Raw genomic sequence first — 144179 nt, forward strand, 5'->3', positions numbered from 1 at the left:
TAATTATTCCATTAAACTATTTATAATTCTATTACGTACAAAATTCATCTGATAATGACTATAGGTTCCATGGTTTTTTTAGCGTGCAACAAAATCAAGTAAAATATCATCAGAAACAAAATTAGAATTGCGATCAAATTCCACAAATGCTACGTCATTATGCGATGTTCTTTTAATTTATGTAGTGTTATTAAATAACATTAAACATTAATTTTTTGAATAAAACATAATTTAAAAAAATTAAATTTTTTTTACCGAATCGGACGCGATCCAATGAATTCTGCTCACGTGAATAGTGCAAAAAAACTGTTCACGTGAACAGTATTAGGTAAATGCTTCTCGCATTGCAGGTGAATTATTCACCTGGCATGGGCACTGTTATGAACATTGCCCAGGTAAATAAAGAGAATCAGCTGGAGAGAAGCAACTTCCAGCTGCTTTTGCAAAACCCTGGTTTAATGGAAAAAATTATAGGCCCCACCAAATAAAAAATTATTTTTTTTACACGATTTGCTTTAAAAACTAAAACTACCGTGTAAACAAACACCCTAATAATCTATTAAAGGATTTTACATGGAAAGGATAGATCCATCATTATACTGTTCCAATGAAAAAATGTTTATAAGTAAGCACGTGCATTGTTTTTCCATACCCTACTAGCTTTTGTTAATATATAAAGAATAAGAGTGTTTAATTCCCGTATCAAAATGAAAAAGATGAAGACAACTGAGGTATGTTTTTTTGAACAACGAGCCTAAATCTTGAACACAAGAGGTAAAAAAAATATATATATATTTGAGAATACAGTACAAATTATATTTTAAAAAAATTTAAAATTTATTTGTTTATTAAAATTTAATATGGTTTGTATGTTTTGGATCGTTATGATATTTTAATATCAAAAATAATTTTTAAAAAATAAAAAAATATTATTAACATTTATTTTAATATAAAAATATTATTTAAAAAATAACCACTACTTGAAAAAAAAAAAAATCCTCGACCATCCCTTCAACTAAAATTTGAAAACAAAAAGTCAAAGGAAAAAAGGAAAAAAACATCCTCTTCAGAAACAAAACTTGAATCATAGCAGCTGTCCTTGTTTCTTTTTTCTTTATACTTTTGAATTCCTCTCATTGGCCTGGTTAAAAACAAATTATATCCATCTTAGATCTTTTCTGATTAGGTAAATCCCACTTTCTCCAGCATCCCATCATCACCAAGGGGGAGGAGACGATGACGTGGCACTCAAGGTGGAATTTATTCGAAAGCAAAGTCCACCCAAAGTTAAATTATTATATTTTATGTAGTGGAGCTGGTCAGATTCCTCAATCCCCCCTCTAACCCAGCAACCCAGGTGGAGCCCCGCTTCATCATCATCACCGTCGACCAAATCTTTCCAAGAACCTTCTCTCCAGTAAAAGGCGTGAGCCCAGAAAGGAAGAAAGAAAGCTAGCAGGTAAAACCATAAATGAATATATTAAAAAATAAAATATATGAATTATCAATTTAAATTTTCTATCAGATTTCTCATGGTTCCAAGAATATTAATCATGAGGGTTTATTTGTAATTAGCGTCAGAAAAGAAAATGTCTTTTTTTATAAAATAAAATAAATAAAATATCATAGTTACAGTATACAATTCATATAATTTATTCTTCTTATTAAATTCATATAATTTATTTTTCTTAAAATAAATAATTAGCATTGATCTAGTTAATTTAAATTAAATTCAATCAATCATATCTTCAACAATTTAATTAAATTTTACTGAGTAGAGTTGCTGTAATAAAATATATAATTAATATATATATTTTTTATAGGTTTCTAGATGATTTTTGATTGAAGTAAAGTAAGAGGCAGATGCCCCATGTTTTACTCCGTTATTCCCAAAGCCGATCCTCCCTTCTCTCCCCTTCCAACTTTTACATCCTCTCCCTCGTTGACTCTGTAAACTACGCTCCCTCTCTTTGAAACACAAACCAAACCCTAAAACTTGATCCTTCTCTTTCTCCCCGAGAACCAGCGGACGAGCTGACATCAGCACCATCGTTCACTACCATGGCTGCACAGACATGGATATGGACTCGTCTAACTGTCTTGGTAACTGTAATTTTGACTGTGGTGAATGCTAACTCAGAAGGCGATGCTTTGTTTACGCTGAGAAAGAGCTTGTCGGATCCGGATAACGTGCTCCAGAGCTGGGATCCCACTCTTGTTAACCCTTGCACTTGGTTTCACATCACTTGCAACCAGGATAATCGCGTCACTCGCGTGTAATTATTTCTTCTTCACCTATCTTTATAAATTATTTATCTATGCTTTTATTTTTTTATTTATTTGGAACCTGGAAGATCCGTTGTTTTTCTGGAGTATTTGTGTTCTGCTTTTTAATTTTTAATTCTTGGATTTTTAGGTTTTTCTGCTTGTAATTCTAATTTTCTGCTTCAATTTTTGTGGGGGTGTTTTTGAAATTAAAATAGATAGATAAATAAATGATTTAGGTTCAAATTATTGAGTTTGTTTAGTCAGTAGCTTTATAATTTTATATTTATTTAGAAGGCGTCTTTGAAATTAAAAGAGTAAAAAATTAATAAATGGATCAAATTAGTGTAAATGTGTAGTAGCGTTGAAATTGTTAGAAGTGTTTTTGTTTTATAGGGTGCTGCCGTGCGAGTTTATGTTCATGATATATTATCACCATCACAGAGTAATTATTCAGTAGGTATGGAGTTATACTCCTTTCTCTCACATAGAGTGAGACCCATGAATTATTTTCATGGTGGGATCCATGTTTTTGTGAGGGGGAGTACGTTCCTGGTGTACCTAATAGTCTCTCATGTTTAATTTTGATTCATATAGTTATTTGGTCTAAAATTAAACATTTATGGATTATGTTTTTTTATTCCTATATGGTTTCTAGAGCCTTGTTAGTCTCTAAGAATAGATATTGCCACTACATTCCATGTTTTTCACACTTCTTGATGAATTATATTTGTTTAGAGTTTGTAAGATTTCGTTGTCCTCTGGGCTTGTACCTTGCCTCGACTTTTTGAGTTGTTTCTCCATGGTTTCTTTTCTTTGCCCTTTGAGAATTTGATCTTAGTTTATAGAATATGTTTGCATAATATGTAAGTAAGACGCCTTGGGTGAGGTCTTCAAAGGTTGACTTTGTGGATTTCATTTATGCTTCAGTGACTAGTTGCTATGATGATAAAAAAAAAATAAAAAAAAAATTGTTACAAAATTACTTGTAATGGCATGTGTAAAGTTTGAGGAGATTTGTTGGTTCCTTTACCCTATGTTTAAAAGCATATGTAGTGATTGTGTGGATTATGGGATTCACTGTATATATATATATATACCTTGAAATGTGTTTTTTTTGTTTTTTTGTTTTTTAATGCTGTTTGGTGAAGTGAGAAATGCAATATTTGGTGTCCTGTTGCCCAAATGTTATATTTTTTTCTGAACTTACTTAAGCAGTCAGAAATGATGACAGTTTCTGGCTTCTATGTTGCATATTGTTATGTCTCGAGCTTGTCATTTTAGACTATTAATTTTACCTTCTAATATTTTTAATTTCTTAGTCGATCAGCTTTCTTGTCCTTTTCTATTGTTTTAGAATGGCAATAATTTTACCATTCCTGCTGTTTAACATTAATTGACCTATTGATAGTTTCCTTTATAAAAAAACAGGAAACATTTAACACTTCAGTAGTTTGGTGAAAAAAGCAGCAACTATCTTTTAATGGTTACAGTTCCATTAAAAAATGATCTCAGTGCCTATATAATATCATCATTGTTTTGGAAAAACACATTGCTCTATCCTGTCATATGCTGTCATATAGCATTCTGATTGGTATGCTATGTATTTTGATTTATAGCCTTTGACATATTCTATTCTTTAGCTTTTCAGTATCTTTTGGAAAATGATTGTTTATGTTTGGGCCTTAATTAGCATCAACTATGGTCTTTTTTTCCTCGTGCTTATTAATTCTTTCAACATGTATTTAGAATTATTGTGTAATGTTTTTTGTTTTCTCATATCTCATGCTGCTACAGGGACTTGGGGAACTCAAATCTATCTGGACATCTAGTACCTGAACTTGGAAGACTAGAGCATTTGCAATATCTGTATGTTTTCCTGCCTTTATCTTCTCCATGATAGTATTGCAAAGTTATTGGAATAGTTTCTAATTCTGGCTAGTCTTTAATTTTGAATCAATGGCCTTTGTTGTGTCCATATGGGGGTATTATTCAGGGATGCAGAGTCACTTGTATCTAATGTTTGGGTTTTGCTTACTTACTTGTGACCTCTCTCATCTTTTCTGGTGTAGGGAGCTTTATAAAAACAATATTCAAGGAATTATCCCCACTGAGCTAGGTAACTTGAAGAGCCTCGTTAGCTTGGACTTGTACAACAACAACATTTCAGGGACCATTCCTCCTTCACTGGGGAAGTTGAAGTCCCTTGTCTTTTTGTGAGTACAAGAAGCTCTACTATGATGTATGATTAAATGCTTAAAAGGATTTTCCTTTTCTCTTTGTCCCATTTGGTTTGAAAGTTTGGTACATTTGCTTTCCAAATTTATTAGTTTGTCTTGAAAACTATTTTCTCTCCCTCTCTTCCTCTCTCCTTATGCATGTATGTATAGGTTCCGGCATATGTGCTTGCTCTGTTTATGTGGAATTGCAAGATAAATTGTCTCTCATTTCTCTTATTGTCTTTTTTGTCTGGCAGACGACTTAATGATAACCGATTAACTGGACCCATCCCCAGGGATCTCACCAATGTTTCAAGCCTCAAAGTTGTGTAAGGACCATCCTCCGTTTTTTTTTTTTTTGGATAAAAGAAGGATTTCTTAGTATGAAAAAAAGATGTACTCTGATCATCAGCTATGGAAATAACCTTGAAAGCACTCTGTACATTTATTCCCTTGAGGAAAAATGTTCCTTGTGCAATCACACCCATTTACTGAAAAAGAATTGCCATATTCAACTCTTTCTACTTACAAATCCTCAAAAGAAATCAATATCAGGACTGCCCATGATTCACAGTCAACTTGTAGGGGAAAAAACCCGAGGCACATGCTCTGAGGAGCACAGAGCAAAAAAAGAAGAATGTGAAAGGCCTCACTATAGTGGAACATAGTTAAAACAGAAGGTGACAGAGCCTTGCGGCTTCCTCATCTTTAACAAAATCCATCCTATAAAATATCTCTTTTAGATAAGTGCTGACTAATTCCTAGATTATTCCTGAAACTATTTCATGAATATGCATGTTTATTTGCTTTGATAGTTAGGTTAAATGTTCAGAAGCTTAAAGCAGTTCATCATCTTTCCTGTATCTCCAGGGATGTCTCGAGCAATGATTTATGTGGAACAATTCCTACTAATGGACCTTTTGAACACATCCCTTTGAACAAGTAGGCTCTCTTACTTTTATTTACGCTGTCTTGATTTCTTATTTGCCCATGATTGCCCTTTTCTATAGAAGTAAGTTCCCTCTCTCCCTCCCTCCCTGTTTCCTTCATGAATATTGACTTGCACTTTCTTTTGTTTCATGCTTAGGCACCTTTTTTTCCCACCAAAATAATCAAGAGTTTGATTTAGCAGAAAGCTGTGTTTCCCTTGTTTGGTATCTCATACTCTCTCGAGGGTCCCAACGTGGTACTTAGTGTGATGCTAGGTTCTTTCATTCCCCAACTTCTCCTCAAAGTTTTAGAGGGTCTTTGAGAATGTGATAGAAGTTACTTTTCAAAATGTTTTTTGCTTGAAAAGCATTAAAATGATGTTTTATTATTTTTTAAAATTTATTTTTAACATCAATACATCAAAACAATCCAAAAACACTAAAAAAACTTGTCTTGAAGGAAAAAAAAATTCAAATTTTGACAGAAAGCAAGTTAAACCTCAATGCCAAATGGTTACTTAGATCTTATGAAGACAGCGCATGATCTTCACAATACAGCACAATAAGAACTAAGCCTCAATCCCCAACTAATTTGGGTCAGCTATATGGAAACTTCTGCACCATTCCTTCAAAATTCTCCTAGATACCCTTTGTTTATGCAAATTCTCTTCCAAAGTTCAGATCTTCAAATCCAACTCATGAAAGTTTTTTCCCAGTGTCGGTGCTGGAGAATTTAAAACCACATCAACCAGCTCTTGTTTATTTAGATTACCATGACAACCAAATTGCGTTAATGATGCTTTTGAAGCTTATGTTACTGTGAAATTCATGTTTGAGCTTTTAAAGTTCATCTCTTCAAACCAGTGGCTTGAAGGTTTGTGTTTTGCAAATTGTATGCTACCTGTAAGCAAGATAAACATGATTCTCTCTCATGTCCTATATTCTGCCTAGATTTGTACGAGCACATATCACTCATAAGATGGAGGGCTCTGACCTAAATGTGTCATATCTATCAGAACTCCGCACTTGTAATATATGTGTAAAGTGTATGCATTTGAGCCTCGCATATAATATATATATGTGAACAAGTGGAAAGGCATGTATAAAAAAAATTGCAGTTCTCCTTTGGGAAACTAAACAAATCCTAAATTCTCTTGCAGCTTTGAGAACAATCCTCGACTGGAAGGTCCGGAGTTGCTGGGACTTGCGAGTTACGGCACAAATTGCTCATGAAGAGAGAGGATCCATGCTGCAAAATGTCTAACTGTCTTGAATGAAAACTGCACCTCACAAAACCGAAAGCGTATTACTCCACACTCTCAGTGTAAAGGGATCGGCAAAATGCAATCCCTGGTATAATTATCTGTAAATCTTCATGATACTAAATATCCTAGCATTTGTAACTGCGTTGTGTTTGTTTTAAGATCCCCCAAACAGGGATTTGTACTAATATAATGCTAGTAAAGAGTCTACCATTTGTGCCTTTGCTTTTTTGGTATAAATCTCATCATACTGCTTCATCTGCATTATTGCGATCCCTCTAGGATGCATGCAAATACCTAATTTGGCTATGCTCATAAAGTCTGGAAATGATTTTGAAAATAATAGAATATTCCAATGCTGTTTCTAGGGAATTCTGTTAATTTAATTTTAAAAGTCATATATTTGTAAATAATTCTTCTTTCCTCCATTAATATTCCAAGCTTCAATTGCTACATGAAGATTGATTTTTTTAATGATAAAGTATTACCTATTAATTAAACACAACAAGAACTAAATTAATGATGAATGTGCTTAAATTTGTGGTAAGATGGAAGGATAAAAAGAATTGCAACTATTTTACAAAAGAAATTTCGAAAATGAACTAACTAAATTATTATTTTAAAAAAAGTTTATTGATACTTGTTAAAAACTGTGTGAAATTGCAAAAGTTTCAAGGTTCAGATGGACGGACGGAGAACTTTTTTTACTTCAAGAACCCATTTGTACCACTTTGAAAACTACAAGAGTTAAAATGTTATTTACACAGGCCGTAAGAAAGTCATGTTATTTTTTTTACCCTCATCCATAATTTTATGTGGTAACCAATACTGGAACAATAACAGGATAGGCCACCCAACATAATTCTAACCAATACTAAAGCATCATCTGAAGCTTCCTTTACTAAGGAATATCATATTCACAACATCGCTTGCAGCATTCATTCATATTCAATGGTTTTCAACTACTATTATTTAGCAAGATGATGCTTCATATGTCTTGCTTACATGAAAAGCATAATCCGTATAATCCACAGAAATGTAAACTTACACTTGTTAGCGGCATGACGCTTACCATTTCACAGTATCCTAAACTTGTTTAGGAGAAAACATAAGATTGTCTAAAGCAGTTCTCACCTGTTAAATTACCATGACGACATTGACTTTCAACAGCTGGTGCTTAAGCTCTAGCATGAAGCATGGTGGAGCTAACATAGTACTTACTATGTATAGTCGCCACCATTTTGGCCTCGGGAGATCATTTTTCAGTAAGTTGACGTTTGTCTTCCTCCTAAAGCTTTTGCAGCCATTTTGACCCAGGAACACATCCTGTTATTAGATATACCAATTTAGTTTTGGGAGGATGGTTCCTTAGAATGACTCTCCGCAAGTAGACGATTCTCTTCCTCTTCAAGTCTTTGCAGCCACTTTAATCCAAGATCAGATCCTGCTTTTGCTGCAATCTGGAACTGTTCCTTTGCTCTCTCTACAGGATTCATCTCAGTATTTTCAGCTCTGTTCATTTTTTTCGCAGATGAACCCCTCTTCAAACTGAATTTTGTTAGATGTTCTGGAACCTGAGCGCCTGGACCAAGAGGAAACCCAATATCACAATTAATAGCTTGTGCTTTTCATTTTGCACAAGTAAAAGACAAGATAAATGATTTGTATAATCTTTAAGATGAAAAGAGCTTTAATCTAAATCATATCCCTAGACAAAGTTCATAGAACCTACGGAATTGCAAGAAGTAATCTCTATCAACTGTAATGATGGCAGGGTGTGCACCATGATATCAATACGAGGTCATTTAGTTAAAACTCAATTTTAACTAAATGCCCTTCATCAAAATATTGGATGCTAATCATGCAATGTACATGAAAAGGAAAACAAAGACATTACTAAAAAACTGAGTCATCCCAACGAATTTCAATGAACAGGAGGGAAAAGAAGGTAAAGAAAGGGAGTCAGAACAGCTTACCTCTAAGGAGGAGAGATCCATATGCTATAGCAGCACCAACATGTCCCTGCATAAAATAATAGCAGTAAAGAAAGGTCCTACAGAGGAGTTTAACTAATAATATTCTAGAGCAATTCAGAACTTATGCCTTCCCAATTTCATTATCAGCAATGAAAGAAACCATTTTGTCATTACAACATTACAGGTACTCTGCAATCACAAGTCTTACAGTTGCAAATACGGAGCTCAACTCTATGCACAAGGCCCTCAAATTATAGAGTTTCTATTTCCAGACGCATTAGATGGCAGAAGGGGCAACCTGATTTCTTTTTAATTTTTTTTCAGGACAGAACCTGATTGTCAAATTTATCTCATGTATCTTGATAACTACTGACGATGTACCACAAAAAGCCAACTGCCATCACTTTAACTTACATTAGCAAAAGTCTACCAGTTGGCTTAAAATATGGAGAATGTCAATCAAGTTTAGAAAGTAAATGCACCCCCATCACCCCCCCACTCCCCCAGGAAAGAATAGATAGGTAGAGAGAGAGAATTGATGGATGCAATCTAGTCAGTATAAAGAACTCTGTTTATTACCTTCTCCGATGCCCTATGGAAACACCACAAAGCTGAGGCGATATCTTTCTTCACACAATCCCCCGTCAAGTATACAGCACCAAGAAGGTAAAGAGCACCAGGATGCAACTACAATGAATCTGGCTCAAGTAAGGTCTCGAGACCCATTATAGAAACATTATAAACAATCATTCTAAGCAAAAAAAGAAACATACCTTTTCAACTGCCTTCTCTATATAATAGAAAGCTTGTTGATCTGATTGGACATAATCATTCTATCCAAAAAAGATATGACAAAATATTACAAAAGGAACGTTACAAAACAATCAGAACTAATAGATCCACCAGGAAACAACTGAAAAAGAAAATTCTCACAATCAAGGGCAGGGTGGATACTACTTTAGAACTTGTTGTCAAGCTATTGATGATTTCTAGTAAACGAAATTTCACACAGCTTGGTCAATACTATCTTAGTTGATAAGAGGTCTCAATTCCGAAAGCTTAAGCTATCAAGATATACATACCCCAAGCTCACAAGGACTAAAAATATTAATCTCAAGCATTTAAGCTATCAAGCCTCAGAGCTCATAAATATGAATTCAAGTTAGTTTACCATGCAAGAAGTTTTAAGAGCAGGAAATGAAACAAAGGTAGGATAGACATTTATCATGAATATCAAGATTGGATCCCACACAAGGCCCTATTAAAACTACATTATATTGGGTTCAGTTTGGCAGTCTACTGTTATGTACAGCATGATTTTCCAGAATCATTATATGAAATATTTCCACAGATACTTCGTTTTTAACATTGTCTTCTATTGTGTTAATAAATAGAAGCTTGATAATATTTTGCCAGCATTTTCACATATGAACCAGTCTATAAACACTAGTTTGAATATGGAACACAATAAGCCTAACCTCAACTCTTAGACGACAACCTAATTCATATTGTGCTTCTGGATCACCCATATTTGCAGCTTCCACTAATAAAGCAACTCCTCTATTTCATGATAAAAAAAGAAGAAAAAAACATCAGTAGTGCGCATATAAAAGGTTCACAAACATACCGTGAGTCAAAGTGACATGCAAATGTCAATGTGGAAATAGAAGGGCAATATTCATGACAATATTGGATGCTCAAATAAGTAAAGTCGTGATTACTATTGAGTAAATCAAAAGCCTAAAGAGCATCAAATTTTTTTACTGGTGCCTGTTTAGGGGTTTAATATGTTATCCAAATGATTGAACAAAACTGATTGGGTGGCATATCAAATCTAGAACTAAGCCAATCCCAGCTCTCAAGCTGCCTTGACACACTAGTGCAACAATTTACATTTAAAACCATGACAACAGGCATACACTGAAGCAAGAGAGAGAAAATAAAAAGAACTTACATAGCATGATTTTGCCCTGGAACATGGTACTTCAGATGCAATTTGGACAACCAATACCTAGCATGGGTATTGGAGTTGTCAACCTCCAAAGCCAGCTGAAAATTCTCCTTCGCTGTCTAATATCAAACCCAAAAAAAATAAAAAACAGCACGAAGACAAAAGCCAAATAGCATTTTTAATATTCTTCACCACTTTCGATATCCAGCATTTCTTAAGAAAAAGAAAAGGCCTACTCTGAGGAGAGGGATAAGACGTTTATCATTGCGTTCGCAGTAATCAATGACTCTATCCACTTCCTTCAAAGCACTCCATCCTTTCGCAATGAACTCCATCGCCTTCTTATTTCTACCATGGATCTCTCTCTGCCAATTATTAACCCCACCCCCAAACAAGAAAGGTAACAATCAAGAACTGAAGATGACTAAGACTACTGGAAGAGAAAGTAACTTACATAGAACTGGAGACGACTAAGAGCAGCGAGCTCTAGAGCTGGCTTCTTGACATAATTTCCAAGCATCTTTGATGTCTGAGTGAAAAGAACCCTGCCAGAAGCTCTCTGAGACAGAAAGACCGCGGATTTACCTCAGATTATTACGGAATTACAAGTGTTAGATCGAATTTAAACAAAACCACAATGACCTACTCATCAAAGTAAGAAACCAAGCAAGCCTTGAAGGGCCACTCATGAAACAGTGGCAAACCTCAAGGGAGGAATGATAATCCGATCAAATCTTAAAAACCCATCAAGAAAAAACCACGGCGATGCAAAATCTAGAATCATTAGTCTGTTCACATCCTTGTCCATGATTAAGATTAAATATAGGAAAAAAAACCCTCCGAGAGGCATTTTATCGAACACGTTGTGTTATTTTTAAGTATCATTACAAGCAACCAAAATGACCTGACTCAGGAATGTATAGTAGCCAAAAGAAGACATCCCGACAAAATATTAACTTAACGGAGAAGAAGAAGAAGAGGTATTTCAAAGAAGCAAAACTGAAGCACTGACCTTTTCTTTTCTCAAGCAGGACTGGGAGGAGACAGCAGACCCGTCGGAGAGAGGAGCAGGGACCGGGAGATGTAGCCTAGGTGTTTCAAATTGGACCTCTTAATGGGTCTATAAGTGGTTTGGGTTTTTATTGGTTACCCACCCAAGGTTAAGTCACACAGCCCACTTGAAGTGTAGCTGGACTTGTTCACATTCTCTTACGGCCCATTTTGACACACCCATTTACAACCCATGCTCATTGAGAGATCATTAAAATTCTATAGTAAAAAATCCCGGCCCGATCTGACGTGCCGATCCGGTGACTAGAAACCTGGATCGGGCCAAGTTTTACTTCGAACAGGTTTTTTCTTTTTGTTTTTGTATTTTTATCAAAATAAAATTATTTAATTTTAAAAAAAATAACTCAATTTATAAAATAATAATTGTGGCCCTTCCTATTGTTTTGTTTTCCTTAGCCATATGGGCCTAGCTTGTTATTGGTTTCATTATTTATATAATTGATAGCAAGGAAAAACTTTGGTGTAACTAATTAAAATGTTAAAATTAGTAGAAAGTAATTGCAAACATGATGTATCCGTCCACTCACAAATTCATAAGACTATACCTTAAAGTGGGTTTTTTTTTTAATGTATTTATATGTAGGAAATCTTGTAAGCTTTTCAAACTCCGTGGGTCCTTATAGTTTAGCAAAATGAATCAAATAGTCCCTTAGAGACCTCTATTGCCATTTTAATCAAGCCATTTTAATCAAGCCATGTGTGGATGCTTCTTGTCCGCGTAGCTTGGCATATGAATCATTTATGTTAATTTCTTGTAAGTTTCATTTGTCTTCTCTAATGATTCCTTGGACCAACATGGAAATCATAATAAAGGAATAAAAAGAGATGGAATATATATGTTAGTTTTCATTATTTGCCGAACTATATAATAATATAAAAAAAAGCAAAAGCATGTGGACCTGTTGATTGGGAAAACCGTGTGGTATCTGGGACCGTTGAAGCAACCACACCACACCACAAAATGAATATCGATGTGTGGATGCGAGAAATTTTTAAGACATGCTTCCAACTTGTTTGATATACATTATTGGGTTTGATGTTCTGTGTCTAATTCAAGCTTCATGCACCAACAAATGTTGTTGGATTTATGCATGCATGCTCTTCAGTGATGTTGGCAAGGGGCAGAATCTTGCGGTTTTTCAGTAGCTTTGTCATAATATATAAAAATATAGAATTCAAAATCGATCTGGGATACTTTTGAAGATGTGGATCATAAAATTAAGAGACTAAAAGTAAGTTCTTAATTAGGGTGGATTTTGACCTTAAAAATGACCTTCGACGTCAAAGAATTAAAGATTTCTACGAAATATTTATACTCATTAACTCTAAAAAGAAATTAAATATCTCAATTAATTAGACTCACTAGAAAAAATAAAGTTATAATACTTGATCAAACATGAAAATGTAGGTATTTCTCATGTGGAGTAGAAGTTAAGGGAGAAGGAGTATTGAAAATTATTATGGAGGCTGTATCAAAGAACCATCTCAACTCAATAGCTTAAGTTGTGTTAGGTAAGGTTTCAAGATATTATTTATATTATTATTTAACACCAACTTCAGTAAAAGCTTTTTGGGCTTGAAACTTGCACAAACCTATATTATTTTGTGCTTAATTTTTATCAAATAAATGAGAAATGTGAGATTCGAACTCGTGATCGCTTGATCATCAGGGCTTTGATATCATGTTAAAAAATCATCATAACCCAATAGTTTAAGCTGTTAGATGAGATTTTAGGATATGATTTATATTATTTTCTAACATGTGATAATATAACGAGAAATTTGTAATATTCACAAACAAACTGATAATGTAATTATTATTTATGGGATATTTTGCAACCTCTTTTAATCATCAAGTAACGGGTGGATACGTCTTGTCCTCGTAGCTTGGCGTATGAATCATTCATCTTAATTTCTTGTAAGTTTCATTTCTCTTCTCTAATGATTCCTTGGACCGACATGGAAATCATATATAATAAAGGAATAAAAGGAGAAGGAGATATGTGCTAGTTTTCATTCTTTGCTGAACTATATAATAAAAAAAGGAAAGCAGGACTGCAGGAGCATGTGGACTTGTTGAAAGGGAAAACGATGAGACATGGCATCTGGGACCATTGCAGGCACTGGCGTGAGAAGTTCTCAGGACAAGCACGTCTGAGACCACTTCCTAAATGACGTGCTTTCATCTTGCTCGATAGACATAACTGGGCTTGACGGCGTTCAGCTTCTTATTCAAGCTTTATGGTGATCTTCCATGCATTACTGTCGTTGGATATATGCTCTTCGATCAGTGAAGCAGCTAGTAATTAGGGATAGCATGCTGCTTTCGTCTTTTTTCTACTGTATCATCACGTGATTAATCGCGTCGGCCTCTAGTTGCAGAAGGCCGGTCAAGGTGTTTCCACCTCTTTCATCCTCATATTCCAGCATATAAAACACATGCGTGTCCAATTTATTAATTGTTTTTTTTTTTTTTATCATTTCGTTTTATTTTTGGACGAGTTGTGGCTTTTACAAGAAATAAACAGAATACATTCTAAATAACATCTAATTAATTTTTAAAAATCATACAAGAAATAAAAAAAAATTAACTCAACTATATAATTTGCTACATTGAAGAAAAGGATTATACTTCTAAATAAAAACTAGATTTTCTAAAATATCTAATGACCCTTCTTCTATCACTATTCTTTCTCTTATAAAAAATAAACACACACCACTATATATATATATATTAAAGTCTTATATATTGCATCACAAAACACTCTTCTCCTTCATCACTTCCCACGTAGTCTTCAATGTTGTGACTTGAATATTCTTAAGAAAATAGGGTCTTTAGATTGGTTTTTGGGTTTGATTTCATGGGTTATTTGAGGCGGTGGCGATGAAGGAGAATAAGAGTAAGCAAGGAGGTTGTGGTGGTTAAAACAAACAAACAAATAAATAAACTTATTATTGTTGTTTAAAAGATGAGAGAAATAATTTTTAAAGAGATTGAATGGAAGAGTTAGACCGATAGTACTAGCTGGCGAATTTATTATTATGTCAGGAAAGAAGAAGAAGCATCGCAACAGCAGATTAATTTCTAGCTACAAGAGGTCAAGGTGTTTCCACTCTTTCATCCTCATATACACGTATGCCGGTCCAATTTATTAACTCTTCATTCTTGGCTATGGTTTCAGAAGCTTTTTTATACAATGTCTGAAACTCTCTGGCTAGATCGAACTCAATTAGAGGTCTTAATAAATCCTAGCTAGCTCGTATCTAGAAGATCATGATGAATATTAATCAAGATTTGAATTCTAAATAACATTTAATTCTTAAAAATCATACAAAAATTGATAAAAAAAACCAACCCATCTGGTTTGCTGTGTGTATATATATATTAAAGACCAGATTAACCACCTTTAAAAACTATCTTTTTTCAAAGTATTCATCAACCCTTTTTCTATCTCTCCTTAATTTCTCCTATTAAAAGTGAACACCCTTCTCTTCTCAACCCAAGTTGTTAATGTCCTCGATGCTGTGACTTGAATATCCTTGAAACAATGCATGGGGGCGGCCTTCATATTGGTGGTAATTGAGTAACTTTGAGAAGTTGGTCCATTAATTAAAACATGCAATTTCAATTTCTTTATTAATTGAGTTGGATTCAAACATTATAATAATTCATATCTGACACTGAATATTATTTTCAAAGAAACTATTAATGGTCGTTTGGAAACTTACTCATTAATTATTGACCTTCAATCTTGGCCTCTAAAGAAAGAGTTGGTTTTCAAACATGGCCTTAATGTCAAGCTCACCATCTATTAATCAAGAACTCGTATTCATTATTATTCACTTTCTATGAACACTGACGAGGCAGCCATGCATTAATTATTACTGCGTGTACAAACAATTAGCCATCGAAGCCATCGAATTAGAACAACTCTAGCTCTGAAGGTAGCAAATGCAAAGGATCTATCCCTCCTGTCTTTGATTCAAGTTATCATATATGTGTTCATATATATGAGCCGATCGATCTTGTCTAGTGGAGACGTCTTAAGACACGTTATTCATGCTTCGAATTGGCGGTCCATCATGGGAACACAATTATTTGCACAACGGCAGCCATGTATGCCCTTGTTCAATCAACAGAACTTGAAGCGTTCATGTTAGCTATTATTGACACGGTAGGGTCAAACGATTGAATTCGTGTTTTTGTTTCGTTTTGAAACAATACACACGATGATGGTATGAACATTATTATTTTCTTTTCATCATGAACAATGAGAACAGGAAGACATGCATGTGCATTCAACATTCTACGCCAGCACTAAAGTGCAAGGAAACCTATCTTTAACCATCATGAGAACTCACAGAAAATGAACAAGGATCGATGGGTTAGAAAACAAACCAGCAGAAACAAGGAACAGAAGAAGAAAACAAGCCTGGCCCTCAACAATTTGGCTAATTTCTTAAAATCTATTTGGATATATATAATTATTGGATTTATTAAATATGCTTCAAGGTAGGAGCTCAGTTATACATTCTATTTCCCCGAAAGGTAAGAAATCGTCGGCTAGAAAGCTTAAAGTGCAGATCTGGAAGCTGTAAAGTGATGGGATTCATTAATTATATAGTCGACAGATATTCTTGCACGTTTCTTTTTTATGAGGTGCATAACATATGCTTTAATTATGACAGTAGATATTGCCTTTTATTTTTTTCCTGACCATATATTCTTTTGTCTTTTAATCTGCTCTTTTTGTCGAGGCTTTAGAGCATGTTTGGGAACGCGGTTCAACCCGTGTTCCCAAAAAAATTTTTAATTTTTTTTATTAAAATTTAATATAGTTTGTATGTTTTGAATCGTTTTAATGTACTAATATCAAAAATAATTTTTAAAAAATAAAAAAACATCATTAGCATATATTTTGGCACAAAAAGTTATTTGAAAAGTACGCATAACCACACTGCCAAATAAACTCTTAGTCTAAAAAGAATCTTTTTCTTAATTACTACGCGACTAATTTAACATATGAACTTTATAATATTCTTGTTAATTTCTTAATTACATGTGTATATATCTTACACACGCTTTATTATATCTAGTTAGTCGATAGGCTCTTAAGATCATATTGATAGACAAAAACCCTAATTAAGAATATATATTCTTAAAATACAACCACACGCTATTATTTGATGAATCATATTATAATAAAAATCTTATAATCTTGATAATCTAGGGTTCTTAGTACAACAAACCTCATATCCTTCACGATAAGTGTAAAAAAAAACCAAAAATAAATATAATTTCTTATAGATAATATTGTGACATAAATGTTCTTATTACACGTCTTATTCAATTTTACCATGTTTTATTTTTTTAGAACTTATTATGCATATCTTTCTTAATTAACATATTCATTTCATTCACTGTTTGCTTGTTCTTTTGGATCCTAATAGTAGGAGACATTTAATCGATGCTTTTCATGGTAACATTATGTAGTGTTTGGTATGTTGGGCAATGTTAAATTGGATATGATAATTTTTTTATAAAATTGTTTGATGTATTTTTGGACAATGCAAAAATCAAGTTTTTATCTTGTTCAAAGCTATTCTGGTAAAGAAATTTTTGTTCAATTAAAAAGGATAGAACAAACTTGTCCAATTCTCTGCACAAGGGTTAACTTAAGTTGATCCAGGTCATTGTAAATATAAAAATGACTATTATTATAGTTTTAAAACCCGATTATAAGGTCGAATTGAGACAAGGCCCATGCCACATATTGTGTTGACCATTGACCCATGCCAATGTTAAGATAAAATTAGTTATTATCATAGTTTTAAACCTAACTTGGGGGTCGACTCAGGGCAAGACTTGAGTTGACCATTGATCGAGTCAACATAAGAATAAAAGTGATTATTATCATGATTTTAAATCTGACTCGGGGGTTGACTCAAAGTAAGGCCCGGGTGGTGGGTTGAGTTGACCATTGACGTGTGTCAACATAAGAATAAAAGTGATCATTATCATAGTTTTAAAATTTGATACGGGGGTCGACCCGATGCCAAGATCGGGTCACGGGTCAGGTTGACCATTGACCCGAATCAACGTGAGAATAAAATTAGTTATTATCATTGTTTTAAAACTAACTAAGGAGTTGACCCGTGTCAAGGCCTAGGTCACAGGCCGGTATGGTCATCCTAGGTTGACTCGGGGCAAGAATTGAGTTATGGGTTGGGAGGGTCAACTCCGGACAAGGCCTGGGATGGTCAACCTGAGTTGACTCAAATTAAAAAAAAAACTAAACAGCCTTATTTTGATAAAAAATATTTCAAAAAAAATCAATAGATTTTTTACCCATATTTTATCTCTAGTCAACTAGTTCGCAAATTGAGCCTGATTTTTTACTGGAAGAAGTCAGATCAATCCTTTATTTTTTTTTAATCCCCAAGCCTCTAGGTCAAGTTCTGTACAATGTCTATCAAATAAAAAAATCATAAAAATAGACTAAATGCAAGACGAGATCATTATCAGTATAGTCTAACGCAGTGTAATCAATTCTATTCAATATATATATAAAAAATAGACCCCAACAAGAACTGCCAATGGAAGTTCTCATAAAAATCATCATACCTAACACACGCACTATGAGTGAGACTCCATGAACATAATTTCGCAGCCACAGAAAATAAAACTTATTTCTATCCATGCGTACACATTGTTTATTACATGCTAGATCCTATATCAATCAACTTTCTGACCCAGCTTCAAATAAAAATTATTTATTTTTCGTATTTAAATTACGAGGTTAACATTTAAAGGGATTTTTTCATCTCATGAATATATTAATTAATGTAGAAGGTGAGGTATGTATTTAAATTCGTTTGAAAAATAAGATCAAATCTGTATTGATGAGTTATAAGCTTATATAAAAATAATCATATAATTAGAATATGAGAAAAAAAATATAAATTAAAAGAAAGGAAGGTTCAGTCCAAATTAAAGGAAACCCCTTCCATCGCCTCTATAAATAGCAGCTCGATAGGGCATCCGCTCGACAGAGGTGATATAGCAAATATCATTACTTGGGCATCCACCGCTACACTACATCTTCTTGAGCATCCAACAGGAGAAAATGGGGACGCTGACTTACAACTTCTTGGTTGAACCATTTTCAAGAAGTTTCAAGGGTCTCATTATTTGGTGTATTTTACTTTATATGATCCAATGTTCATCGGCGACTTCTAATAGGACTGGAAACCATTTTTATAAATGGGAAGTGGAGTACATGTACTGGTCTCCAGATGGGATAGAAAATGTTGTGATGGGAATCAATGGCCAGTTCCCTGGTCCAACAATCCGTGCTAGAGCTGGAGATATAGTTCATGTGCAACTCACAAACAAACTCCACACTGAGGGGGTTGTCATTCACTGGCATGGAATCAGACAGGTTTCTTTCTATACTTTGATCCCATGCTCTGATGGAAGTATCTCTGCATGCAACGGGTTGTTTTTCTGAAAGAATTGTTTTACTGTATTTATCTGGTATTAATTCACTTCTTTTTTATTTTGCAGAAAGGAACACCATGGGCAGATGGGACTGCTTCCATTTCGCAGTGTGTCATTAACCCCGGAGAAACCTTCGATTATAGGTTCACTGTTGACAGAGTAAGAACACTCTACTTCTCTTTCTCTTGCTCTAGCTAACTAGATTAATTAACAAACCTTGACTCTTATGTAGCCCAAAAGCCATTCTTTTATACAGGAATGTTTTAGATGCAGTTTTTAGGGTTTAACTAATTTTTGCAGGCAGGAACGTATTTCTACCATGGACACTATGGAATGCAAAGATCAGCAGGGTTGTACGGTGCCATGATAGTGGATGTGGCAGAAGGAGAGAAGGAGCCTTTCCACTATGACGGTGAGTTTGACCTTTTGTTAAGTGACTGGTGGCACAAAAGCGTTCATCACCAAGAAGTTGGCCTTTCTTCCAGACCAATGCGTTGGATTAATGAACCCCAGGTAGATATTCACCATCCATGTTTCTATCATGAAGATTATATTATGGCCAAAATCCTGTATTTTGATGATTTTTTTCATAAAAACATTGATCCAAAGGGACATATCTAAGCACCATATAGTATATACTCATCACTACCTTAATTTTAGAGTCTAATCAATCTTATAGCAAGCGAGTTAGAAGTCATCTTCTTCTTTTTTTTTTTTTAAATTGTGGATATTCGGGTCAGTTTATACATATATCTTGACTAATTTTTTAATATTCTAAAATTAATGATTATATAAGCTTTTAATGATTCTGATATTTATAATATTTTAAATGATAATTTTTAAAAAACAAATCCAGATTAATTAAATTAATTAAATTAATTAAATTAGACCCTCAAAATTAAATGGAAGTCTTCTTCATTAGTTCGGTTATCACATCATCCTTTGCTAGAAGAGTCAATGTCAACCATTACCTATCATAGTGCCATGCATATTGTGAATGGTGGCATGACCAGCCCCAACTAGCTCTCGAAGGGACAATGAAATATACATCCTGCCGGGATTTCCATCTTTCTAATTTAGAACATAAGATTTTGGATTTCTAATTTAGAACCCTTTTCTTTTTTTTTTGCGGTGCATCGCACAAACAAACGGATATTTCAAAACAAATGGATTGGAAAATAAAGAAGGTGATTACTATATTGCTTTAATTTGTCCATGGTAGTTGGTAGACTCTGTTAACTTTTTGACCCCAAAATTCAAAAGGAGGGAATAAAAAGGAAAGCAGGTAAAGCAACATATTAATTAAATATATTTCTCTCACTCGTTTTCTTTTGAAAATGATCATATCTTCAGGCCCTACTTATCAATGGAAGAGGACAATATGGGTGTTCCCTGGCAGCTCATTACGGCAACTCCTCTTTTAGCCAGTGCAATATAACAGGACATGAACAATGGGCCCCTTATATCCTGCATGTGGATCCAAACAAGACCTACAGAATAAGAATCGCCAGCACTACTGCTCTTGCTTCTCTCAACTTGGCCATTGGGGTAAGTATTTATGGTAGTAAAAACTTAAAGAGTTCTTGATTCTCTTTCACACAGCACGTAGGATAGCCCCTTTGGGTTGCACTGCGATGCATGCCCTTATCATGATTTGGATCGAACCCCATTCTAGTGTAAATTCTTGAGTTGCACTGGTTGTTTATATAGCTGGAAAAATACAATCCACTCCCATTTTTTTTAAGAAATTTAACTCATCCATTGTACATTTAGAATCTGATATATGGTTCTTTTTCCACCAACATTTTAGATTATTCATGTTGGAAAACATATATTTAACCTACATATCAAATTAACATGAAGAACACTATAAAATTCTTCTAAATACACATGAATTATGATGAAATTAGGAGGATATCCTTCTGCCAAAACTCAAAGAAATATATGTGAGAGAAAACATCAGAGGGAGACTGAGAAATAGAGGGGAGGGTGAAGGTGAGGGAGAGAGATCAGAAGTCAAAAAGAAAAATATATTCACCAATTAATCTGCCAAAAAATAAAGAAAAGTGAGAAAAAAGAAACCAAATCAAAAGGTGGGTTTGAAATGGTGTCTTTCAAGTGTCGACAGTGGCAGCAAATCACGAGCACAATGTTTGCCTTCGTTTAAGCTAATTCACTGTCCTTGAAGAAAGGACGACTAGGACTAGCTAGTTAAGAATCTCTGCATCTATTTTCACTTTTTGCAGTTTAAGTGACATGTTTTCCTTCCCAACCTCCCTGGCCTTTTTGTCAGACAACTCAATTTGGCCTTATGCCCTTTATCATTGGATCCATAAGCGTGATTCGGTGCCTGTAAATTGAACAGTTCTGACTTCTGAGCCCATAGACATCACTACAATTTGGCCTTATGGCCTTTATCATTGGATCCATAAGCGTGACTCGGTGCCTGTAAATTGAACAGTTCTGACTTCTGAGCCCATAGGCATCACTATTCACTGTGCATGTCGACAAACCTTACAGGCACAGCTAGCTCCCTTGTACAACTCTGACCTGTGTTAAGCTACTGTCTGAGTTTTGACACAACCATACATTTGAAAGTGTACAGAAATAGGAAAGAAAAGGAGAAGGAGATGATTAAATTAATGAATGAAACAACTTTGGGGCCCTCCACCTTTTTGATTAACCTGAGCACTAATGCAAATTGTTATCATTGCAAATGGATGTGATGGCTAAAATTATTTATGTTTTGTTGTATTTGTCTACAGAATCACAAAATGATGGTGGTGGAAGCCGATGGAAATTATGTGCAACCATTTGAGACTAATGATTTGGACATTTATTCTGGTGAGAGTTACTCAGTCCTGTTAAACACAAGTCAAGACTCCTCCCAAAACTATTGGATTTCTTTTGGTGTAAGAGGAAGAGAACCTCACACCCCACAGGCCCTAACCATATTAAACTACAAGACCAACTCTGCATCGAAACTCCCTCTTTCACCACCTCCTGTAACTCCCAGATGGGATGATTATGCTCACAGCAAGGCATTCTCTAACAAGATTAAGGCCCTGGATCATAAAAGTATCCCTAAGCCTTCACCGACTTACCACCGTAGGATTGTCCTGCTAAACACCCAGAACAAGATGAATGGCTATACCAAGTGGTCTATCAATAATGTTTCCCTGTCATTACCTGCCACACCTTACTTGGGGTCCATCAGATTTGGCCTGCGGGATGCTTTTGACCAAACAAAGCCACCTGAGGATTTTCCAGGGCATTATGATGTTATGAAACCACCAGTTAATCCTAACACCACTACTGGAAGCGGGGTTTACATGCTAGGTTACTATAGCACAGTGGATGTGATATTGCAAAATGCAAATGCATTGACAGAAAATGTAAGTGAAATACACCCATGGCATTTGCATGGTCATGATTTTTGGGTGCTAGGGTATGGAGAAGGGAAGTTCACCAAATCTGACGAGAAGAAATTCAACTTGAGAAATCCACCTTACAGAAACACTGCAGTGATATTTCCTTACGGATGGACGGCACTGAGGTTTGTGGCAGATAATCCAGGAGTATGGGCCTTCCATTGCCATATTGAGCCACATTTGCATTTGGGGATGGGCGTGGTTTTTGCTGAAGGTGTCCAGCATGTTGCTAAGATTCCTAAGGAAGCCCTTTCTTGTGGTTTGACTGGGAAGAGGTTCATGACTGGAAGCCATTTGGGCTAAGTTGATGTCTTTTGTTTTGTTTATGCATGCAACGCGATGAGGAGTTATATGCCTTATTTGTATGGTGTTTGAAATTTAAGGTGTTAATGTTATCATTATAAATTATAAGGTAAACTATTTAGTCGATATTGTGATGCGGTACAATTGAAGATCCATTAAAAGCTTGATCCATAATAATAATAATAAAAAAAGTTACCAAACTAGTGAAATATGACCTAAGAAACATAGAGATATGACCTAAGAAGCATAGAGTTGATGCAACTCTATGGAAGACACAATTCTCCAAATACTTCGGCCTTCAATTCCTTCCTACCAACACAGCCGCGAGGATGGTCTAAATACTTGGTCTTGTGATCATCAATATTGAGACAAGTCATAGGCCATGTTTTGTCCAAACAATCTACAAGCACAGAGCTCTCAAACTCATCAACCCAAATTCCATGGTTATCAGGCCACAATGAAAAGTGGTGTCCACAAGACATACCTTAACTCCATATCGGGACACTTGTTCGGCGAGATATGGACCAACCGGGCCAGTGCCAATAACGATCACATCAAAGCTAGACCTATCAGCAGGATCAAACCATGAGAAATCAAAATCCAAGAACTCTGGTTTCGGTTCAGATTTCAAGTCAAGAAAGCTTCCAAAACTTGCTGCTTAGGATTCGGTGGTGGGATTTTCTCCAAGGTATGATGTTGGATTTGTGAGGAGAATAAAGGAGTAGGTTTATGGTTTGGTAGAGAAATTTTAGCAGCAGGAGCTGGAGAAAATAACCTCAGACAAATAGCCATATACAACACGAGAGAAAGAGAGACGGAAAGCAGTAGCCTTCCAAATATGCTGCCTCTCAGTCTCTGTTTATTGCATGAACCGTGATCTAGTGAATATAGACCGGAAAACTTGAAGGTTGATGTTTCATGCAGCGGCCTATTTGACAAATTGTAGGCTTCTTCCTTCTCGGAGTTGGGTAAGGCCATAAAAAGTTAAAAAGTACTGGAAATGACAAGTATCATTGATGGTTTTTTTATATAAAAAAAAAACTCATGGAATTGAAAAGTTTCCCTATGATACCTTTGGTGCAACGACATTCAAGATTATCTGAAAAAAAGCAATTTGAGATTTTGCTCTTAGCATATATAAAAAAAATATTGAATCCCTAAAAATATCATATGTCTTGAGATTCCTCACAAAAGCTGAGAATGTAATTCTATTTTAAAAGTGGAATTTGAGATGTCAGGACATTCAATATTTTTTTTTACTTAATTTCTTCCATATTTTATATTAAATTAACTAGCATACCCTTATTTTTACTACTAATAAAAACCCAAATACTTGAGGTGATTGATTTATACGTATTTGTTAGGAGTTGAATTTGGACACTCAATATATATGTTTCGATGAGTTTAATCTAATACCAAAATTATTAGTATAATATATATGTTATATAATTTATCTCTTAGATATATTAATTTACTTGATATATATAATAGTTTTGTAAAGTTAAATTTATTATTAAATTCATTTCAATCTTTTAATTTTAAAGTTTTAAACAGTTAAAACTACTAGTGTTAATATAAAATAGTAATATTTTATAATCAAAGTAAATTTACTCACATTTCTTATAAATTTTCGATGATAGACCTAACTCGTAAAGACTAGTAATTTTATTTTATTGCAAGAATTTGTCCTATCATAAAATCTTATTAATTTATGATTTAAAAATAAATTTTAATTATAATTTTTAAACCTAACTTAAAGAAGATTAATCTAATACAAATCTCGAGTTGCAATTAATTTTTTTTAAAAAAATTAAAATTGTGTTTCTTTATTATATTTTGACTAAGTTTTTTTTTCCTAAATTGATTAAATCACATGTTAAAGGTTTTATTGGGTCAAAACCATGTATGTTCTTCCTTTATTTTTTTATAAAACCCGGCCTAGTTAAAACCCCAATTCATCCTAATCTCGGGCCGGACCCGGACCATGTTTTAAAACAGTGGTTTTAATAACCATGCACCAGCACAATGTAGGTTAGAGATAATACATTGCTTACCAGCATACAATTCCAGAAACTTAACTGTTCTTTGAAAACACACACAGACAGACTTGTTAGACCAAATTAATTATGGATTCCACAATCTCCAATTGTGCACTTACAGGTGATATTGTTATTTATCATCATCCTTGTTATTTTTCTACTGGGCTATGATTTTATGATTATATTATCATATGAACTTAATTGTACTTACCAGTAATTTTGCAACTTCTGCTCGTTGGACCACAAGACACGGCAAAATTTAAGTGGTACGAAAAAATAACAACAACAACAAAAGCTTCAATGCCCTGCTCTAGTCTCCGGGACAGGTTAGACAAGAGGGTGGGTGCGGTGCTTGAATAGAACGAGTGTTCTAATTGCGTGCATGCATAACACCAACTCGAATTTCTCACATTAACCAGGAGCAGGTGACGAAAGGGGGTAGAAAATACTAAAAAAACAAGACAACTAATTTGCCCAATAGAAGAATTTAAACATAAGCAGCATCTGCTTGCGCATGGAAAATGGGAAGAGGAAGAAAAATAAGTCGCAAACACAGTTAACACAGACAGACTGATAGATGAAGACCACATATAGTGTATGACAGTTGATGTTCCATAAAATGAATCTGAAACTCAACACTATATTACACAATAGCAAGAATCAAGGAATTTGCAGTGTATTCACAGATGACCAGTAACAACAAAAAACAAGAAATGAGGCTTTTCTGTAATAAATATCACATACACCGCATGCAATAACAGCGTAGGAATCTATGGTGCTATTTCTGGCACTTGGGGAAGGTTTAGATTCCACATACATGTCAAAATTTCATAGTCCAGTGGAGCTCCCCTTGAATGAAATATGCATATATGGATGTCGCAGATCTTTGAGCATACCTCAGCAGAAATTCAGCACCGATAAAGCAGAGACTCAAGATCTGCATGAAGGTAGAGTGATGCCTCCACAACAAGCAGCAATTATTATGTACAGCAACAAAACAATCACGCATGTCAACAGGGCCCTGTCATGGAAACATAAATTTTGCGCTCACTTTATGTACCAGTCAGTTGCTTGCAATTTAAACCACTTCTACATTGCAATAAGAATAGATTGAAGATTTGGGTTTTTTTGTTGATTGCCCCGTTCCATGTAAAAAAATCAAGAAATAGGTAAGGCAATTGCTTATCATGCCAACTTTTCAATATGTACTACGAAGAGAATATGCAAATATACTAGATAACTAACCATCTATTGCAATTGATATGTAAATAGTTACTAAACCTATTTTGCATCCACCAGCCAAGTTCTAGCATAATAGTTCACAGAAAAAATATATCCAAAAGTAGGTTGTGTTTAATTTATTGTCTAGAAACAGAAAGGACAAGCATGTGGTTGGTTGAAGAGACAAACATGAAAATAAATCCGTTTTTGATATAGTTTTTTTTTTTGGAGTGAATTTGTCCTTTTAAAAAAACAGGAACGACATATTCCTCTCTCAACTATCTTTGTCGCTTTTGTCGCAAGACAGTAACAAAATACTATCTTAGTGTCTTGAGACAAGAGGGACAAATACACAAGGGGCATAATCGTACGTAGTTGAAAAATTAGAGACATAAAAATAGATCTGTCTGGGATAATTTTGAAGTGAATACTATTTTTTAAAAACAGAAAGGACACACATGTCTTCTATGTCCCAGCTATCTCTATCTCTTACGTCCCAAGACAGTAATCAAACGTCAACTTATAGTCAAGTGGCAATCATCATCTAGATTTAAAGTATTTAAATGACAGTATTAAACAAGCTAAGGGTGGGGACAGTATCTTTCTCATTAAACAAGCTAAGGGTGGGGACAGTATCTTTCTCATTAAACAAGCTAAGGGTGGGATAATGGGCAATGCAGAGGGAGAAAATGCTTAAATGAGCATATTGCATGGGTTTCTAAAATCTTGCATACCCCTTAACCAAAGGTCCCTTTTTTTTTTTTTTAATCTCTAAGAGCATATGGATTCTTTTTGCATCTAGAGATGGAAATAAGCCAATTTTTCCTTTTTCGACTTCTCACATTTTCTGGCCTCAAACTGCTGTTTTCTCTAGCAACTTCTAAATTTAGAAATTTAATGCAGTAAGAAAAATCTTTTAGCATCAATGAACAAAAACTAGAAAATTAGAATTCAAAGGGGAAATCATAGGGCTCTTACAAGAGCTTAGCATTCTTCATCCAGAGAGCTCTTCGAAGGCCCTTGGACTGTTTCTTGAAGTGAAATGCACCATCTTGCATTGTTGCCGTTTTGTCAACAAGAAGCTCAATTCGGTCACCTCTCTCAAGTATTTTCTCGATGTTTTCTACCATAATTGTACGGATCTGCACACACTTTTCCAGCACTTGTGAGCACAATATCAATGAGGGGAAAAAATAAAATCCCAAACCGCAACTACCTCCCACCCATCCCCAAGAAAAAAAATTAACAAAGAAAGATTCTAACATCAACAGGCCACAGAAGCATATGACAGTCATGAACTTCAGGAGCCCTAAATGACCTTCTTTACTGTTATTATTATTATTTTGAACCTCGCCTAGATGAACTAAAAAGCTGCAATAAACTGGAACAAAATATTGTGTGATGCATGAGCAAATAAGGAAACCTAGTTTATAGTGAGTTAGCAATTAAGGTTGTTCATTTTATTTTTTTGAGTTCTATACTACTACTTCTTAGCACATTATATGAAAAGAGAGTACAATTCATAATTTGAAAGGCACTACCAAATGAATCAGGGATATAGGACGTTAATATGAAGCAGACAGTTCAGGAATAAAAAAAAATGCAGCAGTTAAAGAGAATTTTTTATCTGAATCTCATGAGCAATCATGTGCATGTGATTGTTTACGTTCACTTATGTTATTTATCAGGATTGAGATAAGTTTAGCATCATCCCATGAAGTAGATCATCCTGTGATGATGGCAGAAAAAGATAAACTCTTGCTTTTCTATATTTGGTTTGGTTCTTACTCTACTTACGAATCTTAGAATTTCTTTTTAGAGAGCTGAAAACCTTTGAACTGCATCACGTGCTCAAAGGCACAAAAATTAGCATAGCTTAAACACATTGACTTGTGATAAACGATGCATATTAAGAAAAATCTATGTTTCCATGATATTTAAGTGTTTTATAGATATATGGACTATATTGCAAAAACAAACTGAATGTTGTGCTGCTATTAACTGACACCCAGTCTTTCAAACAAGCGCCCCTAAAAATACATTCTTTATTAGGACCTGTAACAATTATAGAACTAGGAACATTAGAAAATAACATGAGAAGGTGCTTGAGTTCAAACTGAAATAAGTGATCTTTTTTTGTGCACTTGAAGAGTCAGCGATGTGGTATAGAAAGGCCATCTCAATCATGCAGCCTTGCTGAATATGAGAAAAAGAGAAGATAAAGCTCAACAAATGAGCTAGGAATGGTTACATTCCCCCCTCTTTTGGGTTCAAGCCATTGTCTTGGAGGATTGTTGAGCTTGACGTTTTCTCCTTTGATGCGATCAATAGAACGTCATACTAGTTGTTGTAATATTTCATTAAAACAAATTCTTTGCTATGGTGCCTTGGTCATAGAGATGTAGAAGAAAAATAAAGTATATTGAATTTGCATGAGAGCAGAAGATACTTGCCTCGCCAACTTCACCTCTTACGCGACTGAGAGTATCAGCACTAGGATTGCTGGAGAAGAATTCCATTTGCTGATGCAGGACCCTTGAGAATTCATCATTCATTGCATATGCTGGCGCATAGTGGGCAACCCGTCCATAGTTTTTCATGAACCTCATGTGAATGTCCTCTAAGTACGTAAACGGAATCCTCCCTGAAGACATTATAATATACCATAAAGACAACAAGAAAAAAACTAGAAAATCTCTATCATAACCAAGAGAGAGTTATTCAATCGCAGTGACCCAGCAAGAGACAGAAAACTAAAGGTAAATAACAAAGTGACACATAACTATGTATCAGTCGCCATCTGAAAACCACAATTTCACCATTTCAAATCAGCTAAATGCCATAGATTGACCACTGAGAAACAGGGAGATAAACTCATGCCGGTCATTAAATGTCAAACATAACAAAAAACTCTTTTCTTCTTCTTCTTCTTTTTTTTTTTTAATCAAAGGTAAATTCGGTCAACAGTAGCAACAATTTCTAAGCAAATCATTTTCTGTGTGAAGATAAAATCAAGATTGCTCTCTTTCCAAAACTTTACATATCTCATTGTCAATTAAGTCCTAAAAGTCCTAAAATCGGGTAAAATAATTTCAAACCCAAGGAGTTGGCCTGGTAGTTTAAAAGGTATGATCTTGGAGCCATCGCCAAGTCGAATTTATCAAATTCCTCTTAATGAATCTGATAAGAAAAATTAAGTTCTGGTTGACTGGTCGGAGGATGCTCCTTACGTCGAATTAAAAAGGTAAAATAATTTCATTTTCCGGCGATTCAAACCAACACACGATTCAGTAACTGAAACCAATATAATCAGCAAGGAAAAAAATTTGAAATAAAATATAGCATAATATAAGAGTAAGTGGCGAAGAATGGAAAGCTATGGATACGTACTGCCGAAGGTGTCGTTTGCCATACAGAGAAAAGTGAGGCCATCGGATCTTAGTATGTGAAATATGTAACGATCTTGCGAGAAGCAAAGCCTTGAATCAGCTTCCGATGGAAGTTTCTCCAGGATCCGTCTCGCCACCGCCCCTGTGTTTCCCGTCACCGCGCTGAACTCAGACAGCACCACCGTTCCCCTCGCCACTACCGCATAAATGATCGCCATCTCTATCTCTCCCTCTCTGTATTTTCAATTTGACGGTGGTGGCTTAGAAATTAGTTTTTTTTTAGTATTTAGTGATATTTTTGGGGTTTTGAAAGGGAGTTGGGAAATCAAAGGGTGGAGCCGGCCAGCTATATGATTATGGCCACCGGTAAGTCTACGCGGGGACAATAAGTCCTTCGACCGGTGGGATTTTTATAGATAGTTAATAGCGCGTTTGATACCGTGAGGATTTTTAGTTTTTATTCTTATATTATATTAAAATAATTTAAAAATATTAAAATAAATTAATTTGAACTAAAAAAATAAAATAATTTTTTTAAAATCACTTTTAAAACTAAAAAATAAACGGATTCTAAATATATTATGATATTGTTTGTTTTTGTGATTCAACCATGTATTATTGAAAAACTTTTCTTTAAATTATTTTTTTATATTTCTGAATTGTTTTAATGTGTTGATGTCAAAAATAAAAAAATTATTTTAAAAAAAACTTTTAAAATGCAAAAATAAACGGGCTCCAAGTAGATTATGCTATTGTATGTTTTAGCGATTCAACCACGTACTGTTGAAAATTTATTTCTGATATCATTACATCAAAATGATTCAGAAACATAAAAAAATAATTCAAAGAAAAAAATTTCAACGGTACATGGTTGGGTTGTTTTAGTTATCCAACCACGTATTGTTGAAAATTTTTTCTTTGAATTATTTTTTTATGTTTCTGAATTGTTTTGATATAATGATGTCAAAAATAAATTTTAAAAAATAAAATAAAATATTATTTTGATATATTTTTAAATAAAAAATATTTTAAAAAACAACCGCTACAACAATATCATACACTACCTATTTACCCTTGTCACCTTCCACGTTTGATCAATATTTTTTAAAAGTTAAAAAACACATCCAAGCATTTGTTAATGTGTTTTTATAAAAAAATATATTTAAATTATATAAAGATTGATGATCTCATCAACTTGAAAAGTCTAAAAACAACCTAAATAACTAGAAAAAAAATAGTTTGACTAAAAACAGTTTCATGATGACATTATTTTTTTAATATTGAGACAATAATATATTAGATTAATATGGGTTAACTCAAGTTAGCACGTAAAATTCATAACTCGGGTCATAAGACCATGATAACCTCATGAAAAGTAAATAAAAAAAATACATTGAAGCTCGATTCTCAATTAACCCAATGTTGATGAATGAAATAAAAAAAAATAATTAAAAAAGGACAAAAAAAACTTGAATCAACATGTCAAACCTTGTTCATGAGACTAGAATAACCAAATAAAAAACAAATTAAAACAAATTATGAAACTCAATTACCAATCAATCCACATTAAATGATGAAATTGAAAAAAAAATCAATTAAAAAAGAACAAAAAAAAAACTAAAGTCAACCCCGTTTAACCCAACAAACCCTTGACCTGGGTCATTAGACTATAATAACCTCATAAAAAATAAATCAAAATAAATTATGAAGCTTAACTCTCAATCAACCCAGATGGTGAATGATAAATTTTAAGTGAAGATAAAATCATTAACAAAAAAAGATAAAAAAACCCAAGTCAATCGAATTAATCTGCAAAAGTTGTGACCCAGGTAATCAGACTGAGATAACCTCATAAAAAAACTGAAATAAATTATGAAGCTTGATCCCCAATAAATATAATATTAATGGATGGAATTGAAAAAAATAATAAAAAAAGATATTGTGTCAATAAATAATTCTTTGTGAGGAAAGGAACAATGATTTTCCCTTCTTAATTATTAAAAATTTGTTTCGATGTAACAAAAAAAATCTAAATAATAGAGAATTATTTGGTGTTATTATTAAACTTAACCTAACAGGTTAACCTTGAAACCTCTCGATCCAATTTTTTACCAAATCTAGATTTAAAATTAAACTATATAAAAGTTCTTCTAATAAAAGTAGCAAACTTGGTTGATCTAAAAAACAACTCGACTAATTAGTAAAACAAAGTCTGAGGATGAGATTGAGAAAAAAATAAAATTGACAGAAAAAACTTTTCAACTCAAATTCGTACCTAGCTCGGATTTAAAATTAAATCATGTAAAAATTATCCTAACATGACCTAATCGACTTAGTTGATTGGTAAAAAAAGTCTAAAGATGAAACTGATAAAAAAAAATCTCTTTCGCTCCAACCTTTTTTCTAGCTTTGATTTAAATTAAATCGCTTATAAGTTACCTAGTATGATCTAGTCAACTTAATTAGTTCAAAGATAACTTAAATAATTGTTAAAAAAATTATGGATAAAATTAAAAAAAAAGGAGTAGCAATGAAGCTCCACAAAAAATCCTTTTGTTTTAATAGAGTAGGTAATTACACTCGACTTGGCAAGGTGATTCAAGAAACTTATGATCCTAAGCCTGACTCGGTTTGGGTTTTAATTTAAACCATGAAAGATCAAGCTCAGCCAAACTTGATTTACTTGTGATCTTATTATCCTAACTAAACCCGATCCAATCAACTCTATATATTTAATGAAGAAAACAAATAAGTTAGCTTCCTAATTCATGAGTTGATGACTCATATTTTTTTAAAAAATTATATCTTAAACCAAGTTTGAAAACTATGATCTCATGTGTGCACGGATAATGCATAGAGGATCTATGCTATTACTAGGGGTGAACAAATTCGGTTCGGTTCGGTTTTTATCTAAAAAACTAACCAAAATCAAAATTTGAAAAACTAAAAAATTCAAACTGGAACCAAACTAGATCTGGTTCAAACTGACCGGTTTCAGTTCGATTCGGTTCGGTTTTTTAATAGAAAAACCAGAAAACTTGTATTATTGTTTTTTTAGGTTTTTCTAGGCTTTTTGGGCTTTCTAATGGGTTTTCTGATGGGCTTTCTAATTAATGTAAAAATTATCTAAGTTTGTTACAAAATTCTATAATATATTTAATATTTTGTCACTAAATATTCATTTATATTAAATTATTACTGCTAATATTGTGTTTAATATGTTGCAAGTCTTTCTAATATTTGTGTTTTGGACTTCTCTCCTGCATCAAAGTTTAAATAACACACATACCAAATTAAAATTAAAATTACAAAGCATTGCCTTCAAAATGGCTTAAAAAGAAACAACAAATAACAATGCCATAAAAAATAAAACACTTCATGCAAAAAATATAAATCTTCATTGTGCACATTATCCCAATAAAAAAGCACATCAAGATGACAAGAACATTGCACTTTGATTCCATAATACCATTGACATCAAAACCTGAAAATCAAGATATAAAATTATAACATGATAAAATAAATTAGAATATGTAAAAATAAAAGGTAGTATTTTACCATTAAAGTAACTTCTAAACTAATTATCATATGATGCTACATATAACTTTCCACCAAATTCTACAAAATAAGAAATTAGACATGTTAGATGATTGCAAACAATTTAATTAATAAATTATAAAATAAAAGGTGCAAGTTTCTAAAAACTTTTACCTGACTCAAGGTTTTTGTAGGTTTCAAGATCATTTATCGAGCTTCTTGAACATTGATAAATTCAAAGAAACTATCAAACTAATAAAAACTTAAATGTCAGGCAAAAACAAAAAACAAAATGGAAAGTAATATCAGCCAAAACATTACACAGAAACAATGAAATTAATGATAAATAAGTAAATATAGGACACACAATCTAATTTCTAAAACTTTTGTTCCATATCACATGCCTGGTATGTACATAAAAAGACACAGATCAGTCCACTAGATAAAAGACAGACTAGAGGACCACCATGAGTTATAATTGGAGGTTCCTGAGGTGCTTGTGAAGCAACATGACAGAAACTCATAAATTTCTCATAGCTAACAATAACAGCAATAGATGTCAGCAAAACTATCCATCTAGCATTGTACAAATAGTTGTATCAGTAACAAGTACAATATCTATTGATGTAAATTCAAACCTTGTTTCCATCTTGATTAGTAAGGTTTAAACTTCTTCCCACCCACCTTATAACACCTGAACTAAAGCACATGCACTATCAAGTTTTGTGACAGCATTTTTACTTCTCTCTAAATGCCAAGAGTAAACATCTAAATCCCAAGAACTTCACTATAATTCCAGGAGTAGGAGAAAGGGAAGTGATTCAAACAACAAGAGATTGCAATAACACAAATAAACAGTCATGAAAATCACAAAAACAATGAAACAACAAGACACAGTCAACATATATCCTCAAATTTGAAGAGTATATATTTTCAAATCAATAAGAAAAGAAAAACATAATTTCTAATTTCTAAACATCCATAGGCACCAAAACTAGCTTCTCCAGGATAGGTGACCCAGGCTGCACAAGTTTCTTGTTTAAAATGGAGTATCAATTAGACAATATTTAGTCATACATGAGACTAATCAAACTAGCAACTCTAATTGTTCATCAATACTAAAAAAAATAAACATTCCACCTCAGACTAACACCAAGCTTTCAAAGATTTAATTCTTGTTTTTGTGTTTTCCAAGTGTTAACAGTGAGGATTGCCCATGTAGCAGCTACTTACATCAGGCATTTGATATGGAACAAAAGTTTTAGAAATTAGACTGCCAACACCATTTTTTGTTATTAATTTTAGAAGTTTTAGAAACAATCACATCACACGTTATTAGTGACAGAATTAATGAAATTAATGACTAAATATAGGACACACAATCATATTACACAGAAATGAATGAATGGCAATGCAGGGCTTTACCCAGAATACACATTATACACTACATAGAACACACAGAAACAGAATCATACAGAATACACAAAATGCACAAATAAAAATCATCCATACACTAATCACAGAAGACACACTACATAGAACAACAGATTTATTAATGCAAAAAAAAAAAATCAAGCAAAATACATAGAATGCTCAAACTCTGGTGTTAAAAAAAATCAACCAACAAATACACAGAATCACAAAGTATATGTTAAAAAAAATAAAAATAGAGATTGACAGAAAAAAGAAATCATACCTGGTGTCAGTTGGGACACAATTCAAGGTCCGGTGTGAAAGAGGGAGGGACTGGTTTGCTTGATTTGGACTCTGGTGTTTAAAAAAAAATCAACCAACAAATACATAGAATCACAAAGCATATGTTAAAAAAAATAAAAACAAAAATTGACAAAAAAAAAATCATACCTGGTGTGAGTTGGGACACGATTCAAGGTCGAGTGTGAAAGAGGGAGGGACCGGTTTGCTAGATTTGCACTCTGGAGGTTTGGTGTGCCGGTGTGGTGTGTGTCATGTGACTCGTGGCTGACTGGCTAAGTTGTTAGTTTTGAAGATGAAGATGATGTGGGAGAGTCAGAGAGGGATATGGATGAAGAATTGAAGACGGATTAACTTGGTTTTGTTGCAGAGTGAGTGAAAGTGTGAATTGTATGAGGTGCGGCAGTGAGGATGAGGGAGTGGCTGCAAGGAGTCGCTGGAGTGAGAATGTCTAGGTCTAGGGTTAATTACATTTTAGAACACGTTTTTTTATTTGTATTTATAGTACCTCTTAAACCAAACCGGTTCGATTCGGTTGGGGTTTTGCCGATTTTAGGTTTCGGAAACCGAAACCAAACCGAACCGAACCAAAACTTTTTACAAAAAAGATAATTGGTTTAATCGGTTTTTTTTTGTTTGGTTTTTTTGGTTTTTGTTTTCTCGGTTTCTCAGTTTTTTTGTTCACCCCTAGCTACTACTTAGACTTAACTTGCTCCTGACTTTAAATTTTAACCAAGATTTTTAATGTGGAATCTAAGAGCTTATGAATATAAAATCCTAAGCCTTATTATTTGTTATTGAGCCACCTTTTGTTGTTAAAAGAAATAAAATGTTATGAATGGCTTTGGAAAGGGACGAGACAAAAATTTATTTTCAAAATATGGAAAGAGGTATTTTATTTTAGGATGAAGAAATAGGTAATTTAATATCTTGTCTTTATGAAGAGATTAATTAAGAAAAAAGCAGAAAGAAGTACTAATTAAAAGAACTTGCTTACTAAATAGATGATAAATTAGTATTTAATTAAACTAATACAGTTTGTTTTGTTTTATTTCATGACTATAACTAATAAAAAGCCAGGTGGAGTAAAAAATATAATATAAATCGTTTTTTATATATAAATAGATAGATTGAAAATCATAAATAAGAAAACGTGGGTTGATCACGAGTTATAATAGACAATTACTATATTATTACCCGCACTATGTTACGGATTTTTTGATGCAAAATATTATCTAGGTGCGTTAAAGTATTTTTATCAGAAAAAAAACTATATGAGAATTTAATGTAACTTGATAGATTTAAAAATAATTAGATGAGTGATAAAAATATAATTTGACTATAAAAAAATTAAGAAAATATTGAAACGACAATATATTAAATTTATTTGGATCCAACCAGGTTAACTTGTCAAATCCACTTCCCAGATTATGAGACCATAATAACCCTATAGAAAACAAATAAAAAAATATTATACCTAATTTTCAATCAACTCAGCATTGAATGATAAAATAAAAAATAAAATTCAACTAAAAAAATTAAGTCGAGTCAACCCGGGTTAACTTGTCAAACCTGGGTAATCCTATAAAAAGTAAATAAAAACAAATTATAAAACTCAATTCCTAATCAACTCAATGTTGAAGGCTAAAATAAAAAAAATAAATTAAAAAAGGACATAAAAAACTACCAAAGTTAACTAACTAATCCATCGACCAGGTCATAAGACCAGAATAACCTCATAAAACACAAACTGAAACAAGTTATGAATCTTAATTTTCAATTAACCCAATATTAAAGTATGAAATTGAAAAACATTCAACAAAAAAAGAGGAAACAAACCCAAGTCAAGTGATTCAAGTCATAGGACCATGATAACTCATAGATAGCAATATATATTTATATATGAAGTCCAGTTCTTAATCAACCTATTGTAGAAGGATTAAATTAAAAAATAAATAACCTGAGTCAACTCAGATTAACTTGTCAAACCTGAGTGATAAGACTGAGATAACTTTATAAAAAGCAAATAAAAAAATTATAAATTCCAATTCTCAATTAATTCAATGTTAAATGATGAAATTGAAAAAAAATCAAATAACAAAGGACAAAAAAAACCGAGTCAACCTGGTTAATCTGTAAAACTAGCGACTCGAGTCATGAAACCATGATAATCCTATAAAAAATAGATTAAAAAACAATTATGAATCACAATTCATGATCAACTCAATGTTGAAGTATGAAGTTCAGAAAAAAAATTAATTAAAAAAATGACTCAAATTAACACAGTTAACTCATAAATCTCGCGACTCTGGTTATGAGACCAAGATAACTTCATAAAAATCAAATAAAAATAAATTATGAAGTTCAATATTTAGTAAATCTAATGTTGAATGATGAAATTAAAATAAAATTTAAAAAATTCAATGAACAAATGAAAAAAGCCTTGGGATTTCATTGTTAATTCCTATACTAAAATGCTTTAATATATTTTAAATAATAATAGTAATAATTTTGAAGTAGGATTCCCTCTCGTTATTTTTTTTCCTTTTCTTCTTTCGATAAATTCAGAAGTCAAAAGCCCAAAACCAAAAAAGTTACAATTATACATACAAGCTTATAGGACAACAAAGACTAAGATAACTTCATAAAAATCAAATCAAAATAAATTATGAAGTTCAATATCTAATAAATTTAATGTTAAATGATGAAATTAAAATAAAATTAAAAAAATTCAATGACCAAATGAAAAAAGCCTTGGAATTTCATTGTTAATTCCTATAATAAAATGCTTTAATATAATAATAATAATTTCAAAGTAGGATTCCCTCCTGTTATTTTTTTTCCTTTTCTTCTTTCGGTATATTCAGGAGTCAAAGGCCCCAAAAAAAAGTTACAATCATACATACAAGCTCATGGGGGTAACAACCCAAAAACATTGGCCAAACTCCTTACACAAACTCCTGCTTTGGTGTTTTTCTTGGGGTTCCATGGTGTGAAGATCACCTCCTGTGCTTCTGTTGAAATTGTAATTAAGTTGTAAGAAACGTGAAGTCCCATGAATTATTTTCATCTAGAAAAATCAGAATGTAACTTGTGAGTTTTTTCTCGGACCATTTAGAGCTTGAATTTTAAAAATAGCAATGAAGCTAAACTAACATTATGATTTAAATTGTTTTAAGATAATATTTGATTAATGTCTCGAAATAAAACACATGAGAATAATGAAGATAGATAAGACTTTTCTTTTTATACTTCTGTTTTAGAATTATAAAGGTTTACTCTCAAACTATTACATAGATAAATTTATTATATATTTTTATGTCTATTTCTTCAATAAAATACAAATTTATAACTTCTATATTTATTTATTTTATGTTGAAATATCAACCAAAGTTAAAAAAAATGTCTAGAGACATTAGTGATACATTGTTCTATGTAGATTGAAACATTTTTTTTACTTTTATCATTTTGCCCTCAATTCCAAACATTCATGTCCTAGCCAGTAGGGGATATTATTGTCAATTTCATGAGATCCATTAATCATTACCGAATTAATTGAGTCAAACCAGTTTTTTTCTATATTTTTCAAATAAAATGTAATTACTAATTTAATTTTGGCTAAAAAAAAAACTAGCACTAGGATGTTTAGTCTTTTAATTAGTTATAGCATAGTTAAATTACTTCATTGCTCTTGAAATTAAAGAAAAAACTTATACCTAGGTTTAGGGGAATTTAAGTCCATTTAGTTTGGTTATTTTGTAATTCTTGAGTCTTTTTAGAGGCAATAAAGTCATTTTATGAAAAAGAATTAAAAAAGATAAGGAGTGCATGAATAGTTGTAACAAGTTTTGGACAGCTGCTTCTGTCCAGTAACTCCTTTATTTTTGGGTGGCGTGTATGGTTTACATATCTCTAATTTGGTGCAAACAACCTTTTCTTTTTCTTTTTCTCCCTCTCTTCTACTCAGTTTTCATGCTAGCCCTCTAAATTTTCAAAGCTGCCATTCAATTTTTTTTATTACTATTTTTTTTATTTGAAATAATTTATAAAATTAGAATCATTTTTCAATTTCATCCCCAATGGATTTTTTCAACCTGTAAGATTTTGTCATCATTCTTTTAATTGATATTTATTGTTATCTAATATCATTTTTAGTTTCATCCTCGAGTTTGTTTTCCTATGAAATTTGATCATGATTTTTTTATTATTGTTTTTTTATTTTGAGATTTTTTTAAATTGATTTTTTGTTCATCTTTTAATATTAAATTGGTCGGGTCTTGAGTTTTTTAATTGAGCCTGAGATTAGAATTTAATGAATTACAGGTTTTAGAGATTAACTCGAGTTTAGGAGGTTCACCTAAGTTTACTTGTGTTTTTTTTAATCTCATGTTTTTTTCAATTTTATAATCCAACATTTTTTTTTGCTATCTATTTGATTTTTTAGTTGTTTAAAAACAACAAAAGTTACCTCAAGGTTTTTTTTTTGTCTTTTTTAAATTTAGTTTTTTTAAAAGGAGTTTTTTGTATTTTAATTAAATTCATCGATTTCATTCTTCAACATTAAATTGGTCGAGTGTTGAGCTTCTTGGTTGAGCTTGGCTATAGAATTTAATGGATTGTGGGTTTGAGAGATTAACTCGGGTTTCAGAGGTTCACCTAAGCTTTCTTGTTTTTCTTTTTTTTTAAACTCTTTTTTTTTGGTTCATCCTCATGTATTATTTTTCGTTTTTATGGGATTTTTTAGTTGTTTTGAGAATAACAAAGGTTACCTTGAGTTTTTTCAGTCTTCGTTAAATTTAGCTTTATTAAAAGAATTTTCTTAAATTGAATTAATTAATTTTATCCTTCAACATTAAACTGACATAACATTGAGTTTATTGGTTAAATTTAGATGTTGAATTTAATGAATTGCGAGTTTGAGAGATCATCTCGGGTTTAAAAGGTTCACTTGGATATATTTTATTATTTTTTCTTTTTTCACGCTTGATTTTTTCAGTATCATCCTCCAACATTGATTTTTTTTTTTTAGCTTTTTATGAGATTTTTTTTGTTTTGAAAGTAACACGTTCACCTCAGTTTTTTTTTTCAATCTTTGTGAAATTTATTTTTTTTAAAAGAAATTTTATCTTTCAAATTAAATTAATTAATTAAATATAAGTATAAAATGCTAGCTTAATAATATTTTATTTTGTTTGATTTTTTAGTGGCTGCTCTTATAGTAAACACAGTCTCTTTCAATTATCCAAATTTTAAATATTTTTTACTTATTTAAAAACACTAGTATTATATGAACATTATTATTTTTGCACCCAAAAAAAAATGCTGGCGTAAGAGGTACTAACAGACACGTACGCGGGTTCTATACTCGTTTCACAAACTAAATAAATATCCATAATTTCTTTTTTCATATCTCTAGTCCCTACTGGACCTTGCTAGCTGGTTGCTTCAGTTTAGACTACAAAGTAAAGTTTACAAGATATCCAACTCCCGTTCTTCAATCACATGGGAAATCCGAACCCTTGATAGGCTGTTGGGTTTCCTTGATCATGGAAAAAGTTTGCTGGGCGGCTCAGTGGTTCATCCACCGATTGGTCCATCAGCTCAAAATTCCAAATTGGATCATGATTGGTTTGTGCCATTGAATGGGTCGCATTAGTTGCAGTAATGTCATGTATGCTAGACCTTTTCTTTTCCTTCTTCACTGAGTTTAGACGAAGAAAATACTTCTGGGCATGACTGGCCACCTGTGTAGGTGTTCTTGACACAACTGCATTTCTTGAAATACTCCTCCAATCTCCCTTCCCATATTTTTGCAGTCCAATCAAGAACAGCCTGCCCAAAACCATAAACATCAGCACAAAATCAATTAATTAATTACCATGGGATTGAATAGTTTTTCGACGGAGCATCTAGTTTCAATAACAATTACCGTACTAGTTTTTTTCCAATTGCAAGAAAAGTAAGGAATCAACATGGCTAATTATTACCTGTGCTCTTCTTCTGTCCAAGGAGTTCCTTTCCTCCTCTCTGTATGCTCTCTCTCCTTTCCTGATCTAGACTCAGCAGCAGCACCACCCAAACTCGTAGTCGAGTCGCCCCACAACTCATCCTGATCATAAACCGGCACCTCAACTCGTCCAGAGTCAATCTCCAAGACATCGTGAACCAAATCCTCGTAATGTTTCCTTACTTCACGCCAACTCTTTCCAGGAACATAGCTTGAAATCTTTTCCCACCGTCTTGGCGTTTCCTCAGGGAACAAAACAAGGGCCTGCTCGAATTGCTTGTCTTCTAGCCGAGACCAAGAGGAGAGATGGCTACTCATCGTCGATTATTACTATTTGTCTGATGGATTTGTGTTCTTACTTCTAGCCTTGCCGCCGGCTTTTATGTCTGGAAATTTGAAGAGGGAGAGGGAGAGGGAGGGGTTAAATTGTTTGTTTGATTGTTTATAGGATTAACGTTAACTTTCGGCAAGCGCATATTTAACACGTTGTGTGTAATGTATTTGCTTGAGGAGATGCTTTTGCAGTTTGCTTTCTTGTTCAACGGGAGTGCGCTACACGTGTCTTTATTCTTACGAACGTCGGCTGAGATTCTGTCGATTTGTCTGCATTTTCACTCTTTTACAAATTTTGGCTTCGCAAGTACCAGATTCTAGATACTATACATGTACTTACAGCTGGATTTTCCTTTATTTAATTCTGATTTTAAATATATAAACTCATTGTTTAAACATAAAATAAAAAAAAATTCATATGCTTTACTAAAAAAAAAAAATTCCAACTCCGTGCAATAAAATAAAATAAAAATAAACAATGGGCTATTTAAATAATTTTAACCAAATCATATTAAATCTTACCTGTTTCTAGTTTAAATATAATGATAATCTGTTTAAGAATATGATTGTGGTTGTTTTTTAAAATGCTTTTTGTGTCGAAATATATTAAAATAATTTTTTTTATTTTTTAAAAATTATTTTTAAAATTAGCGTATCAAAACAATCCAAAATATATAAAAAAAAATTTATTTTTAACAAAAAAATTTACTTTTTTTAAAAATACAGACAGATACAACCACGTGTTTAAACACCCGCTCAAACCAATGAATTGAACTGAACGAGATTATCACATGTTTTTTAATTATTCTTGAAATCAAGAAAGTTAAGGCAGAGAATAAATGTCATCCGCTTTAATTTACTGTGAATGATACTTTTTTTAAATTTACAAATTTATTCCTCTAATCTCATGATTTAAATGCGATTTGTGAGAAGAAGGTGAATCTAGACACCTCTAAGCAAGGATTTAATTATTGCAAACATTAATTCAGGTGACTACAAGCAGGGAAATGTTCCATTAATTTTTGTTGCTCTTTGGATTTGTTCTTGTTCTTAGCTATATCTACCTATTATCTAGTCATCCCATGGTGGCATATCTACGTGCTTGGAAAGCTGGAAAGAAGCTGTTTATTCAACCTCTGAGATTATCCAATTAATTTCTTGACCTGATCACTTGCAATTCTTTAATTTTCCTCAAGAATCTCAGTCCAAATGTTCTCTTTTGAAATTCTACAGATGACCCACTTCGTCCTGGTTGCGGAAGAACAGTCTTATATTATAATATTCTTCAACTTGCAATTTGGATAAGACTGTGCATCTCTCTAGCTATCGGTCCAACCAACCAAAGATTCTGGCATTTAAATAATCCCTACATCCTGCTTGTGCTGATCCTTTGAATCGAGATGATGATCTTTTTATCAGTGATCATGAAAGCGACCTTTGATCGTTTCTTAACTAAACTTTTCACAGGAAAACGATGAGGGCTAACGCACCAACCTTATCCTGCTGACAAACAAAGTGGTTGCAAGTAAAACAAACTCAACAGATCAAAATTATTAAGGATGTTGTCTTTGCATCAACGCAGTCAAATATATGATGAAAACGACTAACACAACATGAACAATATATTAATATCAATGAAATAGATTGAAGATGGGACGAGTACTTGAGTATTTTGGTATATCAACCCAGTTAACAAATGTTCTTGGAACACTTGTTAAAAATTGTTTACAGTGTGTTTTAGGAGAGCGGAAGGTGAGAGGAATGGAGATATATAAGGGTAGAAAGTTACTTACTTCCATTGTTTGGGACAAAAGAAAGAAAATGAGGGGAGAGGGAAGAAGAAATCATGAAAATTTTCCCGAGAGCCCCCTAAAATCAATTTCTCCGTTTTGAAGAGAAAGTGAGGGCAGGCAAAATGTGTAGAATTATTTTAATGAAGTTTTTGTATAATATGCCTCTTTTAATTTTGCATACAAACCAAAATTAATATAGTAACATAACAAATATGCTAGAAGTAAATGTAGTTTTAAACCATGGACTATGACTATTTTTCTCCTAAATCATATAACATTTGTCTTGGCTAATAAGGTGATAGTGTCCTTTTGTTTTAAAATAAAAAATAAAAATACTAAAATATCTTTAGAGGAAAAAAAATACTGTTTTGCGTATAAGGGTAGTTTTGATTTTTTAATTTTGGATGAACAATGAGATTACTTAAATATTCTTAAAGTTAAAAATAAAAACTCTTCTGTCCAGGGTTAATTTTTACTTTTCAAGTTGATATTTTTTGTTGTTTATTGTTGTTAGGGTATTATAGTAATTTACAAAAATTAATTAATATTATATTTTAAAAAGTTGTTGGTTTGTTGGCGGCACTTGCACATTTTGATCGGTGTCGTCCAATGGTGGAACTTACTTTTCCGCCGTCTCTTTGGATGCACCACCATGTTTTTTCTCTTATGGTGTAACGCGTATCATCAGAGAGAGGATGATTCGTTGTTGTTAACCTTTCCCCCCTTCTTTTCTCTCCCGTCCTAGATTGCAAATTGATCTTCTTGTTTTTTTTATATTTCTACTTCGGTCCTTTTTCTTTTAATTTTTAATTTTTGTCCCTGGTTCTTTTGTAAAGGTTTTTTTTCTTTCAATTTAGACATTCAATTCAATTTTATATATATATATATATATATATTTTAAATTTGGTCCTTATTTTTTTATTTCTTATTTTTTTCCTTTGTCCCTTTATAAAAGTTTTATTAGTTTTCAATTTTACCCTTCAATCCAAGTTTGTGTTGTGTTATTATTTTTAGTTTGGTTCTCATTCTTTTATTATTTTTCTTTTTGTTGGAGTTATTTTTCTTTTAAATTTAACTCTCCAATAAAAAACTTGTGTCTTTTTTCTTTTAATTTCTTAGTTTTGTCATTGTTCCTGTTATAGAAGTTTAATTTCATTTTAATTTTGTCCTTCAATTATAATTTGTCATGTATTCTTTATTTTGTTTTAATTTGATCTCTATTCTTTTAATTTATATTTTTTTTTCACTTATCCCTATTATAAAAAATTTATTAGTTTTTTAATTTAATTATTCAATCCACGTTTATGGTTTGTTGTTGTTGTTGTTGTTTAATTTGGTGTTCATTATTTTATTCTCTCTTTTTTTGTTGGAATTATTTTTATTTTAAAGTTAACCCTCCTTAAAAACTTTTAATTGCCCTCTAAATTATTTTATTTTAATTTTCACCCTCATTCTTTTAATTATAATTTTTTTATTTTAGATCATTTTGCGTTGTTAATTTATTTTCCCTATTTTATTTTTTAGTGTTCAATTTGCTAGGGATTATGGTTCACCATTTTTCTACATATGATGCTTTTGGTTTAATGACCGGGTCATGAGTTTGAAAAGTTGGTGTTGGTCGACATTTTTTTTTAGATTTTTTATTTAATCATTCAACATTAGCTTTTTTCTTTAAAAAAGAGAATTAACGCTATTGTTTTCTTTAATTTTTTTTCTATCGAGTTATCTCGATTTTATGACGTGGTCCATGAGTTTTATGGGTTACCACTGGCTGGCTCGCCTCTTATAACCTAGATTACATGTCTATTGCACTACCTGGAGTTGACTCAAACCTTTTTTTATCCGATTTTATGCCTCAATGAATTTTTTTCCCATTGTTTTGTCTTTTTTTTAAAGGATTTGTTTGTTTGCTATTGATGCTTATTCTTTTATCATCTAATTGAAATTAAACCAACTTATTAAACTTGATTTCTCTTAATTTTTTTAAACGTGCTTATGATCCGTGAACATTAGTTTTTGCAAGGAAAAAAATTTAGATCTACAGCATAGCACGGGCCTATGCCTAGTAAAAACATATATTTCATGTCTTTTAAAGCACCATAAAGTACCCATTAAAAAAAAAAGAGATGGAGAAATCATTGTGCACATAAACTCAGTGCATTGTGGATAAGAATAACGCAAATATTATTTTGCCCTGTTTAAAAAAACTCATTTACACAACCTTTAAGGGTAGAATTATAATTCCATAAGGACCAAACAATCATTATCATTTTGATTAAGGTCTAAGATGTCTTTCTCTTTTTTTATTGTACGTTGTAATGACGAAGATGCCCTTGAAATACAAAAAATCCTACATATAATATTAGGGCAGTTTTATCTTTCTCTTTAAAAAAGAAGTAAATTTACTTTTTTGCATCTTGAAACAAATATATTTTTGTAAGTATTGGGTCAAGACAGGGGTGGATTCGGTTTTTGATTTGAAAATCAACCGTAAATTTACCTATCACCCTTTCAATCCAAAAACTTTAAACTAGGATTTAAGAGCTTATTTATCTTTTCAATGTGGTTATTTTGTAGTTATGGGATCAAGATAAAAACAATTTAATTTTTGTTTTAAAAAATAATATTTAAAGAAGAAAGTTTGTTGGCGCGTTTTGTTCACGCACTAGCGTGTTAAGCCACTCCGCACACTTTAAGCTGTATGCGCGGAGGGTTTAGGTGGTGGAAATTTCTCATTTGTGGCGGCGTTAGAAAGATCACAACGCCTTCTTCCAAATAAGGTGGCGTGTGTAGTGGTGCTCCGATAACATTTTATTTATTTATTTTTATCTGTGTTTGACTTGTAAAGCATGGTGTCCGTTCAAAAACTTCATGTTTTTCTCTTATCTTGTTTTGATATTTGATTTGGTCTTTTTTTTTTATTGTATGATTTTTTTTAATTTTTTTTGTAAATTTTAAATTTCTTTTTAATTTCACCCTTGATTGAAATGTTATATTTCCTTTTATTTTATCATAGTTTTAGGTTTGGTTCTTATTCTTTTGATTTTAGATTTTTGTTTTGATGTTTTTGTGAAATATTTGTTTTTTTTTAATTTTACCCTTGAATCAATAAATGTTATTTCCCTATTTATATCAAATTTAAGAATGTTATTTTTCCTTTTGTTTTGTTTTGATTTCGGATTTAATCCATTTTCTTTTGATTTTGGGTTTTTGTTTAGTGTTCTCTTTTGAAATGCTTTATTTTTTTCAATTTCATCTTTAAATCAACGAATGTTATTTACCTCCATTCATTTTTTGTTTAGCATTTAATCCTTATTTTTTCATATTATTTTTTTAGAGAGGGGGAGGGGGGTTATCAAATTGAGTTTTTTTCATTTTCATTCTCTAACATTGAAATGTTATTTTTTTCTCTTATTTGTTTTGGTTTTAGATTTGATCATTTTTCTTTTGATTTTAGATTTTTTTACTTGATTTGTTTTGTAAAATGTTTTCTTTTTCTTCTTCTTTTTTAATTTCACTATTGAATCAATCAATATCTTTTTCACCATGATCTTTTTGTTTAGCATTTGGTCCTCATTTTTATATTACTAATTTTTTTAGGAACTTTTGTCAAATTTTTTTTTTTTTAATTTCATTATTTGATGTTGGGTTGGTTGTGAATTGAGAGTCGTGATTGTCGCTAATAGAGCTGCATTGGGTTCATGATCGAGGTGGCGAGTTTGAAAGATTGATTCAAGTGATATTGGTATTTTTTATCCTTCAATACTTTGCATTTTATCTTTTTTCATGTTTCTTTAAAAATTATCATGGTCTCATGCATATGCTGGATTCCGACAAGTAAACTCAGCTTTGCTTGGGTCATTTATTCCCCTTTTATTTTTTTTATTTTCTTTGTGATGCCCTTAGTTAGATTGAAATGCATTTTTGTTGTCTTTTTTCTTTTTAATTAACTTTTTTTAAACCATGATCACTCCTTTTTGTTTCTTTGTTCAATGCATCTTATGTAATGAGATAAGATATTCTTATTCGATCCAGCTAGGTTTATGAGCCAAATCCCTACTTTTTCTTGCTTTTTTTAAAACAAGTTTGTGGTCTCTTGATGATTTTTTAATGCTAAGATTTTTTTTCCTGACTCGTGTCGTAGTGCGAGTCATGGAGGTCAAATTGATTTCACATATAAGCATTTGTGACATGTAATGGCTATGATTTGAGGGTTTTTTTTAGCATTTAGGTTATTTATTACTGAGTTTTACTATATCAATGCCTTTTCTAGTTCAACTTGAAACCTAGTCCAAGCCAAGCTTTGGGTCATGGGTTTCCAAAATCAACCCGTTGATAATGTTTGATGTTGTGGTGGTAGTTGCTTTTTAAAGTGTTTTTTGCTTGGAAATGCATCAAAATAATATTTTATTTATTTATTTTACATCAATAAACCAAAATGATCTAAAAACACTAAAAAAATTAATTTGAAGCAAAAAAAATATTTTTTTTTCAAAAGTACGATGCTATCACAAAAACAAACACCATCTAAGTTCTAGGATCGATTTTAATTATGGAAATATTATTTTTATTTTATTTTATTTTAAATCTGGGTTAAATGAGAATGATGAACTAGTAATTGGACAAATCATACACAGCTCTGGGCAATAAATTGGATATTTTTATAGGCAAGTTATGCTCGTAAATTTGGATGATTCAAACCTAAAATCAAAATTGAAATTGATTTTTTTATGACATATGTCAAGTTCTTAGTTTTTGTTCTTTATTAGAGATTATAAACAAGGATAAAAAAAGAAAACAAGACTCTGGAAAAACTTTGAACGCACAAAATGATTTTTTTAAAATAATTATATACAGTAGGGAATATTGAATTGAAAAGCGGGAAATTATGTAGTGTTTTTTAGTTTGTCTTTCTTACTATTTTACTAGAATTATTTTCATCAATCACCGTGCATTTGGCTACATATATGTCATTTTCAATTCTTTTTGGGTTATATGGTACAAGAGTTCTTTTTTAATTTAAAAATTTTATTTTATTTTTATTTTTCAATTTAGAAATATTAAACTTCCTTAGTTTTTTCTATTCAAATGGAATGATTTTCCTATTCGTTGTTAATAAGGTTTTTTAATTTTTAATTTTAATAACTTTTCATAAATAAAAATTAAGTGCTTTAAGAAACTTCTATTTTCTTGGTTTTTTAGATTTTTGTTATGAAAAACCTATAGCAATTATCAATAAATATTGCAATAGAAGAGAAATTAAAAAGAACATAAGATTTAACATGGTTTGACAACGTGCCTATATCCATAAGAGCGACGGGCCTTTATTTTCACTATATCAAAATAAGATTACATGATATGTATTTAAAGTAGACCCTAACCGTCCAAGAAATCCTATTCGTTTAAGGAGCATTAATAATTTTTTCATGATACCCCTTTATCGGCATTGCCCTTACACCCCAAACTTTTTCAAGCAATAATTCACTAGAAGAAACCAATTCCATGATCCTATGAAGCCTTACATCTATGTACTTGGTCCTTGCATAATATACATGATTCTTTGCCAAGTAAATGACACTTTGTCTATCATAATGCAACTACATTTTACCTTACTGAATGCCCAGCTCTTTGACCAAACTTGTACACCACAAGACTTCATTAGCAGCCTCAACCACTACCATATATTCTAATTCAGTAGTAGATAATGCAATTAGAGACTGAACCATAGACTTCTAATAAATAGGTCCTCCAATCAAAGTAAATACATAATATATGGTAGACCTCCTATCATCCAAGTCCTCTGTATAGTCTCCATCTACATATCCCATAATTAAAAGATTACCCTATTATTTACTAAACATGGTATCATAGTTTGTATTACCCTTCAAGTATTTGAAGATCCACTTAAATGCATCTCAATGTTGTCATCTTGGATTTAATAGAAACTTGCTCACCACAGTGACTGAGTGTGCTGAATATGGTTTTGTACAGACTATAACATACATTAAAAACCCTATTATACTGGCATCAAGGACCTTTGACATGTGTTTCACTTCATCATCTTTCTATGGGCATTATGCAATAGATAATCTGAAATGATTCACTAAAGGTATATTAAATGGTTTTGCATTATCCATGTCGAACCTTTCCAACACTTTTTCAACATAGTTATGCTGAGATAACTATAATCTCCAGGTAGCTCTATCTTTATGAATATCCATTACAAGAATCTTCTTAGCAGTACCAAAATCTTTCATGTTAAATTCTCTACTCAACAAAGTCTTCAACTTATTGATCTCACATCTTTTGTATCCAATCTTAATTATGTAAGAGTGAAGTTGCCTGTACCACTATCTCAAAAATTATTTTAGTTTATAAAATGATTTCCTTAATTTACAAACCAAGTGTTCTTGTCTATGTTGACTAAATTCTTCTGGTTGTGCTATGTAAATTTTCCCCTTCAAATCACCATGGAGAAAAGATTTTTTAACATCCATCTACTTTAACTATATATCAAAATGTGCTACAAAACTTAACATTACCCTGATGGAAGTATATCTAACTATAGGGAAAAATATCTCATCTTAGTCAACCCTTTTTCTTTTGTGAGTAACTCTTTACTACTAGATGAGACTTGAACTTCTCACTTTTATTTTATTATATTGCTTGTTTCTTCTTATATACCTATTTGCACCCTATCACCCTCTTTTCTTCTATAAGTTCAGTTAACTCTCATATCTAGTTCTTATATATTCATTTTCTTCCTCTATAGAACCCATATACCCATATATTTACTTTTATCTTCATTATGTAATGCCTCTTGAAAAGTAGTAGAATCTCCATTACTAATAACAAGTGTATAAAAGACCATATCTTTAAAAATATACCTGATGGGTGGCCTGATAATGTGTTTAGGCCTACCTAGAGCTATATTGTCATGTTGCTGATCTTCTGAACTATAACTCCCTGAATTGTCAATGGTTTCTTTCTTAATATGAGTATTTAGCTCTGTATGTACCTCATAGGCATTGTTGCTGCAATTTTCTACCATATTTTTCTTTTCTTCTTGAGTATGCTGCAACATGCCTTTTTTTATTTATAAAAAACTACATCGCTATTGATAACCACCTTGTTTGCCTTCAAATCTTATAATTTGAAACCTTTTAACCCTTTTTTATACCCCAAAAAAGATATATTATCTAGACTTCACATCAAGCTTTGACCTCTCATCATTAGATATATGCATATAGGTTGGACATCCAAACACTCTCAAATCAGAGTAGTCTAATAGATTGTCTATCTATACCTATTATGCTACTTTTCCATTTAATGTTATTCTAGGTGATTTGTTAATAAAAAAACATGCTTTATTCATTACTTCTACCTAAAAGTTCTTAGCAAGCCCTACATTCAGCCTAAGACACTTTACATTTTCATCTATATTATGTTCATCCTTTCCGCTACACCATTCTGTTGTGGTGTCTTATATACTATGAAGTGCCTTTTTGATCCCCTGCTACTCATTCAACTCCATAAACTTCTAGTCTGTGTATTTAGTGTCATTTTCTGACCTGAGTCATTTGGTTTTCTTTATTGTCTGGTTTTTTACTTTTCTTTTCCATACCTTGAACTTATCAAACTTTTTTAAATTATTTCGCATGAAGTGCACTCAAACCTTTCATGAATAGTCATAAATAAAAATCATGAAATTCATATATCCTTTACGTGATGCTGCCTTTATTGAACCCCAAACATCTGTATGAATATAATCAAGAATCTCTCTTTTCTTGTGTGTGGTTGTCGTAAACTACACCTTATTCTATTTTTTAAGAACATAATACCTATAAAAATCAAGTTCGCATGTTTTGAAACCCTTCAATAGATTCTTCTTATGAAGCTTTATCATTTTACGCTCACTCATATGGCCTAATTGCATGTGCCATAATACTGTGTTATTTAACTTAGATTATACGACTTCAGCTCCACCTATAACTTTGGTACCTAATAGTTTATAAATACTTCGTAACAATCTATTTCCTTTCATCACTTTCATAACACTTTTACTCACCTTTAGTACTTCACCTTCAAACTTGAAACTGAACCTTTTATGGTCTAAAATGCCCAATAAAATCAGATTCTTCCTCAAATCTAGTATATGTCTAACATTACATAAAGTTTTAACAATACCACCAAACATTTTAATTTTGATATTCTTATTCAAACAAATTTATATGGATTATTGTTACCCATTAGAACAAAACCAGAATTGATTAACTTGTAGTTGTCTAACCAATCTTTACTGGGTTTTGTGTGATAAGAACATGTTGAATCAAATATCAAAAAATTTATAAGATGATCTAAATTGGTTGGAATAGAAAGCATGTCTCTGTCACCATTTTCTGGGTTTTCTTCCACTATATTCGTGAACTTTAATGACCTTTCTTTGTTCTTTGTATCTTTTTTTTCTTTAGACATTCTTGTTTTATGGGCCTTATTTTTCAACACTTATAACATTTTTTGTCCTTTCTCTTCCTGGATTTGGACCAACTTTGTTGTTCATTGATTCGTTCCAGGACTTGTTTCTCCCATGCTTCTAATTACTCCTTACCACCAACCCTTTGCCTTGCAAGTTTTTATGACCACCATTCTTTCTTAGATTAAAGCTTAATAGGAAACTTGTGATCTGTTCTAATAAGAGAGTTTCTTTCCCTCACATCAGAGTTGTAACCAAAATTTTATATGTAGAAGTAGATAGGGAATTCAGTAACATCAATACCTTGTCTTTATCCTCGAAATTCACATAAATTTGCTTCAAATCACTAATGATATGATTGAACACATTGATATGTTGATTCAAATGTATGCCCTCTGACATCTTAAGACCAATTAGTTTTTGTTTAAGATAAGGTTTGTTTGACAATGACCTAAACATATACTATCTTTCTAGTTTTGCCTAAATTGACACCAATGATTCCTCATCCATGACATGATACATTATGTTATCATCTATATAAATCCTAATAGTTGCCACAACCCTTGTTTCTAGTTCCTACCAATCTATATGATTCATGCCTTTTAGTTGCCCTGATGTACCAACAGATCATTCATTTTCCTCTATCATAATCCAAAATTACCCGATCCACAAATATGATTATGATGAATTTTACAAAAGATATCCAAGAAAGGTAGATGTTGTCGTTCCTCTTTGCTTTGTTTAGTACGCCTTGCTCCCCTCGTTTTACTCCACTTTAGCATCTGTAAATAAGCCAAAAACAACATTTTTTTTTATAAACAAATCTACCAATTACATCATAATTTTTTATATATATTAAATTAGCTTATTTCCCTATTTGTTTAAAAAATATTTCTATTCAACTACGAGTTTTAAATATGAAAAAATAGTTAGTTTCAAATATGAATATTAAGAAATAATTTTTTTTGGGTATTTTTAATTTAATTTACTTTATTTTTTGTTTAAATATATCCTATTTGTTCGGGTCTCTAGTCAATTTTATTTTATTTTCATTTCTCATTTTAACTTTAATTTATCTTATTCCTTCCCTTTTATTTTTATCCAAAAAATACGCATAAACACCCTAATTTCACTCATCTATATCTTAACATAGGCTTATTAAAAAAAAGGTTTAAAGACCACTTTAGATGTGTTAGATGTATATCCTCTTCTAGCCATATCGGGATCAATTTTTTAGAGCTATATCCACCATTGGATTCCTTGTCGACCAACCACCCATCGGATCATCATAATTAAACCCCAACCTTGGTCATTAATTCCACTTTAAAATAACACAAGTTATCCATGTGTTTCACTTCAGAAATATACATAAAACATAAAGAAGCATTAAGACATGTGTGAATAAAATAAATAATGATCTGGTAATTTATTTTCTGGATAAAAAATCCTTAATCGAACCAACTTAGTTGGACGATCCGAGACCTAGATTAATCCAGATTGAAGATTAAATAAATTAAAAAATAGACCCAACCTGACTCAATAAAAAACTTAAATTAACTTGTGATCTAGGATAAAAAAATAGGTCAAAATTTATTGATTTTTATTTTTTTATCATTCCAACTATTCTAATACTATTTAAAAAGAAAAAAAGTTTAGATTAATCCACACGGTTTAATACTCTAAACTCATAACATTTATAATTAAAATTAAATATCTGTTTGGTGGTGTGACTAGTGATGTGTTTTGCTCAACCACAATACTAAAAACCATTCGATTAATTTCTGATGTGTGGTTTGGTAATCCCCCCATAAAAAATGTGTTTTGAACTATGTTTTCTTTGTATTTAGAAAAGAAAAAAATTGTAGCTTTTCATTCATGAGAAATCTCTTTCTTATTTACCGTTATAAACTCATTAATCCATTTAACAAAAATACCCTCATCTCCCTTAAATCACTAAAGCATATGAGAAATGACTCATCTCCCCTAGAGGTTGTATTGTTTTCCATTAGAGTTAAACCTCGCATGCAGCTGCCAAGGAGATCTGCATATTAAGAAGATATTTGCTTCTTGTCAAAAACGATCAATGAGATCTGGGTAAGTTTTCCATGGATCTAACCAACTTCTTGGTTACAAAACACACAAGCGCTCTGATTTTGTAAAGGTTGAAGTATTGATAATGGAAATGGAAGTGACTCCAGCAGAGCTTGTAAAAGACCTCATGAAAAATGAAGATGTCGATACTGCGCCTTCATGGATCGTTGGATTTCTAGAAGGAAAAAGGAAATGAAAAACAAACAATCTGATGTTGAAGAATAAAAGAAAGTGGTGAAAATCAGAAAGCAAAATTGGTCTAGAAATCCTGTTGCGTCTCTTGTTCTTGAATAGCTTATTGTATGAAGTACATGTTCTGCAATATATTGAAAAAAGAGAGAGTAAGAAACAGTTTATCCTCCATTGATTTCTTTTCAAGCCTCGAGTCACCATGAAGTTTCCTGATCTTGAAGGTGCCAAATTGGAAAAGGATAGCACATTTGCACAGTAACGTGTAGTTTATAGTTAGGACATGTATAAATAATAATAATAATAATAATACTTACATTACTTGGACTAACTTTGCAATTGATACATTTATTATTAGTATTTTTTTTAACTAGGACTTTAATATTGTTTTGCTATATTTATAATGTATTAATAATAACTTTTATATAATTTGAAGTAATGAAAATACCATGTACTTTTTAGTTATAATAGCACTTTCCAGGTAAGTTTTAACTAAATTCTTTTAAATTATTTTTTATTTAATAATAAATTTGAAAAGTACTTTTAATCAAATATATAATTTAATTCAATTAGCAATAACTTAAAAATATTTTTTTATAAAATATTTTTTTTCAAACTGCAACCATAAAAACTTTAAAATATATATTGTGTAAAAGCTACTACAATACCAAATATATATTGGATGCTTGTTTGACAGTACAGTAAAAGTTGTTTTTCAAAGTGTTTTTTGTTTTAAAATGTATTAAATAATATTTTTTTATTTTTATTTTGACATTGGCATATTATCATATCAAAAAAATCTAAAAATATAAAAATAATTAATTTAAAATTTTAAAAATTTCATAATTAAAAAAAAACAATCTAAATACATTCTCAAACACTTTTTTAAAAAACAACGAAAGCCCTTTTCTTAAGAAAGTTAAACCGTATTTTTTAAAAATTAATTTTTTTTATGTGTTTTGAATCATTTTAATACGCTGATATTAAAAATAATTTTTTAAAAATAAAAAATATTATTTTAATATAAAAAATATTTTAAAAAATAATTATAATTATACTTCAACACACACGCATGCGAAAAAAAGGTGAGGAAAGGTTTCCACTTTCCACTTTTCCAGCCTTACAGGCCAAAGGTTAGCCATGTCTATCATAAAAGGTCTCTTGTCATGACTTTTCGAGCATGCTGTTTTTACCCTCGATGAGGACTATTCATATTTCATATTGATATTCCAAAATAAAAAAAAAAAAAAAAAGGGAAGAAGAGGTGCACAGTTTGTGAAAAAGACAAGATTACAAAAAGAAAAAGAAAAAGAAATTGAGAAAAAAAATACAAAATCTTATACCAAAATATTGCAATTAAATATTTTTTTCAAGAGTTTTTAATTGCATATATTAATCAAAATTTCATAATCAAAATCAAACTTAAATTAACTAATTTATTCATGAATGACCAAAATTTATATAAAATTATTTAATTTTTCTTTCCCTCCTCCTACGTCTCCAGACAGTTACAAACATGGGCAACGGTGGAAAAGGCAGAGCACGAACAAAGAATAGCTTTTGACTGGGTTTGACTCTTCCATCTCTTTACTGTGCATGACATTGACCGATCTGTCTTCAGATGGCAAGACAAAACCCAACAGCCTGGAGCGACCAAGCCCGCTTCATACTGAATGGTCAACCGCGAATAGGGTACCTCTTCTTCTCGTTCCATGCCTTTCTCAATCCTCTCTGGCTCTCACTCGTGGTTGGTTTGGTTGGACTTTCTTGTTTCTGCTAACGAAGTGGCAAGAAATCTTGAGGTATATATGTCTCCCCTTGTTCATGTTTATCGTGATTTGTCAATGCCTTCTTGAACCTCCTGTATCCCCTCTTGCTGGGAATAAAGAAAGATTGAAATATTATGGTTTTGATTCAATATCTGCTGTTATACTAATTCAATCTCAGAGGGTCTTTTTTTGTTGCTGCTTGTTTTATCACATTGAAGCGTTTCCAGACATAATAAGTAGGTTCGTTACAGTACATGATTGTTCTTGTGTCTGTGAATTTTTGCTGGCTTTCTGGTTTGATTTTCTGTTTCCTTCTCGCATTTTGGAGGAAGGAAAATGGCTGGCTACTTTTGTTGAAGCGAAGTTGACACAGAGTGCTTTTCTTTCTTTCTTTCTTTCTTTTCTGCAACCCAAAAGTAGGGAAAATTCAAAGGAAAGATTGGAAATTTCAATTATTTCTTGATAGGATAGAAAGAAAAAGGCAGTTATTGTATTTTATTGGATTTTGTAATGACTTGGAAAGGGGTCAGGAAGCTGTTGGGGATTGATGTTTTCAGTTCCTGTCAATGGAAATGTTGTGTGCACAAAAGTCAGCAACGGGAAAAGTGGGTTGACATAAAATCAACAATCTGGTTGTGAGTTTTATTTATGGAAAGTAGAATTTTTAATCAGGTTGACATCAAATCCATACTTTTTTTTGAGTTTTAATTATTAAAAGCTGAGTTTTTAATTGGTGAAGGTTATTTTTCTTTTAACGTTTGATGTTTGGCTCACTAGTCGAACAGTGTTGATTTGGGTGCTGATGCTAATCCTTGCTTGTGATTTCTGGAATGATGATATATGGTAATTTAAGGAAAGTTATGGTCTTGGCTGTTATGCCATACAGTTCTCATTTGGGGATTAATTACCTTTAATATGGTACAGTTCTCATTGTAATTAAGTCTCCCATTTGAGTGCTTCTTAGGCTTGTTCATTGTGTTTCCTTTTGTCCTTGAGAATATTGATTTGGACCATTGATCAATAGCGGAGAGATTTCCATTTAGAGAAAAAACAATTGCACGAATCTTCTAAATATGTGGTTGATTGGGAGAAGAATGTCTAGCATACTTGGTCAATAAACAATATGAAGTAACCCATAAAATTGCTAAGAGTGTTCCTGGTACTAGGATTTGTGTTGCATGATTGTATCATTGAGCTCCCTTCATGGACATGAATGGAACGCAGCGTAGGAATTTGTGGATGCCCTGTCAAATGTCCAATGTTCGGCTTTTCCATTAGGTTTACTTCTAATTTCTGCCAGTGTGTTTATTTATTAAGGGAGTGTGATCAAATGTCCTAGAAAAGGAACTGCCTTCACCTATTTTTCTGCTTTTATCAAACTGTTAAAGATCAACTACCAGATCATAGCAAGTCTACTGTGAGATGATACCATCTGTTGCATTATAATCTCTCCATGTATCTCCGCAGTCTTGATAGAAAAATGATTAATGGTACCTTTAATGATTTAATGCAAAATATTAGCAAAATGTGGCGCCAAATGGTGTTATTCTGGTGGTGAAATACACATGATTTGTTGTAAACCAAGTTAGGAGGTGCAGATAGTATTCAGGAAGAAGTTGATAGTATTCTTCTTTGTGCTCTGATCTAAAAATAAAAAATATCCGAAATAGTTAGATTTAGTGTTAATTTAACACATGCAATGATCTGGTAAGAAGGTGTCAGTATCGGATTGTGCTCAGCTCAGATACCTTGTAGAAGTGGTACAGTTGGGAAAGAAAGTGCAGAAATTGAACTTTAGTTCCAAATGATCATTTGTTTGAGTTAAGAATTCATACGATGGCATTGTTGTTACAAAAGGTTGATTGAATGTGAGTGTGCTTATAGGAGGCTTTCAACAAGCTGAAATGTTTCCAGGAATTTTTGAAGTCTTACATAATGTGATACTTGTTTCCTTGGAGATAAGGTATGGTGTTTGGTAATGGTGATATGCTAAGAAAACATGTCATTTCAGTTGGGTGCATCGAGTTTCTGTCATATGCTTAGCATGAGATGCATAGGCACGTTGCAAGCATAGCATAAGCTTGAGTGGCTTAATCATGTGCGCCATTGAGTGCACTAAGCATATTGGAATAAAGTAATATGGATGGAAGATTGCTGCTCTGCTGCATAGCATGGTGCACCAAAAAAGTGCACACGGTGGAGTTCGGAGATGCCAAAATGCAGGTCACCGAACATCAATCTGGAATGGCTGCCAACTAAAAAGAGTTCAATCATGGAGAGGGTGGGTTACTTTCCTGACAGAAAACACATCAGTAACTGACATGGAATCTCATTCGAGTGCAATCTGTGGTAGGAAGTCATTTCTCCCACATCAACTCTATGCCATTGACTGGGTGATATCTATTTCATACTTGGTAATTGTTATGCTTATTTACAAGCATTTTATCATAGATAACACCAAACAATGGAGATGTCGCAGATGGTCTCTATGATACTTGATTAATTTTATGCAAGAGACTCGAGAATCTTCAACTTCAACCATGCCTGCCCTGAAGGCAGAGAATTTTGCAAACCTTCGTTTTGTTGAACTTCAACTGTGAACCTGCTTATGTGTTTTGGTGTGCTTAAGGCAGGAATGGCATCTACTTTGTGTTTTCAATTCCCTACGAAGGACAAAAATGGATGCCGTCTCAGTATATACACAAGATCATACTTGATGGTATCAAAAAAATGTCTTAGTACTGGTCCACGTGCAGTAATCATTATATAAGTTCAAACTATTTGTGCTTGTTCTTGATTCTGTTGAAGACATCGGATGTCTAGTCCAGTTGCCAATGCCTTGGCTTCTTGCTTCTCCTTTTCTAAAATTTTCAAGTGCTCACCTATGTATATATGGCATTCCTTTTCTTTTTGTTTCTTTTTTCTCGTCGAACTCCTTGGCAACTGTTATCATATTTTACATTTTATTTCCTCCTCCTGTAGTTTCCTTGATTCCGAGCCTCCAAGTTATGCTTTTGAATTTAAAAATGCTGGGATTTATTGGAGGAAAATAAGATAATGACATCTTCAAACTGATGATGACGCTTTCATTCTAATTTGAATCTGAAACAGGTTACTGATTAGAGCCTGTGAATGACATCTTCTCCTACACTTGGTAATTCTCTTGGTTAATATGCCTAACTTAGTTTTCATACTGAATACAAAGTCTCCTATTTCACATATCCTGAATATTTTCCCTTTTCTTATTTATTTTTTATCTCTCCTCATGCTACATGAAGAAAAAAGAATTTACTACATTTGAAGGTAAGGTAAGGCCATGCATGCATATTCTATCTTAGGACAACTACCTAGTCTTGTGGGACTGGGCTACAAATCTACGTTTGCTTTTTCTCAGGGCCAATCCAGTTGTCCTGGCCATTCCCATGCAGGTGGTTCTAGACCATCTACTGAGCCCCAGTTGGCACTTGCTGCAGTCCCTGGGTGATCAACATGATCTTCCACTGAGCATGACGTTTCAGGTGAGCTTGTCATATCCACAGTTGGATCAGGGCCCTGAGCAGATGCTGTAGCTGCATCTCCAAGAAGCTGCGTCTCTCTTGTCACAGCTTCTAGTGGCCGCCTATCAAATGCACGAAAGCTTCCTGATACCACATAGACTCGACACAAGCTGAATTCATGCCTCAACTACATTCAGGAATCGGAGGACATCCAAATGGTGGTTAGTAATTATTTGAAAACGGTTGCATGTTGCATGACAGGTACATCTTTTTAATTCAAAAAACTAAAAGATCATATACATGCATGCACACCTTTGGAGTAGCATTACTAGAAGATTCATGAACTTCAATGGCTCTGTACTCATTCATCTTCCATTTGGTTTTTCTTCCTCTTGGAGCTTTTCCCGTATAGAACACCATGGTTTTCTTCAATCCAATCACACGATTGTCCGACGAGTAAACATAACCAGGAGAGCCTGTGGCCTTCCAGTACCCGGATGCTGTAGTCCGGTTAGGTCTCCCTCCCCTAGCTTCTCTCTCTTGCCTGGGTGTAAAGAAGAACCACTGCTCGGTGTCTCCCTGACATAGTTCTCCTGAAAGCTCTGCAACATAGTGCAAGAGACAAACTAATTAAAGTCACCACTCAACTTCTACCGCGAGCATTTTAGCATTCTTCTACCTAGTTTATCATTAGTAAAACAAAATAGAACAAATTTAAGTGCGGTTTTTTACTTGGAAGTTCCCATGGTTCGATGTCGTAAATGCTGATGTCTGGAATAACACGTTGTAGACTTTCTTGCCTCCCCCCTCCCAGCTTATTATGCAGGTAGAAGGAGATCAGCTCTTCTTCTGTTGGGTAGAAGCGGTAACCTAGAGGGAGTTCCTCCATTCTTGTTCTTGTTCTTGTGTCTTGTTCCCTTGTCAGCCTGAGCTGTATAAGCATGCATCATGTACTTATATAATGACCTTGTTGAAGGGGAAAGAGGAAAGACGATGGATTTGCCGAGTGAAATGCGAGAGAAAAAATGCAGACTGTGGAAACTTCTACGCGGTTGCAAGGAAAAGATTAATTTTTATCCTGTGATGATTATACAGCTGTATAAAATAACGTTTCTTTTCCAACAAAATTTCTTTTGAACAAGTCAGCATGCACTTTTCTCTCCTGTACCTCTCCGTCCTTTGTCATGGGCACCCGGACCCAAAAGGCCTATTAATGCCCGTGGTGTGGTTTCTCCGTGCTTTTTAATTTTAAATTAATTTTTTTATATTATTTTAATGCATTGATTTTAAAAATAAAAAATACATTAATCTCTATCATGATGACGCTAGCCATGATGCATTGCTTCTTATACGGATGGTATCTTACATTTACATGTATGCATGGCTTCGGCTGTGGCCTTGGGGAGGAGGGGCTGTACCTTGTACCGTTGGCCCCTTTTCTTTTTCAATACACCTTCTACGGGCACTATTATTTATTTATTTATTTATTTATTTAATAAAAACTAATAAAGAAGAGGAATTACTACTCCTCTCTACCAATAATTTTTTAAAAAAATTATTTTGATTTTTTTAAAATTATTCAAGATTTATGACTCGAGTTGAGAGTTTTGCAGATTAACTCGAATGGTTTAGGTTTTTTTTATTTTTTTGTAATTGATTTTAATGAACAGTACTTTTTTTTCTTTTTAATTTCTATTTTAATTTTTTTTAATTTCATCTTTAATATTGAATTTATTGGAAATTGAGTTTTGTAATTTATTTCAATCTGTTTTTTATGAGGTTTTCAAATCTCATAACTCAGGTCGAGGGTTTTGCGAGTTGACTTGATTGCAGTGTTTGACAGGTTAATTCAAGTTAATTTGAGTTTTTTTCTGTTTTTTTAATTATTATTTTTAATTTTTTTCTTTAATATTAGATTGATTAATAATATTGGATTGACTAGTAATTGATTTTAATAATTATTTTATCTCAATATTATTTTCAAATGTTGTATTGAAATATTTTTAGTCAAATTATATATATATTTTTTTAATTATTCGAGTTGTCTTCAAACTTGCTAAGTCTTCAAACTTGCTAAGTCAATCATATCATATCAACTTAATTTCTACATATATTTTTTTTAAAAAAAATACATTAGCTATACTTTATTTTGTTTAACGATTAAAAAAATAATTGGATTATATATAATAAATAATCTTGGAAAGAAATGAAGAGATGCTTAGAATTGATGGCGATATGATTACGTACAAGTAAGGAGACAGAGAAATATTGAAGAGCGGAAAGAGTCCATCTCCCTCCACCGAAAACTGACAAAGAACAGCTCCGTGCAGAAGGGAGTCGAGTGAAAGGGACGAGCTGAGAGAGACATGCCAATAAAAGAAAAGGGAATTACTTTTCTTTTTTTTTCAAAAAATATTTATTTTTATATTTTACATTCATTACTCACTTTCTGATTTATAGTATACAAAACAGACTCTTAGCTATAATATTTATTTTCTAAAATATTTTTTACTATAAAATTTATTTAAAATAATATATTTTTATTTTTAAAATTTATGTTAATATCAATACATCAAAATAATTTAAAATAAAAAATAGAAGATCTTCAAAAATAAATTTAAAAAAACAAAAACAAATATATTCCTCTGCACATTAGAAAACTAAAATACAAATATATTTTTTTTCCATCACAAAATAATTTTTTTTAGTTTAATATTAAAGACGACATCATTGGCATAACTCTTATACCATGAAAATTACATTTTATTACATAAAATTTCAAAGAATATATTCTTCGCATCAATCTAATATTTTTAAAACAATTCAAACAATTTTTACCATTGTCTATTTTGATATTTTAAAATTAAAAAAAAAACTATAAATTTTTTAAAATTTTCACCGATTATTATAAAGGAATGTGGTTGGAGTTATTTTTTACTTAGAAATATATTAAAATAATTTTTTTTAATTTTTTAAAAAATATTTTTATATTAGTATTAAAATAATTTAAAAATAAAAAAAATAAAATAAAATTTAAATTTTTTTTTTTAAAAAAAAAATTATAGCTTTAAAAACCAAATAGAACAGCGAAGGAATTGTGACCGTGTACCTTTTCGAAGAACAAGACAAAAAAGGGAGGGCAGCCAGGGCACTCGTAACTCTGGGCTCTAGACTCCGGTCACTGTCAAGACCAAGTCTTGACGAGATGTCGAGGAGACCCAACACATTTATTTCGAAGAGGAAATCAATGATGCGTGAAAAATCAAATCTATTTTGCCTCCGAAGGCTAATCCATCTACGCGGACTTGCTTCTGGCCATTGTTTTACCTCTTCACACCCCGCGTTACCCACACAACTTCAGGCCCTTTTTTTTTCCTTTCTTCTTCCACACGTGCCTGCATGGCTGTAATACTCTCTTTGTTCTCGTAATGTCAATTTCTTGTTGCTTCAAATTGTAGACTTTTTTTTTTTATATATATATATAGCGTGTTCCGAAAGCGTTTATGGATAAGATGGATAGAGAAATACTCGAGAGGAATCTCAAGTATTTTGTATGTATAATATTACAAAAACAATTATAATTCTACATACCATTATTATTGATAACAACTACGAAGTCAAGTTTCATTCAAATTAATCACTTTGACTAACCCTTTTTACGTATATTATAAGTAAAAAAGCAGTAGGAACTATAAAATGAACAGTGTAGTAGCGATAAATACGAGAATATTTACTTTCATGGTCTCATTGTTTTGTTTTTCTTTACTTCACAATAATTCGGGTACTTGAATATTTCTCAGCTATTGAATCAAGCTAAAATTTAATTAGAAAATTCTGCATGTGAGGGCAACCAACCATGTTTTGAAATACTTTAAATTAAGCTCAGAAAATATTGTTTTTTTGTTGTTTTAATTATTTTTTTAGTTGATTTTTGGATTTTAATTATTTTTCCTACTCAACTTTGAACTCTTTTGGTTAGGTCGGTTTTTACCTCTATATAAATAGTTGATTGTTGTTTTTTTCATTAAATTATTTAATTACATACTTCTCGAAAAATATCATAGTTTTCTCAACCCAATTCTCTATAGTTTAGGGTCATAACTCATAACCTTAGGGTTTGTGAATTCCAGTTTTATATTCATGCTATACATTACATCAAATTTATAATTTATAAATTCTTAAATAAATTGTAAAACTATCATCAAACTTTGCTACTGAAAGGTTGCTTCGGATTACATAGATTAATTATTAGGGGTATAAAAAATAATTAAACATTGAAGTATTAAAGATATTCAATAAATATATAAAAATTCACTACCAAAATTTTGCAATTTACATATGGAATATTATGTCGGTAGTTAGACACTAATTCCGTCAGCACAATTATTACCGACGGGATCACAAACGGTTATTATTCATTAGAAAACTTATAATTGATGATTTCTATTATGTCGGTCATTCAGTCGGTAATATAATCATCGATAGATTTATAGAGGGAAAAACACGTCAAACAAAAAAATTATCGACATCATTCTGTTGAGATTTCCATCGGTGAATATAATATATCACCGACAAAAAGTTCATTTGTAATTTCATCAGTGATTTATGTCTAAACTACCGATGAATGAATTTTGTTAGTGATTAAATAATGTTAGTGACATTTCTAGTAATTCTTTTCTAGCTCTTTAGAATATATTAATGGACTTATTCTGTTGGTAAGCCTGTCAATAAGTTTTTAAATATTTTTTTGAAAAAATATGTAATAAACATAGTAGAAAAAGTTAAAAGAAAATAAAAATCAAATATTTATTACAGATTTAAAAATTTATCAATTTAAATACAATTCATCTAGAATAAAGGAGCTGAAGGAGAAGGAGGAGGTGGGTCTTCGTCGGGACCGGGGGCAATAAGAAGGAGCACATGTACCACCCATGTATGATTTTAAATCCATGTACAATCATCAGAGTATGGTCATCTCAACACTAAGTTGTTCTATTTTGGTAGCAAGATAGGTTGTATAAGTTTTACCTTGTTGGTTTAAAATGACTTGAAACTTCAGAGATTGAGTGCTCGGAATCAATTGTGAGCATCAAACGGTTAAAACACTTTAGGTCGTCCCCAACTCCTCAACCATAGTGTTTGAGATATCGTAAACTCAATTTTTATCGGTTCTATCGGACGATCTTGCCTCCAACCACAAATCCGGATCTATTCTATCTTTTATGCTGACCTTTGCCTTCCTTTTCATGTCTATAACCATGATAAGGATGTTTTCAAACACGTTTTTTCAATATGAATGACATCAAGATTATGGCGGAAGATATTAGTTTTTCAATAAGAAAGTTCCTAGAAAATACTTTGTTTTACCCAATCATGAGTTACACCAAAATCAGAAAACTTTTGCTTATCAGATTGAAAATCAAACACAATATCATCGTACTATGATATTACATTATACAATTCTTCACCCGACGGTACCAATAGTGGAACATTCTCTTCAACTCTACTAATAAAGAAGTCATTTTATTCTTTCTTTACTTGTGATCCAATGATAATAACCATTAGTGGCAATAAAAAAAAGACATTTTACTATTATTTGTAAAGGTAAAGGTCTTGTTATTTTTCATATAGCATGAACATGCTAATTTTTCATGCGTGCTCCAACTAGAAACCATTTTACACACAGGAAAATCATTGAGAGTCCATATCAAAGTTGTCTTTATCTAAAAATTATGTTTCCTCGAGACATCATAAGTCAAAGTCCTAGATGATCGTAACTGCTTCAACTTATCATTCATTGGTCGAAGATAAACATCTATATACTGACCCAGACTATTAGGATTGGGTATGGCTGTGGATAAAAACATGAACTCCAACCTTATACACATCCTCGGTGGAAAGTTGTAAACAGTAAGTATCACTGACCAACAAGAATAACGAGCAACAAATGACCCAAATAGATTAAGTCCGTCTATACGTAACCTAGAATGTGTATTTCTTGATTCCATTGAAAAATGAGGATGCACCTTATTAAAATATTTTTAGGCTTTGCCATCGAAAGGATGTATTATGAATCCATCAACTCCATCATATGAATGATGTTATGTCATGTGCTTAATAATATTTGGAGACATGAATAACATTTTCAATCTATTCAAAAAAACATTATGAGAAGTATATAAGTTTTCTATGTGTAACAATAATCCTTCCCCTACCAATTTTAAGTTTATAACGAGCATACCCACATGTTCTATACTCGGTTAAATCTGTATTTTCAAGGTAGTACAACACACATAAGTTTGGATATATGTCAATTTTATAGTATATTAGGTTGGGGGTTTCATTATGGATTTAGTAGTATAGAAGTTCTCTTTAGAAGTCTCTCATTTAGTACTTCTTTGATATAATAAGGGGTTGACTACTGCTTATGACCTTAAAAGATCTTCCAATAGGAGACCGAAGGGATGAAATCACTCGATGAAGGAAGAAGGCAAAGAGCGAGCTGCAACTTCTAAGGTCCATAAGGAAGTTCCTGGAGCTCCCCCGATTTAGATACCTTAGTCAAGACCTTTTTAAAGGGTGCCTCTTTCCTCGAAGGGCTGGGGTACATAACCAATCTTCACTTTTTGACATCCGTAACGGATTAAGAAAAGTGTTGTAACGGCAGTTACACAGCCCCTGAATGTCTTAGAGAACTGTAAGTGAAAGAAGGAAGGAAGGATACATCTTAGTTGTAGTTGAGAAGTAGGAAAGAAGAGTAGGCATGAGGCTTCTTTCACTTTCTTACTCATTTTTTTTCTTAAGAAAGCAATGATTTTAGCGTTTTGGGCGCGGGAAGGCGACGGTGCGGAGCGATTCATGAGACCGCGGCAATGTGGAGCAGCCGCGACATGAAGTGTCGCCTTACCTTAGCTGGATCTCGAAAGTCCAGGGCTGTGTCTGATCAGTTTACTAGGAGAATTCCAAGCGAGGGAGCATTGGTAAGGTTATGGAGGAAAGAGAAAATAGGATTTTGGGCATCTCTTGTTGCTTCAGATGTTTATAAGAAAGAAGCTTCTCACAGAATTTGACTTTTAGATAGATACCAGCATAGTATCTTAATTAGCAGTTTCTTGTTCCCCATACTACGAGCCCAACATCCTTCAACACAATTCTATCGCTTAGCTTACAAACCATCGCCATCGTCTCATATTGTACAAAACGTGGGTGGCAGCTAAAAACAAAATATCACATTTTCAGGTAAAATGCTTCTCATCCATTCGATAATTCTGTCGTAATCAGCCTTAATAAGCCAATGATCTCATTTTATGGTGAACACTTATGCAATGACCAATAATTTACTATGATTTATGCACTCATTCCATAATGGTTAATTATAATTTTTTAAAAGATCAAAAGACATGGGCACGCCTGCATTTGGTACTTCATCTATGATTGAACATTCACTTGCATAACCCTGATTCATTCTCATTATATTTATAACCATATTCCTATAAAGATTATTATTTTCATCTACAACTCCATGCACGTTGCTAGAATTAAAAGTTGATCCAACTGTCCTTTTTACCATGGTCTCATAAGAAACATATGGTTTACCATAATTTACCGATATGATTTCGATCATTAGTATTTGCCAATTTTTTAGTAGTGATTACACAATGATTACATGAAAAAATAATCAGATTTTAACTTAAATGTAATTAATAAATAATTTCGGTTTAATAAAATGGGTGTAAAAATACTATGGTTGTATATTTGAGAGGAACATTGCGCCGTTATCATCAATGCTCATATCTGGACATTCCATTGGACCTTTATGACACCAAAATTCAGGATGCTTCTTCAAGTAAGGTTGAATAGACATAGATATACGGTATATGTCTCTAAGAAGTTAGAAATAGGATTTGAACCTATTCCCATTTTTAATGAATTTTCTTCTAAACAATTAATTTTTTTATTTGGAGGCATGATATAAGTTGCTGATATCTAATAATTAGTATAATTAAAAGAAATCAATATATATATTGAGTGATAAGTTTGAGAAAAAGAGAGAAAAACATAAAAGAAAAAAAAAGTTCCCCACCCACCTAGATTCAGAATTAAGGCAATATGTGACATTATGATTTAGATGTTTTTGGAAGTGTTTTTTATTTGTTAAAGTATTAAATTGATGAGTTTTTAGTTTTTTTTTAATTTATGATTTTGACATAGAAAAAACTATTTAATTCTCTTTTTTAAAAAAATATAAAAAATATAAATTTAATATATTTTCAAATGGGTTTACCCTTTAACAACTTCTCCACCCCTACCAGGTATAGGATGATTAAAGGAGTTAAAAGGGATCTTATATAATTCCAAAACAAACCCTAATAGTTCTAATAAAATTGTTATTAAATAAAATAAAATAAAATAAATTTATACATACTAGCCTCTTTGTGGTCCTTAACATAGCCTGAGCCCTTGAAATACCATCATGAACAATACAAATCATGTAGTGGTGAGTCATCTGCAGTTGCTTTTAGTTGAGCCAGCAGAAAAAAGAAAAGAAAAGAATTGTACTTAGCCTGTTGTTTTTTTATAGCTAATAAGAACAAAAATATCATTTCACTTGGCTTCATCAAGGTGATTAGAATCTCAAATAGTACGTTTTTATATATTTAGATAATAATATTAATAAAAGAATAATTAAATGTAGTGTTCATCTCTAAAAATCTTGCTGAAATGATTAATTATAGAGTAAATTTTATTTTTGTCTTTATTAAATTTCACTTCGATCCTAATAGTTTAAAATTCACCAATATCATCCTTCCAACATTAAGAAAGTCCCAATATCATCTCTTTTTCTGTATTTTTTGAATTTTTGATATTAACATGTCAAAGCAATTTAAAAATATTAAAAAAACTAAAGAAATCAATAATTACAAGAGTTAACACCTTGTAATTTATGCTCAAAGTAAAATTTTATCTCAATTCTATAAGTTACTTGTTGCTTATGAAAATTGATTTTAACACCATACAGCTTATGATTTTTTTTAATTAAATATTTATTTTAAAAAAATTAAACCAATAAATAGAAGTGATGCCCAAAATACTCTACAACAAAAAATATACTATGAGAAATCGCTTTTGACCCCTTTTCTATAAAGAAAACAGCATCAAATGCTATGTCCTATGGGCCAGTTTCTTCACAAAGCTTGGAAAAGCCCGGCCCATAACAATAACCCAAGAAAAGAAATCAGATTATTAGGAAAAACTAAAAAAGAGAAAAGCCCAACCCAAATTAGTCCCAATAAGAATAAAAGAAAACTCCAAGGACTTTCAAGCAAATAAAAATAATATTAACTCTACTAAAAACCCTGGCCACTCCCCTCATATAAAGTCTCCTCTTTGAGCCACTCCCTGTCGTCCTCCGCAACGCCGCAAGCAAGCTCGGCCATCAGCCTTGTTTAGCATCCTTCGGCTTCCAAACCTAAACTGCCTTCAGCCATGGTAAGTAAGATCTCTTTCACGTATTTAACTCTTCGTACCTTGTTTTTGTTGTTCTTGTTGGTGTATATCTGCTTAGGAGGACTGAAGACAAGGAGATTCGCTTTTGTTATCTGTTTTATTTTAAGAAAATAAACAAAGGGGAAGTGGGTTTTTGTTAAAGTATCGTACTTTTGAATTTGCTTCTGTTTTATGTTGGGAAATTTGGGATTTTTCGGAAATAAGTTGATGCTGTAGAAGGTTTCTTTTTGATGCTATCAGTCACTTGTCCTATGCTTTGTTTGATCGTTCTTGACTTTGATAGTATATGCGTTAGCTGTTTGTTGTTTAGGGAAGTGGGGGGTTGAGTTCTATATTTGTTTTTCAGATTTAGATTTTGCTTCTTTTTTGTGGGTTTTTGTTTTGATAGAATTTTGTTTATGATTTGATAGTCAAAGAGAAGGACAAGAGAGCCAAAGGAAGAAAATGTCACTCTTGGCCCAACTGTCCGGGAGGGAGAGCATGTTTTCGGGGTGGCTCACATTTTTGCTTCATTCAATGACACATTCATTGTGAGCATTCTTTAATATTTTCCCTAACGAACTATCATGTCTGTCTTTTGATTAACGGGATTTTTTGGGTTTATCTGTTAGTAATTTAACTTGGTTGAAATAATTGCAGCATGTGACTGATTTGTCTGGGAGGGAAACCCTAGTTCGCATTACTGGTATGTGTTTTATACCGTCATAATTTTTTTAACAATTGCTTTTTCTTGTAATGGGGTCTTGCTTGTACAGTTTTCAAGCTTGCTTCTGCTCTATTTGTCCATTTCTCTCTTGGTTTGCTGGTTCTGATTACTAAAATAGACTTGCGTGCTAAGTGTCCTGAGTGTTCACATTATGTTTCTATATGCTTATCCAACATGAGTACTTTGTTGTACCGTGTAGTGTCTTGTTGATTTATTGGTGCCCTTTTGATTTTCCAAAATAAAATTTCATGGTGAATTCATCATTTTGTTATCATATGATTGATTGTTCAGTATTGGAATTAATCCCCCTCTTTATAAGTAGGTAGTTTGCTTTATTTTGGTTGTGCATTACTCATAGAACTGTTGCATTGGCAATGTCATCAGGCCATTGTTTCTGCTACTAGTGTAACTCTTTCTCTTTGGTCTGCACATGTACCAGGTGGAATGAAGGTTAAAGCTGACAGGGATGAATCCTCACCATATGCTGCTATGCTTGCTGCACAGGATGTTTCACAGAGATGCAAGGTCTTTGTTCTGTTTTATATTTGATACATTGATTTTTTTAAAATTCCTTTTTTTAATTTATAAGCTGTTTTTTTTATTCAGAAGTGGTTTCATTAACACTAACCTGGTTTCAAAACTAACAGGAACTTGGCATTACTGCTCTTCATATCAAGCTTCGCGCTACAGGAGGGAACAAAACTAAGACACCTGGGCCTGGTGCCCAGTCTGCTCTGAGGGCATTGGCTCGTTCTGGAATGAAAATTGGTCGCATTGGTAAGTCATTAATAAGAAATAAAGTTTTAGAACCATTGATTGCAATTTTAGGAGTTTAATATGCACTTGTGTTTGTTACCTGGCTTGGATGAACTGGTGTTGGTGATGCTTGTGGATTGAAGCTTTCAATCTAGGCATTAGTTACTCTTTAGTTTCTTAATGTTTCAAGAGCCTAACATTTTATATTTGTTATATGCCATGAATACTGTATCATTTATGCTGTGTTTTCAGTTGATGAGTATGAATAGCTGAACAGGCCATGTAGTAATTAAACCAGAGAAGCATCTGTAAGCCTGAATCTTCTTTCAGTGGCATTGAGTTTGACGATTGCTTGTATGTTTTTCAGAGGATGTGACACCAATTCCAACAGACAGCACCCGCAGAAAGGGTGGCAGAAGGGGAAGAAGGCTGTAAGCTGTCTCTCATCAGAGAAATTCCATTTCGGTGGTGCTGCTTTGGTTGCTTGGTGATGGCTCTTTTCAAGTCAGGACGCTTTTGTAGTTTTTCTTATCCTATGGAAAATTGTTGACTTCGAATTGATATTTAAACTTTGTAGAAACTTAACGATATGGAGTTTTGCTTGTGACTTTTATGCTCTGAATGAGGTGGTTACTTTTATTGAAGCAATATGTTTGTTTACTGATGCACTATTGCAAATATAGTCATTTATTCTAAACGAGTTCGCAGCAGATTGTAGTCCCAAGTGATAGAAAACGGTATGGCTGAGTTTATATTTTGGTCATCCTTCCTCCGCCATAACCTTGCACGAAGCATTCCATATGAATCGGACAGGCACCCTGTTCGAGTCACCATTGTTGGAATAATCTTCAGCCTGCCAAGCAGAAAATATTTCGTTTTAATCCTGGCATGATAATGGTACTTTAATCTGGTTGATGTGCAATCTACAGCAATCAGAGTTTTCCTGTTAAAAGGCTTAAATTTCAAAGATGTATTATGGAAAATAATTATTACTATTATAAAACAAACGAACGAGCATGATTATGCAAGAACAAATGAACTATATGCGCCATCCTGCTTGTCGGGGCATTTCTTTAATACAAATCATACAAGATGCAGTGGGAGGGAAGCAAAAGATAGCAGAAGAAGATCAATGGGCCGGAAATGAAAAACAAAAAAATATAAAATTATTATGAAGTCTATCCTCAAGGCTTGGGTGCAAGTACAGCTTTTAGGTAGCGTTTGTTTGGTCACTTCTATAAGATAGAAAATAATAAAGATAAAAATATATTTGATTCTATTAATGCTGGGTTAGGGGTCTTCTTTGTTGAAGTGACTGGTTCTATAAAGGATTTGCTGGGCAGGGAAGATGAACAATATTTTTTTCATCAAATCTCATAGTAAAAAGAGATTAAAAGATTTTTTTTAGATCAATTGTTGATAAAGATTCTACCTAATTTCTAGATTTTAGAAACCGTGTTAAATTTAGAGGGTTTTCACAAGTTCTAAAAGATTGATTAACTGTAAGCATAGTTTTAAGACCTGGCACGATGGCCAGCCCGGTCCAAAATCAGGATTCCAGGTTTTGATTGAGTTATTAGGTCGTTTAGGTTAATTTTTGTTTTGTTTTTTAAATCAAAACGATGTCGTTTTAGTAAAAAAATAAAAATCAACGGGTTGTAATTGGGTTTTTAATCAGTTCTTATCGGGTCAACCAGGTCAACTGAGTTTTTTATTTCTCTAATTTTTTTTCAACCCGATTCAATTCCAGTTTCAAATCGATTTGTCAAGCCAGACTGATTTTTAAAATTATGATAGTAAGAATAATTAAAAGCTTGTTCTCTGGTACCAAAGATAATGTGGAACAAAAACTAAAGAAAACTAAAAGCAAGAAAGAAAGCCAACAATTAAAATCAGTGAAAAAAAAACTAGGAAGAAGATAAAATTCAAAGATGAATAGTCTGTATCAAGTCATCGAAAACTCACAAATATATATATATATATATATATATATATATATATAACATCCAATTATTGAATTTAGTCCATCAATTATAACTGTATAATATAAATAATTCAAATAAATAAAACAAAAATAATGAAATACATTCATATAAATTTAGTCTCATACAAGCCGGGACATCCTTCATTGTTTTTATTCGTGGATCTGATATTCCCACCACTAGGCCACTTCTTGGATGGTTCAGGCAAGCCATCCTGATATTGTATCAGACTTTATTTTCCATGAAATCTCAACTTCTGATGCCGACCTTTTCCTCTTCACTGGAATCCCTGCTAGCATGGTGGAGTTCCCTGCTCTAAACAGTTAGAGTGTCTCCTTTGCTTAATTTTCTCCAGTTTCCTGCAGGTAGTGTTAACCCCCTCACATACACCCGCGCTCGATCGGCTGAGCTTCTTTTTCTTCTTCATGGGAGTCTCGAGGTTGGTTTTATTGATACCACCAACAAACTCTACACTCTAACGCTTCAAATTGGAGACACATTTGTGTTCCCGAAGGCACTAGGTCACTTTCTATACAATGTTGACTTCAAGAACCCTGCCATTGCTATCTCTCTTTGTTTGGCAGTGCCAATGCCGGAACCGACTCAGTTCCTACCACTGTCTTTGCCACTGGACTTGATGATGCTGTCCTCGCCAATGCCTTCAAAACTGATATGGATACTATCCAAAAGATCAAGGCAGCCCTTGCATCCAAGGCTTGAACTAAAGTTCTCCTCTTCACCACCATCTGTTGAGATTGTTCTTCTGAGTGCATTTTCTTCTTTTCTAATATTGGCACGCCAAGACTATGGCAGTAATTATTTAGCTGAATGAATGCAGTTCTAATTAAAATGATTCATCTCATATTGCGCAAACTTGAGCTATTCTTTCATTGACCAAACATATATAATTTTGATGCTTGCTTCATTCAATCAGAACAAGATTACAACAAATAATAAATACAAAAAAGAATAACATAAAGAAACATGAAATAAAACAAGAAAACAAAAAGGGCATCAATAAACAAGGATGAAAGCAGATTAGTTGACGGATGACAAGTATCAACCGAATATATTAAAAATATTTCCACCAGAATTTCCATTAGGTGAATTAACAGCTGCGCATCTTTTCCTGATCTCCCCATCTTTGCCAATCTTGACGTCAACAGCTCCCAACTTAATCATGGCCCGACCAAATTGAAAGCTGAAGTCGTTGCTTTCAGCTATTCTTGCCACTGAGAATCTGGTGTTTGAATCCAGAGCTAGCTGCTGATCAACTTCGAGAATCCCATTACCTAAACGTATTTGCTCGTAGTAAGATTTGTCCACTGAAGAAGACTTGAGAGGATCCTGGTCGAGATTAGCTGACTTGGTACTGCCAGAATTTTGAGGACAAAGAGCTTGTAGGGTTTTCAGTAGTGTAGTATTCATGGTTGGATCAGGGTGGCCAGTGTTCTTGAAATCATAAAGACGATTTTGGAATAAACCACAATGTGCTACCCCGACACTGTGACCACCTCCTATACATCATCAGAAGAATCAAAAGACAAATTAGTAATGTGCTTGGAAATGTAATATCACATGTAGTTTCAAAGAGAATTAGAAATGGAAGAATGCATCGTCACATACCAAGAAGATAAACCATGTCAATAGTGCTCAGTCTTTTGCTATTAAATGCTGCAATAGCTTGAGGAATTGGGATACTTGGAGATGGGAGTTTCACATTTTGAGCAGAAGATACACGACCATCTCTTCTTCCTGTTTGTACAGGGTACCATCCTGTCCTTGACTTCATATCACTCTGCATGCATGAGCACAAGCATTTATCACTCAATTCTTTTGTTATCCTACTCTTTTGACCCCTGAATAAATTTTGTTAATGTTTGTTTACAGTTCAATTCTTTTGTTAAGAATGAGACGCATGCATTGATTCTGAAAGGGAATAGAAAAAAGTTATGCACCTCGACAACAGCATCTCTGGTAGCCATTACTATAATATCAGCACAAGAGACGACTCCTGGGCATGTATTTTCAATTTCCGTCTTTATTTCCTCGATGAAGTCATAGCCCCTCACACTTAAATTTGGAGGTGCAGTTTTCTCACCATTTGGCACATCCAGTAATATAGATGCATCACATCCCTTTCAACACCCCCATAAAATTGCATTAGATTGTGCATGCATCGAGCAAAGAGTACTAAAACAAATTAACGTTGAAAGGGATTGCAAAACCTTCTTACATTGACAAAACAGTCATGAAATTGCATGCGAAGAAGAGCAGCCACTATTGTTGTGTCTGTACTGAATCTTGCCTTTACTTTCTGCTTGACAATATCCTCAACGTTTCTCTGAAAGCCATTTCTGTCCTTGCATTTTCCATTATAGAATCCAAACTGCAACTGACCACTGCATTGGCCAGCCAAGTTCACAAAGATGAGGCTAAGTGCTAGTGCCAATGCAGCAGCTACTCTTCGCATTTCCATTTTTTTTCTTCTTCTTTTTCGAACTAGTAATAGTTGATATGGAAACAAAAGCACATTCTGCTTTCTATTTATAAGGAATTGATCAAGATGATAGAGATATGGAATCCTTGCATAACATGAGGTTGAAATGGTGTGCATGATCACTAGTCATTGTCATTAGACGTGCAGTCCTCTAAGGATATATGGTGCTGGTGCTGGCGCCAAACGCAGGGAGATACGTAGCATTCCAAAAATTATTCTAAAGAATTACAGCTAGCTGGCTGCCTTGCCCCGGAGATCTGGAGCTGATGATATGAAAGAAGAATACTATAATGGAGGAAATTGTTGCAGTGAATTACTGACCAATAATCTAATCTAATCATTTTTTTTCCTGAATAATATAATCTAATCCTGTTTGACTCAAAAACCGTGCCACTCAAACATTTTAAACCTTCATGTTTCCCCACGAGGAAAGCTGTTCTAATGACATGCGCATGTGGTTCACGAAAGCAATTATGTATCATGGTCATTAAAATATCCTAACTTGTCTAGGAAGATAATATAATCCCTAAAAGATCATTCTTGAGGTAAAATATATTGTTGATCTTGTCTTATTTACTAATAATCTATTTTATTACATGCCGATGATCTTTTAAGTAATAGTAAGTTTATTTTAATGAGTTAAACTTTTATGGATTGTTCAAGCCTAACTAATCCAAGGCTCGGTTTGTTTTTGTTATTTCTAATTGATTAATGAGTTGATAATTATAAGAATCATTGAAAATAATAACTTATGTTATGTTTGTGAATAATCAACAAGTTTATGTTAGCCTCGTTAAACTTAGTTTAAATCAAAGAGAAGATTTGTAGAAAGAGTTTTAATTAGATTTACCAGTATTATGATATTTAAATATTTTTGACTCTAGTGTCAATTAATATTAAATAAAAAAATAATATTTTTAATTCTGATATTAATAAAATTTTTGTTAAAATTTTAAAATTAATATTTATGACTGTAAGCTAACCTAATCGGGGTGAAAAAAAAAACCTAGATTATCACATCACAAGCATCTACCAGACATGGCATAAGCTAAAGAAAGAAAACTGTACCATGTAGCCTCTCCCCTCAAACTCATTGGCATACTATAAAAATGACATTTATCTAAAAATAAAACATCAACATGTGAAGACAATAAAGATAAAAAAGCCAATATTATATGCTATGAAGCCAAAATATTATACAAAAAGTTAAATGGTAATGGAAAATCACTGTAGATCAAGATAAATTTCATTATGAATTGTAATAGTATTTCATTTTTAATTTTTAATTTTTTTTCACGAGTGGATAAATGTTTTTTTGACTTTCTTCTACGAGAGTATCCAAGTTTTTCTAATTTCCATGTATAAGCAAATAATGCTTTTAAACTCAGAAAAGACAAAAAAAAAAAGAAGTTTTGCCTCTGGGGGTATTTTGGTATTTTTTCCATGGGTATTTTGTGTAATTAAGAGGACTATAGGGGTATTTTAGTATTTTCACGTTCTATTTTTATTTTTTAATCAAAAAGCTGCTGGAGCGTGTTCCACACGCTCCAGTGAGTGGGCAGCGCCCGTACCATTAAGGAGGCTCGTAAAACGCTACTCAGTGGCCAAATCTAGCCAACTATTGTATCACTAGATACGTAGTCGTGCCCTCTTCCATATTGAGCGGCGCGTGTAAACATATTATGATTGGATTGCCGTCAGTGATCGATTATTTGTGTTTTTTTTATTTCTTTTCTCTCTCATGACAATTAAAGTGTACCATTATCCTCTCTTTGTTTATTGTTTGCTTAGGTCTGACAGTCATATTTGATGTTAGGCTTAGGCGTGCGGGTTTGGCATGACTGTCAGACTTAAAGCGCTTGGGTCTAGCAAGGCTACTAGACCCTTGCACTTGGGTTTGTCAGACCCAACTATTGTGGGTCTGACATGTTGCGAGACCTAAGTAACGTGGATCTGGTAAGTTGCCAAACTCAACTAAACTTAGATTAGGCATGATTGTCAAACCCAAACACCTTAAATGTAATATAGTTATTGTTGTTGTTGTTATTTTATCATAATATAAAAATATATTAAGATAAAAAGTAACCATTTCGGTAAACCAAACCAGCAAGTTTATAATATGTACAAAACAAAGAATTTACGTACAAAATGAGAGCAGGCTCCCCAAATAACTAAAATGGATGCAGCCTAGCCAAGATCTGACTGGCCAAATCCCTAAACAGAAAAACCATGACATGTACAAAAGCTAGGGGGACAAGCTCCCTGCAGGGAAACTGTGGTTAAATAAAAAACCAGCGTGCAGTTGGTGGTGCTGAGCTTAACCCAAAAACAGCATCTATAAAGGGAACTGACATGCAAGCAACGTAGAGCTATTACATGGCCAGAAGACGACATAGAACCCATTTGTATAAACAGATAAAGAAGCGGTATTGAAGAAGAAAACCACTGGAAGCAGCCTCAACACCCTCTCAACCCAACAATCAAAGGACCACAAACAAATAACCAGCGAGACTGGAGAACAATAGAAGATGCATAAAAACTAATACTTCAGCAAAGATCAACCATCAGCCTTCACAGCATCTCAATAAGAGCAGGAGTCAGTCAGCAACACTATAAGCCATGGGATTTTTGTCATGAAAATACAGGATTGTGTAGAACATAATCTGATACTTGCGGAATATGAGATCAACAGATTTGTCAATGTTGTCAAAAACCCTTCTGTTTCTTTCTTCCCATATCAGGTGCACAACCAGGGCTAAAGAAACTCTTCTCATTCTCAGCTGCAGACCTTTCTTGTTAGAAGTGAGACCTCTGATTGCACTATTTAGGGTAGCCATATTCCTTGTAATCCCTAACCAGCACTTAACCTTTCTCCACCGAAGAGAGGTCCAATCACAGGCATAGAAAAGATGGCTATGAGACTCTTCTTCTTGCCCATAGAGTGCACATTGAGTGTCTGTCAAGCGAAATTATAGGCTATCCCTGGTTTTCAGTTTCCCAAGCGCAGCTAGCTATAGAATGAAGCTGTGTCTGGGCAGTGACCAGCTTTCTCAGACCACGCCATCCCATTGAATAGAGACACTTTTAAACCTGAAATATTCATGTGCCTTAGCAGAGAAAGTCCCCTAATTATTCTGCCAGTTTTGAAGCATGTTAGTTGCTGCCTCTGCTCCTCCACAATCGTGAACCAGTTGGTCTTTTAGAAGGAGAATAGACTTCCAGAGGGGGGTGGAGGTACTCTGAAGCCTTGAGTTCCATATTGTGTGGTGAGCAGGGGCGAAGCCAAAAACTTTTAAATGAGGGGGAAATTTCTAATAAATGATATTATATATTATATATACATGTGTTATATACAGATAAATTAATTTGAAATACATATACTAACTCATGTAAAGCAAAATTAATTTAAGGATATTTTAAAAATAAAAAAGCTTATATTATAATTATTCTTTTCGAGTTTTTATATTTTAAAACTACTTCACTTCATTTTTAATTTCATTAAATATATTCTTTTTTAATATATACAATTAAATTTTCATTCATCTATTTCTAAATCTTCTAGGTTCTAGTGAAATTATTGGTAACAATTCTTTGTTGACTTGTTATTTTATACAAGTGGGTTAAATATAAATATTAATATATTTTTTTAATTTTTTTATTGTATCTCTAAGTTTTTGTGTTGTTCAGTACTTCATTTTTAATTACTAGTAAGTTGATCACAATAATTTTTCATATAAAATTCATAACAAAATACATATTAATTCATCAAAATTTATTTCAATTCATATTTATATGCATATAATATTATCCATACACATATTAATTTAACAAATCCATAAATTATCATAAACTCTAACATATTTAATAACTAATTATTAAGGAATAAAATTAAAATTAAATAATTGAATAAATAGAAAAAATGAAGGAAACTCACCTAAAACATAAAGTATAAAGCATAAAAGGTTACTTACTTAACTAATTAATAGTTTAGGACTTGAAGAGAAATTTTATAGAAGAAAAAAAGGCATGAACAATAATTAAAAAAAAAGCTTGGATCAATTAGTAGTTAATAAAAAAAAATTAAACTTGTTAAGTTATTATATTAAAATTCTAATATAAAAAATATTTTAAAAAAAAAAAATTAAAAAGGTAATTGCCTCCTTAATCCCTATTGTGGCTCCACTACGGGTGGTGAGGCAGATAATAATGGTGAACCCATCGAATCCAGAGGGTGTCAGATTTGAGATGTATGTTCAAAAAATGCTTGGCCAAGAAACTTTTGTTTCGAGTTTTGATGTTTAGGAGACCTAAACCCCCTTTATGTCTAGGCAAGCAGACATTCTTCCAAGCTATTAGCACAAACTTATTCTATGATATATTCCCACTCCATAGAAAGTTCCTACATAGAGAGGCGATTTTACTGATAACAAGTCTAGGCATAGGAAAAATATTTCTAAAATTGGACCATTCCATGTAACACAGATCAAATTAGCTCTAGCCTGCCAGCAAAAGAAAATTGCTTCCCCAGCCAGCTCTAAATGCATGTTTCCAGCTTATGCATTAGAGGGAAAAATTGGCTAGCCAGCACTTTGTGGGGACTTAGCAGCACACTAAGGTATTTGAAAGGGAAGGTATCTTTAGAGAATCATGTATGGAGAAAAATAGCTTGCTTAATATACTCCCCAACTCCATCAAAGAAGATGGAAGATTTTACAGGGTTAATAACCAACCCTAACATCCCGCCAAAAACCAATAGTTGTTGACATAGAATATCAATAGAGGACATATCACCTTTGCAAAGTAGAAGGATGTCGTATGCGAAAGCCAAATGGGATATGCCAAGGGAGTTGCACTTTAGGTGAAAACGCAAATTATCCCTTTTGTGCTGCCAAGTGAAGCATTCTACAAAAATACTCCATACACACTAGGGGTGTTAAAAAAAACCGAACAACTGATTAAACCAAAAAAACCGAGAAAACATTAACCGAAAAAACTCAACCGATAGAAAAAACCCAATAAACCAATTAAAAAATAAAAAAACCACCCGATCCGATTCGGTTTCAGTTTAAAAAAGCTTAAACCGATTGAACCGGACTAAACTGAACTGGTTTAAAAAAAGTACAAAAAGAACAATTCTTAACCCTAAATCACTTTCCCCCTTAACAGCCGTCAACCCCGCCTTCCCCTCCAGCCTTCCCCTTCTCCTTCCTAGAACCCTAAATCACTTTTCCCCTTTCCAGCCGCCACCCCCTCTCAAGCCTTCCCTTCCATTCCCCCTTTCCCAGCCTTCTCCTTCCAGTTTCACAATCCAGATGCGAGGGAACCATTATTCAAGAAATCCTGCGTTTGATAGTGATACAATATAACTTATACTAGTTCCATCCTTGTGCTGCGCATAGGCAAGCTTTGAGATTTTCTACATAGCAAAAAAAAAGAGGCTTTGCTAAAGCCAATACAGTATTCACAGCTGGGGAAAGAGTCAAAGACCCAATAAAATTCATGGTCAATCAGCTCTCTCGGGACCTCCCTTCTCCTTCCCCTTCCCAGCTCATCCCTACCCCTTCTCAGCCCCTATGTGGAAAACTTTGATTGCTGGTTGCTTTTCTTAAATTTCTAAGTGGTTGTTGTGATTAATAGCTTAAATTGATATTTGATGTCAAATTTTTCCTTTGATTTAGCTTAGTGATGAAGATGAGTCCAGTTTTTCTGGTTTTTATGCTAAAAAACCGACCTGAATCGAACAAAACCGGTTCAGTTTGAACTGGTTCTTGGTTCGATTCGGGTTATACTAATAAGAAATACTATTTTCCGGTTCGGTTGAATTCTTGGGTTAAAATCGGACTGTGAACACCCCTAATACACACTAAAAATAGGTAAGGTGATAATGGATCACCTTACCTAACACCATATTTGCCAACAAAAAACCCAAACAAATCACCTAGTTGTTGTTATTATTATTATTATTATATTATTAGTCCCGAACAAATCACCTAGTTATTGCTATTGTTGTTGTTGTTATTATTATTATTATTATTATTAGTACTAGTAATAGTATTGTTGTCGTTATTATTTTTAGTGTTAATAGTAGATTATTATTATTATTATTTTTAGTGTTATTATTATTATTGTTGTTGTTGTTGTTGTTGCTGCTATTATTATGATTATTCAAGTAAACTTGAGCCAGGTATATTTATCAAATCCAAGTAATGTGGTCTAAAAATTATTTATAAGCAACAAATCATCACAAAAATCTAATTTAATGTTTTAAATCTAAAAATCCAAATCATATCTTCTTATTGAAATAATTTATTTTTTTATGTTTATGAATTTATTATGCATTTAATATAAATTCTATCTTCTATTATTATTGTTGTTGTTCAAGTAAACTTTAGTTAGATATTGTGTCAGACTCAAGTAATGTAAGTTTAAAAATTATTTATAAATAACAAATAATCACAAAAATCTAATTTAACGTTTTAGATCTAAAAATTCAAATCATATCTTTCCACTGAAATATTTTCCTTTTTATATTTATAAATTTGTTATTCTTTCAATAAAAATTTTATTTTCTTATTTATTTTTAATTATATTTAATAAATCTCACACTTCAAACGCAACAAGTTAACGTGAGATTTTAAAACCAGAGAGATTCATAGACCTGATCTAATGTATGCTGCTAGCTTGCTATCATGATTTATGAATAGTCCTACAAAAATGCATAAGGGAGCTGCAAGAAGGGTTTTAAGATATGTGCAAGGGGCTCTCAACTATGACATTGAGTATATAAGAGATCAGTCAGCAACTCTTATTGGATTCTGTGATGCAGATTAGGTAGGAAATGAAGATGATAGCAGGAGCACCTCTGGTTATGCATTTAGTTTTGGAAGTGGAGCATTCTCTTGGGCCTCTGTGAAACAAAACACAGTGGCATTATCAATAGTAGAAGTTGAGTATGTCTCAGCATCTGAAGCAATAACATAGGCCATTTGGTTAAGATTTGTTCTTGATGATTTTGGTGAAATGCAAACTGAGGCAACACCTCTGTTCTTTGATATTATGTCAGCAATTTTGATGGCTATGAATTCAGTTTTTCATCAAATAACCAGACACATAAACAGAAAGTATCATTTCATAAGGGAAGCTCTACAAGAAGGCGTGATCAACATGCAATTTTGCAAAAGTGAAGAACAGCTCGCATATATTTTTACTAAAGCATTGCCTAAAGAAAGATTCAAGCAACTAAGATTGAAACTTGGAGTTAAACCAGTAAGCAGCTTAGAAGAGACTCTTGAAAAATAAGCTGTTTACTTAAATCCAAGCCCCAGAAGTTAATCCTGCAAGCTATGATGAGAAGAATAAAGAAATGAAAGGAATTTTTTGTTACAGGATGTTGCTGCAATTACTGTTATTTTTCTGTTATAACCGTTTCTTGCATAAGTGTAAGAATTGTAGCCCTCAATCATTGAATGATTGAAGATGAGTTGAATCCTAAATTCTAGGATTCAGTTATTGGCAGCTTGCATCATGTATAAAAGCAGGTTTCGTGCTCAGCTAATATATACAGTGAAAAATACAAGAACATTTCTCATTCTCTTTGAAAATTCTTCTTCTCTACAAACTCTTTTTATTTACAAAAATGAACAACCTTTAGAGAATCTTGTATGGAGCAAAATAGCTTGCTTAATGTGCTCCCTAACTCCATCAAAGAAGATGGAAGATTTAACAGCATTAGCAACCAACCCTGACATCCTGCCAAAAGCCAATAGCTGTTGAAATAGAATATCAATGAAGGACATATCACCTCTGCAAAGTAAAAGGATGTCGTTTGCGAAAGCCAAATGGGATATGCCAAGGAAGCTGCACTTTAGGTGAAAACAAAAATTATCCCTTTTGCATTGCCAAGTGAAGCATTCTAGAAAAATACTTCATACACACTATAAATAGGTAAGGTGATAATAGATCACCTTGCCTAACACCACATTTGCAAGCAAAAAACCCAAACAAATCACCTAGTTGTTATTTTTAGTGTTAATAGTATGATTATTGTTGTTGTTGTGATTATTCAAGTAAACTTGGGCCAGATATATTTGTCAGATCCAAGTAATATGAGTCTAAAAATTACTTATAAACAAAATATAAATATTTTATAAACAACAAATCATCACAAAAATCTAATTTAATGTTTTAAATCTAAAAATCCAAATCATATCTTCCTATTAAAATAATTTATTTTTTATGTTTATGAATTTATTATTCATTTAATATAAATTCTATCTTCTATTATTATTGTTCTTATTATTATTATTATTCAAGTGAACTTGAGTTAGATGAACTTGAGTTAGATATGTTTATCAGACTTAAGTAGCGTAAGTCTAAATTTTTTTTATAAATAACAAATCATCACAAAAATCTAATTTAACGTTGTAGATCTAAAAATTCAAATCATATTTTTCCATTAAAATATTTTATTTTTTATGTTTATAAATTTGTTATTTTTTCAATAAAATTTTTATCTTCACTCATTTTTTTAACCATATTTAATAAATCTCATAATTCAGACACAATAAGTTAACGTGAGATTTTAAATCCAGAGAGGTTCATAGACTTTTTCTTATCTCTTTAATTGTGTTTAATGAAACCACAAGAAATTTTCTAGAACGTGCTAGCCATTAAAATAACTCATTTCATAAATGATTCTATATGTTATAATTCTTTCTAATGTTCTAGACTTTTGATAAACTCCATCAGCTTTCACCTAACTTCATTTAAATAAAAGATAATTGATGTCGGCATCATGATATCGATTAAAATTTTATTTCTTAATCATAATATTAATTAATTAATTATTATGATTTAGAAGTGCAATATTTAATATATATCTAAATTCTGACCCGCGAGCAAAAGTGTAATATTTCATCAAGATTTTTTTGCTTCACCTATTTTTTTAAATTCATATGGTAATTGCCTAATTCCTCCAAAAAAAAACACAAAAAAAGAAGAAAGATAAATCTAAATTCAGTGATGAAATATATACATAAAATGTTATTTATAGAAAAATATTGGGTGAACACGATCCAAAATTCTGAATTGTGCAAACAAGGGAACTGCCCGCTGTCCGAAACACTTTCGTTTGTCACACATGAAATCACCAAGATATCCTCGAAAAAAACAAAAGACCACAGCACCACCATGAAGCCCATTTCCGTCATTTCCAAATCTCACCATTGGTCATAGGACAGTGCCATCCATTTCTCTGCAAAGCCCTCTACCGACCTCTCAATTCTCATTTCTAGCAAACAGAGGAGAGGAGGAGGAGGAGGAGGAGAAGAGAGTAATTATCTCCAAAATCCATGAGCAAAAAGGTAAAATGGAGCTGGACCGCCGCTTTAGTAGGAGCAGCATCGGCTACAGCAGCCGTGGCTCTAATCAGTGCCAAGCCAAAAGACCCAACTTTTCATTTGATCAAAATCAACTTCACTTCCTTCAAGCTCAGGTTTCCAGTCATCGACACCGATGTGATACTCACCGTACACGTCACCAACCCCAATATCATACCCATCCACTACTCCTCTACCATCATGTCGATCTTCTACGACGGCTCTCTCATCGGTTCGGCTCAAGTCGAAGCAGGCTCTCAGCGTTCGAGATCTTGCCAGATACTTGAGCTCACGGCCCGGCTTGATGGTGTCGAGCTGATGGCTAACCATTCCGTGAAGTTTTTCAGTGACGTGGCAAAGAGGGAGATGGTGCTTGACGCTAAGGTGGATATTGGAGGCACGGCTAGGTTGTTGTGGTGGGGCCATAGGTTTAATGTACACGTGGATAGTCATATAACCGTTGACCCTTTGTTTCTTGATATTATCGATCAAGAAAACAAGTCACGTCTTGATGTTTTTCTTGCTTGAATGGGAATGTTGTAATTGTAGCACTGAGTTATTGCAGTTGGCTGTGTTTGTGCTTGAAGTTTGAAGATGAAAATTAAATATCTTGGAATATTTGGCATGAGATGAAAGCATTGTTGGATGATGGAAGGTGTTAATTAGAAGATAATTATGATGTTGAATAATTAAGAAAAACTTAAAAAATAAAGGTTAACATATATATATTTATTATTTAGCCAATTCAATTCTTGAATGTAATTATAATATAAATTATTTTTAATTTAGTTTATTTTACGATTAAGTTGTTTAGTTACTTGATTATATTTTTTCAATTAAATTACTTAATAGCTAGAATTAGAATTGATCATACAAGATTAGTAATCTTGCTTGTGTTATGTCATGGGAAGGATTTAAAGTTAATTCTTAATACAATAGAAGAAGATATCAGTAATAATGTACATATTTAATATAATGAATTTAAAAATATATATACTAATAAATGATTAAAAAATAATATTACAGTTGGAAGTTGATACTTCTACAGAAAACACATGACAACAAAATGAAGCATTCTGGCTATGGAAACGGCATGATGCAGGTAGCAATGCACTCAAGCAAAGGAAGAACAAAGACAAAAGGAGAAGGCATCTTATTGCCCTCCCCCCCAAGAACAAGATTAGCATGCTTGAACAAAAGGAAAGCTCAGGCAAACAGCTGATTTTGTAAGCAACCGCGTGCTTCTGCTTGAATTCAAAAGGCTAATTCAAGAGAACAAGCACTAATGGAACAATACCAAAAAAAGCGACAGAGAGGGAGAACAAGGGATCAAAGAAAGCAAAAGCAAGATCTGTCCACTTGCCTGGCAGATGAGGTAAAACCTAACCAGCAGGCAGCATTAGACAAGAATCGGGGGAATTCCATGCCAGTTTTGCAGGACTATCTGCTCCATCCCGAGGAGAATCCGTTAAAAAAAGCTATATAATTTAGCTCTAATTGTCTAGCATCACAAAACCAAGGCACACAACAGCCTCAAATTTCTCATAAGATAAACACAACTTGCTCCAAATAACTACCAGCTATAGGCATAATTCTCCTCAAATTGAAACGAATAAACTCATCACAAACTCTAAAACCATCTCCTCTCATTATTCAATCACACCCCACTGAAATGGAGTAGAAAAGCACGGGAAGAGGATTTCAAGATAGCTCTACGCATCATCTTTATTGCACACTCTCTTCATCTCTCAATTGGTGCAACTAAAACATTGCAATGGCCCCAGATGAATCTCCACACCAAACCTACAACTATTCAATCATTTTACCTATTAGCAATTCCGCCTAGAAAAAAAAATCCGTCTCGACGGCAATCTTTAAACGAAAGCAATGAATAATGTAACACTTACCTACCAAACAAAGACACAAACAGCAATAACATCCACCATTACAACCCATGTACTTCCAAGATTCCTTTCCTTCCTCTATTAACATCTCAATTTCACAGCAATATAAGAAACTAATCTGAAAAATAAGATTAACCACAATTTCGGGCAATCAAATTCTTGAATGAAATCAGCATTTTTTTTTTCCCAAACCACTGTACATGATCCACAAATACCTAAATCAAGGTACCCCCGCCAACTCCATTTTCCGATTCCGAAATATCAGTCCTGAGTTAAAAACCAATACAAATTACACTAAGAAACTTCGTCTTACTCACAATCAGTAAAGTTCTCCACTCAGGCATACACATTACATCGCATGGCACCACCAGTCAAGTTCCCAGATCGACCATTCCCTGAAATCCCAACTGCCACATCATTACAATAAACCCTAAGCAACCTTCTTCTTGCCCAAAACCCTTCAGCCTTAAACCCCGCATCAGCAACAATCCTCAAATTAAAACTCACCAATCCACGCCCTTCATCAGAATTAATCTGACTCACCGTCCGCTCGCCGATATAAGAACTCGTCGCCCCATATTCCACATCGATATCAGTGACATTCCTTTTGCCCTGTCTGAACGGGGGAATCCTCGTCCGGGACAAGAACTCCGATTTATAAAAGATCGATGTCTGTATCTCATTGTACGAGATTTTCATCTTCTTGTTCGGATTAGAAACCTGAAACCTGGCGTTCCAGGTACCAGTCACACTGGAGGACGATGAGGAGACATTAAAGTTGGAGATAGAGAGAGAGGTGACGCGAAATTCAGGGAAGTGGGGTCGGATGACTAGCCAGCAAATGAAGAGAATGGTGAAAAAGATGCATGTGAAGATGATTAGAGCGATAATTAAGCGGCGGAGGAAGATGGCGCGTTGGTTAGGGTAAGTTTGGTTGGTGTTGTAGGTGTAAGGGTAAGCGGGTTGATGTGGTGGTGGGGCTTGGTAAGGATAGGCAGAGCCTGCCGGTGGAGGGTGGTGGATGCCGTTTGGGACAAAAGGGTAGCCGGTTGCGGGCCTGGAAGGGTCTGAAGACGCCATTTTCCCTGATTTTTCGAAGATTTTTGGAGTCTGAAGAGTCTTTATGTGCTAAGTTTGGAATCTTGCGAGGGGAGGAGAGAGAGGTGGGGTTTGGAGATGGGCTGGGCTATGGATTGTGAACCGTCTAGGATTAGATGGGAAGCTTCTATGATGAGTAATATTAGTGTCTTGTTTGTTTCAGGAAATCAAATTTTAGGAATTTATTTTTTTTATTTTTCAATGATTGGCAACCATCCAAAATTTGATAAAAAAAATTAATTTTAGTTAACAAAAAAAACTTACTTTATCCGCATGAAAGTGTTTTCCTTTCCTTGTCAAAAGAAAAACACTTTCCTATCTTTACTGATAAAACACATCTGAACCCCTCTCTGCATCTCTGTCCAAAAACAATTGAAAAGCAAGAAGATTTTCCATTCGGTTTCTGAGAATCACTCTTCATTTCAGTTATTTTTTCCCTCAAATTTCTCTATTATTTTTCTATATTATTTCCTTTATGTTTTTATTTTCTTCGTATTTTTTAGATTTGCAAGAATTATAGCTAAAAATCCTTGATCTTGTTTGTCTGTTCTGAAAAACACTATATATTTTCTATGTTTAATTTATCTTCTGCCTGTCAATTTTTTTTCCATACCCAGTTTTCTTCTTCATCTCCTCGTCACAGTAAAAAATGCTCACAGAAAAACCCAACCAATTTCATCACAATCAAGCCATAAAAAACACATTTTTTCTTGCACATTCGGCAGCTTCTTGAGAGAAATAAAAATCCCTAAACAAGACCCAACTAGCCCCTATCCTGTTTCCCCATCACCGCATCCAGCATAAAGATAGTGACGCAAACAGGAGGGGAAACTATCGGGTGAGAGAGGGATGAGAACTGGGGATGAGGAGCAAATAAGTGATAGGCGAGAGAGAACCGAGAGAGAGAGAACATGGGAATGGTTATGGTGTCCTGCCCCTTGAATCTGTGATGGTGTCCTGCTTCTTCAAAGAACAGGGGAATGGTTAGAGAGAACCGAGAAAGAGCAAGGGTAGAGAGACAATCGAGAGAGAACGAACAGTGATAGGCGAGAGAGAACGAACAGTGATAGGCGAGAGAGAACGAACAGTGATAGGCGAGAAAACCCAGGGGAATGGGGGGAATTTTCAAAACTGAATGAGGGGAATCAGAGGGGAATGATAGGGGAATTTGAGAAACCGATTGAGAGGGGAATGAGAAACCGAATGAGATGGGAATGACAGTGGAATGAAACCGAATGAGAGGAGAAACCGAATGATGATGGGAATGACATGGGAATGAAACCGAATGAGATGATGTCTTTAATTAGTTATGGGAGAGAGTTAGAGATAGGCGAGAGAGAACAGAGAAAACGGTGGGGTTTTTTTTATAAAGCAAAGGTATAGACTGCTGTAGTTTATTCATGTGGTTGTAGTAGAACCCCACACAAATCATGAGAACTAGTTATACTATATTTGTAATTTTAGTTATAAATTATGTGTTTAATAGCGTAATGAAATATAATGCAATACAACTTTAAGTAGGTATTGTTCCTCTAAAAATAGAGATTAACAATAAAATCTCCTTAATTTGTAACAGATGATTGGGTTGATTAGTTTTTTTATTATACAAATATTATGGTTCACCCTTGCCTACCTATTAGTGCTTAAACTCAACAATCTTTATGGTTATAACTAACAAATCAAAATAGAATTGAATTGAACCTAGCCATGAACTTGATCGTGTGTTGTGTTGCCGCATACGAGGTGATTTTTGAAACTTATGTTTATTTAATTATTCGATAATCACATTATTTTTAAGAATTAAAATGATTGATCTTATTGATCATTGTGAACTTATGAATTGTATATTGTTAGCTTTTTTTAGTATAATTTATTGTATTGATTGGTAAGTATTTTATATGCTTTTTTTAATATTTATTTCCCTATATTATTAGGTTTTGTTATCAGAAAACTTCACTTTCATGTTATGGATAGTATTTTGAAGAGTCATTTTAGATCAATTGATGGAAAATCTTTTTGGTCTTATGAAACACAAGTAGATGTTGTGCTTGCATGTTGTATTATTCATAATCACATAATAGGGGTTGATCCTTATGACTTTCTTATGGAAGAAATTTGTTCGGATAGTGAACCAATTAGACAAACAATCAACTTAAGTCAACGGGAGGAAAGGGAAGAGAATAGGGAGTTGATAACAAAAAGAGAAATGATTGCCTCAACCATGTGGAATGATTATAACACTCAAAGAAACTAGTAATTGAGTGTTAATTATATATGTTTGTTTTTATTATGTCTTGCTTGAGTTTGTATTATATTTGTTATATATTTGGAGTAGATGGTGACTTTATTATAATTTCTCTTTTAATTATTAGTTGTAGTTTTTATATGAAATTTATTAAATCTAAATATTATATGATTTTATTTTGTATAAATTTGTAATTTCTTTTTTGTAGAAATGAGTTCCACACAGAATGAAAAATGCAAGGGTCTAAGCCTATGTCTCACATGTTGCTTGAGATATTAGCTGAGGAGGCACTTAAAGGAAGCAAACCTTCTTCCACCTTTAAAACAGAATCTTTTGTTAAAGTGGCTACAGAAATCAGTCAAAAGTTCAATGTGCAATACGAGCCTAAGCATGTGGACAATCATCTCAAGACTGTTAAAAAAGAATGGGGAATAATTACCAAGCTTAAAAATAAAAGTGGCTTTGGCTGGGATGATTGTTTGAAGATGATTACAGTTTCGAAAGATGTATATGATGAAGAAATAAAGGTATGATAATTATTATACTCTTTGTAATTTTTATATTTACTTTTGGTTCTAAAATGTTATACAATGAACTAAAAATTGCATATTCTATACTTTATGAATAGGCACATCCCAATCATGACAAGTATCTCAACAAAAAACTTGATATGTATGAGATAATGACAATTGTTGTTGGAAAAGACATGACAACCAGAAATTATATCAAATCATATGTTGATGTCAACTTGGAAGAGAACACTGAAGAGCAATCAATTTCAATTGAAAATGAAGGGGAATATGAAGAAACTTCTAAGGAAAAAGAAACATCTTCCTCTAGTACACAAAAGAGGCAACATAGAAAGAGAAATCGCATGTATGAAGATGATAGTGTTGAAAAGTTGTCTAAACAGATTGGAGATGTAGCATTTGCAATTCAAAGCCTCAGCAAAAATCAACTTTATATTAATGCGTTGTATACGGAAGTGATGAAAATTGAAGGCTTTGATGAGATCATTCTTGGGGAGGCATTTGATCATTTGGTCCAAAATGAAATGTTGGCAAAAGCATTTATAGCAAAAAATGCTAATTTGAGGAAAATTTAGGTTCAGAATTTTGTGAACCAGCACTACTACAGGCCTGCTTGCTAAGATGGTTTGACTATGTTCAAAATTTGAGTTCAGACTATGTTTGTTATTTGACGAGTATGTTTACTTGTTTAATTCTGTCTAGCATGTTTATGTTCGTAATTTGAACTAATATGTATGTATATGACATCGAAACTTAATATTTATGCATGACTATGCTTGATGTTAGATATTTATATTTATTTCTTGATGCTTATTTGATATATATTAAAGGGATATTAAAGGGATAATTGCCTTTACCAGTTAAAAAAAAAATATTTATCCAAAAAACCCATCAAAATATTTTTGTATCTATTTATCTTTTAAAGAATTCTTCATACAAAAAAAAAATTGAAATATATAACTCTTACCATAAACTAATTTGGCTTTCTTCATATGAAAAGAAAACTTATTTTAAGCTTTTAAAATTGAAAAAATATATATTAATAGGTTTAACTTAAAATATATTCACAAGCTTATTTCTCTATAATATGATATGACATATATAGTTATATTTTATAAAATAAGCTATGTATGAATATAAGATATAATAAAAAAAATCATCATTATACTTTTTAGTTCATTTTTTTATTGTAAGTGATTAAATATTTTATATATATTAGATAAACTTGAAAAAAAAATTAATTCATTAATAAATTATTTTCCAGTTCATTTTCCATAACATAACCAAACACTGGAAAATGTTTTTCAGTTCATTTTCCATAACACTACCAAATATCAAAAAATACTTTCCCGAAATTCACTTTTCTTGGAATTCACTTTTCAAAAGGAAACAACTTTCCTGCAAACAAACGGAGCCTAGGATTTGTCTTCATTTCTTTCCCTTTTTTGATTGCTAGAGTTCAGAATTTAATTGTTGAGGGAGAAGAAGATTTTTCCTTTTGGATTTAGTTTGAAATTAGAATCAGTTCTCTCTCTTAAAATATATAAATAAATTAAGTTTTTGTTTTATGTGATTTTTATAATTTAAAAGTTATTTTTATAAATAAGTTATGCAACATGTAAATTGAGAAAGTGATACATTATTTATATACTGTTAAAAAAATGATATCACATGATATCTTAGTCTCTAGAAGACTTTTCATCATTAATCCACTCCAGTCCATCCAGGGAGAAAAAAATATTGATACAAGATTTTTTTTTTAAAAAATATTTTTTAATTTTTCCTACTTAATTTAAGAAATTAAATAATATACTTAATAATTCCAATTTTTTATATCTTATTTATGAGTTTTATTTGTAAACCTCATACATAGGTAAACCACCTGGAAAAAATATATTTAATAATAAAATAGTGAATTAGAATTTTTATGTGATCACTTTTTTTCAAAATTTTATATTCTTACTCGTTGTCTTTTTTATGTTGCTTTTATCTGTATCAGTTGAATTAGAACCAAATGATTCATGATGTTTAGTTGACTTGTTCTATTGAATAACCATGACTATAATAAGTGATTATAAAATAGGATGTGTTTGTGCGCAGTAGGGGATGAAGATGTTTTTTCTAGAGAAAGAAACGTTTAGGAATTGGTGATAAAAGACAAGCAGATATAAATTACAAAATTAACCTGTTGACTGGAGATAAGAAACATGTAGATACAAGTTAAAAAATTGTCTTGTAAATTAGTAAAGATGAAGAATAGAAAATTAGAGTATCGTAGGACGAGTGATCACGAATCCATGATCAATTTTGAAAACCTGTTTTAGAGGCATAAGAAAAAAAGTCAACCTCTTGATCAAGATGAATACAATATTGAAGCTAAACTATTTGATTATTCTGGTTATTTTGAGGATTTGAATCAACCACCAATTTATGATTCTGTAGAAAATGATATCATATACAATGACAATAATGGTAGTGATGATATCGTTAATGGTGTCCTTAATGACAATATAGAAATCAAGTACAAAAAAGATAAAATGAAAGATGCTCAACAAAAAAAATTATTGATTGAAACTATGTTGATCCTCTTAACTACAAGTTTAGTGTTATTTTCATAACTCATTTTTTACCCTCAATTTTTCTATTTAATTATCTTTTATGATGTTAATATAATAATAATTAAAAAATAGAGTTTAAAGAGTGAAATAAAGAAAAAAAAAGAATAAATGATTATAAATTATAGGGACTAAAAAATAATATGAGAAGAATATGTAAAAGAGAAAAATAAAAATAAAAAAACGAGGATCAAGCAAAATTAAAAAAAAATAGTGAAAAAGACCCTACATATTAAGAAGAGAAAATGTAATTAATTAAGAATTCATAATCAATAAGAAAACAATATAATTACAAAATATTATTTTTCTAGTTTAGTTTTTTTTCTCTATAGAGGATCTCAAACAATAAAAATAGAAGATATTTAGAAAAAAGAAGGGATACACACACATAGATTTAAGGAGGAGATTCTTGAAAAGAAAAACCTAGCTAATAAAAGCAAAAACCAACATGATAAAAAAAACAATCTAAAAAATTATCACATTAAAGAGGAGAAGATCTATCGAACTTCTTAACCTCCAATCTCCTAGCTTTGGTGGGCATGATTGACACTGTCTGTACTTACAAGAATAAGAAGGAGGTGTTCACACCATAGAGTCATCCATGTGCCTCCCTTCCATGATGGAATGTGTAAAAAATCCATAAAATCCCAACTAGTCATCCAACACGTGAGTCAACACTTGTTTTTCCCAACACTGTTTCTCCTTGTTCCAACCTCTCTAGTCTAGTTCCAGCTGACTCCCCTGAGTTGTAAAGGTCAATTTTGAACCTTAATATGTGATTTACTTGTTTATAAAAATTATTTATGGCATATTTGTTAGGTTTTAATTCAAGAATGCTTAGCTGAATATTGTTGTTATTTATTTTATTTTGAGTAATTTGGGAGGCATGAATTATTTTTTTTAGATTATATTTATTTATATTAATTGAATTGTATTGAATTATTTGTAATTTATGAATAATTTTTTTAGACGTGTGGATATGTTTGGGGATTATGTTGAGACTTGTGTTTAATAACATTGTATTCACCATTTTTTATTCAATAACTCAACTCAAGATTAGGCTAATTGTTATTGACTCCTTTACATGGATGTTGTGATAAGAATTAACTAATATCATCAAATGATCCATTAGAGATACCAATTGGACCTATTACAAGATCTAAAACTAAGAAGATCAAAGAAAAATTTAATAGACCAAGTCAAGATGTTTTAGTTAATAAGTTGCAAATTTATCATACTGAACGCTTTTTAGCAATATCTAAAGCTACATGTGGAATTTCACTATGATTTTAGTTGGGATAGAAACAAGACATCTCAAGCTTTCTATAAATATATGTTAGGCCCTGTAGCTCATATAGAAAAAAGAGAATGACGTTTTAAATAAGACTTGAAATCTACCACTAAACAAGAAAAGTCAGAAAATGATTATTTTCCATATAATTTATGGATTTCTTAAAAGGTGGGGATTCTATATGTGGTTGGACATATAGGCGGCAACTTGATGAATTATTTAGCAAGTAGTTTTTTGATTTTGCAAGGACTCCTAACTTTCAACCGTAAGAATTAATTGTCATAGTTTCCATGTTTTCTAAGGAGTCAAAGCCATAGTACCATAAGTTTCTTTTTGTTTTGTGGATTTTCTCTTTTGTAATGTTTCCTTATTATTTAAGGATATTTGAGGTAGTTTTTGGCTGATTTTTTTAATGCATAATGTTAAGCTGACAAACATAACTTTTGATGTGACTATTAGATTAATATGAAATTTGCCAGAATATTTGTAAAGGTCTTTTTTTCAATAGGGTTAGAATTTTGTAGCAATTAGAGTTCGAGAAGGCCTTGCGATAAAGCCTAGAAGCTACTATATGATAATTGCATTATTTTCTTAGTTGGTTTATGATTATTTTTTTTAATTTTATCTAGAACTCTTTTGTTATTTTCCATTCTTGTTTATGATGTTTTACATAGTATCAATATGCTTATTAAGCTTGTATTTAGGTTATTTAGGGAAGAGACTTGGTTATTTAAAAATAACTAGATATGGTTTGTGCTACGCTGCAAGTCCGTATTTTCCTCTGTGGAAAAAAAAATGTTTAGGCACTGTAAGCACATTTTAAATAAATAGAAAAAAACAAATTACTTGAGTTATAGTCTTGATCGGGCTTAATAAGTTAGTTTCATTTTAATTAGACAATAAAAAAACAATGATAGTAAATGAACAAAATAAAAGAAAATGATCAAAATAACTTAAAAAAAATTAAGAAGTATGCAATTGGATAAAAAAAAAATCCAGGATCGAGTTAGCTTAAGATAGCATGATAGATATGTAAACTCAGTAATAAGAGGCGAACCAACTCGTGTTAATCTGTAAAACTCGCGGTCCAAGTTATGAGATTGGGTTAGCCCTATAGAAAATAAATTTTAAAAAATCACAAAGCCTTTTTTATTTTAAAAAAACAAATATTGAATGATGAAATTAAAAAAAATAAGGTAAGAAAAGAAGACACTGGGCCATTTCAACTTTTTAAATTCAAAATCCTAGTTATTAAACTGGAAGTACTATACATGAAAAATAGCAAAACACAATTTCCAACAAATCTAACACTAAATGATGACTTATCACTATCACCACCACCACCACAATTACTACTATCATTACTAAATGGTGCTACTACAACATGTTGTTGTTGCTGTTGCTACTACATGTTGTTGTTGCTGCTACTACTACTACTACCACTACTATTATTATTCTATTATTGTTAATCCTCCTCCCCCTCCTTAACTTCATCTACTACTACTACTACTAAAAAACAAAAATCATAAACTTGATTTGAAGAATAAAATCGAAAACCATAAAAATTCTAATAAAAAACCAAGGAAAAAAATTAAGAAATCAAAAGAAAAATGACCAAATTAAAAAAAATATCATAGATTAGAATTGAAAGATTAAATTGAAAACAAATAAAAATATAATAAAAGAGAAAAGGACAAAAATAAAAAATAAAAAACAAAAGGATTTAATTTGAAAGACCAATAACAATGAGAATTCGAGGCAGGATAGAGAGATGAAGGGAAAAAAAGAGAGAAAGACCAAACGATAATAAACTAGTCACCGTAAACTGACACGCGTCACCCAACAAGGAAGAGGAGACGATACAAAATAAAATAAGATGGAGGAAGCGCATTTTAAACCACCAAGAGATTTCACCGTGTACAGAACACGCCAACAACTTTTTTAATTTCAAAAATATTAATTAAGTGTTGAATGATGTTATTACCCTTAATCAAACCAACAATTAACAAAATACCCGAGGCAAAAATACCCTATTACCCTTGATTCCATATGTTACTTTTTTTTGTTTCTAAGGCATGTGCATAAGTTTACTATACACAAAAAACAAAACAAAAAAGACAAAAATACCCCTACATGATAATGTTATTTTTTGGAGGGGCTTTTAGGTTATTTAACTATTCATTAATACAGGAAAAATCTAATAATACCCCTACAAAAATCTATAATGACTAATTTGCCACGTGAAAAGATAAAAATACCTCTAATTCAAAGGCAATATTTTTTTTATGAAGGACAAAAGGGTCATTACACTATAGTAGTGAGTATAAAAATATGAGGGGGATATAATGATTTTTCCTTCTATTTTAGTTGTTTTTTATATATTATGTGTGTGAGAAATCTTGCCCGTACTCTTGGTTTTTCATTGAACTCTTTGGGACTTATCAAAGATTAATTGTCTATGTGATGCTCATCCTTATATTTTCAGTTCTTGATTCTTTATATTCAAAGGGTGTGAGTTTTCATCCAATAACTTTAGTTTCTTGTTTTAGGTAATTATTAGGTCAAGTATTTATCAATTTAATTTTAGCTTTCTTGGATTATTTCTATATTGTTTGTAGTTTCTAATGTTCTTACCCTTTGAGTACATATCACGTTGACTATTAAATAATAAAATTGGTGGTTACATATTTGTGTTCCTTTTGGTGGTTACATATTTGTGTTCCTTAGTGTATTATTTTTGGTATTTTTGTTTGTTGTGGCATATTAGTGATGTTGGATTATGTTGGGACTTGTGTTTCATAACTATGTATTAATCATCTTTTATTCGGGAACTCCGCCCAAAATAAAGCTACCTATTATTCGCTCTTGGATGTTGACTATCGGATAATAGAATTGGTGAGTACACATTCATGTTTTTTGGTATATTATTCATGTTTTTTGGTATATTATTTTGATATTTTTACTCGTTATGGTGTATTGATCACCATATATGTTGAGAGTTCATTCTAGAATTTGATGATCTATTCTTGACTTCTATCTTTGATGGTTTTGTGAATACAACACGTATTAATGAAGTAAGTTTGAGGATTTCTCCAAAAGCTAATAGAAATGAAACAATTTGCTAATTGTTGTTTTTTATACAAATTTTAAGATGAAGAGACTGGAGTTGAAATACAAAATTATTATACTCTTGAAATGAAAATATAAAAGAGATTAAAGAGTCTTGATTAGACATCCACGATATCGAGACAAGAGTAATTTAAATCATAGTTTTAAACCCGGCCCGGTCCAAGGCTCGGGTTCCGGGTTTTGACCAGGTCGCCCGAGTCATTTCTGATTTTTTTAAAAATCAAAATGACGTCGTTTTAGTAAAAAAAAATAAAAGTCAACGAGTTGCAACCGAGTTTTTTACTAGGTTTTGCTGGGTCACTCCGGGTTTTGACTTTCCCTGTTTTTCTTAAGCTCGACCCGGTTTCAACCCCGAGTCGGCCCGCTATGCCGGGCCGAGTTTCAAAACTATGATTTAAACCCGATGATGAGTTTTTTCTCAATCGAAGGAGACTAATGTAGGAGGTTTTTCAAGGGAAATTATTTTTCGTTGTTTTTTTTTAATTTTTTCCTATTTAGTTTAGGAAATTGAATGATATGTTTAATAATTTTATTTTTTCTAGTTTGTTTAGGATTTTCATTACTTTTCTCTTATTTTTAAGTTTTTTAGTTTATCTAGGTTAGTTGTTAGGTTTATTTAAAAAATTATAAACCTTTTAAAAATACAGACTACTTGAAAAATACATTTAGTAATAACATTATAAATTAAGGTTTTAGTGTGATTTTTTCTTTCAAAATTCTTGCATTATTATCCTTGTTATCCTTCTTATGTTATTTTTGTTTATATCAGTTGCGTCATATATAATCTAGTATATGGTAGAGGCTAGCAAAAATCTTATGTAGGCTGATTGTTACTCATCAATTCTGTATCGTATGGCATCAAGATTTATTGATGTAATGATATTCCAAAGAAACTACTATATATGAAAGTGGTGGAACAAAATACAACATTTTTTACCATTGAAAGGGAATGCCGTGCTAGGGAGGTCAAGGAGCAAATAAATAAATAAATAGACAAGGAAAGAAATGTTGGGGAAGCACATGAAATGCAGAATGCTAGCAGACATGGATATATACCTCTATTGAACATAACTGGAAAAAAAAATGAAAATAAATCCTCAATGATGCATGCATTGATAGAATATAATTAATGATTGGATGCACTAAAGAGTATAGAGGGAAATAATGGAGGTAGATCAGCAGGAGCTGCTCAATTCAATTCACTGTTAAATCTTCTCCTATTAAAATTGTCTAATAAATCCATTCCATGTTTCCAATCGTTGCTTAGCCATTGGCATATCCTTGGACGTAAAAATCCCATTAATTCCATGTTAAATTCCCTTACCATGCTTGAAACTCATAAATACTCGTCAAAAATTGGACTCTCAAGATTCTTCTTTCTTTCATATACGAATGGAAAATACAGAATTTGAATGGCTAGAAAGAGGGAAAATATAAGTAATTGCAGGAAATTAAGCATGAAAAGACTCAAAAAAAAAAAAAACCTAGAGTGAAACAAACAGGATGAACAAAACAATTGACACAACATAGATGTAATTCCTAAATATTCTGCTGCATCTGGTCACAATTCTTTTCCACCGCCCATTGACATCACACTCACTGGAACCAAACACCAACGTTGTCACATTGGAAGGAAATTCAACCTTCACGTCATCATCACACGCTGCCTTGATCAAATCCTTCTCGACAGGCCACGTCCACCATCCATACTTTGCCTTGGCATGCAACTCCGTTGTCAAACTCACAGCTGCACCTCTAGAAGATGAGTTATCTTTAACCTTAAAAAACAAGCTGGGAAACGCAGCCTGTAATGTTTTCTGGGTTTTCCCAGGTTGGTGAAACGGTGGAAGAGTAATGGTAGAGAGACTTTCATTCCCATAAAGCAACAAGGCAACGACTTTTTGATAAGACATGGTTTTCCTATTTGGGTTTTTCGTGGAGAAGGTAACGTTGAAGTTTGCGGTTATGGCGTTAGAGGAGACATTGAATTGGGGGATTTCAGGCTGAAGAAAGATGACGCCACGAGTTATGACTGGAACGGAAACAACTAGTATGAATGATACTGTGATGAAGAGAAAGAATACGATGCAGTCGTATACTTTGGTTTTTGTTGAGTAAAGTTTGGTGGTGGTGGTGGTGGTTGGTGGAGACATGGGAGGTTTCTGAAGGGGAGTGGGAGTCGAGTTTTGGGAGTCGTGATTTCTAACGCTTTGGGTTTCCTCTTGTTTCGGGGAATACCAACTTAACGCAGAGAAATTTTCCAAAACAAATATTATGAACCCACAATATCAATTGGATGGGCCACTCTATTGTGAATTGTGGACCCATATTTAACTTTCAAAAACGAAAAAACAAAATAAAAAAATTGCAATATTTATTTTTTAATTCGATGATGAAGAATATCCCTGAAAATAATATATTAATAACATCTAGTAAGTAAATGGGTTTACTAGAATTAATACCGATGTGTGTTTGTATTTGACCATTGAATTGAGAATAAATTAATCTTATAACACTTATATATTATTAATTATTTTGTAAGTTCACATTTAATCTAATTAAAAGAGAAATATCTTTCTTGATCAAAAATAGATTTTTGTTGCATGTACATATTATTTATAGTTATTTAATCATCAAATTGAAGTATGAGAAGAAATTGTATATAGTTATTTTATAAATTTACTTTGACAAGAGATTTAGACATAAAAATAAAAGATAAAATCATATCTATTCTAATTAAAAATAAATAAATATTGTTTTGTGATCAAAATAATTTTTTTGTTTCTCTATCCTCCAATTATCACTAATTATTTCTCAAATAATACAATTTTTATATAACAAGTCCTTTTGCTATATTAAAATAAAAAATTGAAGAATTTAAATAATTTAAATCTTGAAGTTAATTCTAGTCAAAACCCCATCTTCTTATTTATATATTTATTTTTTTTATTTGACAAAGGAATAAAATTTTTAGCAACAACACAATTTTTCAGAATAAATAAATAAATAAACTCAAAACAATTAAAAGAAAATTTTCAAATAATTTGAATACACACCGAAGAACATATTTTTTTATTTATCCAAAACTTCTTTTTTGTTAATCATTTTTTTGGAAAAAAAATATCTTTTTTTTTATAAGAAGCATTATTTTTCATATAAAAACTTATCATGACTTGTAAAATAAATTTAAACAAAAAAAATAAAAGATAAAATCTTCATTTTAATTTATGCAATTGTATATATATAAAAAAATAATTTGATAAAATAATATAAAAATCAATAATAAATAACAATACACACACCCAGCACACCCAGGTTTTTTATATGCTAAGTGCTCAAACCTGGCAGTTTAGGCTGAAGAGAGCCCGCCCTCTCTCGGCCCTCCTCATTTATGCTAAGTGTGAATATTCTTTCATTCTATTTAATTGCGATTAGCTGAAATATTTTATTTAGTAAATATAATACTTTATATATTATTATTTTCAAATAATTTATTTTTTATATTATCATAAAGTGATAAATTATTGAATTTCTTGTAGGCAACATTATTAATTTTATTATCCAAAAACTCTCAGTTGATTCAATTTTAAATTTTTCAATTATAAAATGAATAATTTTTCATGTGATTTAAAACATATGTAAAAATTATTTAATTATTTTTATTTCTCAGGATACTTAATTTTATTATATATTTTTATCAGGTATATCAATTGAAAGAGAATACTAGTTTTATTTTAAATTTATAAAGTTTGGATTCTTAAAAAAAAAATAAAGTTTTATAGTGAGTATTTTATTAATTAACATGTATTCTATATTAAAGAATACAGTCAAGATTTAAAGTGTATGTTAAATGATAGACTTCTAATCCGTTCGAAACTATTAAATTACAATATCTTAGCTAGGAGAATAAAATTTTTACTACCACTGTTGCCGACAATGGAAAGAAAGCTGTGGCATGTAAGGGTGATTGCACTGCATATGGGGGCCCGAGATATTGTGGCAGTGGGCCGTATTCGACTCCTGATACTTGCAAAGCAAGCCATCACTCTAAATTCTTTAAGGCTGCTTGTCCTAAAGCTTACAGCTATGCTTATGATGATTAGACCAGTACTATTTCTTGTGCTGGTGCCGATTATGTTTTCAGTTTCTGTCATTCCTCTAATTCCTCCAAATAATTTATTTACGTTCTATATTAAGTTTTAATAATTTGTGTACTAATTAACTTGTAAATCTCTCTCGAAACAAATAATTTGTGATACAAAAGTAGGGTAAGAGTTTATGTATCCAGCAGCTTTTTTCCTGTGAAGCAAACTCGAGTCCCAGTGACTCCAGTTTCTTTGATGTGTACAATACAATAGAAGAGTACTGTTACCCTCCTTATATAGCCCAAATCTCAAAAAACCTTCCGATCAACAACTTTTTTTATAAAAAAAAAAATATTTGCTGATTGATTTCGGTCGCAGCCTTGCTGCTACACCAATTGTCGACCCAGGGAGAGGCCGGTCTCCGGAAAGACCCGATACAGAAGGTCAAGTAGTTGTGTCTGATGGTTCTCACGGTGCATCATTACTCTTAATTGGTGTTAATGGAAAGAAATCAACTAAATATTGGAATTTATCACAATTACATTGGAGAAATCAATTCAAAAATCGCAGTTGCAGCAGTAAAATGATTGGAACCTTGTCTATCAAACAAATGATTTACTATAACTATATATATAATTCCAGCTAGCGGCCGGCCACCGCTACATAGATAATTTTGGCAGCCTACGGCATGGCTACAATTAGCAAGTCCCGATGGGCAACATGAGGCGTGGATGTTGTTTATTGTCAATTAAAAATTAAAACATAAGAGAATAATAATGAAACAACAGAAAATAATATAGACGAGAGAAAAATTAATACATAAGAAAATACTAGACAATTATTGGTTGTTGATTATACAAGCAAAAAACCAACTCCAGGAACGATCTCACTAACAAGCCCGGCCATGAGGAAGCATTAGATGTCTGTGGATAGATCAAGAACTTCAACCACGCTTTCCAAAAAATAGAATCAGAAACACTACAATAGCTGCAAGAACGAAACTTGCTACAAGCAATTTTATAATAAGCCTGCAATCTTTAGTTTCGAGTAAAGAGTCAATGTCTTGTGGATCTGCCATTGCCAAGGAGTAATTCTTATGAATAAAATCAAGAAGGAAAAAAAAATTAATAAATCCCTGAACAAATGTATTTGAGAAACCCTAGACTTGGTGGATTTGTTTGAAGGAAATAAGAATTTCTTGCTGCCATTTATAGGGTGTTTTTGGAGACCAACTCCAAGGAACATGCACAATTAATGTCATTAATGATAATTATTATAGGTTCACGAGTGAATCTTAAATATATGTTGCTGCTTTTATGAAAATATTTCCCTTCATTTAAGACATTAAAAAATATTTTTTAAATGAGTTTAAGATCAATATTATTTAATTTTTTTTATTTTCCTAATTTTGAGATTATTTTTTTAATATTAAAGAACCTGAAAATTAATATTAAAAAAAAAACTAAATTAAATACCACTTAAATTTAGAAAAAAAAAAACTATATATTATAAAAACTGTAATAAGATCTGTTATGGTGAAACAAAATCTTGTTTAAATGCATGCTTCATTTTGTTTTTATCATAGTTTAAAAGGCTTCATAAGAAACAAAATTTATAAAAATCCCTTTAAGCAAAAATTAACTTATTGAAGATGATTGGTATAGGGCGTTGACTTCCTTGATTTTTGGCTTGATTTCGAACTATAATTTGCCATAATTCCATAGATCAGTTACCAAAAACTTTAAGAACCCTAATTTGACAAACGCTTTTCTTAACTCAATAGTCGCCGCCAAACCACAAAATCAACATGGTTTCTGAAGATGCAGCAAAATTTAAGCACGTTAAATTTGGGCTCCAAACAGCTAGGCCTTGCATTTCCAGCTTGCATGTAAACCTCTCTTCTCCAGCCATGCATTTCCCGTACGTGCAAACACACTTCCATGAATTAGATATACGTACCAAAATCAACTCACTCACATTTTTTATGAAACAAAATCCAATGAAGATCTAATGGCTAGGAAGGAATGAGTGGGCACAAAAATACAGGGAGAGAAAAAAGGAAAAGATGCATGGGCATACATTTAGAAAATCTCTTGATAAGACGATACAAAAAGCCTTTTGCATTATATATTTATCTAGAACAAAATTTTACTCTCAAAAAATTTCAATGGTAGGACCTATAGGAGAAACCCTAAAACAATTTCCTATATAATCCATTGGACACAGCTGCATCTACCATGTCTTGGTAAGAATGCATTCAATTGGTTCACCACTCAATTTCCCCACGTTATCATGCGAAGAAAATCCAATTTTCAAATCACTGCAATGCGCCTCAACAGCCCTCCACACCCTTTTTGCTTCTTCATTGCCAATCCAATACCCAGCATACAAACCAATGTTGAAGTTTACTGATCCATTAGCCATCTCAGTAGCCATATCCTTTATCACCTTCTCATCGGCTTGCACCGACTTTGCAACCAGCTTTCCATTCTCAGCTGTCCAACTATTTCCTCGCACTTGAAATGGTGCAATATTGGTCACATTGGTGAGCCGTTCTTGCTTATATTGAATCCATGTATAGAAGGTTTGGTATAAAACACTTGCAGTACTGGGATTTTGGACTGAAAGCCGGATGTCCCAGGAGGCAGTGATTTTAGAGGAAGAAAGTTTGAATCGAGAAACCAAGATTGAATCAACCCGGAAGTTGGCAATATTCTTGTTAGTTGCTTCAGGATTTTTGTGGAGAAGAAATAGAAATACGAAGGCTGCGATGCCAAGAAAGAAGAGAAAGGCCATTACTATAGAACACAGATATATAAGTTTCTTGTTCAGTTTTCTTCCATTTGATGATGAAGTTGGAAAGCCATTGCCTCCACTAGGTTGAGAAGACTTTGAAACACTCTTGTCCATGCTTGTGTTCGTTTGAGGGAGAGAATGCAGACGTAGAATGAGAGATAGCTAGAGAGTTGTGTACAATATGGAATGACATGAATAAGATCACGTTTTTATAGGATGGAAAATAAAATTGCTAACAATGACAACAACAATTATGAAAAGGTTTCAATTAATTCCAGGGTGTGCATGGAAATTATTATTTCTTACATGTATATTAAGAATAAGATTCATGAAATTTTGGGTTTAATTACTTTGAAACAATTAATCTTGTCCACGCTTGTGTTTGTTGTTAGGAATTAATTGTTTAGATTTATTAAGGGTGTTCAAAAAAATCTTTCTATTTGTAATATTTCACCCAACCTAATATGTCAAAATAAAATAATATAAATATTATATATGATATTGAGTCAAAAAAACTAAGAGATGAACATCACGGGTTAGGTAGTTGATCAAGATTTTTATTAACCCGACCTAGACCATTTATCTTTTTATTCTTTATTTTTCATGTTACTGTTATATGTTCTATCTTTCTTATTTTTTTGCATTTGATTCTTTTATTTTAGTTAATTGATTTATTGAGCCTAAATTGTTTTCCAAAGTTTATAAAATATTTTGGTCTAATTTATTAAGCCCAAATCTCACTTCTAATTAAGCTTAATCCATAAAAATTAATAATATAAACTCAACCAGTGGATATTTGTAATATCCATACACAAAAATTAGCTTAATCTGATATATCAAACCTGCTCGAATTCAAAAAAGTTTAAATGGATCAGGTTTACAATTTGTCAAATATCAAAAGTTAGATCTAATACAATTATGGTCTCAAACCTAACTCAACTATATCCATAAACACCCCTACCTTATAGAAAGGGTTGAATATCGTCGTAAGAAATGATATTAATGTTTTGTGTTGATAACGTGGTTCAACCCGCTTCTTAAATACCCAACAAGGGTATTGTTTTTCAAGTATAGATAGAGTACTAGATGGGTGGTCTGCGCTATGCTACTCACTAACTCAAATTTTTCTTCCATCATAAAAAAGAAAGCCAAGGTAACATAGCATCCTTAAAGAAGGAAACAAACTGAGACTTGGGTTATTGACTTGACTTGAGTCAATAAGCCCATATAATTTTGATAATATGAAGAAAAAAATGGCAAAGAAAAAAAGGTTATAAAAACTTGACCCAAATCCATCCAAGTTAGCATATAAAATCTTTGACCTGGTCATGACACTAGAATAACCCTATTAGAAGCAAATTGAAAGCTTAATTATCAAGGAATTCAATGTTGAAGGGAAAAATTGAAAATATATATATATATAAAAGATCATGGTTAAATAAAGTCAACTTGTTAACCTGCAATCATAGGTATAGGATTGGGATAATCCAATAGAAAAAAAAAACATAAAGACTAATTCTTAATCAATCAAATATTGAAGGGTGATATTAGAAAAAAAATAGATTCAATAAAAAACCTAAAAAAGATTGAGGTCAATTCATGTTAATATTTGAAACAGTGACCTTAGTCATAAGTTCAAGACTAATCCCATTGCAAGTAAATCCAAAAGAATAAAGAAGTCAAATTCTCAATCACAAAACATCGAGGGATTGTTTTTTAAGGAAATTAAAAAAACTAAAACAAAATAAAGAGCAGTAAAAAGAAAGCAGATAAAATTTAACATCAAAATAAATCAAAATAAAATGTTGAGTATGGATGGCAATGAGTACTTGCGTGTCAGATTTCTTAATGTTCATACCTACCCGTTATCCATCGAGTATAAAAATTAGATATCCATAAACTATTAATCGGATTTTAAGTATTCTTATATGTATCAATCATCTGCCTATTATTCTCGACCCATTACAAAATTTGGGAGTAAAAAAAGGACCATACAAATTTTACCCAAGTCAGCTAGAGTAGCATGAAAAACCTATAACCTGGATAATGAGAACTGAGCCAACCCGGTTTAACCCTGCAACTCATGTGATAAGATCGGGATAACTCAATAGAAAAAAAATTAAAAAAAAAATCACAAAGACTATTAAAAAAAACATTAATGTCAAATGATGAAAGTTAAAACTAATATATATATATATATATATATATATATATATATATATATATATATATATATATATATATAAACAATGTCAACTCGTTCTAACTTTTCAAACCTGTGATCCTGGTCATTAGACCGAAAACACCTTATATGGAAAACCATTAAGTCCAATTCCAAACCATTCAAATGTTAAAAGATAAAAATGAAAAAGCAATTTCAATTATACAAAAGGATCTAATACAAACAAATAGTAATTAAAAGAATGATGATCAAAATTGAAATTTAAAATATATTTTAGTTTTTATTAAAGGATAAAATTAAAAAGAAAAATCAATTTAACAAAAAGAGAAAAAAATAAAAAAAATAAGGGTGAAAATTAAAAAAACAGAAAAATAAAATTTTGAATGAAAGGTGAAATTGAAAAGAAAAATAAATATTTTTAAAAAATAAAATTTAAAAATTTTATATTATCCGTCTTAATTTTTCACACACACTATATAAACTTTTTTATAATAAAGAAATAGTTTAATAGAGAAAAAAGATTGGTCTCCAAATTAATAAATATTCATATAGTATGGAAAAAACAAAATTTTATATTCTTAATATCAATGTTTTATATTGCTAATTTACAAACCAAGAGTTATAATCCTGAGACTATCAATCCCTAGTAGTTGTATATATAAATATTATTAATTGCTATAGATACTTTATTGTCTAGATATGAAATCACTTAGATATCAAAGCATGTAATAAAAAGATAGTAGAGATTTATTAGGGTTAGATAAATGGTGGGTTAGACCAGGATCTTGGACTAAAAAACCAAGCTTGAACCTAACCTAGAAAAGTAACCCGGTGCTTATATATTTACTTGCCAATCCAGTGAAAAGAAATAAACTCATAAATCAGCATGATTTGCCTTTGACGGTAAAAATAAATAAATAAAATTCTACGACCATATTGAAAGTAATGAGGTTATAAAACTCAGGCTTGCATGGCAGGTACAAACTCATGAATTTCCTTTCGAATTAGGTTTTTTTTTTTTTTTACTAGGTTAGATTCTGTGTCGGGTTAGATATTGGGACTTGTACCATGTGAATAGACAGGAAGAGATCAGGAATGAACCGAGCAACCCTTGCCTCCGCCCACGAGCTTCTTTGTCCCCTTTGTACAAAAGAAATCAACACGTAAATTCATGCACAAAACCTTCATGGTTCTTTGCCTGGTTGGCAAAATTCCTATTTCAAATCCAGCTCTTACAAGCAATGGGACGTTGAAAGTTCCCATCTTTTTGCTCCAGACATCACTTAAATCGTTAAACACCCTGTTTTTCACCGAGCAAACCGAGTTTCTTCGGAACTCAGCTCACAACCTTGCCTGAATCATCTTTCCAGCACACCACCCGGTTAGATTCATCCACGGTGTGACTTGCAATTTGCTTTTCCACAACAAAAGCATATAGATTATCTATCCAAGAATAATGATGTTGTAACTGATGTTAAATGTTTACACCCTGCAGACCAAGCCAAAATGACAGCACAATATTGATCTTCATGCTTGCACTGGAAGTGGTATTGAATGTCAAATGTTATTGTCCTGCAGACTTGGCCAAATCATCACAATTTATTTTCATAACAGAAGGGATTTTGCATTGTTTTCAAACCATCCTGAGAATCACTCGTCTCCATCAGTTGGTTCGATGACAAATAGAAAAGCTTTATCAACCAAAACTATCTATCAACTTGCATTAACAACATTTGCACTTACATTAAACAATTAACACAGCATTTCCATACAGTAGTTGTCTAGGTGACAATGCTATTCAATTTGTATGGTCACTATGTACAATAACGAAGTGGAAAGAAAGAATTGCAAAAAGTGAGGGGGGGGAAAATACAAGGCTTGCTTGTTCTGTGTGAAAAATTCAACACAACTTGAATGTGCGAAATGATGACAGAAGGCTAAAATTACTTGGCAAATGTCAATGCACTTAAACTAGAGGCACACTTACCATGGATATCATGATTCATGAACTCCGTCCACTGTCCTCGATCATCATTCCTTTCAGGCTCTTTGCTAACCAGATAGCTGTCTCCCTTGGAGAGACTTTATCTTTCCCAAAAGGTTTCAAAACAACTGCAAGCTCTTCTAATCTGCTTTGCTGAAGCAACTCGGCAGACAGTTCTAGAAGTCCTTCTAGTGCGTCTGCCCTCTGCCTAAAAGACTTAACATCCAAAGTTTCCTTTGCCGGTGCTTCCTCTTCACTAATAGAGGAGTTGGGTTTTGGTAGCTCAGAAATATCAGATTGTGGAGCTGATGCAATTTCGTTTCTCAAATCGATTTCTTTAGTGCCGGAATGATCAGAAATACTTGATTTCAAACTCACTGCTTCAGAGCAATTTGATGATTTAAGAGTCACTGCTGTACTCACATTTCTCATCTCCAATTCATCTCTTACTACATTTAATAGCTTTCCAACATCCACATTTTGAACCCCCATCTCCACAGTTTCCATAACTGGCTGCTCATTCCCAACCCGAAAACTACTGTGCCGTATAACATGTATTACATCGTCAAAAGCAGGAGACAGATGGGCAGCAGCAGGCTTCTCAGGGGTTGAATTTTGTAAAATCATAGCTTTTTCTGGCTGCATATTCTTTTGGCCAGTTGAAATTGGTGAGGTAATGGAAGTGGTGGTTTCTGAAACTGATGATAGAAGTTCTCTTACTGTGAACTTGTCATCACCACCAGATGCAGATATAAGATTTGATTGGGGCACCGTCTCAGGGATAGCACTTAGCCTGCTTAATTGGGTATTATTTTCACAAATAAATATTTCTTCCGAACTTGGGGCAGTCGGATTCAGAGCACTACTTTCAACCTCTCTCCCATCACCAACAATGGTTTTCTTGTGAAGATCTACGACAACATTCGATGCTTCCACTGAGTATAGTGTGGATTTATGACCACATTCACTGTTTTCCCCAGACATATTTTCAGACATGCCAGAATATGAAGTCGTAGCAGGAGAACAGCTGGGTGGATAATGTTCCAAGTTTTCTGTGCAGATCACTGCCTCATGATTAGGAGGTGTCTGTTCAGGCATGGCAACAAACGGATTTGTTGCATCATCACAAAGCTCAAAAGCTTGAATTGACACTGAAGATGAGACAGAATTACTGCTTTCTGTCTGCATTCCTTTGCAAGCTCCAACTAGAGCCCTTTGAGACTCTGGTGATACCTCCTCGGAGGAGTATGGGCGACCATCAGGTACTTGGTAAGAAGTACTTTCAGGTTCTTCGTTTGTCTCAGTTGGACACAACTTCATGTTTCCATTTGGAACACCAGCTCCTATTTGCGTTGTCCTTCCAGGAAATGAAGATCGCTGGAACAGATTAGGAGGGGTTCTTTGCCTTGGCTTCACAGCAAGTCCATCATCAACATGTTTACTTGGACCAGCTGGAGGAATCCCATCATATCTGGGTTTAGTCTTTGGTGAGGACTCAATTATAGGTAACTGCAAAAGTAAGTTGAAGAGTAAATGATTATTTCAGTATGAATATCAAACTAAGAAAAAAAACCAATTGATTCTGATTATACCTGGTGTTTCATAGGATGTGATCCCTGGATCTGCTTTGCAGAATCCAAGGCTGCTTTTGCAGGTGCAACAGTTGGCGTATCTGCATTAAACTTTAAACCAGAAGCAAGGGCATTAGGTCTAAGAACTTTCGGTGATGCTTCTATGTTATTTCTTTGGGTTGATGCACTTCCAGTCTTTGTACGATTTCCTCTCATAGGGGAACCATTTTCTCTAGGTTTTCCTTCTTTTAAGGCCATCATAATACTTTTGATAGTTTTTGGTTGCTTTGGTTCAACATTGCATCCAATTTCATCATGACATGGCTTCATCACCCTCTGTTCATTCATTTTGACAATGCGAACATTGAGATTGTTTTCTTCTTCACATGGCATGGGCTGTTCAGCGCCATCTTCATCATCAAAAGAAGCTAAATCTGTATCGGTGGCTTTATTGTCACAATTTGAGACCATTGCTGGGATATTTCGTTCACTTGAAAGCAAACTATCCTTATCACTACTAGAACTATTACTGTTCTGGCTTTCAGCCATACTTCTTCGGGATTCACGACTTCTAGGAAGACGTTTCTCAGAAGATAAGGATGTTGGAGGACTGAACGATGGACGGTATTGATCAACATAAGGCTGCAGGTATGGGTGCTTCAAGATCTCGGATGCCTGATTAAGTAATGAAAATTATTAAGATTAAGATTAAGCAATGACAAGTTCTTAAATTGGCACATAATTTTTAAGTCTTACACTAGGACGATGCTCAGGATTCTTTCTCAGCATGCCTTTAATGAGTGTTTTCCTGCAGGTAAACACATTAATTATCAAAGCTAAACAGTGGGTCAAAAGGTGGATCGTCACCAACATGTAGGACATAGGACAGAAACTAAAACAAAAACTGCGAAGCTATCTGATTTCCTTGAGGTAAGGCAGTTAAATAGCCAGGAATGGGATCCATTATATCATTTTCAAAAGTTTAGTCCTCTGTTCATTATAAAGCCTTGAAGGGAAATAGTATGAAGGAAAATGACAGGTAGAAAAGATGAAGCTACTTCTCAGTGCAAATTTGTTCAATGGAAAATTTAGTGTGAAAGTATTCTCAGCTTGCCCATAATGCATGTGAGATCAATTATCATGGGTGTCCCTGTTTAAATCCAACCACAAAAGGTATAAATATGAGAAAAAAAGACATTGACATTTGATTCCAGAGACACCTATGCATTAAAATCTTAATCTATGATACAATTGCATATATTATGCCTGGTAATGATCTCCAATGAAGATTGAGGTAGCTGCATTTTAATCCTTGAACCTTTTCAACTTCAACTTTTCTAGTTCAAATATCTTAACAGTTCAAAAATTCCTAATCAGGTTGATTGGTCCACAAATACCCTTCTGAGGTTATTTAAACCAACTGTCATGTTAAGGGATCAGGAGGGTATTTGATTGAAAAATTGTAAACAGTTAAGATATTCAAATAGGAAAAAATTTATAGTTCAAAGACTCAAATAGATATCACATAAAGTTACAAGAAGTGAAGATGCTATTATCCTAACAAGATAGAGACTGCATGTCCACATGGTTGTTACAGGCAATGATTTAAGAACATATTAGATAATCACTGCAGTTTATAAAGCGAACGTCGTAATCCATCTTCAATACTTGTATTCAACAAAAGAAGAAAATGATCAACGAAATGATTAGCATGCAGAAATCAATTTAAATATCACAGTTGCAGCAATAAAATGATAGGAACCTTGTCTATCAAACAAATGATTTACTATAACTATATATAATTCCAGTTAGCGGCCACCACTACATAGATTATTTTGGCAGCTTACGGTACGGCTAAAAATAGCAATTTCCTAGTCAAGTCCCAAGTTACAGCATCCCGATGGGCAACATGAGGCGGGTGTTGTTTATTGTCAAATAATAAAGCAATAAGCTTTACAACAGTTCATGGAGACTTACAAAGATGGAGAATAGCAAGGCGGTAAAGGGCCAATAGAGGAACGATTTATCTTGCTTATCAATCCTGCCATATCCTGCAAATTTGGCATGTAAAGGCAATTAGGAAATTGATAAAAACAAAGAAACTTGTACAATTAGATATAGATGAAGTCAATCAGGCAAAGAATGCCTTCACAAGAAGCTTGACATTAAGCCTTATGTCATTAGCAATGCCACAGTAAACTCTGAAAATTTGGTGTAGATATAAAGGCAAATACAACCTAAACCAGTTCCTAATTCTGAAGAAATATATTATGCTGAATTCACATAGCATTCATGCTTAGTCAAAATGTTGGCAGGTCATCGGTGTTGTTGACTTAGCAGGTAAAGTAACTTGGGATCACATCAAACAATTTAGGGTAGAATCCCGCTCATGACTAGGATAGAAGCAATTTAAGGAGGTATGGGGCTCCCCTTAAAGTTAAGCTCAAAGACCATGAAAACTCCACAACATAATATAATCTAGTAAAAAGCCATGAAAGGGTCATTGCAGTGTTCCAAATGCTTTAAAATTTCCCTCGATTATTAAACTCCAGGAACTACTTACAAAAGTTAATGTCGAGTCGTTCTGTTGCATTACATAAAAAAAGTATAAACAGATTGATAATAGAGATACAAGTGACTTTCATGTTCACATTTTACAGTGTCATGAAAGATATCATTATACTGATTAGCAATTCCAGTAATAAATTACCCAACTTGTACATAAAACATCAAACAAGATATCATGATCTAAATATTAAAAGTTGTAGGATCAAAGAGCTAGCACTTCGACAAAATTCCCAAAAAATACGTATATAGTGTGAAAAGAACCATGGGAAATCTTACAAAAGCTTTAAAGGCAGGACGACGAGCAGCCATCTCATACATACAGCACCCTAGACAACAGAGAAGCGTTTCAGCAAGACACTAAAACAAGTAATAAACATCCCAGTTATTATCTAGAAATGACATACCCAAAGACCAAATATCTGATTTGAAACCATACGGAATATCTGCAAGCAGTTCAGGACACATGTAATTAGGAGTTCCAACCACCTGGCACATAAAGATACAACACAACTATTAGTTTCAAAGTGGATAATTGGAAACGCCAATAGTATTTAAGTCTCTTCCTTTATAGTATACTGTATTCAGTAATTTTCTTGGTGTCAAGTGCAATTAACTTCATCATAAAGGGATAAGCATGCTTGCAAGTTTCATTTATTCTTTCAGTTTGGGTTAAGCTCTATTTCCAGCCAACTATTCAGAATAGTTTACTAGACTTTACAACAAAATAAGTTACAGATTGAGAGGATAACATAGTTTACTAGACTCATCATATGGACATCCAACATATTATTCTGTAGCAAATTTTAGCTGTTATGCAGGTTTTCTTTTTAGGTGGATAAAGAAACTACATCAGTTGGAAAAGCAATTTGGTGATTTAAATTTATGATTACAAAAAAAAATATTGTTCCTAAAACATTCAATACATCATCCTCTCTTAAGCAACATGGATTTCGATCAACATAAGATAAGTCAATGAGAATTCATCTGAATTGAGTTCAACAACATAGTTTAATACCATAGTAAAATTAAAATAACACAACTTTAGCCACCTGATATTATCTGCACTTAGTAAAGAAAAATGCAGCATTTCTCCCAGTCCCCCAAACAAGAAATTCATAGATACACATCACAGTGTATTGCATTCATGCTGGCTGGATAGCAAAGATCTTAATCTTGCGTGCAATGACTCCAGGATTCAAAATCAGTTGGTTCCACATGCTCATGCTTGATATATTCTATTTCTAAGAAAATTATTACCAGTAAAAAAAGAAAGGAAAGAAAAAAGAACATCTTGAAAGAGAAGCAAATGTACAATACAACCTCTTCTCTGTGCTCAATAAACAACTAACAGCAATAGACCCAAAACATAAAATTAAAGAAAAAGCAAAGCACATACCGAGGAAGCCAAGTCATCTGCTTTCAGAGTCTTAGCAAGTCCAAAATCCCCTAAATAGTGACAAGAAAAGACAAGAAAAATCAAGAAATATACATAAAAATCCTATGATGCAATAACTAAAAGTTGAAAGAAAAAACAAATTATTAATAAAAAAAAAAAAACAACTCACCAAGGCGAACATCCTGTTCTTTAGTAAGAAATATGTTGGAACACTGCAAAGAGAGTGCTTCACATGTTCAGTCTAAAACACCTCCAAAAGCAACAGAGAAGTTCAAATTCGTATTCCAAATACTCATTTTCTTACTTTGAGGTCCCGATGTAGAACAAAATTGCCATGCAAATATTCCACCGCTAACAGTAGTTGAGTGAACCACTTGCAGAGTTTCTGAACAAGTTTCACAATCACCAATGTAACTCAAACCCCCCAAAATAAAATCTCAGATTCAAAAAATAAAAAGAAGCAATCATCATCACTTACTTCTTCAGGAAAATACACGCCATTCGATTTTTTCATCAATTCAGCCCTATTACCACAAACGAACAAAACAATTCAGCCTTTTAAATCACCAAAACCTTATAAACCAAGACTTCATTACTCATATAAAACTCACATGTCTCCACCTTCACAATATCCCGTAACAATACAAACATAGCAACCCTGCATTGCAAATGTACACACCAAATCAGCCTAATTCGATAAACATATCGGCAACTCGTAAATTTCCGCAATTATAAAAAAAATAAAATAAAATCCAAGTCTCATCACCTTCTCAACCCATGCTTCTTTAAATTCTACAATGTACGGATGCTGAATTCTCGCAATCAACGCCATCTACATTCAACATTTGTTCAATACCTCCATTAAAGGATTTAAAAAGTAAAATAAAATGATCCTTCATCAAGAGTTGAGATGAGGCTTACTTCTTGGTGAGCAGATCTCCGGCATCTCTCGGTTTGCCTTGCAAGCCTGATCTTCTTCAACACATACCTAACAGTTTCTCCCAGATAAAAAAATTAAATAAGATACACATTACCAAAACTACATAAATAAGACGAAGATTAGAAAGTGTGAGAGGGAGCGAGGGAGATTACTTCTTTTTCTCGGATTTGTGATTCACAAGAATAGCGGCACCAAAAGCACCCCGGCCGATCTGCTCCATGATCTCATACTGATCCATTCGAGACTCCATTTCTCTTGATCGATCGATCTGCTCTTGCTCTTGCTCTTACAATCAATCAAATCTTCTCCTTCTTCGGTTACATATATATCACAAACAAGCACATTTACTTTCTTCAACTCATAAATACATGATGATTAATTAACAACCGGAATCTCCAGCGCCGAGGACTCTTCTTCTTCATAGATCTCAAAACACAATGTCGTCGTCGTCGTAACCGTTTTGACTTCAATAAAAAAAAATCCACTCTCTTTCTTTCTTTATGCCTTCTCTCTCACTTCCTTCACTCTCACTTCCAACTACTTATCCATCAAGTCGACTAAACTATAATGGAAAAAGAAAATGCGTGGCCGTTTTTTTCCCCCCCTTAAAGCTGGTGAACAGGGTGTCAGGATTTATTAATAATATATTCGTGTCCTCCTCTTGCCACTAGTACTGCTACTTAATTGATTTTCAAAGTAAATAAGGCAGATGCCGAGGCGGAGAGAGATAGGAGGAGTTGTGGGTACGGTTATGGGTGTGTGCGCTTCAGTCCCCCGCCGACATTAACAGCTGCTTTCTCCCTGTGCTTGAGAGATTTGTTTGGCGTCTTCTTCTATTTTTATTAACTTCATTGAGTCTTTCAAGTGGTTGATTTAAGAATATGTCTGGCATTATCTAGTTTTTACTGTGACAATTTAAAAAATATATATATAAATTATATTTTTTTGTAATTAGAATTTTAAGAGATAATTTGTAATGGAATATATTCAAGACTTAGTGTATTGATTAAAGAAATATAAAACAGGCAAAATTATAATCTTAACTCTACACAACCATTTGGTACATGTTTTCTTTTATATTGGCAATAAATTATTACCTTTAGTTATGGGTAAAATTAGGTAGTATTTGGTATGTTGGACAATATTAATTAGACCGAACTAGATAAAACTGAATAAATAACTATTTTATCATGTGTATGGTGAGTTTTGGATTGAGCTGATAGCACTCGACCGACTCAAAATCTAGACTGGTTCGGATTTAAAAAAGAATTGAGAAAGGATTGATCTGACCTGACCCGACCCAGTCAAAAACTAATGTCAATCCTCGACCCAGTCAACCCATGATAAAAATAGGTAAAAGATATATATAATTTGCTTTGACTTTTTTATATGGGTCGACCCTTCCAATCCGTGACTTGAGCCTTACCTCGAGTCAATCTCGAGTCGGGTTTTAAAACTATTGTCGCACGTCAAAAAATATCCGCGCGCGGCATCGGCTTGGCGATTTTTGTTATTCGTTTGATTTGCTTGATTGGTTCGTTGGAGTCGCCACCTAGTAATTTATTGAGGGCTACTAGGAAACCTGATGTACTGGTCTTGTCAGAGATTCATTGGTAAGGGACTGGTTGTGGTTAGGGAAGGTATTAGCACCCCTAACGCACCCTACCTGAGGTAAGCTGCTTCGTGGACTTGATATGTTTTTAAAAATAAAATTTTAGCCCAATTCTAAGGCTTTGATAAATCAGTTATTAGTTCCCAAAATATATGTAGATACATGTTCTACATTTTCATGGAAAATACAACATGATTTTTATCTGTCCTTTAGATATTTGTGCCTATAAATTAAAAATATTAAATTCATTTTTTTTTATTCAATAACATACATAAAAAAAATACACAAATACACACATTTCTTTTTCTATTATTATTTTCTTTCTTTTCTTTTCTTTTTCTTTTTTTCCATCCACAATACAATTTCTAAACAAAAATATTACAATAACATAAACTAAAAATTACAAAACAGTCCCTAAAACTCCAGAAATTACAGGGGGACACTTCTGGAAGCGGAGGAACAGTGGCGGCGCGTTCTCCCATGCGCCACCGCACCGGCGGCGCGTGGATTCACGCGCCGCCGCCGATGAAGGTGGAAGAAACTGGTGGATCGGGAACCTCTTCCTTTTCTCTGTCTCCTTGCGCCGTCGGTGACCTGCAGCAACAACAAAAAAACCGCAACAACCAATTGATTTTAGTTTTTATTTCCTTTGTTTTTGAAATCTGCTTCGGTTCTTTTCTTTTAGATCCGGCCCCGTTTCTCTGCCTCCTGCAGATCGGTCATCTTCTTCTTCTTTCGGGGGCAGATCCGCCGTGGAGGACCCGGCGTCGTAGGTGAGGAGGCGGCGTCGCTGTTATGGGAAAGAGACGCCGCTGCAAGGCTGGCGGAGTTTGCTGCTGGAGACCGGTCTGCGGGTTAGGAGATCGCCTTCTTCTCCTCTGTTGGTGGCAGATCGGGTCTGTGAGAGAGGAGTTGCTGCTGGGTCGTTGATGACGGGTGGAAGAGATGACTGGTCTTGGCTGGTCGGCGGAGGAAGGATGAACGGACGCTGCTGCTGTGTGAAGGAGATGGGTCGATGGAGGCAGGTTCAGGAGCTGCGAAGAGCAGAGGGAGCGGCTGAGAGGGAGGATCTGTGGAAGGGGGAGCTGATTCGTGGCTGCTGTTGGTCTATGGCCGGTTGATGAGTGAAGATCGGGGAAAGAGAGGAGGTGATGGGCTGTCTTGTGTGGGCAGTGGGAGGCTGGAGGGAAGGATGAAGATGACCGGGAGTGGAGCGGCTGGAAATGAAGAAAAAAATCTGATGAGGGGGGAGCAGAGAAGAAAATCCAGGGGAGGGGGGCGGCTGCTCTCCTTGGAAAAAATGGGTTTAGGTTTAGGGTTTTTTTTTTATTTTTTCTGATGGTGTCAAAATTGCCCCCCCCCCCCTCGAAAATTCAGTTTTAGCATGGTATTTATAGGAAAAGTTTTGCTAGGTTTTCAAATTAGTCCCTCAACTTTTCCTTTCCTTCTCTTTTCCTCTTTTTTTTTGTAAATTTTGATTTTTCTTATTTTTTTGTATTTTTGAAAGCGAGCAAATATCAACGTCGACTCAATGAGGAAAATCAATGATTTTAAAATTAAAGCGTTAAAAATTGAACGCGTTCGAAAGACCTTTGAAAATTTAAAAAAAAAATTTTAGACGACGCTGCCAATGCTAAAAACGATGCAAATGTATTAAAAATGTATTTTTTTGGGTTTTCAATGCTTTTCACTATTTTTGGATTTTTTCTAAAAAATTATTAAAACATGGGTCAAAAATTGGGTAGCAACAGATGCCCCCTCTTTACAATGCTTACGAAGCAAAACTCCTCAATGTTTCGCATAGTAAGCTTTGTAAAGAAAAACTCTAAATGTTTCTTCTTTTTTTTTTTTTTTCTCCTTTCTTCCTCTTCTTTCTTTCTTTCTTTCTCTCTCTTTTTTTTTTTTTTTCGTTAACCTGAGATCCCATCTGGCGACCTCCTTGAACCAAAACCAAAATCTGCGTGGTTGGGCTAACCTGAGATCCCGTCCGGCGATCCCCTTTAACCAGAACCAACATGAGATCCCATCTGGCGACCTCATTAAATCAAAACTATCATGAGATCCCATCTGGCGACCTCATTAAACCAAAACTAAAAAAATATGTGTAGCTCGGTCAACCTGAAATCCCATCTGGCGATTCCCTTTAACCAAAGCTACATGAGATCCCATCTGGCGACCTCATTGAAGTGGAACTAAAAACTGTGTGGTAGCTCGGTCAACCTGAAATCCCATCTGGCGATTCCCTTTAACCAAAGCTACATGAGATCCCATCTGGCGACCTCATTCAATCAAAACTAAAACTGTGCAAAAAGTGGTCTCATTGTAATGGGTGACCTACCCAGGGGGAAGAATGGCCTCATTATAATGGGTGACCTACCCAGGTAAAAAAATGATGGTCTCATTGTATGGGTGGCAAACCCAAGAAAAATGATGGTCTCATTGTATGGGTGACGAACCCAAGAAAAATGATGGTCTCATTGTATGGGTGACTAACCCAAGAAAAATGATGGTCTCATTGTATGGGTGACGAACCCAAGAAAAATGATGGTCTCATTGTATGGGTGACTAACCCAAAAAAAATGATGGTCTCATTGTATGGGTGACTAACCCAAGAAAAATGATGGTCTCATTGTATGGGTGACGAACCCAAAAAAAATGATGGTCTCATTGTATGGGTGACTAACCCAAGAAAAATGATGGTCTCATTGTATGGGTGACCTACCCAAGAAAAATAATGGTCTCATTGTATGGGTGACGAACCCAAGAAAAATAATGGTCTCATTGTATGGGTGACGAACCCAAGAAAAATAATGGTCTCATTGTATGGGTGACGAACCCAAGTGGAGGATGTGATGTGACAAGTGTGAAAAATGGGACTTACCTGGCGAAGTCCTGAAGGGATGATAGAAGAAGGGCCAGAAAACTTGGTGCTTCTTGATAATTCTTGATCGCAGGGTTTGAAAACTCGATGTTTCCTGATTGCAAGGTTGATCTTTTCATTTCTTTGAGATTTTCCTAACAGTAAGGCTTATCTCATCTTCTTCCCGTTCCAAGGTCACAACCATGATTCTCTGTTATTATCAGCTCAATGATTCTCCCTCTTTTTTTTTCTCTCTGTTTTTTTTTTTTTGGTCCCCAATCTTGCTAAACTACATTGAGGATTTTTCCTGCAACAAAAATAAAAAATATGTACAATGTTTTGAGGTTAGATGACATGCATGCATCCTTACCTGATTTGAAATATAGGTCCCCCCCTTTGATGATCCATCGTCATAGGGTGCCTTTGTTTGCTAATCAAAGCCTTCTTTGCTTTCCCATGTACTGGCTCATTCGTGTGCTAGCCATCCACTCAGTTGTAAGTGCAGTGCCCATCCTGGGCTGTCTTCGACGGTTACTGCTCTTGTTGTTTATCAAGCTTAACTCTGCCCCAAGTGTGGTGTTGCTTGATTCATCATGAAAAGCTTAACCGATCATTCATCTTCTGTATTATCCGGAGAATTGTTCTCTCATTGATTGTGCACATCGTGCCAACACCATCATGATTGTCAATCAGTCACTAACTTGCCCCAAGCTGAAACAATACTCTTCAAGTATATGTTATCACCAGTCTTCATGGAAATCATCCAGTCGTCCAGACGTGCATCTCATAGCTTGCAGTGAAAGACTCATCGTTGTATATTCAATGTTCTTTCTCATGGATTTCTCTCAGCTTGTCAAATCAGATAATGGAAAGAAATGTCTTGATATCATTGATGATGTTCATGTTATCACCCATATTCGAAGTGCGCATTTGCTCCAAAATAGATGGTCCCACATTCAGTTTTGGTGGTGCGCATCTTTCCGACATTCATTCCAATGCAACTATGCATGCCCACATCAGTCGATAGCCATGCTTCAAAAGATGACTAATGAAGATGTCCTTCAGGTACATCTTTGATCTACCGTCAGTCTTGGTGGTGTGCATATGTTAGATGTTCATTCAAATGCACTCACTTGATAACATCAATGGCTGCTGAAGTTCACTAAATCACCGACTGTCTTTGAACAACATTGCCCCCAGTAATGATCTGAATGCTTGTTTTGCTTATTAGCTTTCTTTAAACACCATTGTCCTCGGTGCATTGATTCATCATTTGCTCATCTTTAATTGCCCCCAGCTGATCTGAATGCCTTTTGTTTTCCTTCTTAGGGTCCAGTGTATTGCCCCCAGGTGGTCAACTTCTCAAGGAGTGTCGAGAAATGTTGATGTCATTCTTGTCAAGGATTTTGCAAATTCGGTCGATGTTCTTGTTGTTTGACAATCTTTCTTGTTCTGGAATCAACTCTCACATTTCAAAGATCATGTCTAATTGTTGAAATGAAATCAAAGAGATATCAGTTTTGGAAAAGATCTTTTGAAAATCAAGCTTTTTGGTCAAAGACCCAACACACAGTATTCAATATAATCTTGTGACTGTCTTGTATTTTGAAAACAGAAATGACCCGTTGTAAGATTAAAATGACTTTTTTCGTGGTTCTTTGTGTCCATTTTAAACTCTGACTTTGGTTATATCTTTTGATGGTCTGTGATGAGGTGACATTTTTGTGAATTTCAAGGAAAACAAAAGGCTCAAGTCAAAACTTGAGGATTCATCAAGAAAGATTATTTTCTTTTTCAGCACCAATTTTATCAGCATGCATAACAATCTGTAGCTTGATTCATGAAGTCACGACCCTTACGGAAAAGACTCTTCAAGTTTTGAGAGCGCCATTTATCAGTTCAAATTGCTTACTTGATCAAAAAGAGCTTTTAAAAGCACGTAATGCAGGTTATGGTACATGGCTATGAAAGAAAGGGATTTCACAAGCTCAAAAAGTGTTTGAGGGTTTCAAAGACCTAGGATCAACATCAAACTATTCATCAACTCTTTTTCTTGTTGTCGTTGTGGAGAAAGTGACATATAACCTTGTTAATCTCAAAGATCAGAATTCTCTTAACATAGGTCATAATGTAAATCCAACTTTTCTTTGATGAATAATCAATCTAATCCTTTTGAAGACACTAAAGGCTTTATCCTAGACACACCAAAAGACATGAAACTTGATTTTTTTGTGTTGACTTTTGGCATTTGTTGTGTCTTTCTTCAATTGAAACCTATTTTGCCCCTCTTAGAATTGATATGCATTCTCCTTTCATTCCACTCTTTTTTTTGCTTTTACATAACCTTCCTCAAAGTTTTCTTGGATGGCCCTCAATCTATGGCTTTTCTTGTTCTCCCTTTCTCAATCATTGGGCTTTTATTCTAAGCCTTTCTTTTATCATTGATTCTATCACTGTCTTCAAAATATCTCTCATTTGCCCCCAGTATGGGGTGTGATCCTAGTCAGGGTTTCTTTTTGAAAGAAAATATCTTACCAAGCTCAAAATGGGACTACAAGGGATATAATCTTTAGAAAGTGAAGGGATATCAAAAATGGCCTTTTCTCATTTCAAGCAAGGTCGGTTAGAACCGATAAATTTTGACCTCGTCCAGTGTAATGATTTGGACTTGTAAGAATCATGATTCACGAGTCCATAACTACTGAATCCACTACATGTCATTATGCATACTACTAAACTTAGCTATATGGTGCGTGGCTCAGTTTCAAGAGGTATGAGTTCAAAATTGTTTGGTCACCTCATGTCATTTTCAGGCATCGAGTCATTTTTGCAATCAAAATACTTTTAATGTTCCGGATTAAACTTTGCATGTTGGAGTTTGATCAAAAATATTTTTCCAAAATAGCCTTTGAAAGAAACATCGCTTGATTTCAAAACAACAAGAAGACAAAGAGAAGACATGTTTCGTTGAAGGGTGAGATGTGACCCCAAAACAAAATGCAGAAGGGCAAAAATCCAAAACAAAATGCAGAAGGGCAAAAATCCAAAACAAAAATGATTGACAGTTTAACCCCTTCTTAGATCAGCTTCTTTGGCAATATCTGTGTTTTGCCTAGCAATTCTGATCACTCGTCATTCTGAGGATGATCTGGTGACAAAATGATCGATGACATCATCTTTCACAAACTGAGCTCGATTCTTGAAATTCTTGTATTTGTTCAACTGAAATGGCTGAGGACCCCACCATGACATCACATTTCTTGTTTGGATTATACCACCTAGAAAATGGTGGTTGCAGGGGATTTGTCGGAATCAGGCAATATTCTAGAATCTGGCAGATGCTGGTCGATAAACTTAAGTGGTAGAGGGATGTCAATCTTGGCAAAGACATTTGAGCAATTGATGTTATGGAAATGACCTGACTAGGCAAAATAACTGCGGTTTCTCAATTGAGAGTCGTCTTCTGATTCAACTCTCTTCACAATTCTGGAATCCACGACAAAACCTCCAATCCTTCACTTCTTCATAGCTCGCTCAATGCTTTTGATGATCTTCACAACATCATGTCATTCTTCCCATGTTGTTGTGGTTGGTTGAGGGTTGTTGGAAAACTTCCACCAGCTAGGTAATCTTGGCAGCGCCTAGAAACTTGCAGCATTGCCACTGCCGACGTGTGGAATCACGCATTGTCTTTATTGGAAGAGAACCTGATGAATCTAAAACTCCTTTGTCTCCTCTTCGATCCCTCACTGACGGTGCAGCAAACAGACACCTGTAGAGGGAGCTCTGCTCTGTTGAAGTTTCAGTCTTCTTCATGTTTTTCAGTCTAGGCATGTCTCTTCTCTCTACTTTTGCATTTTAATACTGACACTGTAAGGAGGAAAATCATAGATGATCTGAAACTACTGTATTCCTTCATGAATTTCCCATTTTCAGATCCATAAACAGATTCTTGTCGAGAGAGCTCTGCTATGTTGAATTTTGATGTTTTCCCCTGTTTTCAGACTAGGTCTGGCTTTTCAACCCACTACAGTGTCTTCGTACTGAAACTGGTGGTGTAAATTTTCATATCATCTGAAACTACTACATCCCCTCTTGCATTCCCCACTTGCAGAGCCACAAACGGGTTTTTGTGGAGGGAGCTCTGCCACGTCAAAGTTTGATGACTCCTCATGTTTTCAGACTAGGTCTGACTCTTCGGCCTACTCCAGTGTTTCAGTGCTGAAACTGATGAGACAAATTTTTATAGCGTATGAAAGTACTGCATCACCTCTTGCATGCCCCATTGGCAGATCCTCAAACAAATCTCTACAGAGAGAGCTCTGCCACACAGAAATTTGATGTCTACTCATGTTTTTTTTTTATCAAGTCTGACTCTTCAACCTGCCACAGTGTCTTTGGGCTGAAACTAATGAGAGATTTTTATAGCATATGCAACTAATAAATCACCTCTTGCAGTCCCAACTTGCAGAGCCATAAACAGATTTTTGTAGAGGGAGCTCTGCCACATTGAAGCTTGACGACTGCTAATATTTTCAGACCAGGTCTGACTCTTCTGCCCGCTACAATGTTTTGTTGGTGCCACTGGCGGGAGAAAGTTTCAAAGCATATGAAACTACTACACCCCCTCTTGCATTCCCCACTGGCAGATCCAAAAACAAATCTCCACAGAGAGAGCTCTGCAACGTAGAAGTTCAGTGTCTAATCTTGGTTTTTTTTTTTGGTTTTTTTTTTTGTGCTGCTGAACTGGAATTGAGCTCACAGTTGGGGTAACTTCAAAGAAGGCTAATGCACCATGTACAGAAGCTAGTAGTTATTTGGTTCCATTAGCAGATATGGAGGCGATGAATAATTATCAGTGCAACTGAACAAGAACAAAGGTTGTCATTAGCTGATGACTAAAGGCATTGTTGCAATTATTCAGGACTGAAAAGAGGTGGTGTAACTTCAATGGGACATGGACAAGTAGTGTTCCCACAGAAGACTGTGTAGATATTCCATTTCCCTTTGATGCTCTACACTTGTTCAAGCAGATCTGATTCTAGCTACTTCACCTCTGATACTCTCAACTTTCTTTTGACAATGAGCCTCTCCCCGACAACTTTCTTCGTTTCTATCATCTTTCTTCATTCACGTGTAGCACAACTTGTGTGGGGGAAACCTATCTTTCAACCCGGTACATGCATCATATATGTATGAACATGTAAAACTATATGATGAACTCGCCCTTCGAGGGGTGACATATGGTCGTAACTCTTGTATGATGAAACAAGAATCTTGATTCTTGCCCAAACTCTACAATGAAAATTTTCTGAGTGACGGCCATTGGGTCACCCACAAGTCTTGAGTTCAAGATGCTTCAAGAAGGGTTTGCCCTGATGCAAAACAATGTATACGGAGCACACATCCTAAAGGCAGGTTCTAATCTTTTTAAGTGAGACAAAAGGCAGGTTTACTACTTGGTCTCTAAAAAGGGTCTCTTGTTGTCCCAGTGATTGCCCTCATGGAGGCAATATGGGGGCTTGCAGGCAATGAGATGGCACGTGTCCAACTATTACCAGTCTAAGCACTCAACGAAGAGTTGGGGTTTACACAAACTTAAACCTTGACTAAAAGTCGTAAGGTAAGCTGCTAGTCCCCCTCCTAACCTGAAGCTTGTGTGTGCTTTCAAAAATAAATACAAGTGATGCATGAAACAATTCTAAAAATGCATGGAAAAAATAAAACAAGACAAAAATACAAAAACTTAAACACATCAAATACACAAAGCTTAGTCCAATATTGTCAGAAACAGTACCTTCCCCAGCGGAGTCGCCATTCTGTCGCACGTCAAAAAATATCCGCGCGCGGCATCGGCTTGGCAATTTTTGTTATTCGTTTGATTTGCTTGATTGGTTCGTTGGAGTCGCCACCTAGTAATTTATTGAGGGCTACTAGGAAACCTGATGTACTGGTCTTGTCAGAGATTCATTGGTAAGGGACTGGTTGTGGTTAGGGAAGGTATTAGCACCCCTAACGCACCCTACCTGAGGTAAGCTGCTTCGTGGACTTGATATGTTTTTAAAAATAAAATTTTAGCCCAATTCTAAGGCTTTGATAAATCAGTTATTAGTTCCCAAAATATACGTAGATACATGTTCTACATTTTCATGGAAAATACAACATGATTTTTATCTGTCCTTTAGATATTTGTGCCTATAAATTAAAAATATTAAATTCATTTTTTTTTATTCAATAACATACATAAAAAAAATACACAAATACACACATTTCTTTTTCTATTATTATTTTCTTTCTTTTCTTTTCTTTTTCTTTTTTTCCATCCACAATACAATTTCTAAACAAAAATATTACAATAACATAAACTAAAAATTACAAAACAGTCCCTAAAACTCCAGAAATTACAGGGGGACACTTCTGGAAGCGGAGGAACAGTGGCGGCGCGTTCTCCCACGCGCCACCGCACCGGCGGCGCGTGGATTCACGCGCCGCCGCCGATGAAGGTGGAAGAAACCGGTGGATCGGGAACCTCTTCCTTTTCTCTGTCTCCTTGCGCCGTCGGTGACCTGCAGCAACAACAAAAAAACCGCAACAACCAATTGATTTTAGTTTTTATTTCCTTTGTTTTTGAAATCTGCTTCGGTTCTTTTCTTTTAGATCCGGCCCCGTTTCTCTGCCTCCTGCAGATCGGTCATCTTCTTCTTCTTTCGGGGGCAGATCCGCCGTGGAGGACCCGGCGTCGTAGGTGAGGAGGCGGCGTCGCTGTTATGGGAAAGAGACGCCGCTGCAAGGCTGGCGGAGTTTGCTGCTGGAGACCGGTCTGCGGGTTAGGAGATCGCCTTCTTCTCCTCTGTTGGTGGCAGATCGGGTCTGTGAGAGAGGAGTTGCTGCTGGGTCGTTGATGACGGGTGGAAGAGATGACTGGTCTTGGCTGGTCGGCGGAGGAAGGATGAACGGACGCTGCTGCTGTGTGAAGGAGATGGGTCGATGGAGGCAGGTTCAAGAGCTGCGAAGAGCAGAGGGAGCGGCTGAGAGGGAGGATCTGTGGAAGGGGGAGCTGATTCGTGGCTGCTGTTGGTCTATGGCCGGTTGATGAGTGAAGATCGGGGAAAGAGAGGAGGTGATGGGCTGTCTTGTGTGGGCAGTGGGAGGCTGGAGGGAAGGATGAAGATGACCGGGAGTGGAGCGGCTGGAAATGAAGAAAAAAATCTGATGAGGGGGGAGCAGAGAAGAAAATCCAGGGGAGGGGGGCGGCTGCTCTCCTTGGAAAAAATGGGTTTAGGTTTAGGGTTTTTTTTTTATTTTTTCTGATGGTGTCAAAATTGCCCCCCCCCCTCGAAAATTCAGTTTTAGCATGGTATTTATAGGAAAAGTTTTGCTAGGTTTTCAAATTAGTCCCTCAACTTTTCCTTTCCTTCTCTTTTCCTCTTTTTTTTTGTAAATTTTGATTTTTCTTATTTTTTTGTATTTTTGAAAGCGAGCAAATATCAACGTCGACTCAATGAGGAAAATCAATGATTTTAAAATTAAAGCGTTAAAAATTGAACGCGTTCGAAAGACCTTTGAAAATTTTAAAAAAAAATTTTAGACGACGCTGCCAATGCTAAAAACGATGCAAATGTATTAAAAATGTATTTTTTTGGGTTTTCAATGCTTTTCACTATTTTTGGATTTTTTCTAAAAAATTATTAAAACATGGGTCAAAAATTGGGTAGCAACAACTATGATAATAATTATTTTTATTTTTACGTTACTTTAAGTCAAACTAGGTTGACCATCTCGACCCATAACTTGGGTTTTGTCTCTGGTCGACCCCATGATTAGATTTTAAACATATGATAACATACTTTAAAATTCACTTAAAGAAAAAAAAAAGTATCGCAGCACACTGTAAATTGTCGACTTTTTTTTTAGTTTAACGTGGGTGTCCGGACCAGCTTACGCGCACCTCGACTAATCCCACGGGCCCTGAAGTTAACGATCATGTAAGCCTCCAGTGGTCATCATATGAGCAAACACATGACTCGAACCTGAGATCACAGGGTTGTCGACTTTGATATTTGATAAGATGAATGTAGCCTATGCAAAAACACCATGTTCTATACTTGGTTTGTGTTCATCTCATCTACACCCCATTTTCCCTAACCGATCAAACAAATTTAGATTGGGAGTGGGCATTAAGTGTCAATGTAAATTGGGTAAGTGAATCTAAGCTCGTAGATATACGAACATGGCAATTACAAATCAACACACACACACACACACACATATATATATATATATATATATACACGCACATATGTTGACATGACATGTTATAACGTTAACTTATCATAATTCAGTTAATATTCACATCAACTAAAATTTTAATATAAAGCTAACAAATTTTAATACATCATCATCATTATAAATTTAAATTAGTTAATTCAAGTTGATATAAATAAATTTAGAACGATATTATTTTGATATATTAAAAAAAATTAAAATATTATTGTTTGAAGATTGTTTTTTAAAAAAAAAATAAATTAAATTTTAACCGAGTCGATAGGGTTATAAATTGAATTATCAAATTGATCAAATAAATTTTATTTGGGTTTTTTTAAAACTAAAAGAACTAGATTAGAGTTGAAATTATGAATCACTGAGTTAAATTGTGGATTAAGCGAAGATTAAGGGTACCATTTTGGTTGTGATTGATTAAATTAATCTTGATAATCATGATTGATTATTGTTGTCACACGCTATCATGGCACTAAAGCTCACATGTGAGCAAAAGAAATAATTGTTCGGGAAGGTTAATAATTGAACAGGTAGATATTTGTTTAATTAGATTTTCTTCAGAAAATCATATAGATCGATGCCACCACATCTGATTTGTCTCAAGCAAGAAATCTTGCTCATCTGTCTCCTTCGAACATCTGGCAATCATGATTAAACAAACAAAAAATAAAGAAGAAGAAGTAAATTACCATATATTTCCCCCGGTTGCCTTGATATTCGAATCATTTTAGAGATTCTTCAGATTTTTATTTTATATTAAATTTTAGAGATATCCGTCAATGAATTTTTTTTATCCATTTTTTTAAAACAAAATTACTATCCATTTTAATTAAAAAAGAAATGATAAACCAAAACAATAACAATCAATTATTATATATTTGTGCTGATTAACAGGATTAACAGGAGTAAACAAAAAAAACCGATTAAACCAAAAAAATTAGAAAGAAAAAAAAAATCGAAAAAACCGAACCGTGAAAAACAACCGATTAAAATTTTTTAAAAATCAAGCCAAACCAAAAAAACTGAGCCAAAACCGTAAAAAACAAAAAAACGAGCCAAAATAAAAAAATCAAACCAAACCGGTTTGAACCGGTTTCGTCCTAAAAACCTAACCAAAACCGGTCGGTTTGAACCGGTTCGATTCGGTTTAAGTTTTTTTATAAAAATATTCAATTTAATTACTTTTTTTTATATAAAAATCAAACCAAATTAAAAATAATCACCTTATTATTGAACCTATTACTCAACTTGAAATTGCGTACTCGCTTCACATTCATATGTTTTCTTTTTCTTTTTCTTTTGAAATAAATATGGATCAAAATAGTAGTTTCTTACATAAAGTAATTAACAAAGGATTGAGGGATATTTTAAGACGAAGGATAGGGCTAAGCCTAAGTGTTAATTTAGTTAGTTCCAAAATAATGATTGATACATATCCATTACAATATAAATATCATTTATAGACATTCAATATCCGATAAGTGAAAATCCTTTTCAATTTTAGTTATTCTAAGCTTTAAAGGATTATTATAGTGGCTAATAAAGTCTATTTATTGTTTTCATTTTTTTTTAGTTTAGTTCTTAAAATTATTATTTAGAAGAATTAAATTTTTTTAATGCTGTATTTTTTTAAAAATCATCTAAAAAACTCAATTTGTAATTTATTATAAGCTCATTTGAAGATATATATAATTATATTATATTATTAATCAATAGTTATAAAACTTTGTCTGATTTAACAGACTAGCTCGATAACTCATTGATTTAAGATCTAGCTTTTATTTTTAACTGAATTATTTTATATAAAATAACTTTGAAAACTATGTTCTTTCATTTTAAAAAATCTTAAAATGATGTTCTTATAAAAATAAATTGAGTTCACCCAGCTGACTCATTATCCGAGTATTGAACCGGTGATCTTAAGAGAAAGTTCCTGTGGATAGGCATGCTATCAATTTACACTTGTTATGCAATTCCCATCTCTATTCTAGAAAAAAGAGTGCGAAAACAGAGACTAAAGAAGGCTATGAATCGGGTGAAGTGAGTTGACGACTCGTTGAATGATTAGTGTGCTGTACAGAAGCAAGAAGATGGCTTCCCTCCACACGATACATGACGTGTCCATTTATGGCAGTCCCTTACGCCATGTGCAGAGCACACCTCTTGCTCCCCCTTTACTAGCTAGTGTTGTTCGACATCTACACATGGAGTTCTCCACTAGGCGCTGCCCAGTGATAGCACTTAGTTGGTGGGTCAGATCGTGAGCTGGCACTAGTTAATTGGTCCACATGGCTTTTTTCTCCCCGACACTTGATGGTTTGTACCCTTGTTCTGGCTAACATGCGCACATGTCCCTGGGAAAACGACGCGCACATCTGGGGAAACGGTGGTGCCTTTGACCCGTCGACTGCACCCAGCTATAAAGACCGACGGGAGGCACCCCTCGGATAATCACGTGGCGTCGTGCAAATCTCACGGAGATACGGCATCGTTTATTTCAGTTATAGATTTAAAATACTTGATTAATTAGTGCCTTTCATTATTTTATAATCTTGATCATATTTTCTTCAAATAAAAATATATTTTTTAATTAATTTAAGTTTTTGAATCAACTGCGTGTGCATCAACTAAATTCACGATTCCTAAAATTAACTATCATATAAACCTCTAGTCAGGGCAGAACTAGAAGGAAGCAAGCAAGGGCCCGGGCCCCTGCAAAATATTTTAGATTTTTTTTTATTTATTGTTTATATATAGAATAATATAGTATTATTTTATTTTAAATAAATAAATTTTCTAATAATAAATTATATCTTGAGTTTTGGCCCTCTCTATTAACTAATCTCAGCTCTATACCTGCCTCTAGTGATTCTGAGGGGATTGAAATTCGTGATTATTAAAAAATAAATCTAATATCTGATCGATTAAACTAACTCTCAAGTTAAAAAACATTTTCCTCTTAATCATTACTAATATAGCTACACCGAGCATGTTTTGGGTTTCAATCAGGTGAGATTAATGTGAAAAACATAAAAAAAATTCACAATTTATATGGCAGAAGCACTGAACAAGTTCTTAGAAGATGTCATTTCTTGACTTGCTTATGTTTATACTTGATGGTGTTCATAATTTGAGCTAGTCCCATATATAATAGAGAATTGGTCTTGGATTAGTCATGGAGAAGCAGGTTGGTAAGCTGAATGTTGGTGAGGAAAGGAGAAGGGTGCGATCTCACTTTCGTTAATTAGCCCTTCCTTGATTGTGTTTAATGCTGTGATTATGCAGTGATTTGTCATTGTAATGAAGATGTCCAACTAATTGCTTAACTTTAGTAGAGTAATTAGTCAATTTTTAGGGTCTTGAGATGCTTTCTAATTCACTTACCAAAAAAGACTCTGCCATACAACAACTCTCCATTGCTTTTAAAAGAAAAAAGGTATCCACTTGCCTTAAAATATGCCGGCAAAGAACTATATCACGAATTTGCCAATATCCTATTGTGATAGTTGTTAGAATCACTGAAAAGGGGTTAGAGTGATTAAGTTCTGGATTTATTATTTTTATTTAAAATAATATTATTTTATTTTTAAAAAAATTATCAGTAATGATCTAATAAAAAAATTATCAGTCTTGATAAAGTTGGACCACGAGGGCACCATCCCCGGAGATACCTGGAACCTTCAGTAGCCTTAGCTGCTTCTTTTTTCCCAAAGAAATGTTTCTGTTTAAAATTAAAGAGTTGATTCCTGTTTTTTTAAAAATAAAAAATATTATTTTAACAAGTAAAATATATTTTAAAAAATAATTGTAACCGCACTCGTAAACATCCATCTTATAACCAAATAGTAAAGCATTGAATTTGGTGTAATTTCTCGTCTTTTTATCTTCCAGCCTTAGCTGTTTTTTTTTCTATCTCTCTCTATCTGAAGAGGTATGTCTCTTGTATATGTTTTTATTTTATTTTAATACAAATTAACCTTTATTTTTAAGTCAGGATTATATATGATTAGATTAACTTAGTTACAGATCAATACAATCAAATTAACCATGTTATAAATTAATCTGGTTGGATTAATATAAAAATTTGAAATTTGAATCGAATAAAGTTATAGATTGCAAGTTTTTTAAATTAGCTTGCAGAGCAGAATTTAACAATTATTCCTGTGGTAGCTGAAAAGATCAGAGACATTAATTAAAGGGGGTATTGCATTTAAATATGCCTACCTCCTTCCCCTCCCGCTAAAGGGAGAAAGAGTGGGGGAAGACAAAGGAAATGAATATAGTAATAATTGAATATGATGAGGGTGCATGGTTGCTTGTAGAACCTACCAATGTTACTCTTTCAATCTACTAAAAAGATTTTGGGAAAAAGTGGAAGAGAAAAATAAAGACTTCACACTAAAAATTGTAAAAGTAGGAGCCAAATAAAGACTTCAAACTATAAATATTCACCCGAAAGCTTCTTCTATACGCAAAAAAGGTTGAAATGTTGATCTCAATTACGCTTTGGGCGTGGGGCGCGGAAGTTGTGTTTGTTTTTGTAATTTAATTTTATTTTAAAAAAATTAAATTCATTTATTTTAAAAATAATTTTAATACGTTGATATTAAAAATAAATTTTAAAACATAAAATATATATTATTTTAAATAATTTCCAAACAAAAAGTCATTTGAAAAACAATTTCTTTTTAAAAAATAAATTTATTTGCTTTAAATTTATTTTTTAAATATTTTTGGATAATTTTGATATGTTGATGTTAAAAATAAATTTTTAAAAATATAAAATATATTATTTTAAAAAATTTCCAAATAAAAAATCATCTGAAAAACAATTTTTATCATTATTCATCTGCTATAAGTACATGTTTTTAAAACTATTTAAAAAAATTAATTCTAACACATTAGAAAGTTTATAGCATATTGATATTGATTGATATAAACCAAACCTACAAAAAAAAAGTAAAAAATCAAGGTCCTTACATGTTCCAGCTTTTACAAGGTGAAAAGAGTCATCTTGTCCAAAGCATAATTTTAAAATCTGATTTGATAATTGATTCGAAGCAAGGCTTAGGTCACGGATTGAGAAATTTAATCCAAAATAAAATTAAAAAATAAATCAAAACAATATCATTTTGATAAAAAAATATTTTTTGATAAAAAAAATCAATGAATTGATAGTCAGGTTTTAACGAGATCAGGTTGGATCAACTGAGTCACTAAGTTAACCCAGGTTTTTAATTGGGCTAGCTGATTTTTTTTTTCTTTTTTATTCTTAGTTCAACCTGGACTAGTCCGGTTTTGGGTCAACCTGCTAGTTTCAAACAGTGGTTCAATTTTGTCTAATGTTTCTTATAAATAGGGATTTTAGGTTGAGTTCTTGTATTTTCTTTGTCTATGCTCAAGCTTGGTAGTCCTTTGCTGATCCTTATGGGGATTTATATCACAATTATGGTGAGCCATGACTTATGAGCTATATTGCATTGTCCCATTTTCTTCTACTGGCGTTGATGAATTTATTTTTTTGGGTAAACATTATTTTAGTACTTATGGATTCATCACTATTTCACTTTAATTCATATAGTTTTAGATCTTATAATATCAATTTTATAATTTCAAAAACTTTAAATCTTTCTATTGAGTGTTAAATAGCTAACCAAATCCAATATTATCATCATGAATGAGTCTTCTGCACCACAATCCAAACTTATTGAAACAAAAATAGAAGAACAAGTAGGGACTAAAAAGAAAATGACAATAAAAAACATGGGGGCAAAAAATCAAGAAAGTAGGAGAAGTTAAAGGCACAAGAGAAATGAGAAGAGAAAGAGGGAGTGAAAGAAATGCACACCGAGGTATTACCAAAGCTCTGATGATGATATCTTAGTACTATCAGAAAGACCCCAGACAAGATAAATCTATACACACCTTGAAAGCCTATCTTTCGAGGTCGTAGTGGTCCACATACATTGTCCTAAGACAACAGGTGACCAACTCTTGGTGCATGCATCACTTGTGCCAACCATTAAAAAAAATTAAAGGAGCCTGTTTGGGTTGGCCAGAATAGATTGCCCCTTTTTTTTCTCTTGATTGAACCCTAAAAAATTATTTGGGTCTCCATAAGGCATGAAGACCAATATTATAAATACATGCAATTACCATGTAAAAACTAACACTTGTACAACAATGACTGAACCACAAGTAATCACATAACAATTTTAGGAACCTCAAACCTACTCCGATATATTGTCTTATCAGGAAGCTTCTTATTGGAAGGAGGCAGTCAATAGTGAAATTGAATCAATTATGAATAATTATTCATGGAAACTAGTGGATTTTTATCCCGGAAGTAAACCATTAGGTCATTAGTGCATCTTCAAAAAAAAAAAGATGAAAACTGATGCCACTATCAGTAAATATAAAGTTAGACTTGTTGTTAAAGGTTTTAAATAACAAGAAGATGTGGACTATTTTGACATATATTCACCCGTGTCAAGAATAACTTCCATGCGAATGTTAATAGTCATTTTAGCTATTAATAAGCTTGAAATATATCAAACGGATGAAAAAAAACTTTCTTAAAATGATGACCTTGATGAGGAGGTTTATATGAAACAATTGATTAGGAGGTTTATATGAAACAATATGAGGGATTTGTTGTCAATAGACAAGAAAAGAAAGTTGATAAGCTTGTCAAAGCATTATATGATTTGAAATAAGCACCTAAACAATGATATGAAAAATTTAACAAGGTTATGTTGTCAAATAAACTTAAAATCAACAAAATTGATAAATATTTTTATGTGAAAAACACAGATATAGGTAATGTTATTGTTTGTATGTCTCTACGTGGAAGATATGCTTATTTTGGGCAGTAATAATCACATAATAAAGTCTACTACGAAAAAGTTAACTAAATAAATTTGACATGACAAACTTGAGTGTTGTAGATGTCATACCATGAATAAATATTTCTAAGACATCTAATGAATTGGTATTGTCTCAATATCATTATGTTGAGAAAGTTCTCGACAAGTTTTTTAAAAATAACAATAGCATTGTGAAAACATCAATGAAAATAAATATCTATCTGTCCAAAAATAAAGGAGAGAGAATAGACCAATTAGAATATTTTTTTAATAATTACAAGTTTGTTGTATCTTATGAACTGCACAAGTGCTCACTCAATTATTTCTAGGACATATAGTGGATTGATATTGTCCCAATATCATTATGTTGAGAAAGTTCTTGACAAATTTTTTAAAGATAACAATAGCATTATGAAAACATCAATGGAAATAAGTGTTTATTTGTCCAAAAATAAAGGCGAAGGAATAGACCAATCAGAATATTGTTCAATAATTAGAATATTGTTTGATAATTAGTAAATTGAGTAGATTTACAAGTAACCTAAAGATGGATCATTGAAAGGCAATAAAAAGGGTACTCAAGTATTTTAGGTACAATTTGAACCATGGGAGATACCATACTGGTTACCCAACAATACTAGAAGGGTATATTAATGCTAATTCGATATCAGACACTAAGAATTCAAAATCTACAAGTGGATATTTCTTGACATTTGATGGAGTAGTTGTGTCATAAAAATCCTTCAAACAAATATGCATCACTAAATCTATATTAAAATCAAAGTTTATTGCTCTTGATAAAACTAAAAATGAAGCCGAATGAATTTAGAATTTCTTAGAGGATATTCTATATTGGCCAAAACCAGTGCCAACTATTTGTGTTCATCGTGATAATCAGTATGCTATTGGAAGGGCACAAAGTAGCATGTATAATGGAAAGTCTAGACATATACGTCATAGACATAATACCATTAAATATTTGCTCTCGAATGAAATTATTTCCATTGACTAAGTAAAGTTAAAGGAAAATATTGCAGATTCGCTAACCAAAGGTTTGACAAGAGCGCTTATCTATAATTCATTAAGGGAAATGAGTTTAAAACTTTTAAAAGATGAAAGAGTGTAATGATGATAATCATACGTAGTTGATTGACGATCCAAGTACATAGGTTCAAATGGAAAACTAAGCCACATAACATTCTCGGTAGCATTAAGAAATTATTATTTCCTGCTTATTCCTATGATGAAATAAGTGTTAGCTACAACGTGATAAAAAGTGAGCTCAGCTCTTAATGATTTTCATATCTTGGTACACCAAGTGTATTATAGCAGAATACTCTTAATGAAAAATCACATATGAGTGAGAAATGTGTTTGTTTCTTTAAGAATTTCGATAAAGGCTGAATTCTCTAAAGCACTTATAAATCCAAGAGTTATTTAGGGTAAAAAAAAAATACAACAGTGAGAACCAAAGAAAATCTCTAGGTAGAGAACTATGTGAGTACTATTATCTTGGTTTAAATAAAAAGTTGAATGGTTCAAAATATCATGTTCACTATTTATCCGAGTAAAACTGTTAATATTTCACTAATGTAGTGAATCTTGAAGGCTTAAAGCTAAAAGCTATATGTCCTAATGTAGTAATTTACCAAATCAGTAACTCGCAATAAATCTTTGAGTTGTTTTTAAACCGGTGAGATAATTTTCATTCATATGGGGGACTGTTGGAAATTTCTTTTAACTAAACAAATTATAGGTGAATGAAAAATTAAACTTAAAAAACCCTTACTGACATAGGAAATAAGGTGGGCTAGTCTATATATATAGTTTGAAAATATAAATAGACTAGTGTGCAAATATATTTAGTTTGTCATAACAAGATTATAGTTAAAAAATAGTTAGCATGGATTGGTAGTTTATCATCACGAAGGTATGTTAAACAAAAAATTTCCAAGGAAAGATTAAAGTTTATGCATATTTAAATATGTAAGCATGCAAAATACTAACTTATGACAAACACGTTATCAACACAAATATAATACTAGTATGAATACTAAGCATATATCCAAACTTACAATTGATAGTAATTCAAAGTACTATCATGCACACTAATAATTATAAAAACATATATAGACTTGTGTGCAAGTTAACCTGAGATATGAATCGGACTAGGTTAGTAGAAAAAAGATATTTTTTTTTATAAATAATTTCATTTTGAACTCTTTTTTTTTTAAAAGATCAAAACAAAGTCGTTTTAGAGGTTTTTTTTTTCTAAAGACAATTTGAATTAACTTAAGTTAACTCGTCTAAACCATAATCTTAGCCTTAAGCCAAGTTAACCTTCTCGTTGAGTCTCATAACTATGTCCTAAATTTAGTTTATAAAACTATATTTTTACTATTTTTTAAATTTATTTTTACAATTTATTTTATCTTTTTTCTCATTTAATCATATGGAAAACTAATAATCAATTCAATGTTTAAATCTCGTCCTTGTGGAGGTTAGAACTCGGTTTCTTTGGTCAAGCACTATTCTAATGGGTTTTTTTTACAAGTTAATTACTGTATCACTTTATGTAATTATTATTATTATTATTATTATTGAACATTGCATTATATGATTAAATTAAATTATGTGTCAACGGAAATTTGATCTTTTCTTTCAAATTTATGGATTCACTCTTTATAATAAAGTTATTTTGCCACCATATTTGGAAGGTCAATGTTAATTATATATGAATGCAAGTTGCAAATATATAAGAAAACAAAATGTACAGTCTGTTGTTTATAACAAATTAGAAGAAATCTGGTCAGTATATATATACCGTATCCTTCAAACATGTTCTTGTCAAGAGATTCCAATCCAACCCTAACATTCATTCATTTATATAATTTGAGAAATTTTGTACAGTGCATGTTCATCTCCTCGAAGCCACGTTCCTCTCCAAGCGACACCAGATTCGGAAAGATAACAGAAACGTGCTGATGCTTTTATTAATTTGCATCCATCATCTACCATATTAATTTGTTATACCTGATTTAGGGATTAATCTGTAAAAAAAAACATTAATTATTAAGTTAATATTGGATCAATTCACTAGCTACTAGGCAATTTGGGTTAATATTTTAATCAAATCAATGTCTATTTTTTTTTTCTAATTTCTTGAAATTAATTTAGTTGGATTTGAATTAGCTTTAGCCGAGTTAATGGGATTACTAAATATATAGTTAGGATAAACAAATTTTACTATATTAATATTTTTTTCAATTCAATTAAAAAGTTGAATAAAATTTTATACCATGAACTTTGAAAGGTGAAGAAAGACTGACTTTATTATTATATTGATTGATGAGTATTGCTCATAAGTTATCGGCATGACATGTATTTGTTTATTAAAAACAATAATGCTCCATTTCTTTTTATTATTGGTCGCGGTTAAAAATGTTTTTATTCCAAAAATAATTTTCAAAGTTATTTAGTTATATGAAAAGTATCTATGGAGTTTATATCAAATTATAATAAAAACTTGAGTTTGAAAAATAACATAAATTTATAGTTTTTTTAAAATATATTTTTTTAAAAAATTATAACCGCAAAACATACCGCAATGTTAACCATCCATTTGAAAAAGCTATAGTTATAGCTTTGAACCATGGCTTTGGCTTTTAAAAGCTACAAATTATACATAAAATGACTATAACATCAGCTTTTAAAGTATATTACTAAACACTTAAAAGCCACAGCTACAGCGAAAAATCACAAGGGTAATAAAAATGGTGATTCCAAACAGATACTAAGTAGTCTAGGTTAGCAAGGGACTCTATTAATTGAGCCACAAACACCTGTAAGAATCCCTAATTACAATATTAATTAATTAGTTTTTATTCAAATATCAAAATCATATGGGAGCACTATATCGGATTGAGTTGGAGATCCTCCGAATGGTCCATTTATCATTGCGGTAGCGGCAAAAAGCAAACACTGAATTAAAGTGTTTGATTAATATAAACTATATTTTTTTATATGGATCCCATCTAAAAACTGAGGTCGAATCTCAGTTTATAAAAAGTAATTTTTATTTGCTTCTCCTGCGTGGAGAGTGAACTTCGTGGTTCCTTGCTTAGTCTCTCCAATCCTATGCTGATGTTACCATCCGTATGTGTTTAAGTATTTGATTCTTCCCCTTTATCGTTCCTTGATTCACTCTTTATTCCTTTTTGAAAAGATTTTTATCAAGTAATCATAGTTTTTACAAAAATTCCCGTGTGCTTCTTTTCAACTTGGTTCATGTATTTCATGTTTTAAAACTACTGAAATGTTACCTTAATTACTATAGAATTTGATGGATCGGTATTTATTGTTTTTTTTGTTGCTTTTCCCATGAGAGGGTTATGATTTATTGTTTCTAAGTTTAGTCAATCACTGAGTTTAGATATATGTAGGTTTTACGAGTTGTTAGTTCTATTATCTTTGGATGTAGCTAAGTATTTAGCCCAGATGCTCCATAATAGATCAGAAATATTTTATTATGATGGGACATAGATCAGAGACATTTTATTTTAATGGAACTGTAGATCAAATATATTTATCCTGATAGGACAGAAATATTTTATGGACTAGCCAACCTTTTCACTGCAAGAAAAAGAAGCATCTAGAGATTATTAGAACAAAGAGATGGTTAGAACTAAGAGATTAATGTTTTTATTTCAGGATCAAGCTCGGTCTTCAAGCCCAGAAGATAAAACAGTAACTCATCAGAATCCATACATACGTGCTTCCTTTTAACTCATGAAATGTGTATTAATGAGGTTATACACCCCTGTATTTCCTTGTTTTCCCCACAAGCAAGTCTTTGGATTTGATCATGCCAGGAAATTTACCAATCATGGTTCTAAATGAACGTCGTGCTACAGCTTCTTTTCTCCCCAGAGAAACAATTTCCATTGCTGAACCTGGTTTATACGTGGACATTTTTAGCTCTTTGCCTCCTATCAATTGCTTCAAATTCTTAGCTTCCACTAAAGCATGGTTTTGTGTTGCAACCCCTTGTTTGATTTCCTAATAGATAATCATAATTTATGAAACCTGATGAAGACTTCTGGTTATCAATATTATGTTGTGCAAATGAAGTTCGAGAAATTATTTTAAAAGATTTTTCTTTCCACGTTAAAAAAAGATTTATAAAAATGTTAAAAGAGCTTTTACGAAATATATAGCTAGACCGATTCCATTGCCTATGACTATCTCGTCATTGGAAATCAACAGCAATCTCCCCAGCAAGCTCAACACCACTTGGACCCCCTCCAACAATCCGAAAAGACTGAGCTGACATGTTGTGCTAGGTTGAAAGATCAAACAAAAAATTAAACAAGCAGAAAAATACAGTGCCTGGATTAACATATATAGATTTTGGAACTCTGTGCATGTCTTTGTGCGTGTGAGTTTTTATTTTTTATTTTTTACCTGCTTTGAATTCATAAAGTCTCCCTGACTTAGCTTCTGAGACGGGATCCTTGTGGCCTGGCAATGACGAGATAGTCATAGGCAATGGAATGGCCATCTACTGCCATTACTTCTGTTTCTGTAAAGCTAATTGCGGTAGATGTTCACACGTCTCATTGTCATTAAAAATTTACTTAATCGTTAATTTTAAAATTTTAAGAAATTAATTGAAATATATATAAACTAATCTGAATATATATATATATATATATATATTGCCATTTGTGAAGTAATCTCTGCCATTGACCACTGATCTCTCCCTCACTAATCTCTCCCCCAAATGATGGCTCCACCATGCATCTCAAGCTTGATTAATACTCCTTCCTGATTTCAAATTTATTTCCAGTCAGGACAAGAGATGACAACAACTTAGTAAGAATACTCCTTCCCGATGTAATAATATTCCGTGTGTTTTCCTAGTTTCTTGAACTTGAACTAACAGCCAAGGTGGATCCACATGATCGAGAAAGGAGACAGTTACCACCTTAATTTTTACAAGGAATTCATAATATCCCTTATTTATTTTAGAAATTGAAATTTATCCCTGTTCTTTCTAGACATTTTGCCTCAATTTTTGAAATTTATTCATTAATCCATGCCATTTGCCATATCTAATACAAGACAGTACTTTGTATAATAATCTCATAGTTAGTTATTAGAGCATCTCCAATTGGAGAGCTAAATGAGAAGCTAAATGTAAAAAAATATATTTTTAGCTTTTGCTTTTGCATTTCTTCATTCCAACACCACATGTAAACGGATAGCTATTTTAGCTATTTTTTCTGTGAAGAGCCATTTCTACATTAAAATAGTCGTTGGCCAACAATCATTTGCTTTTACCATTTCTACAGGGAAATGTAAAAATGACTCTTCACTTATAGCCGTTGGCTAACAGTTTTTTTTTCTTTAAAAGCAGGAGGAAAGAACTTGTAAATTTAGCAAATTTTATATTAGGCTTCACCCTTCTCTCAAATTTAGAAAAACAAAAATCAATTATTCTTCAGTTAATTAATAACATCGGTTGTGTTAATTAGCTGAAATTAAAAAATATGCTTGTTTAAAAGCTTTTTCTATTTTCTCTTTTATATCTCTTGATTTTTTAGACCTTTTGTTGTTAATTTGATATTTGTGATGATTTTTATTTCTTTGTTATTTTATGTTTTTAATATGGGTTAAGGAAGACAATTTTTTTTTATGTTGTTATCTTTGATAAAATTGAGAGGAATTAATAATGGTAGTTGATATTGATAAAAATATAGAGTGACATATTTAAAATTTATTTTTTATTGTCTGTTTTAATTTGAGGTCAATTATATTTTGTATTGTTGAAAATGCAATTAAACCAATATATCAATCCTCTTTTAGTTCCAAAAAATGATCAAATTATTATGTTAGAACAAATAGGAGGCAATGCTTATTATTAATTCACATGTATGGAAATTACAAAATTTGCTAGACATTGAATGTGAGCTTCTTTTACACTCTCTTATAAGGTTTTAACTTAAGTTTTTTTTTTTAATGTAGATGGATTCAAATTTTTCAAGCTCTTTTACCAACTTTCTTATAAGTGAGTCAGAAGATATTCTCTCTCAACCAAGTGATTCTAATCAATTAATTGATGACTTAACATACTCGAATTTAAATGTCCATTCGGCAAAAAAATCACAAAAAAGTAAAAATTTCTCACTAGATGAAGATTGTTTACTTGTCTCTGCATGGCTAAATACAAGCAAGGATTCACTTACAGGAGTTGAACAACAAATAAAACAGTTTTGGGCTCGAGTACATGCTTACTTTGTAGAGAATGGAGGAAACTTGAATAATCGTTCTCAAATAAGCATCTCCAGTAGATAGCAAGAAATAAATAGAAAAGTCGGTAAATTTGTTGGATTTGTTACTCAAATTGAAAATCATCAGCAAAGTGGAATGACTGAAGAATCAAGGGTAATTTTAATATTCATTTTCATATTAAATTGTTTAACACATATTTTAACAATATTTAATTTCTCTAATTTTTTACCAGATTAATAATGCTCGGCAAATATATGCTTCTTGCGTTGGCAAACGATTTCAACTAGAATATTGTTGGGTTATCTTAAGAAAAGAACCTAAATGGCAATTTGAGTGTGCAAGTCAACATCAAAGGTCAAACAAGAAACAAAAAGGTCATGTCAATGCAAGTCCAGCTCTATCTACCCCTGATTTTGTTAGTTTAGGAGAAGACAGTGAACCGTTGATTTATCAAGATAGATCAATTGATCAGAAGGCTGCAAAGAAACGACTTAAACGTAAATAAGGAAAAGCTAAAGTTGGAAAGGTAACTGTAACAAATCTCTTACAACAATTCAGGGATACTTTAGTTGAAATTAAGGATCAGAAGAAACAAGACAGAAAAATTATGCTAGAGTAACAAGCTATGATGATTCAACAAAGTCAAGAGAAAAAAGAATTGGACAGGATTGAGGAAGAAGAACAAATTATAAAAATGGATATTTCTAATTTAGATCCAATTTCTGCAGTGTATTTTCAAAATAGAAAGTTAGAAATTATGTAAAAGAGTGGTTTAATTTTTGATTAACTAGATTGATTTGTTGTTTAATGTAATGTATTTTTAATTAAATATGTAGAAATTTCTTGGTTATTTTAAATATATTGTTATAAAAGTGGTATCAATTCATAATACTTTTTTGAAGTTCTTCTAACACTTAACAACAATAAGTAGGATTAATTAACTTAAAAGATAACAACCATAATGATAAAAAAACATAAAAAACTTGAAACTTATGATGATATAAGAAGTTCAAATCTAATGATTCTATTCGTTGTCATATTGTTCCCAGAAATGTTCAACCAAATCTTCTTGTAGTTGAGAGCTAGTTGCTCTATCCCTATTCGATAATGAGTTTGAAGAAAATCATGTAGTTCTAGTATTTCACCATGTCACACTGATACAAAGGAATTGACTTCACGTTCATGGTCAAATCCAAGTTTCATTGCTCCTTCATCCTCAATAATCATATTATGCATTATAATGCAAGTTTTCATAATATTTGCAAGCGTTTCTTCATCCTAGTATCGAACAGGTCCACGTACAATTACAAAACGAGATTGGAGCACCTCAAATGCCCGCTCTACATCCTTTCTTGCAAACTCTTGCTTATTTGCAAAAGATTTTCTCTTTGCTCCTAATGGCCTTGGGATTGTCTTAACAAAGATTGACCAATTAGGATAAATCTCATTTGCTAAATAGTATCCCATTGTATATTCATGCTCATTAATTGTATAATTGACAGGAGCAGTTCAACCTTCAGCAAGTGCAGTGAAGATAGGTGACCGATCAAGAACATTAATATCATTTAATGATCCAGACATTCCAAAAAAGGCATGCCATATCCAAAGATCTTGTGAAGCCACCACCTCTAGAATTATAGTTGGTTCACGACAATGACCAGTAAACATCTCATTCCATGCAATTGGGCATTTCTCCCATTTTCAATGCATACAGTCAATGCTCCTTAACATCCCTAGAAATCCACGTTGCTCTCCAATTGATAATAATCGACAAATATCGGCCTCGTTTGGTGCCCTTAGATACCAATCACCAAAAACTTCTACTATTGCTTTGACGAAAGCTCTAAGACTTTCTATCGCAGTAGTTTCTCCAATTCGAAAATATTCATCAGTAAGATCTGCAGGAATACCATATGCAAGTATTATGTGAGCTGCAGTTACCTTTTAAAGGCAAGATAAACCAAGAACACTAAGAGTATCTGTCCTTTGTTTGAAATATGGATTATGAGCTTTCACTGCATTTGCGATCTGAAAAAAAAGATGATGACTTATCCTAAATCTTCTTCGAAATTAACTTTTAGTGAATTTAGGATTTTCGACAAAATAATCATTATATAACCTTAACTCACCTTCTTTTCTATTACGATTGACAATATTGTGACCAAGAATAGAGTCACGATACCCTGTTCTCCGCCCTTGATTATTCGATTCTTCTTCAGCAACCACAACAGTAGCAACTTGAAAAGCGATCACAGGAGTGTCATAATCAAAATCAAAAGTATCATAAAAATTAAAATTAGAATGATTCATGATGAATTTTAATGAAATATAATAAAGATTGGAGAGAAAAAAATGATGAGAAAAAATGTTAAGGTATATGAGAATATTTATAGATGGATTATTTTTTCAAATTTTAAAATCTTAGAATGTTGGCAGTTAAATTTTTGCTCATTTGAAATTTTAAAATTTAAAATGTTGGCGGTTATTTCTTCAAAACTTGAGTTTTTTAAAAAATAATTAAAAATAAAAATTTAAAATGTTGGCGATTTTTCTCAAAGTTTGAATTTGAATTTACTTTTAAGAAATTAATTTTTTAACAGTAACATTTAAAACTGAAAATTAAAAATATTCATATAAATAAATTTTAAATTTAATTTTAAATTATATCTTTTAACTTTCATATTACTTCATTAATTTTTTATTACTTTTATAAATTACTCATATTAATTATATAATTAATAACATCATAATTATATTATATATAAAATATCTAAATTAGTTATATAATTATATTAATAACATCATGATTTAAAATGAAATATATTAAAATATAATTGGTTTTTTAAATAGCTTTTTACCATTGAAATGCATATAATTAAAAGGCTATATTTACACTATTTAGAAAACCATTTTATCCATTTGGCTCTTTAATATAACATTTTTCATTGGAGATGCTCTTAGCCTAACATCCAAAATTTGACACAAGCCTAATTTTTTTTTAAATCAAGATAAAAGTTGACCTACTAGTTAAACTCGAGTAGCTAGACCCCGTTTGTTTGCAGGAAAGTAGTTTCCTTTTGGAAAGTGAATTCCTGAGAAAGTGAATTCCAGAAAAGTGAATTCCGGGAAAGTATTTTTCGATGTTTG

At 32.9% G+C, this 144179-nt stretch overlaps 11 protein-coding genes and 3 long non-coding RNA genes across 15 annotated transcripts; 5 read left to right on the plus strand and 9 right to left on the minus strand.

The window, feature by feature from the left end:
* Positions 1-1346: 1346 nt before the first annotated feature.
* LOC133668388 (leucine-rich repeat protein 1-like) lies at positions 1347-6896 on the plus strand. The gene is made up of 7 exons (XM_062088198.1): positions 1347-1459; positions 1824-2276; positions 4063-4134; positions 4338-4481; positions 4742-4813; positions 5355-5426; positions 6574-6896. Exons 2-7 carry the CDS (start codon positions 2062-2064, stop codon positions 6644-6646), a joined length of 648 nt encoding a protein of 215 aa, XP_061944182.1. The 5' UTR covers positions 1347-1459; positions 1824-2061; the 3' UTR covers positions 6647-6896.
* Positions 6897-7616: 720 nt separating this feature from the next.
* Positions 7617-11715, minus strand: LOC133668377 (uncharacterized). 2 transcript variants are annotated; one of them, XM_062088178.1, is made up of 9 exons: positions 11615-11715; positions 11057-11161; positions 10839-10967; positions 10606-10721; positions 10130-10211; positions 9425-9484; positions 9231-9338; positions 8652-8697; positions 7617-8257 (listed from the first exon to the last, which is right to left on the minus strand). In XM_062088178.1, exons 2-9 carry the CDS (start codon positions 11120-11122, stop codon positions 8022-8024), a joined length of 843 nt encoding a protein of 280 aa, XP_061944162.1. In that variant the 5' UTR covers positions 11123-11161; positions 11615-11715; the 3' UTR covers positions 7617-8021. The 2 variants fall into 2 exon arrangements, with proteins under 2 accessions (XP_061944162.1, XP_061944172.1); XM_062088188.1 differs by lacking the exon at positions 11615-11715 and adding an exon at positions 11275-11405.
* A 6976-nt stretch (positions 11716-18691) lies between these two features.
* Positions 18692-23034, plus strand: LOC133682795 (L-ascorbate oxidase-like). Its single transcript, XM_062106325.1, has 5 exons — positions 18692-19115; positions 19241-19333; positions 19475-19687; positions 20528-20722; positions 21940-23034. The coding sequence occupies exons 1-5, from the start codon at positions 18801-18803 to the stop codon at positions 22906-22908; spliced, it is 1785 nt and encodes a 594-aa protein (XP_061962309.1). The 5' UTR covers positions 18692-18800; the 3' UTR covers positions 22909-23034.
* A 170-nt stretch (positions 23035-23204) lies between these two features.
* LOC133682804 (uncharacterized) lies at positions 23205-24332 on the minus strand. Its single transcript, XR_009836726.1, has 2 exons — positions 23393-24332; positions 23205-23308 (listed from the first exon to the last, which is right to left on the minus strand). It is a non-coding gene; the product is annotated as an uncharacterized LOC133682804 (long non-coding RNA).
* A 1235-nt stretch (positions 24333-25567) lies between these two features.
* On the minus strand, positions 25568-29958 carry LOC133678307 (vesicle-associated membrane protein 714). The gene is made up of 4 exons (XM_062100597.1): positions 29559-29958; positions 28622-28812; positions 27147-27310; positions 25568-25968 (listed from the first exon to the last, which is right to left on the minus strand). The coding sequence occupies exons 1-4, from the start codon at positions 29773-29775 to the stop codon at positions 25878-25880; spliced, it is 663 nt and encodes a 220-aa protein (XP_061956581.1). The 5' UTR covers positions 29776-29958; the 3' UTR covers positions 25568-25877.
* A 2838-nt stretch (positions 29959-32796) lies between these two features.
* Positions 32797-34862, minus strand: LOC133688918 (uncharacterized). Its single transcript, XR_009841223.1, has 3 exons — positions 34791-34862; positions 33269-33346; positions 32797-33175 (listed from the first exon to the last, which is right to left on the minus strand). It is a non-coding gene; the product is annotated as an uncharacterized LOC133688918 (long non-coding RNA).
* A 5313-nt stretch (positions 34863-40175) lies between these two features.
* LOC133703264 (transcription factor SRM1-like) lies at positions 40176-41340 on the minus strand. The gene is made up of 2 exons (XM_062127731.1): positions 40795-41340; positions 40176-40639 (listed from the first exon to the last, which is right to left on the minus strand). The coding sequence occupies exons 1-2, from the start codon at positions 41130-41132 to the stop codon at positions 40306-40308; spliced, it is 672 nt and encodes a 223-aa protein (XP_061983715.1). The 5' UTR covers positions 41133-41340; the 3' UTR covers positions 40176-40305.
* A 13660-nt stretch (positions 41341-55000) lies between these two features.
* Positions 55001-60199, plus strand: LOC133695025 (uncharacterized). Its single transcript, XR_009842349.1, has 2 exons — positions 55001-55495; positions 58574-60199. It is a non-coding gene; the product is annotated as an uncharacterized LOC133695025 (long non-coding RNA).
* LOC133695018 (NAC domain-containing protein 90-like) lies at positions 58526-59917 on the minus strand. The gene is made up of 3 exons (XM_062116754.1): positions 59692-59917; positions 59272-59561; positions 58526-59146 (listed from the first exon to the last, which is right to left on the minus strand). Exons 1-3 carry the CDS (start codon positions 59900-59902, stop codon positions 58853-58855), a joined length of 795 nt encoding a protein of 264 aa, XP_061972738.1. The 5' UTR covers positions 59903-59917; the 3' UTR covers positions 58526-58852.
* Positions 60200-68299: 8100 nt separating the features above from the next.
* LOC133689640 (small ribosomal subunit protein uS11z-like) lies at positions 68300-70592 on the plus strand. Its single transcript, XM_062109592.1, has 6 exons — positions 68300-68448; positions 68877-68996; positions 69106-69151; positions 69612-69697; positions 69820-69949; positions 70296-70592. Exons 1-6 carry the CDS (start codon positions 68446-68448, stop codon positions 70361-70363), a joined length of 453 nt encoding a protein of 150 aa, XP_061965576.1. The 5' UTR covers positions 68300-68445; the 3' UTR covers positions 70364-70592.
* A 2219-nt stretch (positions 70593-72811) lies between these two features.
* Positions 72812-74411, minus strand: LOC133691176 (peroxidase 60-like). Its single transcript, XM_062111604.1, has 4 exons — positions 74147-74411; positions 73869-74048; positions 73537-73708; positions 72812-73427 (listed from the first exon to the last, which is right to left on the minus strand). The coding sequence occupies exons 1-4, from the start codon at positions 74387-74389 to the stop codon at positions 72970-72972; spliced, it is 1053 nt and encodes a 350-aa protein (XP_061967588.1). The 5' UTR covers positions 74390-74411; the 3' UTR covers positions 72812-72969.
* A 9218-nt stretch (positions 74412-83629) lies between these two features.
* On the plus strand, positions 83630-84412 carry LOC133697072 (uncharacterized). Its single transcript, XM_062119418.1, has one exon. The coding sequence runs from the start codon at positions 83761-83763 to the stop codon at positions 84313-84315; it is 555 nt and encodes a 184-aa protein (XP_061975402.1). The 5' UTR covers positions 83630-83760; the 3' UTR covers positions 84316-84412.
* Positions 84413-86027: 1615 nt separating this feature from the next.
* Positions 86028-86771, minus strand: LOC133680946 (NDR1/HIN1-like protein 10). The gene has a single exon (XM_062104002.1). It carries the CDS (start codon positions 86769-86771, stop codon positions 86028-86030), a length of 744 nt encoding a protein of 247 aa, XP_061959986.1.
* A 20583-nt stretch (positions 86772-107354) lies between these two features.
* Positions 107355-114964, minus strand: LOC133668428 (serine/threonine-protein kinase Nek5). Its single transcript, XM_062088280.1, has 14 exons — positions 114274-114964; positions 114103-114169; positions 113948-114013; positions 113793-113839; positions 113660-113705; positions 113486-113566; positions 113351-113393; positions 113182-113231; positions 112190-112271; positions 112062-112111; positions 111195-111268; positions 109974-110025; positions 109239-109892; positions 107355-109155 (listed from the first exon to the last, which is right to left on the minus strand). Exons 1-14 carry the CDS (start codon positions 114369-114371, stop codon positions 107665-107667), a joined length of 2901 nt encoding a protein of 966 aa, XP_061944264.1. The 5' UTR covers positions 114372-114964; the 3' UTR covers positions 107355-107664.
* Between the last annotated feature and the right edge of the window lie 29215 nt (positions 114965-144179).

Source organism: Populus nigra, chromosome 1 (genome assembly GCF_951802175.1).
Source record: "Populus nigra chromosome 1, ddPopNigr1.1, whole genome shotgun sequence".
Taxonomy (NCBI): Eukaryota; Viridiplantae; Streptophyta; class Magnoliopsida; order Malpighiales; family Salicaceae; genus Populus; species Populus nigra.

What these genes read in the sequence shown, in the direction of transcription:
- LOC133668388 (XM_062088198.1), top strand. Translation starts at nt 2,062, where the DNA reads ATGGCTGCACAGACATGGATATGGACTCGTCTAACTGTCTTGGTAACT. An exon ending in GATAATCGCGTCACTCGCGT is followed by an intron (nt 2,277 to 4,062) that starts GTAATTATTTCT and finishes ATGCTGCTACAG; the next exon opens with GGACTTGGGGAACTCAAATC. An exon ending in TTGAAGTCCCTTGTCTTTTT is followed by an intron (nt 4,482 to 4,741) that starts GTGAGTACAAGA and finishes TTTGTCTGGCAG; the next exon opens with ACGACTTAATGATAACCGAT.
- LOC133668377 (XM_062088178.1), bottom strand. Translation starts at nt 11,122, where the DNA reads ATGCTTGGAAATTATGTCAAGAAGCCAGCTCTAGAGCTCGCTGCTCTT. An exon ending in GTCTTATCCCTCTCCTCAGA is followed by an intron (nt 10,722 to 10,838) that starts GTAGGCCTTTTC and finishes GTTTGATATTAG; the next exon opens with ACAGCGAAGGAGAATTTTCA. An exon ending in TAGAGAAGGCAGTTGAAAAG is followed by an intron (nt 9,339 to 9,424) that starts GTATGTTTCTTT and finishes GATTCATTGTAG; the next exon opens with TTGCATCCTGGTGCTCTTTA.
- LOC133682795 (XM_062106325.1), top strand. Translation starts at nt 18,801, where the DNA reads ATGGGGACGCTGACTTACAACTTCTTGGTTGAACCATTTTCAAGAAGT. An exon ending in ACTGGCATGGAATCAGACAG is followed by an intron (nt 19,116 to 19,240) that starts GTTTCTTTCTAT and finishes TTTATTTTGCAG; the next exon opens with AAAGGAACACCATGGGCAGA. An exon ending in ATAGGTTCACTGTTGACAGA is followed by an intron (nt 19,334 to 19,474) that starts GTAAGAACACTC and finishes TAATTTTTGCAG; the next exon opens with GCAGGAACGTATTTCTACCA.
- LOC133678307 (XM_062100597.1), bottom strand. Translation starts at nt 29,775, where the DNA reads ATGGCGATCATTTATGCGGTAGTGGCGAGGGGAACGGTGGTGCTGTCT. An exon ending in TAAGAGGTGAAGTTGGCGAG is followed by an intron (nt 27,311 to 28,621) that starts GCAAGTATCTTC and finishes AAGTGTGTGCAG; the next exon opens with ATCCGTACAATTATGGTAGA. An exon ending in ATGAAGAATGCTAAGCTCTT is followed by an intron (nt 25,969 to 27,146) that starts GTAAGAGCCCTA and finishes TTTCCATGACAG; the next exon opens with GGCCCTGTTGACATGCGTGA.
- LOC133703264 (XM_062127731.1), bottom strand. Translation starts at nt 41,132, where the DNA reads ATGAGTAGCCATCTCTCCTCTTGGTCTCGGCTAGAAGACAAGCAATTC. An exon ending in TGGACAGAAGAAGAGCACAG is followed by an intron (nt 40,640 to 40,794) that starts GTAATAATTAGC and finishes GGTTTTGGGCAG; the next exon opens with GCTGTTCTTGATTGGACTGC.
- LOC133695018 (XM_062116754.1), bottom strand. Translation starts at nt 59,902, where the DNA reads ATGCTTATACAGCTCAGGCTGACAAGGGAACAAGACACAAGAACAAGA. An exon ending in CGAACCATGGGAACTTCCAA is followed by an intron (nt 59,562 to 59,691) that starts GTAAAAAACCGC and finishes ACTATGTTGCAG; the next exon opens with AGCTTTCAGGAGAACTATGT. An exon ending in CTAGTAATGCTACTCCAAAG is followed by an intron (nt 59,147 to 59,271) that starts GTGTGCATGCAT and finishes TCCTGAATGTAG; the next exon opens with TTGAGGCATGAATTCAGCTT.
- LOC133689640 (XM_062109592.1), top strand. An exon ending in ATGTTTCACAGAGATGCAAG is followed by an intron (nt 69,698 to 69,819) that starts GTCTTTGTTCTG and finishes CAAAACTAACAG; the next exon opens with GAACTTGGCATTACTGCTCT. An exon ending in AATGAAAATTGGTCGCATTG is followed by an intron (nt 69,950 to 70,295) that starts GTAAGTCATTAA and finishes TATGTTTTTCAG; the next exon opens with AGGATGTGACACCAATTCCA.
- LOC133691176 (XM_062111604.1), bottom strand. Translation starts at nt 74,389, where the DNA reads ATGGAAATGCGAAGAGTAGCTGCTGCATTGGCACTAGCACTTAGCCTC. An exon ending in TTCATGACTGTTTTGTCAAT is followed by an intron (nt 74,049 to 74,146) that starts GTAAGAAGGTTT and finishes GGGTGTTGAAAG; the next exon opens with GGATGTGATGCATCTATATT. An exon ending in CCAGAGATGCTGTTGTCGAG is followed by an intron (nt 73,709 to 73,868) that starts GTGCATAACTTT and finishes TCATGCATGCAG; the next exon opens with AGTGATATGAAGTCAAGGAC.
- LOC133697072 (XM_062119418.1), top strand. Translation starts at nt 83,761, where the DNA reads ATGAGCAAAAAGGTAAAATGGAGCTGGACCGCCGCTTTAGTAGGAGCA.
- LOC133680946 (XM_062104002.1), bottom strand. Translation starts at nt 86,771, where the DNA reads ATGGCGTCTTCAGACCCTTCCAGGCCCGCAACCGGCTACCCTTTTGTC.
- LOC133668428 (XM_062088280.1), bottom strand. Translation starts at nt 114,371, where the DNA reads ATGGAGTCTCGAATGGATCAGTATGAGATCATGGAGCAGATCGGCCGG. An exon ending in GGAGATCTGCTCACCAAGAA is followed by an intron (nt 114,014 to 114,102) that starts GTAAGCCTCATC and finishes TGTTGAATGTAG; the next exon opens with ATGGCGTTGATTGCGAGAAT. An exon ending in ATCAGATATTTGGTCTTTGG is followed by an intron (nt 112,112 to 112,189) that starts GTATGTCATTTC and finishes TCTGTTGTCTAG; the next exon opens with GGTGCTGTATGTATGAGATG.